This window comes from Homarus americanus, unplaced genomic scaffold, assembly GCF_018991925.1.
Source record: "Homarus americanus isolate GMGI-L3 unplaced genomic scaffold, GMGI_Hamer_2.0 scaffold74, whole genome shotgun sequence".
Taxonomy (NCBI): domain Eukaryota; kingdom Metazoa; phylum Arthropoda; class Malacostraca; order Decapoda; family Nephropidae; genus Homarus; species Homarus americanus.
In genome coordinates, this window is record NW_024716951.1 from 2568277 (window position 1) to 2712455 (window position 144179).

The following is a 144179-nucleotide window of genomic DNA, read 5'->3' on the forward strand; positions in this document are numbered from 1 at the left end:
TCCAGGTTATTTAAGTCCCTCATTTAATTTCCCTCATGAACTGTTTATTTACATCCATTTTCTATGATTCTTCAAAGAAAATGAATTAGCAATTTTGATGGGAGACCTTAATTTTTTATTATGGTTGCACTATAGAGCAATTACTTAACTTTAGTGTACTTTATCATATTTTATACCTCTTCCCCACTGATTGGCCTTTTAACTGTGATCAGCACTGTCACTTATCAGTGTTATCATGAAATTGTTAATCAAAAAATTTATATTACATTTTTCTTCAATGCATTAACATATTTGTTGCTGTCTGTGGCGTCCTTGTAATACACACATTACTTTAATGCGCCAGAGAATGTAGTAAATTATGCACAACCACTTAAATTATATATGGTATTTTAGAATTTTTAATAGAGTGAAAAAAAAATGCGTTTTTCTTTTTAAAATACCCGGTTGAAAATAAGCTACCAACCAATGTCAAGCTCATGGTATCTGACCTCCTTTTAGGCTGTAGAAATTTATTTTGAGTAAGTATTTAAAATAAAAATTATAGGATTAATGTTATTTGGAATAATTAAATTGTTTTCTTTCAAGTATAAAATATTAATCAAGAATATCCGACACCTTAAAAACTGACACTTCAGCTGACTAAAATAACAGTACATATTATACTATAACAAAATGTATAGTTCCTATATTCGTACATTTATAATTTATAGTTTTATTCTAGTGATAATATATAGATAAATAAGAAGTTCCTTGGTCGTCACCTTTAGTCATCCCTACAACACAGAACACTGCCAGTACACACGTAGATAACTCTATAACAATTTCATTAAACATTAAAAAAATCCTATAAGTCATATATAATTAATAATTGTTTATCAAATTAAAATAATAATAATATAAACTGTGGGAATAGATTATTTTATCATCCTTTTGTGACATATAGTATATATACAATAGATGACAATATTTAACCCACTACAATAAACTTACATTCATATATATATATAAACATCGGGTTCTAATAAATATAATACTCTAATATAATTATGTTATCTGGCTTTATAAATCCTCGTAGTATTAAGGTTTAAAGGTTTTGTTGATCATTAATAGGAAGACATCTTAGCGTGAGGGGGAGCGGCTGTGAGGTTGTTGATACACAGACTCAGTAACGTGTGAGGTAAGGGAGATGGTTTAGGTAGAGGTTTTATTCATTTAAATCGTCATAAAAGTTAATAATTATTTGAACATGTATATAGGTCTACCCAGAAGGGCATGTATGGACTGTCGTCTTTGAAGTGTGTATAAGAGCGAGTGTTGGTGAGTTAGGAATTGGTATTATTAATGAATTTATGTTTCACTGGGAGACCTTGAGGAAGAAATAACTTGCTAGACAGAAATAACTCTGGTAGATTTATTAGTTGTATTGACACCTGGTCACTGTGTCAGCCAATGATTTATAAACAATTTATTTAATATTAATGCTCATACTGTATTTTGCACAATTTATTATGGTTTTATTAATCTCAATGATCATCTTTGGACATTTTTATTATCTTGTGTGGATTCATTTACTAATGCAGTTGATAAAAAAATTTGTACCTATAAAACAGAAAGAAATTCACATCTGGCAAAATTCAGTTATATAATTTACTAGAGGTTAGGTTAGGTATGTGTGGTTCATTTTCTGTTTCAAGATATTGTACTGTACGCTTTTCACCTAAAACAAGGTTTCTTTTTCTCATCAAATCTGCATCATACAAGTATTGTACATTGATTCAGTTTGTATATAGACAATGATGATACTGGTATATAGCTTAACATGGGTACAGACAGTGCAAGTATACAGTGTTTACCTTAGGTGTACAAACAATGATAAACAGAAAGTTAGTACAACCAAGGATAACTAAAAAGGCCATCAGATGCTTCTCTCCAGTAAGGTCCTTTGGGCAAGTCTAGAATGGCTTAGTACAGTACTGTGATATGACCCCCCCTCCCCCCAGACTTAGTATAAGCTTCATATCATCCTTGTTCAAAGTTCACTTGTATTACAATAGAGCGACCTCTTGTGACATTTGATTATGTACATTGGATCTCATAAAGATTAGGCACCCTAGCTTATTTCACCTGATGATTAAACACCCTAATGCTGTTACGTTAGGTTAGGTTACATTACATTGCAGTGTTTGATCATCAGGTGAAATAAATGGGATTCTTAGTCTTCACCAGATACTTTTTAATGATGAGATGTAAAAATAACGCCTGATGTATTATACCATAGTATAAAGAAACATTATTATTGCACATTAATGACTGCACATATGTCTTATCCCACAGAATAATAAAGGAGCATAATGGTGCGCAGTAAGCAGCCTCCACAACAGCTAAATGAGATCCAGCAGAGAAGGGCGCAGTGGAACTTGATCGATGGTGCCGGTCCCGCAGACAACCAGCAGGGTAATGGAGGTGCTGAGCCAAGGCAGGAGGGAGCTGCCCCACCGCACGAGAATAATAGAGACGACATTGCTCTCCTGCTGAACGACGATCTTATTGACGATGACGACAACGATATAGACTTCATACCCGGAGCTCTGGGAGATCCGGCCTTACGACCGCGAGAAGTCCACTGGGGTAGGTTTGCTCAAGTCAGGTATGAGGATGGAGATGATGACTTCGTCGACGAAATTGATGACGAAGTTGTTTATCAGCCAAGGAGAGAGAGAGTTGTACGAGAGAAGGTGAACTATGGTGAGTTCAAGAATGTACTCGACAAGTCCCAGTTTTATGCAAAAGTTTCAAAATCTAATGAAAATTGTGTTGTTAGCCCAAGGAAAGAAAGAGATAAGAACAATTTCTGTCATTTTGGAAATATAACTTTCAAACTTAAAGATAAAGTAACAAGTGAAAGCCTTCATCAGATACCTTGTACAGAGTTTTGGGTGTATGTGAGTGTAGAAGCTGATACTAGTGCCCTTTATTTCGAGTGGAATTCTGAGGGGAGGCCAAAAAAATCAAAACAGAGGAAGCTTTCTGCAGTTAATTTTCGCCACTATATGATAGAAGGTGTGTTGGATGTGGAGGTGTGGCAAGGCTTGTCCACCCAGAGATATTTTGACCTTAAGCTAGAGAGTTTCGACGACGCCACCGATGAAATGACGTTGAATGTTTTCCTAAAGAATGGAGGTGTATCTGATTTAAAACATCCCAGTGAAAGAATCCGATGTAATGAGTCCTTGGGAGCCGTTGTGTCTTATTTCTTCGGTGTTCGTACGTTCAATTACACGGGTACCAAGAACCTGAAGCACAACGTGGAAGAGCTGTTCTCTGCCATCAAGAAGTGGCACAGCGATAAAGAATATTGCGCTCTAGATGTACAACACCCGAGCTTGATCCCACAGTTAAGACCATACCAGAAGGCAGCTGTAAAGTGGATGTTACACCAAGAGAAATTTACTCAGACAAAGAAGAAAAGTAGTGATGGTTCGGGTGATCTTCACTGTCTGTTTGTGGAGATAACAAGCAAGGATGGTGTGACTCTCTACTTCAACAGATACGGAGGTTTTCTGGTGAAAGATAAACCTCTGGCCATCTTGCCGACTCCCGGAGGTATTCTAGCGGACGAGATGGGATTGGGAAAGACCGTGGAAGTGCTGTCGTGTATGTTGTGTCACCCGAGACAGAACGTTGAAAAGCCGGCCTATCAAGAACCAGTTAGTATTGAATCACAGAAACCTAATCGTAAAAGGTTAACTGGTAATGATATATTCACCCTAGATGGAGAGCCACAAGACGAGGGTGTCAGAGAGTCAGTCACGGGAGACAGTACGAGTGAAAACATTAGCGTGGACTCTGGCGTAGGTGACACAACAGATCAAGTGAAAAATTGTAAGGCCCAAAGGAACAGAACTCGGGGAAAAGCCGGCAGAAGGAAAGTAAAGTCAGACCCTGTGGTGCCCCAAAGTTGCATCAAAGTACACATACCAAAGAGACAGACAGAACAAGACAAAGGTAAAGTGAACAAGAGTGGTAGACCAAAGAGAGAAGCAACAAAATTCGTCTGTGGTTACGCTTCCTTCGGTGATGATGATGATGATGAAGTGGACAATTACAAGCCGCCCACAAAGAAACGTTCAGTTAAAAAGACACTTCCCAAAAAATCTACTTACAGTGTTGAGCAAGAGATCTCCGAGAGCTCGTACTGGTCTTCTATTGAGTCTGCTATTATTAAAGAATGCTGGGATGGTAATGCCAAAGAGTACAAGAAGGAAGGATCTTGCAAAGAATTTCGCAAGTTTCTTAGGATGAGGAAGAAGGATCCTTGCTACTTGATGTCCATGAAAGAGAGACTTCAGATTGTGTACACCAACAGCATGGCTGAATACAGTGCCAAAGAGTTTGTGAACCGAGTGACAATTCAATGTTTTTTTGACACAAAAGTAGCTCAGAAGAGTTTCTTTGAGTGTGTCTGTGGGTCTGCGGAAATTGAGAGCCGCGACGAAAAATTCAGAGTACAGTGTTCGTTGTGTAGTTTGTGGCAGCATGCGAACTGTGTGCAGTACAACATGATGGACCCTTATAGAGGACTGTACATCTGCCCTCACTGTTGGACGCAGGAACCGCCTGTGGTGTCGGGAGCTACTCTCATTGTCACGCCTTCTGCCATTGTCTATCAGGTCAGCCATACACGCTTATTAATGTTGTTGGATATACAGAGGATAAGAGGGAAGTATTGGGACTGATCAGTGTATTATTGTGGCTTAAGGTTAAAAACTCTTTTGTGTAAAGTTTTAATGTATGTTAATGTTTTGTGTAGTCACTTCTCCAGGGATCTTTTCCTACTATTATTGAAATATTGTTGAGCTTAAACACCTGCCAGACATCTATTGTTCATGTGTTAAGGGAGGCAGGTGTTACTAGAAGAACCATTGTTTACCTCACCTGTACCCACCACAGACTGTCTTCATTATTTAATTGTTGATCCTTCATTTTGTCCCAGTCCCCCAGGAGCGGCCATCTCAAGACTTACATTCTATACTCCTTAAATTATGTCTGTTAATATTAGGATCAAAATGAGCACAGGTGTATTGTGTATAAGTTTCTTAATTGTATTTCAGTTTCTGTTTGATTTTAGAAAGTAACATAAGTTATATTTCTCACTGTATTTGTATATACTGTATACATTTTCAAAAGACTTCTCTCAAAATTACAAAATGCTTAAATTGTCAGAATTTTCACTTGTGACTAAAAATTAATATTTTCACAGGAATTCATTCTCTGATTTTATGTTTGCAGTGGGTGAATGAGATTATAAAGCACCTGAAACACAAAGCTATTAGGATGTTGGTGTATAAAGGTGTGGCAACTCAGGGCTACATGCAGCCTCACTGCCTAGCCAACTTTGATATTGTCATTACCACCTACGAGACCCTCAGCCGAGAGCTGAACTACGTCGACTTACCTCACAGCAACAGCCAGATGGGACGAAGGTGTGTTATATATCGGACCCGTCAGTTGTACCAGCCGAGCTTCTCATTGTCAGAACATTGTTTTCAGAGTAGGAAATGTAGATCACAAGTGTGTTACATCCAGCCATGATTATACTGAACAACCCGCTATAGTCGCCAATATCATGTAATTCACTAGCCAATGGCACACAGTCATCTCCCCAGAAGAAAGTATTTGGTGTACCAAATGCCATTGAACTTTGTAGTCTACAGACAACTCATTATCATCCTTGATTTAACATAAACTAAAGTAGAATAATCCTAGTAACAAATATTGTCTACAGAATTTAGATAGCATTCTCAGTCTGCACACCAATCAACTCTGTACAGGTTTTATAAGCATAAATAAGCTACAGACACCTCAATGTAAATCTAAAAAGAATAAATTATGGTCAGTTATCTATTCATTGCGTCAGGTTCCGACATCCCAAGAGGTTTATGGCAACACCGTCCCCTCTGCCGTGTGTCGAATGGTGGCGGGTGTGTCTGGACGAGGCTCAGATGGTCGAATGTACCACCAACAAGACTGCCGAGATGGCCCTCAGACTCGCTGCAATTAATAGGTGGTGCGTCACTGGCACCCCTGTACAGAAGACAGTGAATGAGCTACAGGTTGGTTGATGCTTGTGTTAAATAAATTAGAATTAATGTGATTTATGTTAATAGAATATACATACCTATATTGTAGTTTGAGTTACCATACTGTAAGCAATTCTCTGGTCCAGGTTAATTAATTTAAATCTAGTGCACATATAGTATATGTTAATTCTAGAATGCAGCACTAATTCCTATTATTCAAGTTCTCACCAGACATTCTTGAGGAATGATGGTGATGAGTTGTGGGAGAGACTGTTTCTTGTTGTTTGTATGATTGTACCTGAAGCTATCACAGTTTTTCATGCACAGTATTTTTGTTTTGCATCATTAACACTGTTACAATTAAGTAATGTTTCTTATACTGTACTGTACTTAACCAGGGTCTGCTGTTGTTCCTGGGAGTAGATCCTTACTGGGTGGCTCAGTGGTGGTACAGATGCCTATACTTGCCATACTGTCACGGCATTAAAGAACCTCTCCATGATCTTGTAGCTCAGTACATGTGGAGGAACTCTAAGAAAGATGTCATCCACCAGATCGACATCCCACAACAAATTGAGGAGGTGAGGCTAATACCCACGTCTGGAGGTTTGTTATCTCACTAGATTTCACTTCTTATGTCCTGGTATTCTTAATACTGTACCAGTAGTTCTCTGTAACAGACTCCACCATATTATGAACTTATTACTCAATCTGTCATCACTACTTTTAAGTAAGTGTCACCTGTGTGCCTTTCAGAAAACTTTGACTTCCCAGTGTGTCTGTGTTCAATGATTCTCACTCAGTTATTCTCCAGAGACTGTATTTAAGATTTTTCAAGTTCTGTTGGATGTCAGATATTGGTATAAAGAGTTCAGGGAGGAGGGTGACGGGAAGACCAAGTTGGAGTTAGAAAGTTTTGAGAAGGACTCACTAGATGTTAGGAGATTGGACATCTAGGAAGCTGTGTCATGTTTTCTAAATGAAAGTATCATAATGTAAAAGAATAGGGTGTGAGTAGGTATCCCTTTTACTTTTTTTACTTTTTTAACATTGGTTTGCTGTTCATAGGTCCACTGGCTGTCCTTCACACGTGTTGAGGAGCACTTCTACCAGCGCCTGCATACAGAGTGTTCTTATGAGGCCCAAAACAGACTGAAGAAGTTCCCTGACACAAATATCAAACTTAGCTCTCTGGACAGACTTACCTTCAATTCTCTCATACAGCCACTTCTTAAATTACGTCAAGCGTGTAACCATCCACAGGTAAGCATGAAGGCCGTAGGATATTTAAGGCTTTGCTGATCAGTGGTGTACCTGGGCTTTTAAGACATTGTACAGTGCAGTATAGCTGATATTGAAACTGCTGGTGATGCATGTAAAAATTTTTATTTTAGTAACTGAATTCGTGAACCTGTTTTGTAAGTGTGGCTTGTATTTTCCAGGTTGTGAAGGGGCAGTTCTTGTCAATGAACCGCAAGACCATGACGATGGAGATGCTTCTAGAAAACCTCATCAAGAAGACTAAATTTGAGACTGAAGAGGCTCATCGTTTGTTGATCGCTTCCATGAATGGTCTTGCCGGTATAGCTATCATTCAGAAACAATGGCCACAAGCTGTTGACATGTACCGAAATGTGCTGAGGTCCATAGAAGAGCACACAAACATCAAGACTGACTGTCTGCAGCGTCTTCACACCATTCACAACCTGGCTGAGATCCTGGAGGCTGGTCATCAAGGCATACAACCCACACTGAGGGACGACTCGCTCAGGGAGGAAGCGGAGACCATCCGTAAACGCTACCTGCAGCATTACCCACAGCAGGTCACTGCGGCTGACTTAGAGTGTACCCAGAACTCTAAAGCTGTGGAGACTTTAGAAAATAATTATAATTTAGGTACAAGTTGGTGGCTGGCGGCCTTGCAATCTTTTGACAATGACTTTGTGCTGGAGATACGAGATGAGATTTTGTCTTCGTATTCTAGGTTTGAGGAGCACAAATGCCTTCTCTACCCTGTTAAAACTCGGGCACACTTACAACTGGTATTGAATGCTGAGATGAAAAAACTGAAGGATCAGAGGCTTGATATGATTAGTGGAGTGAGACATTTACAAACTCTAGATTCGGCTTCCTTGCTAGATGAAGCCATCGATTGTCATCTGCGTCCGATGGAGTCGGAGCCACCCCAGTGCTTAACCTGTGCCACACATGAATTCTTTGAAGACTATGAAGAAACCCTCTTTTCAATGAGAGAGTTAAAACACAGCAGAACAACTGGGGTATCCAAAGAAACAAAGAATGTTAAAGACAAGGTCCAGGTGATGCAGGCCACTCGCCGTGGAGACTGGGGTCAAGGTGAGACTGAACGAGTCTTGAAATATTTACAGACAAAATCCTTAGAAAGGGTTGAGAAAGAGATATATGAGGACTCACAGACACACTTTAAGGTTTGGGAGGCCACTAAAAAAGAATTCAAAAATTACCGCATACTGTGGCGAGCTGTGTTTGACACTGTGTCCGCCATGGATGAAGTGAACATGGCCACGATCCGTCTCCGTCTACGTTATCCAGACGAAGAAGTTCCCAAGCAAAAAAAGAAGAAAGATGGTGGTGACTTGGAAAAGAAAATAGAGGCCCTTAGATATGTGATAAAGCCAGCTGAACTATCTCTTCAAGAGTTAAAGTTAAAATCGGACAAGATCATCGCCACGAACGACTTGAAAATAAAGTTAGGCCAACTTCTATATTTACAGAATCTTTCAAAGACAGATTTTGGAAAAGATGGCGGTAAAAATCTTGAACCTTGTCCAATCTGCCAAGCTGAACTTGGGGAGAAGTGGGCAGTTCTCCTGTGTTGTCACTGCTACTGTTTGGAGTGCATGAGGACTCTATGTAATAGAGGGTTTTATGAGATGGACAGGTGTACAGGTTCCGTGAAGTGTCCCATGTGCCGCCAGCCAACTAGAATTCGCGAGATTTCTTATGTTGACAGCAAAGCAAAGGAAGAGATGGAGGTCAAGGTGAATAATGTTGTCAATAAGTGAAATATTCAGTTATTATATAATGTACGGCCAAAGAGATTTATCCAAAATTAAATTTCGGTAAAAGGGGAGGGGGTCACCTGAACATTCTCCACCCTAGCTTAATTCACCTAAACACTAATGCTAACCTAACCACATCTTCCCAAATAGTTCTAGGGTGGATAATCTTTGTGACATGAACTGGGGTGGAGATTATTAAGGTGGCCCCAAAAATATTTTATGGTTACTTACAATTATTATTTGTGAAATTTAATAAACTATTGAAGCTTTATACCGTGTTGCCTTTGACAGGTACAAGGGAGTTTATCTACCAAAATGGAGGGAGTAGTTCGTCTCATGTTGAAGATCAAACTCGCTGATCCTGGTGCCAAAGTCCTAGTGTTTTCGTCTTGGGTGGACGTTCTCAATGTCATAGCCGATGCCTTTGCCCAGAACGGTATAACATATAGAGCTCTTCACCAGCACTCAAAGTTTCAGGTTGGTGGTGGTGTTGTATTATCTATCGCTCGTTATTTATCTCATTCCTACATTTTTATTCGTCAGTGACATCCGACAGTTTTCTTTGTCATACATTAGTCATACTTTGTGATGACGGTATTTTCTTTGTTTATTTTTTCCTGACACTGGACTCATAAACTTGAGTGAACTAAAGAGTTTTGTGTGAACTGTATGATGAACTATCTTTAAATGCTTGCAGTATCATTCACTTCTCACTTATTTCATATGAGTTGGAGGGATAATGATTTTGTCCTTATCTAATCTGTCTCTGGTCCACAGAGACATCTTGCATCTTTCAAGGCCAATAGCCAGATCACAGCTCTCCTGCTTCCTATATCATCTGGTGCAAACGGACTCAACCTTATCGAGGCTCGCCATGTCATCTTGGTCGAGCCTATTCTCAATCCTGCTGCCGAGCTTCAGGCCATTGGAAGAGTTCACCGCATTGGCCAGACCAAGGAGACTATTGTCCATCGTTTTTTGGTGAGAGGAACGATCGAAGAAAGAATGTATCACATCTTACGTCACCACTACGATGCACGCCACACCGATGAGAACACAGTAACTATTGAGGACTTGAAAAGGCTATTCCTCCACTCAAAAGAACCCGAGGTACAAAGGGAACTGGCTGGGAATCAGAACCAAAGTAATAACGAAGACAGAGTTAGTGATGACCAGGATAATGAAAGTTCAAGCAATGTGGAGGAGGAGGAACAAGACTGTAAGAATGTTGAACTGATCCATAACAAAGGTGAACAGCCATCATCATCACCAAGAAACCAGACTCAAATAAGTGAATATCAGAGAGAGGAATCATCAACAAGTAATGCTTCTCAGTCATCAACCAGTAATTTCTCACAACCATCAACCAGTACTTTGTCACAATCATTAAGTAATATTACATGTCATCCCTCAACCAGTAATCTCTCCCAATCATCAACTAGCAATTTATCTCAGCCATCAGTCAGTAATAACTCTCAACAGTCATCCAACAGTGATTCACGACTATCACCAGTCAGTGTGTCACAGCAGTTTGGTGATCAAGAGCCTCATTCACATATCATCACTTCACATCACCCATTACAGCAATCAAATATTTCTCACCCATCAACAAGTAATGTGTGTGAAATGTATGCTAATAGTGTATCTCATCCTACGATAAACAGTGTGTCTCAACAGTCGGTCAGAAATGTTTGTCAGCCGTCTTCCGACACTGTGCCTCAACCTTCATCTGTCAATTTATCTGAACCATGAATTCATAAAATGTGTTTGTCATTGTTCTTAGATCATCTGCAAGTGACTATTTGTGTATAATTCATCTCCAAGTGACTGTTTCTAATTCATCAGGTAGTGACTGTATCATGACTGAATGCACAGTTATCAGGACAGTCAAGGAATCTTACTGTTCTTCATGCTACCTTCATCCATCGGCCAGGGATAATGGTAGAACAGCTGTTTTGCATCATAATAAGTACAACCTGAACATCCACTGGATGTGTTGTGTTGCTTCATCATAAAATAACATTATCATTCACCCAGTACCAATAATACATCTGTTGTCTGTGGTTAGTAATACAATATAATACTATTTGGGCAATTACTGTATTAACAAACATCACTTAACAGATATTACATGGTATATTTTCTCTGTAAATTCTACCTAAAGAAGAATCGTATTGTTTCTTGACAAAAATGTTTTGAATGTAAAAAAAAAAACATGCATGTATGAAAAGTTTTATCTTACTGTAGTTGTGTATGTTGTGTAGGGCACACCAGTATCAGGAAGGCCTCCATCTTGGTGAATAATGGCTGTTTCCTGCTGGGTATAAAGACATGTCAGGGATTACACTGCCACACAGGGGGAAGCAAACTCAATGTTAATAAGATCACTGAGGTGACAGTACAGTACTTAGTTAGGATATATTACTGAATACAATGTTATGTATTTTGTATGAGGCACTATTGCATGCAGTACAAGCAATTTTTTTTTCCGTTAATCACTGTGTTCTACACACATTGTAAGATAACATTTGGAGCATGCAAGAAGAAGTGCACAAATTGCAGGGAATACTGTATAGACATCCTCGCAAGCTGTCAGCATGACTGAGTCCGTGGACACAGACATCTTCGCGAGTTGTCAGCACGACCGAGTCTGTGGAATCTAGAATTAGTGGTCCAATAGTAGAATTAGACTCATGGTTGTGGTTGCTTCACTGTGGTACCCCTCGGGTAGATACTTTTTTACATAACTGTACATTACATTTATATATTGTAGTTAAAAGAATAAATTAGTTTACAACACCACACTTCAGCACGTCAATGACGGATGATTGCCGTATATAATATTCAGTGACCTCCAATAACTGACAATTATGATTTTTGTGATGGAATAGAAAGCTCAGAGAAAATTTGTGTGTGCACAAGATTACTTAAAATTGTTTTAGATGTCGGTGTATACCATAAATGTGGTAAATAAAACATTTGTACCTAATTTTTTAAAGGTGTGTTGTATGTTGAAGCTTGTTAGCTCCTCCAGTTACAGTATACTTTGTAGCCATAATTTCTGAAATGACTTTTAATGCTGGATGGTTTACTGTGATCACATTTTACAGTATACACTTTCTTGACACACATTGAAAATTAAATTAACACACAGTGAGTGTTGACTTGGCCTCTAATTTATGTTGCGTATTATTATCAGTTTTATTTATTTTACTCTTAGTTTTATTTTATACTGCAGGCTTTTTCTTGTTCAGTTTATTTTAACTACTGTATTAACTGTACTCTTTTGACACCTGATGTGCAGGAATAGATGTGGGATTGTTAGTGCTCATTGTCATCTTGTACAAGATCGTTTTACCCAGAGCAGTGAGATCACAGAATTTTTCAAGGTCCTGTAGGAACAAAATAGTTTCTACTAATTCTGTACAGGATTTGTGTATTTCTTAATGCCTGTTTTATACTTTTCTTAACAAATCTGTTCCTAAGTACAGTTGCAATATGGTGATAGGTAGTAATGTGATGAATGTATAACAGAAAAGGGGATGAATGTTTATGCATGATTGTTTTGGTTAGTTACACAATGATGATGTGTGTTCAGCATGGGTATCTTCTGAAACACAGACTATTGGTCCAGTAATACAGTACAGTACACTACTCCCTACATTGAACTACTACAGTGTACAGGTAATGGCACCCCTTATAGAATAATTTTTTAATAATTGGTTTACAGGAGTAGACGTCAAAAGAGATACGTTGGTACTTCACGACAATCAATTTATAAGTATTTTTTCACCTTCGTATGCCTACACTGTGCAGTACTATGTATAATTGAATGGAGTTTATACATTTGTCAAGAAGAATTTTATCTTCAAAGAGTAAAAGTGACAATACATGTATTGTTAAGGCTTTTAAGTCTGTGTTAACTTTAAGGTTTCATTTTGAACCTAACTGGTAGAGGAAATTGATTATTTGTATTTTATTTTTGCTACAGTACAGTATATGAATATTTCATGTTTATTTCCCTTATACATTACAAGATCTGTAAATACATTTATGGGATTGTAAATAAAATAAGATTAGAAAAAGATTATTCAGCATGTTTGGGATAATGAAACTGTCCAAGTCTGTGTGAAATGCTTAGTTATATATTATAAATCTTTTAAGTTTTATTTCTGGATGATTGACTTGGGTTGCATTTGATTTCCTGTAGATAATATTTTTTTTTTAAATTTCTCTTATTTGATCGATTTTCATCAGAATAGTTTTATTACTATTCTTTATATACACTACTACCTCGAGTTATTTTTCCTGTGTGTATATTTTTCATTCTCTCCCTCGTATCTGCGGGCATTTATTGATCTCTCTCTTATAGTTCATTTTACTAACTGGTCCATAACATATACATATATTCTAAACTCTACTCTACAAGTTCATAAAAGAATGTCCAGATTTTATTATATGTACAGGTACAGTATAAGCATTTAAAATTTAGGCATTCTTTTATTTTTACTTTTTTGATGACTGTGTTTGTGGCAGCTAAAGTTTCTCCAACACTTACATTATTATCAGGTTCTTGTTTACCTAGTCGTTTTTAGCAAAGTGGTTCTTATGGTTTAGTCATTTTTAGCAAAGTGGTTCTTATGGTTTAGTCATTTTTAGCAAAGTGGTTCTTATTATTAAGTTAAATGTTTATCAGGATTCTTGTTTTAGTTTTTGTACAGGTTCAGTATTTCATAGCTTTGTTTGCTCTTCAGTAAGTTAACGGAGAGGGAGCCAGTTGCCCCACAAATCAGGGTGGTGGTTGAGGTAGATTATCTGAATGGTAATTCCTCTGGTTGATAATGTCTTTTCCTTTAGGTCACCTAAAGATTAGCCCCCCAGCTGATTACTTGGTTCTGCTTCTGCATGTGAGTTGTATCTGAAGGAAACAGGAATAGTGTATCGTCATAAGGAGGAGGAAGCAGTAATGGCCGAGTGGTGTGGGGAAAATAAATTTGTTAAAAAATTTGCAGAAACTGGAGAAGTGTGGGGTACTGTATTCATTTTTACATGATTTTATTCAACTTTATTTCAATTTAACATTCTCTCTTCATTTGTTACTACAGTACATGTAGTCTTTCAGGCATTTTGTAGTGAAGCATATTAGCATGATTCTTTTCTTCCTGCTACTCACTGTGATATTATTGATGATTTTATCATTGTTTCAGCATAACACTTATCATGCCAGGTAATAACACTTGTAGTCTGTATTCACTCTTGTGCATTTTTGTGATTTTAGAATTTTTTAATATGGTCGTTTGTGTCATTCGATATCATACATAGATTTTTGTACTGTAAAATGGTAATTGTTATCACTACCTTGTGATGCTCCAAGGATCTCTGAGTTGCGCTTGTGGTAATAGTTGTCCTTATTTTTGTATACAGTACCTTCTACAATAGTGTTCCCAGGAGCTGCTTCAGTCTTTACCAGAGGAATGACTTAACAACCATCAGATACCAGAGACGTTTAAGAATCTCTCACCACCAGTTTTTTAACCAGTTGTATATGTTTGTTTATAACTTAACTGTTTTTGGTCCTTGGGCAAGAAGTGTAGCTACCCTGTTCAGTGATAGCACAGTGCAGTAAAAACATCCCCCTGTCCATTGGCAGAAAATAGCTAACATTCAGTCTGAAAATAATGACCAGAGCATATGGACTATTGTTTGTTTCTTATTGATACAGTGCTGAATTATTTATTTTTCACCCAAGTTGGGCAAGATTGTAGATATACAGTAATGTATTGTATTTGGAGTTGGTGGATAGATCATGTCTACTGTATGCATTATCCTTGGAAATTCAGTCCTCTTATTCTGCCCGATCATGTTATTTGTCCTGCCCACAGCAGTGTGAATAACAAAAAAGTGGAAATTTATATATACCTTTTTTTATGCATGGCTTTAACAATATTATAGTTTTAGGAGGAATCGTCCAGAATTATTAATGTTTTCTTTTTATAGTTAGATGCATATCTAAATCACTGAGAAACTAAACCAAGTACTACTGCCAGTAAGGTACAATTTTTGTAATGACACAAATTTTATTGAGTAAAGCACGAATTGTTATGTTTTACAGTGAAGCCTTGATTTAACTGACTACATGGAGAGGAAAGTCCATTATCTCAAGGTTCCATTAGAGTGTGAAATTCCCATCTCACAGATTATATAGAGAAGCCCATTATATGGAGGTTTCTCTATGTGTCACGTTATTTAGGATGAACACTTTGATGAGGCATAACATGGACTGTACTCTTCTTCACTGTGGAGTTTCACTTAAGCAATACACATCTGGATGACGTTCATTCCATTTGAATAAATTTATGTGTATGTATTGAAATTAATTGTGTGATAGAATGTTTATATTGATACAGTATTAAACTTCCATATATAAAAGATTTGTTTTAAAACCATCGAGACATATTTATTCATACAATTGTTATATGTACAAGTTTACAATTTGTTCATTATAAAGTTATATATATATATATATATATATATATATATATATATATATATATATATATATATATATATATATATATATATATATATATATATATATATATATATACTGTATATATATATTATATCATATCATTACTGTAAAAAGCTTCAGATCAGTAATCCCTCAAAATGTTGTACAGTAATTCATAATTATATAAACCAACTCATAGAGATGACTCTGTACACGCCTCTAGCCAAACCAACTGTGAATGGGTACTTGACATTGTTTAGAGAAGGGAAGGTGGGTGCTGTGACGTGTGCCGGGAGCTGTTACTTTATGTACAGTACTGTGACTACGCCTGGTCTTGACTGCCCTTGGTACTTATGGCGTCAGGTACAAAAGTTGGTGATGAAGTTGACGTTGTAACTTTAATTTAGTAGTACTTGATATTATACCCTGCTCGCTCTTTCTCTCATCATCATCATGCACTATTGTGTTATTGTCAGGAATGTGGGCAGTAGCGCGTATGTTACTGCTAATTAAGAGATCTGACTGATCCTTCACCAGACGAAGCAGCCACAGTGCAAACCTACCACACTGTACACGCCAGATAGATAGATATTCAGTAAAGCTTCCATACGAGTTTATAATTGGTTCAATGTTTATTTTTCGGACATTACAAAGGAAGATTGAAGTGAGATATATATTCTGGGATTGATTGATGGTATTGAAAATGCCCTCCGTCGATATTTCTTAAAAAAAAAGCAACTGACTTGTGTCCAGAGCCAAGATATAATATCCTGCCAACTTTAAACCTTGGAGACAATAGGCATAACGCTAATTCTGGGGCTTAGAGACACACCCAGACTCCCAAAATGGTATTGTGCCCCGAGTGGACCCCAGAACTGGCCCCAACATTCGAGTGGTGGTGGTGGGCAACAGGGCGGAGGTTATTACCGAGACGAATATTTGGGTGATCCTAAATAGTCTCCGTTTTCTCGTCTGGGTAACTATGCTATTTTTCCTCCAGATTCTCAAGAGATTTGTACGTTAACGTTTTCTCCCCACATGAAGATAAAAGACACGGTTACGATACATTTACGTTAGCATTAGGGTGTTCAATTATCAGATGAAATAAATTGGGGTTCTTAATCTGTACAAGATCCAATTCCTTGTATAATCTTGACATCATTTTGGTCACAGTCGTTGTGTTGCAGCTGACGTGAGACAACTGCATAATATTCTCACGTCTTCAGTTTGAAGGAAAACTTTGTACACGTACGACCTGAGTATCTAATTTTCCTTATTGTATATATATATATTCATATTTTCTTGCCTCCAGTCTGTTCTGAAGCAAAAGTATCACATAGAGATCGTGGCCAAATCTTGTCAAAATTGTATCTAGCTATTATGTTCTCATCCAGTTATTAGATAAAAAAAATAACTTACGAATCCTTGAGAGTCGTAACCCAAGGCTCACACGAAAACAAAGGAATATCAGCAGCTACAAAGGGTTAAAGTTAGGCAATATTTAAGATGGTGTAAAGTTAAGTGTTCGACCAAGAGCGTGGTGGCGGTTGCTCCTCCGGATATCAATTCAACCATCAACAACATACCAGGATTCTGTCAGGAATTTAAAATCAATGGAACCTGGCTGTGTTCCCCCTGTCTATAGTGGGCAGGTGACCTCGTTAACTAACATGTGGCATCATCCTCAGATAAGCTTGCACTTTTTTGAGGCGCTAAAACGATGGAGTCGGCACCTGGTGAGAGATGAAAGGAGCCTTACCGCCAGTAACACCGCGGGAGCTGACTGAGGCGGACACGTCACTAGGTTCCCCTCCTAGGCTGCTCCTCCCTCACCACATGTCCACAACCACACAGAAAAACAGAGACCGAGGCAGAAAAATAAATCATATTTGCATTGACATAGACAGTGGAGTTATACAATGTACATGGGCAGTTCAGGTATAATACACACACACATACACAGCTTTTTAATGAACAAACCACACACACACACACACATGAACAACAAACCTGACTGACATATTCGTATCAGATGAAGTTTCTGAAAGTTAATGTCTGGTGTTGAAGTAAGATGACTGTGGGTTGATTTAGCTTAGGGTAGGTTAATTTAGGTGGGTTAGATCAGGTTAAGTCATATTGGTTCAATTAGGTTAAATTAGATCAGGTTAGATGAGTTAAGTTAGGCGAGGTTGTCAGGTTAGATTAGGTTAGGTTAAATGGATTGTTAGTTTAGTCTGAGCTTTATTTAACACAAGTCAGGTTAAAATGGTAAGAGTAGTCGCTTGTGTGAGCCAGTACGATAAGCCTTCATAATCCCCCGCCATCCTGAGTGAGTGTTTCTGTGATAGTGTTCCCTCCCGATGCTGTAATTGACGCAGCAGAGGCCACGTACCCCCGTCCCCTCCCAGCCTCGAAGCTTATTTCACCTCACGATTAATTAAACTTTGTAACTTAAGCTAACCTAACTTAACCTAACCTAACCTTACTTAACTAAACCTAGCCTAATCTAACTTTACCTAACCTAAATTAACTTAACCTAACCTAATCTCCCAGGTATCATTAGGGTGTTTAATTATCAGACTGAAGCTAATTCATCCTAACCATCAAATCATTATTATTATTATTATTATTATTATTATTATTATTATTATTATTATTATTATTATTATTGTTGTTGTTGTTGTTGTTGTTGTTGTTGTTGTTGTTGTTGTTGTTGTTGTTGTTGTTGTTATTGTTGTTGTTGTTGTTATTGTTATTGTTAGTAGTAGTAGTAGTAGTAGTAGTAGTAGTAGTAGTAGTAGTAGTAGTAGAGTTGGAGCTGTGGCATCATAATTTTGTCGCTAAATGATATTTGTAATTATTGTGTGTGTGTGTGTGTGTGTGTGTGTGTGTGTGTGTGTGTGTGTGTTGAGATGCATGCTAATATATCAGAGTATGTAGGAAGGTATTTATGTGTTTGTAAGTGTGTATGTCTGGGTATGCGTACACAGGTGAGGGTGTGTGTGTTGATTGAATGGAACTGCCTTTGAGAGTAATATTTTGACCTTGGTTAAGTGTACGGTATTCGCGTATACATAAAAATACAATATGTAGATGTGTTAAAACAAAGACATTTACGTGGTTTATGCCACACAGCTTGTTCTTCCAAGTGAATTAATTCAAATAATTTACATTAACTGGTGATAGTTATTGGTGATGCAGTACAGCCAATATTGTACGTCGAGGTATTCAGGACCTCCTCGCTTTAATAAAAACCTTGGCAGGCAATTATAGAGCCACTTCACATCCATACAGGTGCATAAGTTCTACCTGTATATGAACTGTGAAGTGGAAAGTTAAGTTGGTGTTTTTGGGGGGCCATTTAAATGAGGCTCTGGTCTGTTTACACTATATATTTCAGCGAAAATATATGGGAATTGAAAGCACTTGTTTTACGTAAATTCCATGTATATCATATCAGTTTTATAGATAAAATTATATCTAGAATAAATATTATAATAATAATGTTTATTTCAGTTATCTCAACGAGAAAAGGTAACTAATGCAATAAAATAAGGAGGACTACTTTGGTCGGCGGAGGGAACGAGTGGTGGCGAGGCTCATGGCTCCAGCATGTCGAGTGTAGACCGTCAGTGGAGGGAACGCTCTCGTGGAGTATAGACGTTCTGTGGCCGTTCGGGTGTAGGCGTGGTTTTTCTCACTTTCTACGGGAAATGTCAGTGCACTCGGTACTGCTGACAGTAATTGGTGAGTACTGCACACCCATTACATAAATTTACAATCGTCATAACACTAGAACGAACACATAACCCGTATTGGTTTCTCCTAGGGGGAAGGACATGCGATTTCTGGGTAGCCTGGCTGGTAGGATTTGAGAAACATGAAATTATATTTTAAACACACAGTTTAATCGTGTTTTGGGTGTTACCTCCGTGGCACTGGTCACAGTGAGTGCCTCGTGAAGAAAATGTACAACATGTTGTGAGTTCAGTGGCAGCGAGTGTGTGTAGACTGCAGGGAGATATTTAAACGCTAAAATTAAATGCCATCAACGGCGGGGCACACGAGCATATGAGAACGCGCAGAGCCACATAGTTGGTCGACTTCCACCACACCGCCCACTCCCTCCCTCCCTCTCTCCCTCCCTCCCTCCTGCCCCCTCTCTCCCTCCCTCCCTGCCCTCTCTCCCTCCCCTCCCTCCTGCCCTCTCTCCCTCCCCCCCCCTGCACCCAAACCTGCCTTAACCTGCCTTACCCTGCTCAACCTGCCCCAATCCTTCTCATCAACCAACCTCTTAAGAGTTTGTCCCAGTACTGTGGCCCCACAGGGCCACACTTGCCCCACGCTACTGTGCCACACGCTAATTTGCTCAGCAATGCCACACACTAAGATGCCCCGAAATGCCACACTGCCATACCCCAGTGCCACACACTGCCATGACTCAGTGCCGCCACACTGCCATAGCCCACAGGTGCCACACACACTAACACAGTGCCACACTGCCATACCCCAGTGCCGCCACACTGCCATGACTCAGTGCCGCCACACTGCCATAGCCCACAGTGCCACACACCACCATGCCCCACAGTGCCACACACTACCATGCCCCACAGTGTCACACACTACCATGCCACTACCATGGTCACACACCACCCCCACAGTGCCACACACTACCATGCCCCACAGTGCCACACACTACCATGCCCCACAGTGCCACACACCACCATGCCCCACAGTGCCACACACTGCCATAGCCCACAGTGCCACCACACACTACCATGCCCCACAGTGCCACACTGCCATAGCCCACAGTGCCACACTACCATGCCCACAGTGCCACACACTACCATGCCCCACAGTGCCACACACTGCCATAGCCCACAGTGCCACACACACCATGCCCCACAGTGCCACACACTACCATGCCCCACAGTGTCACACACTACCATGGCCCACAGTGCCACACTACCATGCCCCACAGTGCCACACACACCATGCCCCACAGTGCCACACACTACCATGCCCCACAGTGCACACACTCACCATGGCCCACAGTGCCACACACTACCATGGCCCACAGTGCCACACACTACCATGGGTGCCCACACACCATGCCCCACAGTGCCACACATACCATGGCCCTCATAGTGCCACACACTACCCATGTCCCCAGTCAGTGCCGCCATACTACCATGGCCCACAGTGCCACACACTACCATGGCCCACAGTGCCACACACTACCATGGTCCACAGTGCCACACACTACCATGTCCCTCAGTGCCGCCATACTACCATATCCCACAGTATCACACATCACCACAAATGTCCCACAGTACTTCACCCAGTCAACCAATGCCAGGTACCGCCAAATCGCTGTCACCTCACTCTGGTAGTCAATACTTTAGTGCAGATTAACTATATGCAAACTAGCTTGTATATGGATAGAATACTGATGTATTTACTTACTCCAAACTAAACAAATAAGTTGTTTCAAGTAATTATTATCATATATCTTTATTCAATCATTATTTACTTTATAGATAAACAAGTAAGTAAAGAAACTGATCTTGAAATGTCTTGTTTATTTCCAATCGTAACCAATAATCGCCGTTGTTGAGATCCATATCTGACACCGGTTTGTCGCTAGCAGGTGGGATTAATTCTTAAGTGTTATTATTTTGTAAGCGTGGCCCTGAAGTGTCAGAGTTGCGATGGTTTAACACACTGGTTAATCGCGGTGTTTAGTATGGGCGGTCATGACAGTGAGTTAGGATGCGTTTGTGGAGATTTAATGAGACCGGAAGACCTAGTTAGTGAACTCTTGTCGGATCAGCTGTGTTTAAACCTTCACTTCCTCCCTCCCTCTTTTTTATTTCTTCCCACATCACACTCTTCACTTCCTCCTCACTTTAGCCATGTCTTCCCCATTCACTACTCCCTTCATTGGTTATGTATTAATGTTTAAATATTCTGATGTCTGGTAATTTGATATCGTTAAAGTTAAGAAGTTGATTTTAAGCAAGTGTTCATTAGCGTGGTTCGAACCCTTTAATAATAATAATAAAACCATATACAAAAATCAGATAAAATGAGTTAGGACAAATAAAATAATTACACAGATAAGCCTTGGCAACACACAGACACTTTTTACCCGCGTCTGAACTTGGTGGGTTAAGCAGAGGTCAGTACCAGTGTTCACACGAGGCCCCAGGACCCCCATATTAGTGCTGGGTTGGACTGACTCACTCACCCACCACTGGCGGAAATGTCCCCCTCTGACCACTCAAGTGTGTGTGTGTGTGTGTGTGTGTAATAATAATTAACGGTTTATTGAAAGAGCTTGGCAGCCAGAAGGCTGAAAATATACAGTTGTGTGTGTGTGTGTGTTTTCAGCTAATTGTTAATTTGTTTTCTTTTGATAGTTGTATTACTTTAGTTGTATATCGTCTAGTGTTTATAATGAGGCTGTATGATTTATTATACACCATCAAAGTGTGTGTGTGTGTGTATAATTAATTAGTTGCAAAAGAAGGAAAATAATATGCATCATATTACCTGGATGAGCACAAGTTGATCAATGATTCCCAACATGGCTTCACAAGCGGGTCTTCATGTCTAAAAAATCTATTAACATTCTTTTCAGCTGTTTTCGAATCAGTGGACGAGAGGCACGACTCTGTCGAAGGCTTTGCTAAAGTCAAGATATACCACATCAGAGTCCCACACGAAAGACTAAAAAGAAAAGTGTAGACTCGTGGCATTGGAGGAGATATTCTAAAATGCATTAGTGCGTGGTTACAGGATAGGAAACCGAGTGAGCATTAACGGCACTAAATCAGATTGGAGTAACTTCACTAGTGGAGTACCCCAAGGATCAGTGCTTAGACTATTATTATTTATTATATTCATAAACGACATAGATATCGGTGTAGACAGCAACATAAGTAAATTTGCCGATGACACTAAAATAGGGCGTGTAATTAAATCTGACGAGGACTCTGCAAAACTACGGGAAGATCTAAACAAATTTTTCGAATGGTCTGAAAAATGGCAGATGAAATTCAGTGTGGACAAATGTAAAGTACTTAGTCTAGGAGATGTAAACAGAGAAACCAAATGTCAGATGAACAACATTATCATAGAGAAATCCGAATGTGAGAAAGATTTAGGAGTAATGATAGTGGGAATCTTAAGCCATGTAAACAATGTGTATTTGCTCGAAACAAGGCTAATAAAGTACTTGGGTTTATACAAAGGAGACTAGAGAGGTCATCCTAAAACTATATCTTGCGCTTGTGAGACCTCACTTGGATTACGCAGTTCAGTTCCGGTCACCGTATTACAGAATGGATATCGAATCCACAGAAAGAATTCAGAGGAGAATGACTAATCCCGGGCATTAGGAACCTTGAGTACTTAGATTGGTTAAAGCATCTTAATTTGCACTCCCTCGAGAGATGTAGAGTGAGGGGCGATTTGATAGAGGTGTATAAATGGAAGTCAGGGCTAAGCAAAGGGGACATTACAAAGGTACTCAAACTATCCAACCAGAGCGAACTCGTAACAATGGTTTTAAATTAGACAAATTTAGATTTTGGCGCGAAATATGTAAACATTGGTTTGGAAATAGAATAGAGGATGAATTGAACAAGTTAACAAACATCATCATTAACTCGAATACGCTGGATAGCTTGGAAAGTAGGTTGGATGGATATATGAGCGATAGGGGTTGGGTGTAGCTGGGACTGCCCAGTATGGGCCAATAGGCCCGCTGCAGTTTCCTCCATTCTTATGTTCTTATAATGCTGAAATAGCTTCGTTTATTTTTGGGCTGTGACGTACTCGCCTTTGATTGGCTGACAAGTTTATAAATGCTTTTAACCTATTTAGGGTAAAAGTGGCTGCAATCTTGTAAACGCGACCTCCCACTGCAGTTTGTATCGGGGATTTTTACGAGTTTTGGCACAGGACACAACCCTTATTTAGCGCACTGTACATATTGATAAGTTGAATTTATTTATTTATTTTTCATGTTGTGAGTTCCCGTTGTTAAATATTGTGTGTTTTAGTGATAGTATTTTTACCGTGTTACTAGGCTCCATGTTTACACTATAGTTAGGCTTTATTTACACTTTACTTGCACTATTTTTACAGCCTATGTTCTGTATGATTTTTGTTATGTTCTATATATAAATTTGCCCTATTATAAATCATGTTGTTAATGACGAAATATATTACATTATTACGACTATATTTCATGACTTTGGACGAATCTATTTTTAGCCCCAGCATATGATACATTGCTTTATTTTTAGCCGCCTGTCATTAATTTTATCTACTGTATTTAGACCCTACATTGAATTAATTAAGGTGGGATTTCTCTCCTGTTGTGATCGTCAGTAACACCTACCGTAACTCTCCTGTCGTGTACAGTACAGTGCCAAGTTGTGGTTTATAGCTGGTCACAAAACTCCCCTCATATAGTTAAGGATCTCTGGTCAAAAGGTTAAAATTCTAATTATTAAGTGACCTCGTATGAATTAGTATAATTAATTATCAAAATGTCAACCTCCCGACCACCATCCCGTCCCGACCACACAAGGGCACGCTGGTGTGGTGCGGTGCGGTGCAGGCGGGGATGATAACTGTACCGTTCTGACATACAGTATATCTATTTATTTACACTCCTGCGCTCGTGTGTGTGTGGGGAGAGGGTTATTGCATATGATTTTAGCATGATTGTTTTGGTTTGAACATGTGGTGTGGTAATGGTGGTAGTGGTGTGGTTGTGTGATGTTGTCGTGGTATCGTGTTGTTGTTGTGTTAGTGGTGTTGTGGTGGGTGGAGTGGTTTAGTAGACGACGTATTCAGTTTGGTTGAGTGTGGTGGTAGGGGTGACACACAACTGCAACCTACCAAAATCCTGTACCATTAAAGCATCACCAGCACGAGCAATGAACAGATCCAGGCATTTCCACACCCCCACCCACCCACCTCTTCCTCAATGACAGGCTTATGGTGGGCTGAGTGTGACGTTGGTTCGACAGTGTTTGGCCTCCAGTGGGCGCTGCACTTTTATGGGGGTCAGCCAGCACTAGCAGTCAACAATACCCTGGCATTCCTCTTCATCCAACAATGACACACTTTCACGCTTAGGGAATTAACGTCAGATGTATGTACGTTCGATTGTTTTTAGCCAGTAGGTAGTCACTCAAAAAACTAACTGTACTGGGGGGGGGGTGGATGAGTTCAGAACACTGCGACTCATGTTGTCTCGGTAAGGTTGTCAAAATCCTTCGTCCACTGTCATATTTTCTCAACACAATTTTGTATAGGTAATGTGTCTTAGTGACTGTACATAAAGTGCTATCAGTTGGTACACATACATAACGTTGGTTCAGTGTGTTTCGTCTGCTCCTAACTGTGTTTTCTCCTCACCCGGATACTCCAAGGCTCTCTCGTTAATATATCTCTTTAACAGGCTCGCTTATCTCCACACAAAGATAGATTCTCAAAGGTTCGCACGCTTGCTATTTTTTTTCGTTCTTTGCAACAGGAGAAGCCAAGACCTTATTGACTTGCTGAAGCTCTGCGACACAGTGATGGATTCTGTTTTAAGATTTTGTTCATGTCCTGGTTAGTTTTCTGCCAACTGGAGGTGTTAAGAGCTCCCATCTACCTGACTCTTGTTCACACACACACACACACACACACACACACACACACACACACACACAAAAACTGGTGTGATTTTAAGACTCAATGTTCATTTATTATTAAGAAGCTAGCATAAAAGGACACATTGAGCCGAGATGGTTATCAAAGGACTAGCTGTACCCTGAGAGGTGACCTTGTGGCCTTTGGTCATGAGACAGACAGATGGACCAGCTGTGTGTGGGTATAGGCTGGGGTCAGTGTTCATTGTGGTGTGGGGTGTGACCTACTGTATGGTGTCATCTACTGAGGGGGGTGAGGTGTGACCTACTTTATATAGTGCTACCGTCTAAGGGGGATAGTGATGACCTACTGTATGGTGCCACCTTACACGAAAGAAAGTGATGACTGACGAATTGGGCTCTACTGACCCCACCTGACACCAGAACCTGTAACGCGCTGACAAAACCCATGACCCTTCAGGCTTTTACGCCCTTAATGCATGAGTCATAAAGGCAGCCATGAACTCTGCATGCTTCCCAGATGGGCGCTGTAAACTCTTCTGCACTTCACCTTGCACAGGATGTAAGGGGGTGCTCAATAAACTAGCCTCCTCGAGGGCAATCTAAAATCTAACCTGTATACTCATTGGCGAATTGTTCCACCTCTTAGATTAACCCCCCCCCATCCTCAACCCCTAAACCTCCATCCTTATCCCCTCTACCCTAACCTCCATCCTGCTAACCCCTAATCCTCCTTCTCACCTCCCCCCTCTGTAGCCGGAGTGAAGTGGAATTTAAGTTTGGCAATTAGTTAAGGAGTTGGTAAGTTGTTAGGGAGGACGGGGCTGGCCATTGCTAAGGCAGTTTACAGTCTCGTTAGTGTCGCTGCTGCAGGAAAGATGGCTCAAGCTTGTGGACGAGTCTTTGGTGGGGTGGTGGTGAGGGGGGGGTGTAGGGATGGTGAGGGTGTAGGGGTGGTGATGGTGGGGTGTTGTAGGGCGGTGGTGGTGTGGTGATAGTGTAGTGACAATGTTGTAGGGTGGTGCTGTGATGATGTAGCAATATTATAGTGCAACGCTAGTCTGGTGAACTCGCACATGTGGCACTATTTAAGGATTACGAACACAACACCATATCATAAAATACTCTTACATTAATTACCCTTTCGTATCCCAATGAAAAAATAAAAGAATGGAAAAAGTTATTACAGAAAACATTATTATTTTTCAAAGTGGTGTACCAGTAAGTCTCTTGACCCACACGAACGAAGAAAGTTGGTACGGCTTATTGATATTATTTTGGCTGGGTAGGAGGGATAGGACGGAGGGAGGGAGGGAGAAGGGTAGGTGAGGAGAGGAGGGGTAGGTAGGAGGAGAGGGAGGGGGGGTAGGTGAGGAGAGGAGGGGTAGGTAGGAGGAGAGGGAGGGGGGTTACAGCTGTGTTGATGTTCTTACGCCTCGCCAAAGGACATCTGGTGTGAGGGCGTCTCAAGTGTGACCTTTCTCTAATGTTATTTAGGAACTTTTAACTTTCCTGTCATCTTTGTGTGTTGTTTGGTGGTGTGTGATGGTGATTTATTTTATTATTATTGATTATTACTGATATTATTATTATGAGTATTACTGTCATAATTATTAGTAGTAGTATTGTTCTTGTTATCGTGGCGTGGTTGCTTGGAATTGGTAGGCGTATGGGCGTGGTGTGCATGTGATTGGGCGTGGCGTGGACGTGGGTGGGATTTGTAGGCATGTCATGTTATGGGTAGGCGTGGCAAGGTAGTGTGGGCATACTGGTGTGTGGTGGGCGTGGTGTTGTGGTGTGGGCGTGGGTGGGCGTGGTGGTGTCCTCCGCTAGTATTGATTCATGAAGGGAGGGGGGAGGCTGGGCCGCTCTGGAACACTTAGTAAAACACCCTTCCTCCTCCTCTCCCTTCCTTCTCTTCCTCTCCCTAACTTCTTTTCGTCTCCCTTTTTCCTCTCCCTTCCTCTCCCTTCCTCCCCCTCCATGCTCCTCTCCACCTTTTCCTCTCCTATTTCTTCGTGTTCTTCTTTCCCCTTTCGACTCGTCTTCACTTTTTTTCCATCTCTTTCTTCCTCCTCCTCTTTCTTTCATCATCTATTTATTATTCTTTCTCTCTCGTTCCCTCACCCAACCCTTCCTCCCTCTGTTTGGCCACGTGTGTAGTTCCCATCGCCACCACCACTCCTCTTCCCTCAGTACATTACAAAAAGCCCCATGAGTACTGTACACTTACACTATGGGAGGTACATCGCCCCCCTCAGCCACGTGTTCACTTCACACACCCACACACTCTTTCTCACCTCACCCCACTCTCTCTCCACACCCTCTCTCTCCCCACTCTCTCTACCCCTCCCCCCCACCTCCTCTCTCACCCCTCACCCCCACACACTCTCTCTCTCCACCCCTCCCCCACACTCTCTCTCCCCCCTCCCCCACACTCCTCTCCTCACCTCACCCCACACACTCTTTCTCCCCCTCACTCCCCACCTCTCTCACCCTCCCCCCTCTCTCCCCCACTCACCCCCCTCTCTCCCACCCCTCCCCCCACACTCTCACACCCCTCCCCCCCCCACACACTCTCTCTCTCACCTCCCTTGAGTGTTGTATATACTCTTACTGAAGGGATAATCCAAGGGTAGAAATTAATAGTTAGATTACGTTAGGTTAAATAAGGTTAGATTAGGTTAGGTTGAAGTTAATAGTGAGGATATAATGCCCTGATGTTTAACCCTCCGCCCAGTAGTGACAGGCGTATGGAAGCTAACGCCAGACGTACGTTCGCTCGCCTCCTATCGCCCGACAACATTATTACACGCTTACCTTTCAAGAGTGTGAGAAATTGGTTTGAGATTTGTGACTGTGGCGGAGTTAATGTGGCACCGGTGACCAAGCTGGCTGTGTGAGTCTGTGGTGGTGGTGGTTGGTTGATGGTGGTGTGGTAGGGAGGTGTTAGTGGTGGTAGGAGGGGTTAGTGGTGGTAGGAGGGATGGTGGTGGAAGGAGGGGTTGGTGGTGGTAGAGGGAGGAAATGAAGAAGGGTGGGTCTTCCTCACAACAACAACAACAACAGGTTATGTATATGTCCGTCGCCCCCATGACTCACCCCAGGTAATTAAATGTCCCTATACGGTGAGACCTGACCACCCTACTCTTCCCTACCCCTTCCTACCACCTCCCTCCTTCTCTACCCCACTCCTTCCTCCATCACTCCTACCACCAACCACCTCCCTCCTTCTCTACCCCACCCCACTCCTTCCTCCATCACTCCTACCCCTTCCTACCACCAACCACCTCCCTCCTTCTCTACCCTACCCCACTCTTTCCTCCATCGCTCCTACCCCTTATCCCCTCTTACCCCCCTCTCTCTCCAGCTGAGAAAAGTAGCCCTATTTGGTTGAATCTTGGTGAGGTGGAGGCCGCTACCACGTCTCCACAGTCTTAAACCTCAGTAGTCTCGTCATTGCCTCTAACCTAACCTAACCTAACCTAACCTAACCTATGCGTTGTCTTGTCTTGGTGTGCATTTTTTTAGAATCTTGGCTGCAGATTTTCAAAAAAGATTCTCTCCCTTGATTATCCCTCTTAAGAACGTGTTTGTTTTTTAAGAATGTTTGTCCGTAACAATGTGAAATAAACCAAAAACGAAGCAAAAATAAACTATCTTGCCCTGCTTCTTGAACCTAAATATAACGTTCACTTAACACCAGCGAGGAGACGGAATTAATGGCTTGAATTTTAATTATTATTTTTTGTTTATTTTTAATTTATGATTCTTTACATTAATTTTGTCTGGTGTTTTATTGAATGTTTCTAGTTAATATGTTAAAGTCTTCCTAATGTACAGTATGGAATAATTTTTGTTATTTTTAGATTTTCTGTTTTTTTTCTGTTTGGGTCAAGTCATAAGAACATGAGAAAATAAGGAGTCTGCAATAGGCCGGTTGGCCTGTGCATGGCAGCTCCTGTCGAGAGTTACTACCACTCTCTATCATCCATGAATCTATCTAGCCTCCTTTTAAAACTTTCCAGTGTCCCAGCACTTACTACAAAGTTGCTAAGCTTGTTCCACTCGTCCACCACCCTATTTGTGAACCAGTTTCCAACTATCTCCCTCCTAAACCTAAACTTATCCAACTTAAATCCGTTGCTCCGAGTCCTATCCTGCTCGGATATTATGAGAACTTCATCTATATCTCCTTTATTGATTCCTTTCACCCAATTTGATACTTCTATCATATCTCCTCGCATTCTTCGTCTTTCTAGGGAATGCAAGTTAAGTTTCTTTAATCTATCTTGATATGGAAGGTTTCTAAGTCCCGGAATCATTTTCGTCATTCTTCGCTGCACCGACTCCAGTGAATTTATATCCATTCCATAATAAAGGCACCAGAACTGAACAGCACAATCGAGGTGCGGCGTGACTAGCGCAAGATATAATTGCAATATGACCTCTGCACTCTTATTACTTACACTTCTAGATATAAAACCCAATACTCTGTTTGCCTTATTTCGAACATTAACGCACTGTTTTCTAGGCCGTAGGTCCGGGCTTACAAGTACCCCTAAGTCTCTTTCACAAGTCGACTTCTCGAGGTTGATGTTGTTAAGGCTGTATACATAGACAGTATTTGTTCTTCCAATATTAAGTACGCTGCACTTGCTGGTGTTGAATTCCATTTGCCATTTTCCTGACCACTTCTGCAGTTTATTTAAATCCTCCTTTAGTGTCTTTGCATTCTGCCCTGAATTAATCTGCCGCCCCATTTTGGTGTCATCCGCAAACTTGTTTGTCACTGCTGATCTTAGTATCTAGATCGTTTATGTAGTTTATGAACAGGAGTGGGCCCAGTACTGACCCCTGGGAAACCCCACTAGTTACACAGCCGCACTCCGATATAACACCATCTACGCTAACCCTCTGTTCTATCGGTAAGCCATGATTTTATCCAATTTAAAACTTTCCCCTCGATACCATGAGCCTTAACTTTTCTCAGAAGCCTCTGATGCGTTACTTTGTCAAATACATTGCTAAAGTCTAAGTAAATAACATGGTAATTTCGTCAATATCTACTACCTCATAGACTCTCCTAAAAAACGTCAACCAGTTAAATGTATTCTCTTGCATCTTTATGGGGAAAATTAATCGAGTGAACTTTTGAGATATTGGAGCTTGGCCCAGTGGTAGTGGTGAGTGATAATGGTGGTTATAGGTGGTCTGGGAGGAGGGATAATGGTGGTGATGGTGGGAGGAGGGATAGTGGTGGTGATGGTGGGAGGAGGGATAGTGGTGGTGATGGGAGGGGGGGTAGTGGTGGTCTGGGAGGAGGGATAGTGGTGGTGATGGGAGGATACTGGTGATGGTGGGAGGGATAGTGGAGGTGATGGGGGTGGTGGTGATGGTGGGAGGGATACTGGTGGTGAAGGGAGGGGTTAGTGGTGGTCTGGGAGGAGGATAGTAGTGTGGTGATGGGAGGGATACTGGTGGTGATGGTGGGAGGGATATGGAGGTGATGGGAGGATAGTGGTGGTCTGGGAGGGTAGTGGGTGGTAGTAGTTATGGTTGGGGTCAGGTCTACAGCGGGGTCGAGGTGGTCCCCGTCGGGTTAAGCTGCGACACACACACACACACACACACACACACACACACACACACACACTATAACTCAGATGTCGGCAATAAAAGTCCGTATTTGTTACACGTGATGGTAAGATGCAGTCATTTACCCCCCTATCTCCCTCCTGCTCCCCCTTCCCCAACCCCTACCTCTCCACCCCCTCCCTCGGTCGGTCTCTATCGCGTCTACCCTCTCGGTACTGCCTCACTGCCTGGGTATATCGTAAACACTGAACCGCCCCAACATGGTTCTGTACTTAGTATATGGAATGAAAGTTAATGTGTTGTGGGGCTGGTGGGTGTAGTGGTGTGGGGCGGGTGGGTGTAGTGGTGTGGGGCCGGTGGGTGTAGTGGTGTGGGGCGGGTGGGTGTAGTGGTGTGGGGCGGGTGGGTGTAGTGGTGTGGGGCCGGTGGGTGTAGTGGTGTGGGGCGGGTGGGTGTAGTGGTGTGGGGCCGGTGGGTGTAGTGGTGTGGGGCCGTGGGTGTGGTGGTGTGGGTGTGGTGGAAGTCTTTGCACGGTCTCCCCAGTGTTGAGATATACGGACATGGTACAGTGACATTGCTACGGATCGCTGTTACGTATGTGCCGATAGTGACCGTTAATTTCCTGGTGATGGTAATGGTGTTGGCAGTGTTGGTAATGGTTGATAATATTGGCAGTGGTGGTAGTGATGCTGATGTGAATCCTTGTTGTTGTAATAGACGAGAGGCATATGCAGTAAGTTGAGAACCCAACCTAACCTAAAGCCTAGTATGTAACGTCCTTGAATACAGTGGTCGGGTGAGAGCGTCTTGGCTGAAGCCATCATGTTTAAGCACGTGTGTTGCTCTGGTCTCCCTCCCAGCCGGTGTTTTGCTGTGTCTGTGTTTTCCTTTACCTAACACGACCACTAACCTAACACTAACCTAGTCACGCCTAGTTTAACCTAACACTAACCTAGTCACGCCTAGTTTAACCTAACACTAACATAGTCAAGCCTATTTTAACCTAACCTAGTCTAATTTAACCTAATTTAGCATAATTTAACACTAACCTTACCTAATTTAACTCATCTTAACACTGACCTAACCAAACCTAGCCCCCAGGTAACGTTAGGGCGTCTAATAACCACAAGGTGAAATAAACTGAGGAGACAACATCTTTTTCTTCAGGTAATCCAGCCCCTCAGACTTGGATTTGTCCCCCCACGTAGCATTTAATTCATGTCACATTCAGATAACACTTCCCAGATTTGCCCCGCTCTTAATACTGCTGACACGGATGGGGTCAAATAGTTGGGGTCACTTGGTCACTTTGGACAGGAGCTGCCATGCACAGGCCAACCAGCCTATTGCTGACTCCTTATTTTCTTATGTTTCTTGGATTGGGTCGAGGGAGGTTACTTGGGGTGGGGTGGGGGAGGTTGGTGGGGTGGGGGGTATCGGGTAGCCCTTCATAATGCCCCCCTCTCCCCCAAGAGCTGTTGTATTTTTCGGTGGGCGGGGATGGTGGTTGGGGAGGGGGAGGTCAAAGGTCAAGTGGCAGTTTTGACGGAGGCGCCACCCGGTGTGTGTTGGCACCTTGATCTCATGTTGGGGGGGTCGAGATGCTCTGTTCTCTCTCTCTCTCTCTCTCTCCTCCTCGTGTTCTTCTTCGTCTCCAAACAAGACACATCAACTCTCCTCCTGACAACAGTATTAGAGTGGTGTCAAGTAGCTCACTGGGCGGATAAAATATTGCCCCTGACACCAGCTTTAGAATATAGACGTTGGTTATTGAGGGTTGGTGGCAACACACACACTAACAATCATCAACTCCTTCAATTGTTTTGATTGTGCATGTAGTGTGAGGTGTTGCCATGTTGTGAAGACAGTGTTGCCATGTTGTGAAGACAGTGTTGCCATGTTGTGATATATTGTGAAGACAGTGTTGCCATGTTGTGAAGACAGTGTTGCCATGTTGTGATATATTGTGAAGACAGTGTTGCCATGTTGTGAAGACAGTGTTGCCATGTGATATATTGTGGTTATATGGGTATTGTGTTTCAAATAGATGTCAATAAATTGTGATTTTTTATTTATTATAAGAGGGGTAATGGACCCTGTTGGTTATTACACACACACGGCCGCAGCGTGATCAATACCCGTACTGAATAATACACAACGGAGCCCCGAGGGAAACTCACCCACCAACTCAACACTAATGGAAAAAGAATTCATGATCAGCTGGGCTACAACTCTCCAAAGACGGTCACCTGAACATTAGCCACCCTAACGCTGACCTAACCTAACGCCAACCTTACCCAACACCAAATGTGACCTAACTTCATCTCACCCACTCAAACCCTACCTACTTAACCCAGTTTAAACGTAATTTAAATCCCCCGGGTAGCGTTGGGGTGTTTGATCATCAGGTGAAATAGGTTGTGGGGGAGGTCTTAATGGCCAGGTCATGAGATAGGACGTTTAAGTCTCCCATCTAACTGGTTACGTCGAGAGAAAACGGAGAGATTGACCCCCCCAAAAAAACAAGTTGGTCATGTTTATGTTTTCCAGGTTCCCGGAGAGGAGAGGAGAGGAGAGGAGAGAGGCCTGGCATCAGTACTGTACTGTAGTGTGAGAGCAGTGGGTTATGGTGCCTCGCCCTGTGGTGGGGGGGTCATAGCTGGCACGATACTGTCCTTGGTGCCTGTGTGTGGGGACAGGGGTAGTAGAGTGTGGGGGTGTAGTAAGTGTATTTGCTCTGGGTTTTATATGTAGCATGGGAGAGAGAGTGAGTGTTTGCGTGTGTGTGTGGGGGGGTAGTTGAGGGTCTCAACTGAGGGCTTCCTGCCCCTCACCTCATTCCCTCTCTTCCTCTCTCCCTCACCACTCCACCCTACCTTACCCATCCCTCACTCACGCCACTACCTTGTGAGTCATACCACTCACCTCTGATTCACCTGTGACCCACCTCCCTCACCCCCTCCCTCACTCATGTCACTGCCCTGTGAGTCATACCATTCCTCCTTACTCATTCTTTAACAACCAACACCTCATCCAAACCCTTCGCTTCCCTACACCTCCTTCCCTCCCTCCCTGACTCTCCCTCCTTCCGTCTCTCCAACCCTGACTCTCCCTCCTTCCTTCTCTCCCTCCCTGACTCCCTCCTTCCTTCCCTCCAACCCTGACTCTCCCTCCTTCCTTCTCTCCTCCCCTGACTCTCCCTCCTTCCTTCCTCCAACCTGACTCTCCCTCCTTCCTTCCCCTTCATCCCTGACTCTCCCTCCTTCCTTCTCTCCCTCCCTGACTCTCCTCCTTCCTTCTCTCCCTCCCTGACTCACCTCTACGGAGTGAGTCAGTGCAGTCCTCCTCTCCTTCCTGTTTCCTCCCGACCAAAGGGTGATCCGTTGGGTTGCCTCTTCCCTTAGAAGGGGATGCACTTCTCACCTCTCCCCATCCCTCCCCCGTTCCCTTGCTGAATTTAATCATATCGCTGCTCTTCCCCTACCTACCCTTCCTTCCCTTCCCCTCCTTCCCTTCCCCTCCTTCCCTTCCCCCTCCTTCCCTTCCCACCTTCCCCTCCCACCACACTCTTCCCTTCACTCAATTTTCCGTGTGATCAATGAAACACACTTGGTGACTTAACATATACAAGAAATAACAAAATAAATAAAAAACTCAGGTGGTTGGCAATACTCAGTGAGGTTAGGTTAGGTTAGGTTAGGTTAGGTTAGGTTAGGTTAGGTAAACGTGGTGGGGAAGCGGCTCAGTTCACACCCATAAGGACTTATGGTCGATTACTGCCGAGTGTTTTCATTATTTGTCCTCCCTCCCCACCAATTTTCTCCCTCCCCACCAATTTTCTCCCTCCCCACCAATTTTTCTCCCTCCCCACCAATTTTCTTCCCTCCCCCTTCCTCCCCACCAATTTCTTCCCTCCCCACCAATTTCTTCCCTCCCCACCCACTTTTCTTCCCTCCCCACCAATTTTCTTCCCCCCCCACCAATTGTCCTCCCTCCCCCACCAATTTTCCTCCCTCCCCCACCAATTTCCACCTAACCGTATATTAATTTTTCACTTCCCTTCCTCTCCATAATGTAAAAAAAAACTGTATTTGTATTATTACGTGTGACGTGTACGAGATGAATATATTTATAACATTGGTAAGGAAGGTGATCAGTGTTGCTCTACTGGATTTGTTTATTTGATCAGGAAAGTAAAATAAAAAATAAAGAGAAAAGTTACAACAATATTGGCGTGGGTGAGCCAGGTGAGAGAGGATAGGGGGCGGACAGGTGAGAGAGAGCGGACAGGTGCAGTATATCTACCTGTTGGTGTGGGAGGGGGGGGGCTTGATAGAATTTAGAGAGCTGCTGTATTTTAATTATTTAATTATTATTATTTTTTTTGGGGGGGGTCAGAGGTCAAGGTCACAGCGCTGAAAGAACCTCCTGTGACCTGACGTGAAGGACAGTTAACACACATACAGTACACCTTCGAAGATATTTTTATCAAATATCAAATCATTCAGACCTTGTCAACCTCCGTCAACTTTCACATTCCACACGCCCCAGGTGTTGGCGGAGAGGACAGGGATCATATCTCTCTCTCTCTCTCTCTCTCTCTCTCTCTCTCTCTCTCTCTCTGTAACATAACATTGCCACAACAACTATAGCAAAAACAAAACAAAAATAAATTAAGGCCATTTATCAACAAAAACAATATATATGATAAAACACACACACACACACACCCACACACACACACACACACTCACACTCACACACTCACACTCACACACACACACACGCACACACACTCACACACACACACACACACACACACACACACACACACGCTAACCTAACTTACTCTTGACTTGTCCTGCTCTAACGTTAACCTAACCTTATCAAACCTGACCCCCTCCTCCCCCCACAGGTATCGACCTTTGAGTGGTTAATCATCAGGTGAAACATACTGACGGGGCTAATCTTCAGGTGTAATAAACTAGGGACTAATCTTCAGGTGTAATAAACTAGGGACTAATCTTCAGGGGTGATAAACTAGGGGACTAATCTTCAGGTGTAATAAACTAGGGGGCTAATCTTCAGGTGTGATAAACTAGGGACTAATCTTCAGGTGTAATAAACTAGGGACTAATCTTCAGGGGTGATAAACTAGGGGACTAATCTTCAGGTGTAATAAACTAGGGGACTAATCTTCAGGGGTGATAAACTAGGGGACTAATCTTCAGGTGTAATAAACTAGGGACTAATCTTCAGGGGTGATAAACTAGGGCTAATCTTCAGGTGTAATAAACTAGGGGCTAATCTTCAGGGGTAATAAACTAGGGGCTAATCTTCAGGGGTAATAAACTAGGGGACTAATCTTCAGGGTGATAAACTAGGGACTAATCTTCAGGTGTAATAAACTAGGGGACTAATCTTCAGGTGAATAAACTAGGGGCTAATCTTCAGGTGATAAACTAGGGGACTAATCTTCAGGGTACTAGTAATCTTCAGGGGTGATAAACTAGGGGCTAATCTTCAGGTGTAATAAACTAGGGACTAATCTTCAGGGGTGATAAACTAGGGGACTAATCTTCAGGTGTAATAAACTAGGGGGCTAATCTTCAGGGGTGATAAACTAGGGGGCTAATCTTCAGGGGTGATAAACTAGGGGGCTAATCTTCAGGTGTAATAAACTAGGGGGCTAATCTTCAGGGGTAATAAACTAGGGGGGCTAATCTTCAGGTGTAATAAACTAGGGGGCTAATCTTCAGGTGATCCGCCAGAACGTTGGTAATATGAACAATTGATATAAAAGGCAAACCATAGCAGCAGTTAAGTTAAGTGATTAATGCAGTGAATGACATAATATCATCGACTGCCGCGGGAATGGTATCTGATAAGGCATTTACTCTTCATTAAATGCCCAGGAAACTCTCTCTCTCTCTCTCTTGGGGTAACTGAAGGTAACTGATCTATAGTGAAGAGGAAATTTGATCTCAAAGTGGTAGAGAGAGACAAAGTGATAGCAGTACTGTAGTGGGAGTCATAAAGTGTAGTGAAGATGTACAGTTAGTATTATAATGTGTCGGGTGGTGGTGGTGAAGCAGGAGGGTTGATTGAGCAATTTGGGATGATATAGTGTTGGCATTTGTGTGAGTCGAGAACCTTGGTGGTGGTGGTGGTGGTGGTGTTGGTGGTGTTGGTGGTGGTGTTGGTGGTGGTGTTGGTCGACTCATAACAGTACTGTAGTCATGTCATGGTGGCGGTGGGTACAGTGTTGCATGGCCTTCAGAGTATAAGCTTGAAGGACCTTGGTAGGTGTGAGAGTCGGGGCCCTGGGCTGTGTAGAGTGTTGGTACGCGCTGCCCACTAACACTCACCCCACCACTCCCACCCTAACCCCAGTGGCAGGTAAACACGAGGTACAAGGACTCCTTAGTTAGAACATAGATCCTGCAGGAAGTCAGTGAGAAAAGGTGAGGATGAGTCATGCTTGTTGGTTCGTGTGTTTGTTTTTTTTTGTTTGTTTGCATTTCATCACTCAAGAGTTGTTGGTGTGTTTTTTTCTGTTTGTTCTATCACACACACACACACACACACACACACACACACACACTGACGCTACATAATTAATGCTCATTAATGTTGTTCTTTCTTGAAGTGATGGATAGGGGGTGGCGAAGAGGGGTGGCAAGAGAGTGGGTGGTCAGTAGGTACGTGGGTGGGTTGGTGGGCGGCCGGAAGTTTGGTGGGTGGGTGGGTGGTATAAGAGGCTGAAGGTGATAAGTGGAGGTGAATCGACTTTGTGTATAAGAGATGAAGCGGTGACTCATGTTGTTGCTTCATGGTGGCCTAAAGTGCTTCTTGGTGCACCTGTGACTTCCCTCCCTCTCTCCACCTGTTGCGTCATGGTATAGTGTTACTTGACGCATCTCTCTCTCTCTCTCTCTCTCTCTCTCTCTCTCTCTCTCTCTCTCTCTCTCTCCATGTTTGTCTACCCAAGCTGCCTCTATCTCTCCCCCATCTCTAAACCTCTTCTGCCTCTCTCCATTCCTTCTATGTCTTCCTGATGTGAGGAGGTGAGAGGGGAAGGGGGGGGGGAGTAGGGTGAAGGGGGGGGTGATGGTGACGTATTTTCCCAACAGCTCATTAACACCACTGGGGGTCCCGACTTACCTGTACTCTGCCCTCCTCTAATCTACACACACTCTCTCTCTCTCTCTCTCTCTCTCTCTCTCTCTCTACATGTGCTGGCTAACGCATCTCAAAAAGACCCGATTTGCTTTATATAATTTACATATTGATGGCTGTGTGTGTGTGTGTGTGTGTGTGTGTGTGTTGTGTGTGTGTGTGTGTGTGTGTGTGTGTGTGTTCGTTCTAACAAAGAATTTTCCTAGACTCCTGAAGACTGATGTCAAACTTTGTACCGAGAAATAACAAGACCGCCACCAGACTTGTCACTACACGTCTTGGCCCAGCTGTGAACCTATAACGTCGGTATAAACATATTGCCTCACAACAATAGTAAACTCAAGACTTTACTTCCAGGAAAATATTGTCCGTCATGTAGTTCAGTTACGGATCACTTGAACGTTTGCTATCTTCCTCCTAAAACTCCTCCTCTAACTCCTCCTCCCCCTCTTCCTCTAACTCCTCCTCCCCCTCTTCCTCTAACTCCTCCTCCCCCTCTTCCTCTAACTCCTCCTCCTCCTCTTCCTCTTCCTTTAACTCCTCCTCTACAAAATCGTTTTCATGATTTTTGACGGATTTTATTTTATTTTGTTTTCTTCTGTTTCTGAGAGTTTTAGTTCGCGTTATTACGTGTTTGTAGGAGTAAACAATATGACACTGGGGGGAGGGGGGGGTAATAGAATGCGTTTACTGTCAGAGTGAAGGTGTGGGGGGGGGGTATAGTGGGTGTATCTGGGAGGGGTGTGGTGCTCGCTACGTTGTAACTGTGAGTGGATCATATTGACAGTGGCTGTGATGCCCTTGTGGTCGTGTAGTGGCCAGTAGTAAAGTATAAGTGGTGGGCATCACGTGATCTGTGGGTGGGTGACAGTGCAGTAGTGTTTGTCTCTGTATGTTAAGGTATTTTTATTGTTTTAATGGTTTTTGTTATCATGTTTTGTATGATGCTGACTGCCTCATCAGGTATAAGTGTTGTAATGTGTTTCTGGTTTTCTCGTTGCAGATGACTCAAAAGATACCTAGATAAGAGGTGCCTCCTCCTGCTCCCTCCTGTGAGAGTTGCCCCGCCAAGTGGACGCCTGCTGGCCCCCCAAGTGAGGGTGTCGTCCTCCTGGTGCACACGAAGAACGGTGTGGGGTGGGTGGGGGCCAAGTTGTCCTCCACACAGCGAGGGGCCACACGAGGTCGCAGCTGGCGGTGTAGTGTAGTGGTGGAGTCCGTCCCTCTGGGCCAGGTGTGTATGTGAGTGTGTGCGTGCGAGTGTGTGTGCACATGTGTGAGTGAGTGTGTGTGTGTGTGTCTGTGTGTGTGTGCTAAAGGGAGGTGGGTGTCCATCCCTCGCCGCCACTTACCACCCTCACCACCAGTTACACTCCTCCCTCTCTCGCGCCCTCACCACGCCGCTCCACCTTCAGGATACACACACCGCCAGGGCCCTGCACAACACGTCCCTCCTCTCGCCGAGCTTCCCTCCTACTCTTCCCTCTTCCCCGTGAAGAATAATTAAACACCAAAGAAAAACTGTGAGCGGGAGTCTGGTAGTGGCAACCAGAGCGTTGAGTTGAGGTCATTGTATTTAGTGAAGTGGAGGAGCGAGAGATAGTGAGGCAGTGGACACGTCAAGCTCATAGGAGGCACCACCAGCAGGCAGTGAGTGACAGACATAACCTTCAGGATCTACAGTTTTAAAAGTGTTCAAAAAACCTCTTGTGTTCCCCTCCACAACAACAACAATTACACTCTGCGCCAAAGTGTTCAATTAAAACCAAGTGTATCTGGAGTCATTATAAAGTCTTTCAGTGTGAGTCCATTCCAAGTTTGTAGTTTAGAGGTGCGGCCAGCTAGAAAATGGTACAATTACAGAGAACTATTTAGAGCTGAGAGAGGAAGAGAGAGAGAGAGAGAGAGGACCTTCACTAGTGTATTACGTGTTGTGTCTCGTCCATGACTGTTAACGTGTAGGACTCGTCAGTAGAGTAGCTGTTACTTAAGACCACTCGAGGAGGTTCTTAAGTTTGGATAATAATTACAAACACGTCCATTAGATCTGTGAAAAATAAATATTAAAAAGTGCAAACAAGTTGGAATTTTGTTGTGCATAAACCAAGACAAATAACATTAAGCCGTCCAGGAAGTGCACAATTGTGAGACCTTGACCAGACTTTATCCAGCCATAACCCAGTCATTTACCCCCACTACTGTCACCTAACTACAACACCCCCCCCCTTCCCCATTAACCACACATAGACACATTCACTCAACCAAACTGTCATTCCACCAAGTCTTACCAACAACCAGAAGAGACTTAATCCTTCTCGTAAAATAATAAGAACAAAATCAACCCAAATCAAGTGTATCTGTCCGACTTCACCAATAACACAGTAGTACTAACCAGCAACAACCATCACCAGGCCACGTCAACCACAACCACCCACCGAAAAATCAACCTTTTTAATCAGGAACCCACCACGATGACGTCACTCAACTCCCTGTTCTCCTTTACCTCCCCGGCTGTGAAGAAACTGCTAGGGTGGAAACAGGGTGACGAGGAGGAGAAGTGGGCGGAGAAGGCTGTAGACTCCCTGGTGAAGAAGCTGAAGAAGAAGAAAGGAGCCATCGAGGAGCTGGAGCGAGCACTGTCTTGCCCCGGCCAGCAGTCCAAGTGTGTCACCATCCCCAGGAGTCTGGACGGACGCCTTCAGGTAATGTGAAGGAACTTGTTGTCTTGGAGTGTTGTTATTGTTATTATTATTATTATTATTATTATTTTATATATTTTATTGAATTTAACCTTTTTTTAAGGCCTGGATGCATTTTTACTTACTACTGAAGGTTTAAAACTCTACTTTGGTTTATCTCTGGAGGTTTAAAACACCCACAGTTTACTTCTGAAGGTTTAAAACATCCACAGTTTACTTCTGAAGGTTTAAAACACCCACAGTTTACTTCTGAAGGTTTAAAACATCCACAGTTTACTTCTGAAGGTTTAAGCACATACGGTATTCACACAGTTTACTCCTGAAGGGTTTACAGATTTATACTTGATTCTGCCACAGTTGAATCTGTCTAAAATGGGTTTAATAATTCCTGTCAGTACGTTCAACACCTGTCTTATTTGTTCTGTCAGCTGACCCCAGATGTATTACCACACTCCCTCCCCTTCCTCAGTGTGTGTGTGTGTGTGTGTGTGTGTGTGTGTGGGCGGAGGAGATAGATGAGTGAGTCACCCCAGATAACCAGCTGTGTGATTAAGTGTGGTGAGCCAGCCACCTGCTGCGGCCAGGTGTTTCTCCCGCCTTAATTATCGCTGCCCACACCTGCGACGCCCACGGCCATGTGAAGAAATGAGAGAGGGGGGAGGGGGGGGATTGAACAGGTGGAGGAAAATTAGAACAAGGAAATGCAGAGAAACAAGTATTGTGAGGACGAACGAAGGGAGGGAGGGGGAAGAGAGGGGGTGGAGGGAGGGGAAGAGGCTGATGGATGGATAGATGGCGTGTCCCCTGAAAAAAATGTTGGGTGGGGAAGTCGAGGCACCTGTCTCACTACCTCACCTGTTTCACCACCTCACACCTGTCTCACTACCTCACCTGTCTCACCACCTCACACCTGTCTCACCACCACACCTGTCTCATCACCTCACACCTGTCTCACACTCACACCTGTCTCACTACCTCACACCTGTCTCACCACCTCACACCTGTCTCATCACCTCACACCTGTCTCACTCTCCACCTCACCTCACACCTGTCTCACCACCTCACACCTGTCTCACCACCTCACACCTGTCTCACCACCTCACACCTGTCTCATCACCTCACACCTGTCTCATCACCTCACACCTGTCTCACCACCCACACCTGTCTCACCACCTCACACCTGTCTCACACCTGTCTCACCACCTCACACCTGTCTCACCACCTCACACCTGTCTCACCACCTCACACCTGTCTCACCACCACACCTGTCTCTCACCTCACACCTGTCTCACCTCACCACACCTGTCTCACCACCTCACACCTGTCTCACCACACACCTGTCTCACCACCTCACACCTGTCTCACCACCTCACACCTGTCTCACCACCTCACACCTGTCTCACCACCTCACCTGTCTCACCACCTCACACCTGTCTCACCACCTCACACCTGTCTCACCACCTCACACCTGTCACCACCTCACACCTGTCTCACCACCTCACACCTGTTTCACCACCTCACACCTATATCACCACCTCACACCTGTCTCATCACCTCACACCTGTCTCACCACCTCACACCACCACCTCACACCTGTCTCATCACCTCACACCTGTCTCACCACCTCACACCTGTCTCACCCACCTCACACCTGTCCACCCCACACCTGTCTCATCACCTCACACCTGTCTCACCACCTCACACCTGTCTCACCACCTCACACCTGTCTCACCACCTCACACCTGTCTCACCACCTCACACCTGTCTCACCACCTCACACCTGTCTCACCACCTCACACCTGTCTCACCACCTCACACCTGTATGGCTGGCTATTATTCCTATTATAAGTCATTGTTGTAATAGTGTTAAGGTCACGTTTTATTCACGTTATAAGTAGTTAATAATTTAGTAGTTTGTTTATCTCGGTGTTGTTAAGGGTAATGGTTACCTGAAGAGGGAGGGAGTGAGGGCAGGTAACACGCATCGCGGCGCTTGAGGCTACTGCACCTGCATCTAGTCCGGCACCTGATAAATCTCCAGCCGGCAGCCAAGGTGTTATTTTGCCTTGTGGTGGGTGTGACAGCAGGCTCCGGTCGTTTACCCCCCACCCACACCACCCATATCCCCCACTTCCACCCCCACACTTCCCCACATCCCCCACTCCCACCACCCACATACCACTCACATTCCCCCACATACCACTCACATCCCCCCACACACTACCCACATCCCCCACACCACCCACATCCCCCACACACCACCCACATCCCCCACACCACCCACATCCCCCCACACACCACCCACATCCCCCCACACACCACCCACATCCCCCACACACCACCCACATCCCCATCCACCCCCCCCACACACCACCCACATCCCCACACACCACCCACATCCCCCCACACCACCATCCCCCCCACACACCACATCTCCCCACACACCACCCACATCCCCCCACACCACCCACATCCCCGCACACACCACCCACATCCCCCACACCACTCCACATCCCCCACACACCACCCACATCCCCCCCACACACCACCCACACACCCCCACATGGCAACGGAGTATGGCAACAGGTGATGTAGGGCCATAATTAATGTCATATTAACCGAGTGATGCGTCAGCCTTGCAACACACACACACTTTAACTGACTCCTACGCTGGCTGGGTCACTGGCTGGGTGTTGGTCATCAGAGGTCAACACTGGGGGGTAATTGATAATGGAGGCGAGGACCAATCACAACCCAGAACTGGATGTTGTGTCACGTGAAGTTTGGGTACCTTAGTTTGGTGGTTGTGGAGGAGGAGTGTTGGATCCTTGCTTTAATTAAGGAGGTTTGATTCTGTTTTAGGGCATTGGATACCTTTTAAGAGTATTGAATCCTTTTTCATGGGGGTTGGGTCCTTTTTAAGAGGGTTGGATCCTGTTTAAAGGGTTTGAATCCATTTTAAGATGTTTGGATCCTGTTTAAAGAGGTTGTGGAGGAGGAGTGGTTGTGTGGGATCCTGTTTAAGGGGGTCCCAGGTGGCCGGCGGGATGCACCTGTTCCCTGAACCTGGGTACCCGGGATCCCTTATATGTCCAGGTGTGACGTCACATCTCCTAAAGGGGCCGGGGGAGGGGGAACTACAATTATGTTCTATTATTTTCCCTCTTGGCCATGTTGCTGGCCAGTGTGTGGACGGCTGCACCCATGGGAGGGGCTGAGGACAGTGTGGTGCAGGGAACGACACCAACAAGTCTCAGTGTTGATTCAAATATATTTTTAGCCTTTGATATGATGTTTTATTATTATTATTATTATTATTATTGTTGTTGTTGTTCTTGTTGTTGTTGTTATTTTACATTACCAGGGCAGAGGTGTGCGTTTCTCTCTTATAGGTCACAGGTCAGGGCCTCAGGTAGCGTTTACCAAACAAAAACAGCTGCACAAAAGCTCTTGTGAACACGTGCATATTAGGTCAGGGTTTGAGGCTTGGCTCATTTCCGGTTGAGCGAACATCTCGTAAATCCGGTTAAACGAAAATTCACTGAGTGCTGTTGAACAAAAATATCGTAAATGCTGTTAAACGAAACCTTCACAAAGGAGATTAAACGAAAATGCAGCAAATTCGGTGAAATGTGGACGCGACAGATCCGGTTAATGGGACAGATAGGCACGTGCCTGTTCTAATTGGCCCAGACCTAATTATGTCTTAACTGTTAGGAAGAGGTCACAACCCTCGTGATTATAGGGCCTGTTAGGACTGTGGCCTGTTGATACTGGAGCCAGTTAGGATTGGGGCTTGTTGGGACAGGGGCCTGCTAGGACTGGGGTCCAGTTGAGTCGTGGGCGTTGCAGTGGGGGCGGCGAGTGCGTCACTAAGGACAGGATATTGTCTGATGTATGTAATTGTGTCCACTTGGAGGAGGGGAGGGGAGGAAGGAAGGGGGGAAGAGGAAGGGGGAGTTTAAATGTCGTTGCCAGGGAGGGTAGGGAGGGAGGGAGGGAAGGAGGGACGGACGTACCCACCCACTGCTACGCGTGCACGCTCGCATAACGCGTTACTGCTCAGATACGCACGCAAGCTAGAATTAACAATGACGGGCACTCACTCACACGCGAACCAGCTTATGCACGCACTGATGCACGAACGAGTGAATACGTGCGCGCGCAGGTGAATGAATACGAGACCCCACTAATTGAACGTCTTACCTACTTATGCTACCAATGAACACACCCGTCACACACCCACCCTAACACACACACCTACCTCAACCCCCCCCCCCATACACACACATTTCTAATTCATCAACACATGTTTGGTTCACAGTGAGTGGCACATCCCAATGGAGAGAAGTGAGTCACCTCTACCCCGATATAGAACTAGGGGGGGTGGGGGTGGGGGTGGCAGATGTATATAATTTGTGGATTGATTCTTTTCCTGCACGCCATATTTAATCCTTCGTTCCTTCCTAAGACCTCGCAGTTATAAAGGTCTCGCTGTGTGTGCGCGCGCATGTGTTTTGGATTACCTTTATGTTATTGTATTTCTTATGTTCTTATGTATTGTATTCGTGTTTGGTTAGGTTAGGTTAGCATAGCACTAAGATAAGCCAGATTAGATTAGATTAAATGAGGTTAGCTCAAGGATGGTTAATCTGATGAAGAGATTACCTGGTGAAGTAAAGTTACAGGTGATCCCTAAATTGTATCCCTAAATAATGTGTGACAGGGGAAGCATTACCCCACACTTGGTAGCTCTTATCTGTGGTGTACCGGGGGAAAAAGATCTCAATAAGAGTGCACAGAAAAAGCGGAAGGAATTAAGATACTGATATGGAGATTAGTGTGGGGGAGGTAGGGGTGGGAAGGGGGTGTGTAGGGTTGGGGTGGAAGGGGTGTGTGGGGGAGGTAGGGGTGAAGGGAGGTGGGGGAGGTAGGGGTGGGGCAGGGGTGTGGGGAGGTAGGGGGGGTGGAAGGGGTAGGTGGGGAGGTAGGGTGGGAAGGGGTAGGTGTGGGGAGGTAGGGGTGGGGAGGGGAGGGAAGGGTAGGTGTGGGGAGGGGTGGAGGTTGGGTGAAGGGGTAGTGTGTGGGGAGGTGGGTGGAAGGGGGTGTGTGGGGAGAGGGTGAAGGGAGGTGTGTGGGGTGGAGAGGTGTGGGGGGGTGAAGGGTGGTGTGGGGTGGGGTGGAGGGGTGTGGGGGAGGGGGTGAAGGGGTGGGGTGGGAGGGGGGTGGAAGGGGTGGGTGTGTGGGGAGGTGGGGGGGGTGGAAGGGGAGGTGTGGGGGGTGGTGGGGAGGGTTGGGGTGGAAGGGGTAGGTGTGTGGGGGGAGGTGTGGAAGGGGTGTGTGGGGGAGGGTAGGGTGGAAGGGGGTGGGTGTGTGGGGGGAGGTGTGTGGGGTGGGGGTGGAGGGGGTGGGTGTGTGGGGGGTGGGGGTGGAAGGGAGTGGGTGTGGGGGAGGTGGGGGTGGAAGGGGTGGGTGTGTGGGGGAGGTGGGGGTTGGGAGGATGAGGTTGTGTGTGTGGGGAGGGAGGTAGAAGTGTGTGTGTGTCGGAAGCGGGAAGGCACTGATCGTACATGTCATGGTACATTACATTGCAGGTGATACAACACACACACACACACACTCTAAGGTTCGAGAAACAATTAACCTGGGAACCTTTAAGAAGGACAACGTAGTTTAATTGAGACAGTCAGCTTGCGTTCAGTCATCTCGTGTTAAAAGTTGGGTTATTGTTGGTTAGGTTAGGTTAAGTTTTTTAGCGTAGGTTAAGTTAGAGCAGGTCAGGTTTGATTAGTGTAGGAGTCAATGAGAGAATCTTGGCCCAGATGGGGTGGGTGGGTGGGTGGGGATGGACGGACGTGAGTGAGGTGGTCGATGCGTTACCTACCTGACGGAGTGACGCCCCAGTGCCAGGCAGGGTCAGTGATACACTAATCGCCATCCAGTGCCAAGATTGTCATCACCTAGCAACGTGGCACTCACGTGTCACCTGGGGATTTACTCTCTGCCTGAGATAAAGAGAGAGTGTGTGTGTGTGTGTGTGTGTGTGTGTGTGTGTGTTGGGCTCTTTAATTACACTTTCCATTCTGTAGACGTAGGAATCTGTTGAGGATGTCAACCGTAAAGGATATGGTCAGATATATGTCAAATCCTACCACACTAGTTAATAGGAGGAGGAAATGATAGACACGATTATAATAACTAACGATGGGATGGTGGGGGTGGGTAAGAGGAGGGAAGGGGTGGGGTGAGGCAGGGAAGGGGTAAAGACTGGAGGGCATGATCGTGGTGTCATCAGAGTGGGATTATTAACGGGTGTAAAATGTCAGTGAATCATAACTGTAGACCAGACGTTACCTGCTGCCGGCATCTCTACCAACACTCCAGCAGTAACTACCGTAGGAGTATGAACGTTGTAGCTACCGTAGGAGTATGAACGTTGTAGCTACCGTAGGAGTATGAACGTTGTAGCTACCGTAGGAGTATGAACGTTGTAGCTACCGTAGGAGTATGAACGTTGTAGCTACCGTAGAAGTATGAACGTTGTAGCTACCGTAGGTGTATTAAAGTGATGTACTGTGGTTTTACGTTATGGGCTCTGAGGTGCTCTGTTCATTAACACAGACACTAGTAAGGGCTCTCAAGTATCTTGTTATGGTTGACAAATGTGTGTATACTGTACATAAAAGGTATAATAGGGTTTGTTGATGTTAAGAGATGTGTGTAGATATGGGATGGTGCAGGTTACAATTTATGATGTGAACTTGGAGGAAAAGGTAGTAGGTTAGGTTAGGTTAGGGTAGAGGTATCGAGGCTAAACAGACGCCCCAAGGCTGTGGTAGTGGGTGGCAGTAGAGTGGTAGGGTAGATATTGCCCGGCCCCGTACAGTCTGTCAATCAGTAAAATTGTGAGTTTGTTAGCGGTGAGGTTCCCCAGGGAGTCTCGCTGACGCCAACGCTGTTTGGCCGCAGTGTCTGTCTGACCTGGATAGATATTTAAACCAGTTTGGTGTCGTCGTTTGTCATAAAAACCGGTTTCGTTTCGTCATCTGTCGATTTTGGAAAGTAATGTGAGGCGTTGAAGGTCTGGCGCGGTGTTTATCATTGAGACTGCGGTGAAGACAGGAAATGTTTCTAGTACTCTGCGTCACCACACACACACACACACACACTCTCACTCACACTCATACACACTCACTCACACTCATACACACTCACTCACACTCACTCACTCACACTCACTCACTCTCACACTCACTCACTCTTACACACACACACACACACACACTCACTCGCTCACTCGCATATAAATTTTTACTTATTGTATTGGGTCAGGTGTGCGTGTGACCTTTTAGCTACGTGTGTACTCGTATGTGTCATCAGGTGTCCGTCCCGTTAGTGGCAAAACACAGAGAACACAGTGAGAGGAAGTGGTGTAACTTGTCTTACTGACTGACAGAGAGAGAGAGTCGTTGTAATAACCAGTGTGTTCTCTGAATTGGCTTTATTTCAAGGGAACTTTTAATTATTATCATTTATTATTTTTATTTTTATTATGATTATTATTAATTATTTTTATTCATTATTATATGTTATTGTTAATTGTATTCATTATTATTATTATTATTATTATTATTATTATTATTATTATTATTATTATTATTATTATTATTATTATTATTATAATTTTACTATCATCAGTAACAAGACAAGAATTATAACAAACCACAACTTGACATAAACAATACCCCAGAGGCAGTTGTGATCGTGGCGGCCATAACATGTGGGGGGGGCCTCTCTCCACATCTCACCTGTGCTGCCTGCAAGGTGTTGGCGTCGTCTTAATTCCCGTGTGTTTGTTTTGAGTTGAAGGATAAACTATCTCTAGTCTTTTGTGTTGTTCGTGAGATGTGTTGTATTTATTATTATTATTATTTATTGGTGGGGGTCGTAGTCGGTAATAACAATAGTATTTTGGGGGGAATTATTTATAATAATAATAATAATAATAATAAACCTCCATATCCCAAAAATTGTCCTCACAAATACCATCACGAAGCTTGTACACACACACACACACACACACACACACACACACACACACACACACAGTAGACGTCACCAACGGAGCGAAACTAGAACGGCTTCTACTGATATGAAAGAAGGCGAGATAAAGACACCGTCGCCTGAGTGTGTGCCCTCAGGGTATACTGGACACAGGGTTCTGACACACACACACACACACACACACACACACACACACACACACTGGGACTGATGGCGGAGTCAGCTAAGATAGGGAGACCTTACGATACTTGTAGAGGTTTGTGTTCTGGTTCTGCATGGCGTCTGAGAGGGAGTTGAGTGATGAGATGATGATGGAGATGATGATGGATGATGAGGAGGAGGAGGAGGAGGATGATGATGAGGAGGAGGAGGATGAGGAGGGAGGAGGAGAGGAGGAGGAGGAGGAGGAGGAGGGAGGAGGAGGATGTTGCGGTGGTCACTGCCTTGGGGAAAGAGTGGGAGTGGTAAGGTAGGGCGAATGGAGTGGGGAGGAAGGAAGGACATGGGGGAGGAAGAAGGATGGAGTGGGGGAGGGAAGGAAGGAAAAAGGTGGAGGGGGGGTAGGATAAGCCTGTTCGTTAACTGTTGGCGACTTTATCCCCTTGAGTACGAATGACTTGAGTACCACAAGTTAACACCCCTTGAGTACCACGACTTAACTGCCTGAGTACTGTGACATCTTACTCCAGGGAACAGGTCATCTTATTCAAAGGGTAATGCCATCGTACTCAAGGGGTTAAGTCATCGTATACAAGGTGCTAAGGCATCGTACTCAAGGGGTTAAGTCCTCGTATACATTGGTTAAGTCGTTGTACTCAAAAGGTTTAATCGTCGTACTCTGGGGGTGTAAAAGACATCGTAAGGGGTTAAAAATGATGGTACTCAAGCTGTTATACTAAACATTTAAGACAGTGTAAATAAACAAATAAATACGTATCCATTTATAGCCGAGATGTGTGGTACCCTGAAACCTTTTAACCCCAAGTATCAGGAGAGAGACTTTTAGGTTGCTTTTAATAAGTTCCAGGTTGGTATTGACGCCAGGAAGGGGGGGGGGAGAAGAAAGAGGTTATTAGGGAGGGATAGAGGAGGATGAAGAGGGTAGTGAGAGGTGAAGGATGGAGAAGGATTTTTTTTAGTTTAACAAATTTATCGACAAAGCTTGCAGTACAGTTTGCCTATTGTGAGTAATTCAGTCAGGTCTTGACACTGAGGGTGGTATCACTTCCCACTGCCACGCAGGACAGAGGTTCATATACATTGGACGTCATATTCTCATTAAGGACCAATCAGTGTGGGCCAGCAGCAGATATTGGGTAAACAGCAAGAATGTCCTCAAGCGCCCCCGATTCAATGTAATAATTACAAAATTCATGATACAATAAGCCAGGTGAGAAGAGGGGTGAAGGAGATAGGGAGGGAAGGAAGGAATAGGAAGAAAGTGGTAATGAGGGAGAGGGTTGGTAGAGAAGGAGGAGGGTCAAGGTGAAGGTTATGAGGGGGGTGGGGGGTACAGTGCTGGGGCCATATTTGGAGTGTTTCCTGCTCTCGACGTCACACATTCCTGCGAGTGAGAGGCGAGGTGTCTGGTTGCTGGGTCCTTCTCCTCCTCCATCCTTTCCTCCTTCTCCCCCTTCCCCCCCTTCCCCTTCTCCCTCTTCCCCTTCTCCTCCTTCCCCTTCTCAGCCTCAAAGAGTTATAATTTAAGTCATTGCCCTCACCCAAGCCACCCCTCCCCCACCCCTCCTCTGGCCTCCCACCTCACTACCACACACCCCCTCCCTCTGCCCCCCACCTCACTACCACCCTCCTCTGCCCCCTGCCTCACTCACTACACCCCTCCCTTCTGCTCCCCCACCTCACTACCACACCCCCTAATCTGCCCCCACCCACATCCCTTTTTTATTTACATTTATATTTTTTGTCAGTTATCCTGTGATCAGTTTTGGCCAGAAGGTGTGTGTGTGTGTGTGTGTGTGTGTGTGTGTGTGTGTGTGTGTGTGTGTGTGTGTGTGTGTGTGTGTGTGTGTCAATCATAGCTGGCCTGGGGAGAGACTGGTGGTGGTGGCTGAATTATCAGGCATTTCTGATCCTCCCTCCTCCTCCTCTCCTCTCCCTCCTCCGACTCTCCTCCTCCGACTCTCCTCCTCCTCCGACTCTCCTCCTCCTCCGACTCTCCTCCTCCTCCTCTCCTCCTCCTCCTCCTTCTCTCCTCCTCCTCCTATCCTCCTCCGACTCTCCTCCTCCTTTTCTCTTCTACTCATTAAACCGCGACCCTTGTCTGGCTATTTTAGAAATATATATAAACATCTTCTGGTTTTTAAACATCTGTTATAGGTAAACAACTCCTATAGGTAAACATTTCTTATAGGTATCTGTCTCTGTCTGTCTCTCTGTCTCTCTGTCTCTGTCTCTCTGTCTGTCTGTCTCTCTGTCTGTCTGTCTCTCTGTCTGTCTCTCTCTCTGTCTGTCTGTCTCTCTCTGTCTGTCTGTCTGTCTCTCTGTCTCTCTCTGTCCTGTCTCTCTCTCTCTGTCTGTCTGTCTCTGTCTGTCTCTCTGTCTCTCTCTCTCTCTCTGTCTGTCTGTCTCTCTCTCTCTCTCTCTCTGTCTGTCTGTCTCTCTGTCTGTCTGTCTGTATACATCCTCACTTCGAACCCCTGTACAGATTCTCCCCTAAAAACAAACAAACAAACATTAATTCTATTTATATTGTATCAAGTGTTATAAAAGGCGTACGGCCGCGACAGGTCATAATAGAGGTCAGATCTATGAGTGGTGAACGAGAGATGTTATATCCTCGTGACTGTCTTGGTGACCTAAGTGACTCTGGTGGGGGGAGGTTTCTGGGCTGGAGTTCGGGTTCGTTTTGCTGTAATTTCCTTTTAATCTTCTGAACAATAGATCAAACAGAACAAACAATAGAAGCCAAAAAATAATCACAAAGACAATAACAGATTCAAATATATAATAAAACACCAAATTACAAAAAAAACACTAATTGGCATCGTCTCCCCCCTTCGAAATATGGGTATAAAAAGCAGGAAAATCTTTACTTTGTTTACCTAATATTTACCTGTAGATGTTGAGGGGGAGGGTGCTGGCCTTCCCACACCTCACCTGTAAGACCACCGCTCTCTACAACTCACTCCAGGTAAAGGGATTGTTTGTTTACCTTCTACACCGTCAACAAGGTGAATCATATACGTCTATTATGACACACAGTTCTCCACTGACTCGCTCACCTCACTGGGTTAAGTACTTGTGTTACCAGGAGGCCACACGATGAGACGCACCACCACTTGGGGTCGGCAGAAAACGGCGAGGCAGCAGCGAAAGTTTGTTAGTCTGGCGAAACATTCCTAATAAGACGTGTCCATATCAGCATGTCCGTCACAGTGTAGGTTGGGAAAATACCAAAGAGGCGTTGTTGTGACATGTGACCGTGAGCAGCCAGTAGGGTGAGTCACTCGTGTCATTGAGTAAGATGTTTATGGTGTTGGAGGGCACTGGTCCCATAACTCATAAAGACCACCTCTTTCCACTCTGCCCTTTTCTCCCACCCCTTTCCACTGCCCCTTTTCTCCCCCCTTTCCTGCCCCTTTTCTCCCACCCCTCTTTCCTTAGCTTATTTCAACTGATGATTTAACACCCCTCCTTAACGCTAAAATGGGGGTGGAGAGGTTAGATTGGATTAGCATTAGGTTAGGTTCGTTCGTGACTGTACTATGTTAACAACCCTTAGCTTGGGATAGGTTAAGTTAGCTTAGCATAGGTTGGGTTAGGTTAGGTTGGGATGGTGTTTTCCCGTCTCTTAGTTTATCAGTGCTGGATATATGGTTATTCTATTTATATCAGATCAGTCACATAGATTACGACTGCACTTGTTGGAGTTGACGAAGAGAGAGCCGGAGTGACGTATCCCAGCTGTGTGGTCGATAGTAGGTGGGGAAATTGGCCTATGTCCAGGTCCTTCAGATGTAAGATTATTGATAAACACAAACACATTGCCATAGTAGTAGAGGAATGTTAGTAGTAGTAGTAGTAGTAGAGGAATGTTAGTAGTAGTAATAATAGTAGTAGAGGAATGTTAGTAGTAGTAGAGGAATGTTAGTAGTAGTAGAGGAATGTTAGTAGTAGTAGTAATAGTAGTAGAGGAATGTTAGTAGAGGAATGTTAGTAGTAGTAGTAATAGTAGTAGAGGAATGTTAGTAGTAGTAGTAATAGTAGTAGAGGAATGTTAGTAGAGGAATGTTAGTAGTAGTAGAGGAATGTTAGTAGTAGTAGGTGAAGGTGTGGCTATTGGGGGAGGCTGGAGGCCACTATTTTAATAAAAAAAAAGTAGTAATAGTAGTAGAGGAATGTTAGTAGTAGTAGTGTGGCTATTGGGGGAGGCTGGAGGTCACGTTTGTTTTGTAGTAGTAGAGGAATGTTAGTCGTAGTGGTGGTGGTGGTGGTAATAGTGGTGGTAATAGTAGTGGTTGTGGTTGTGGTAGTAGTAGTAGTTGTTCATATACATTGTTCCTGGTGTTCAGGTCCTCAACACGTGTCTTATTCTTACCCCTTGTGTATCACTTATTTTGTGAACAAGAGGTTAAGAGAGGAGGGGGTCACCAGGTCCTAGGTGGCAGTTCTCTGAAGGCCAGCATCATCTCCGTTGTTTCTACATGTGACGTTGGTGATTCTTCTGCTCTTCTTCGCCTTTGTACCAGATGTAAAGGGGAACTCAATAAACTAGCCCTCTGTGCATACGTGTGGTGGGGGGGATGTGAAGGAAATAAATTACACAGCATAGGTCTCTCTCTCTCTCTCTCTCTCTCTCTCTCTCTCTCTCTCTCTCTCTCTCTCTCTCTCTCTCTCAGTATATTGTGTGTTGAGGGTTGTGTCTTCCTCAGTGTATTGTGTTGAGTGTGGTGTCTGCTTATTATATACTGGGTGTTGCATGATAAAGTGTCGCTACGTGTTATGACTGTGTGTGTGTGTGTGTGTGTGTGTGTGTGTGTGTGTGTGTGTGTGTGTGTGTGTGTGTGTTGGGTGAGTGCCAGTGCCAACTCACCAGCTGACGCCTCAGCCTCCACCCGCACCTGGCCTCCACCTGTTCCTCCCCTGATGCCACATTGTTTAGTCGTCCCGGTGTCTCGTTAGCCAGCACCCCTCTCCCTCCTGGCACCCCCCCGCCTCTCCTCCTGCCTGGCACTCCCCCTCGCCCCTCTAGCGCTATTCACCCACAGTCTGTGGGGTGTGTGTGGGGGGATATGCAAGTGTGAGGCACTCATATTTCAGATTTGTCACCGGGCACTAACCCCCACCAATATGGCACCCTCCCAGCACCCCCACCAATATGGCACCCTCCCCACCAATATGGCACCCTCCCACCAATATGCACCCCGCACCCTCCCCACCAATATGGCACCTCCCACCAATATGGCACCCTCCCACCAATTGGCACCTCCCCACCAATATGGCACCCTCCTATGGCACCCTCCCCACCAATATGGCACCCTCCCCACCAATATGGCACCCTCCCCACCAATATGGCACCCTCCCCACCAATATGGCACCCCCCCCACCAATATGGCATCCTTCCACCAATGGCACCCTCCCCACCAATATGGCACCCTCCCCACCAATATGGCACCCTCCCCACCAATATGGCACCCTCCCCACCAATGGCACCCTCCCCACCAATATGGCACCCTCCCACCAATATGGCACCCTCCCCACCAATATGGCACCCTCCCCACCATGGCACCTCCCCACCAATATGGCACCTCCCCACCAGGCACCTCCCACCAATGGCCCCTCCCACCAATATGGCCCCTCCCCTGCCATGCGTTAGAAATCCCCTGTGAATGCGGCACTTAAAAAATTCCAAGTTTAGTAAATATAGTATAGGTTTAATTCTCTCTGCCACTTGTGGTGTTGTAGACAATGGGTGGTGTTCCCTACCACCTTGTACTGTAGATGGTGTTCCCTGTTGGCTTGTACTGTAGATGGTGCTCCCTGTTGCACCTTGTACTGTAGATGGTGTTCCCTGTTGCCTTATTTACTGTAGATGGTGCTCCTGTTACCTTGTACTGTAGATGGTGCTCCCTGTTACCTTGTACTGTAGATGGTGTTCCCTGTTACCTTGTACTGTAGATGGTGCTCCCTGTTAGCTTGTACTGTAGATGGTGTTCCCTGTTACCTTATACTGTAGATGGTGTTCCCTGTTACCTTGTACTGAGATGGTGTTCCCTGTTGCCTTGGCCCACTTGTAGATGAGTGTTCCCTGTTTACCTTGTACTGTAGATGGTGCTCCCTATTTTTGTACTGTAGATGGTGTTCCCTGTTACCTTGTACTGTAGATGGTGTTCCCTGATACCTTGGCCACTGTAGATGGTGTGCTCCCTGTTGAGCATGCTGTAGATGGTGCTCCCTGTTACCTGCCCATGCTAGATGGTGTTCCCTGTTACCTTGTGCTGTAGATGGTGCTCCCTGTTACCTTGTACTGTAGATGGTGCTCCCTGTTACCTTGTACTGTAGATGAATTGCTCCCTGTTACTGCTGTACTGTAGATGGTGTTCCCTGTTACCTTGTACTGTAGATGGTGTTCCCTGTTACCTTGTACTGTAGATGGTGTTCCCTGTTACCTTGTACTGTAGATGGGTGCTCCCTGTTAGCTGTACTGTAGATGGTGCTCCCTGTTGCAACTTGTACTGTAGATGGTGTTCCCCTGTTACCTTAGCCACTGTAGATGGTGCTCCCTGTTGGCTTGTGCTGTAGATGGTGCTCCCTGTTACTGCTTAATACTGTAGATGGTGTTCCCTGTTACATGGCCACTGTAGATGGTGTTCCCTGTTACCTTGTACTGTAGATGGTGCTCCTGTTAGCTTGTACTGTAGATGGTGCTCCCTGTTGCTTAGCCACTGTAGATGGTGTTCCCTGTTACCTTGTGCTGTAGATGGTGCTCCCTGTTACCTTGTACTGTAGATGGTGCTCCTGTTACCTTGTACTGGAGTGGTGTTCCCTGTTACCTTGTACTGAAGTAGTGTTCCTATTTTATGTACTGTAGATATGTGTTCCCTGTTACCTTGTACTGTAGATAGTGCTCCCTATTTACCTTGTACTGTAGATGGTGCTCCCTGTTAGCTTATGCTGTAGATGGTGTTCCCTGTTACCTTGTACTGTAGATGGTGCTCCCTGTTACCTTGTACTGTAGATGGTGTTCCTGTTACCTTGTAGATGAGTGTTCCCTGTTACCTTGTACTGTAGATGGTGTTCCTGTTACCTTCCTTTGTAGATGGTGCTCCCTATTTACCTTGTACTTTCATGGATGGTGTCCCTGTTACCTTGTACTGAGAATGGGGTGTTCCCTGTTGCTTGTACTGCAGATGGTGCTCCCTGTTACCTTGTACTGTAGATGGTGTTTCCCTGTTGGCTTGTACAGATGGTGTTCCTGTTAGCTTGTACTGTAGATAATTCCCTGTTACCTTGTACTGTAGATGGTGCTCCTGTGCTTAGCCACTACCGTGGTGCTCCCTGTTACCTTGTACTGTAGATGGTGCTCCCCACCTTGTACTGTAGATGGTGCTCTGTTAGCTTGTACTGTAGATGGTGCTCCCTGTTGCTGTACTGTAGATATGGTGCTCCTGTTACCTTGTACTGTAGATGGTGCTCCCTGTTGCTTGTACTGTAGATGGTGCTCCCTGTTACCTTGTACTGTAGATGGTGCTCCCTGTTACCTTGTACTGTAGATGGTGCTCCCTGTTACCTTGTACTGTAGATGGTGTTTCCCTGTTACCAGCAGCCCACTGTAGATGGTGTTCCCTGTTAGCTTGGCCACTGTAGATGGTGTTCCCTGTTACCTTGCACTGTAGATGGATGCTCCCTGTTAGCTTACTAGATGGAGCTCCCTGTTATGTACTGTAGATGGTGCTCCCTATTTACCATGTACTGTAGATGAATTTCCCTATTTACCTTGTACTGTAGGTAGGTGTTTCCCTATTCAGCTTGTACTGTAGATGGTGTTCCCTGTTACCTTGTGCTGTAGATGGTGCTCTATTGCTTGTACTGTAGATGGTGCTCCCTGTTACCTTGTACTGTAGATGGTGCTCCCTGTTACCTTTAGCCACTGTAGATGGTGCTCCCTGTTAGCTTGTACTGTGAATGGTGCTCCCTGTTGCCTTGTACTGTAGATGGTGCTCCCTGTTACCTTGTACTGTAGATGGTGCTCCCTGTTAGCTTGTACTGTAGATGGTGCTCCCTGTTAGCAGCTTGTACTGTAGATGGTGCTCCCTGTTACCTTGTACTGCATAGATGGTGCTCCCTGATAGCTTGTACTGTAGATGGTGCTCCCTGTTACCTTGTACTGTAGATGGGGTGTTCCCTGTTACCTTGTACTGTAGATGTAGGTGCTCCCTGTTACCTTTGTACTGTAGATGGTGCTCCCTGTTACCTTGTACTGTAGATGGTGTTCCCTGTTACCTTGTACTGTAGATGGTGCTCCTGTTAACTTGTACTGTAGATGGTGCTCCCTGTTGCCTTGTACTGTAGATGGTGCTCCCTGTTACTGTATGCTGTAGATGGTGCTCCCTGTTACCTTGGCCTTGCTGTAGTGGTGCTCCTGTTACCTTGTACTGTAGATGGTGCTCCCTATTTACCTTGTACTGTAGATGGTGTTCCCTGTTACCTTGTACTGTAGATGGTGCTCCTGTTACCTTGTACTGTAGATGGTGCTCCTATTTTGTGTACTGTAGATGGTGTTCCCTGTTACCTTGTACTGTAGATGGTGCTCCCTATTTTGCTGTACTGTAGATGGTACTCCCCTATTACCTGTACTATGGATGGTGCTCCCCTGTTAGCTTGTACTGTGGGTAGTGCTCCCTGTTACCTTGTACTGTAGATGGTGTTCCCTGTTACCTTGTACTGTAGATGGTGCTCCCTGTTGCAGCAGCCACTGTGAGTAAGGTGTTCCTGTTACCTTGTACTGTAGATGGTGCTCCCTGTGCTTGTACTGTAGATGGTGCTCCCTGTTGCCTTGTGCTGTAGATGGTGCTCCCTGTTAGCTTGTACTGTAGATGGTGCTCCTGTTACCTTGTACTGTAAGATGGTGCTCCCTGTTACCTTGTACTGTAGATGGTGCTCCCTGTTACCTTGTACTGTAGATGGTGCTCCCTGTTACCTTGTACTGTAGATGGTGCTCCCTGTTGCCTTGTACTGTAGATGGTGCTCCCTGTTACCTTGTGTACTGTAGATGGTGCTCCCTGTTGCACCTTGTGCCTGTAGATGGGTGCTCCCTGTGCTTGTACTGTAGATGGTGCTCCTGTTACCTTGTACTGTAGATGGTGCTCCCTGTTACCTTATTACTGTAGATGGTTGCTCCCTGTTACCTTTGTGCTGTAGATGTGGGTGCTCCCCTGTTACCTTGGCCCACTGTAGATGGTGCTCCCTGTTACCTTGTACTGTAGATGGTGCTCCCTGTTGCAACTTGTACTGTAGATGGTGCTCCTGTTTACCTTGTGCTGTAGATGGTGCTCCCTCTGTTACCTTGTGTAGATGGTGCTCCTGTTACCTTGTACTGTAGATGGTGCTCCCTATTACCTTGTACTGTAGATGGTGCTCCCTGTTACCTTGTACTGTAGATGGTGTTTCCCTGTTACCTAGCAAGCCACTGTAGTGGGTACTCCCTGTTACCTTGTACTGTAGATGGTGCTCCTATTACCTTGTACTGTAGATAAAGGTGTTCCACTATTTACCTTAGCTGTAGATATGGTGCTCCCTGTTACTGCTGTACTGTAGATGGTGCTCCCTGTTGCCTTGTACTGTAAGGTAGTTGCTCCCTGTTACCTTGTACTGTAGATGGTGCTCCCTGTTGCCTTGTACTGTAGATGGTGCCCTGTACCTTGTACTGTAGATGGTGCTCCCTGTTACCTTTGTACTGTAGATGGTGCTCCCTGTTACCTTGTACTGTAGATGGTGCTCCTGACCCCACCTTGTACTGTAGATGGTGCTCCCTGTTACCTTGTGCTGTAGATGGTGCTCCCTGTTACCTTGTACTGTAGATGGTGCCCTGTTTACCTTGTACTGTAGATAGTGCTCCCTGTTAAGCTTGTACTGTGATGTAGTGCTCCCTGTGCTTGTACTGTAGATATGGTGTTCCCTGTTACCTTGTACTATGGAGTAAAGGTGCTCCCTGTTGCTTACTGTAGATGGTGCTCCCTGTTAACCTTCACTGTAGATGGTGCTCCTGTTGCTTGTACTGTAGATGGTGTTCCCTGTTACCTTGTGCATGAATGGTGCTCCCCTGTTACCTTGTACTGTAGATGGTGCTCCCTGTTACCTTGTACTGTAGATGGTGCTCCCCTGTTACCTTGTACTGTAGATGGTGTGCTCCCTGTTGGCTTGTACACTGTAGATGGTGCTCCCTGTTACCTTGTACTGTAGATGGTGTTCCCTGTTACTGTACTGTAGATGGTGCTCCCTGTTACCTTGTACTGTAGATGGTATTCCCTGTTAGCTTATACTGTAGATAAAATTGTTTCCCTGTTACCTTGTACTGTAGATGGTGCTCCCTGTTACCTTGTACTGTAGGTGTGCCTCCCTGTTAACATACTGTAGATGGTGCTCCCTGTTACACACCTTTTGTAGATGGTGTTCCCTGTTGCACCTTGCTTGCATGGTGCTCCCTGTTACACCTTGTACTGTAAGATGCGTTGCTCCCTGTTAGCTTATTACTGTAGATGGTGCTCCCTGTTACCTGTATACTGTAGATGGTGTTCCCTGTTACCTTGTACCTTTGTATTAAGTGCTCCCTGTTAGCTTATCACTGTAGATGGTGCTCCCTGTTACCTTGTACTGTGAATGGTGCTCCCTGTTGCCACTGTGTACTGTAGATGGTGCTCCCTGTTACTGTGTACTGGGTGATTGCTCCTGTTACCTTACTGTAGATGGTGCTCCCTGTTACCTTATACTATAGTAAGTGCTCCCTGTTACCTTGTACTGTAGATGGTGCCTCCTGTTACCTTGTACTGTAGATGGTGCTCCCTGTTACCTTGTACTGTAGATGGTGCTCCCTGCTAGTAGTGGTTGTAATAGCTGTACTAACATACGTTGACTGCCAGCGTATACACAGTCTATTATCTGGTCTCTTAATTGAATTAGTGACATTCTCTCTCCTTGAATGTCATGTATAGAGCTGCTGGCACTGTTGAACGCATGTGTGTGTGTGTGTGTGTGTGTGTGTGTGTGTGTGTGTGTGTGTGTGTGACATGCACTGGTATACTAGCTAAGGCAGCAACGTGGAGTAGGAGAGGAGGAAGGAGAGGGAAGATGGAACTTCTAGCTGTGTAGCTACATGTAGACACCTATTGAGCTAGTTGGCCTAGTTCACCCCCCCCCACACACACAAACTACAACCATCACTACCACAACCATCACTACCACCACCACAACCATCACTACCACACCACAACCATCACTACCACCACCACAACCATCACTACCACCACCACAACCATCACTACCACCACCACAACCATCACTACCACCATCACTACCACCACAACCATCACTACCACCATCACTACCACCACTACCACCACCACAACCATCACTACCACCACCACCACAACCACCACAACCACCACTACCATCACTACCACCACCACAACCATCACTACCACAACCATCACTACCACCACCACCATCACTACCACCACCACAACCATCACTACCACCACCACAACCATCACTACCACCACCACAACCATCACTACCACCACCACAACCATCACTACCACCATCACTACCACCACAACCATCACTACCACCATCACTACCACCACTACCACCACCAACCACCACTCACCACCACCACCACAACCACCACAACCACCATCACTACCATCACTACCACCACCACAACCATCACTACCACCACCACAACCATCACTACCACCACCACAACCATCACTACCACCACCACAACCATCACTACCACCATCACTACCACCATCACTACCATCACTACCACCACCACAAACCATCACTACCACCACTACCACCACCACAACCATCACTACCACCACCACAACCATCACTACCACCACCACAACCACCACTACCACCACCACAACCATCACTACCACCATCACTACCACCACAACCATCACTACCACCATCACTACCACCACTACCACCACCACAACCATCACTACCACCACCACCACAACCACCACAACCACCATCACTACCATCACTACCACCACCACAACCATCACTACCACCACCACAACCATCACTACCACCACCACAACCATCACTACACCACCACAACCATCACTACCACCACCACAACCATCACTACCACCATCACTACCACCATCACTACCACCACTACAACCACCACTACCATCACTACCACCACCACAACCATCACTACCACCACTACAACTACCATCACTACACCACCACAACCATCACTACCACCACACTACAACCACCACTACCACTACCACCACCACAACCATCACTACCATCACTACCACCAATTAGCAACAGGAGTGTGGGTATGGGAGTGGCAGTGAGGAAAGTAGATGTGAAAACAGCTTATGAGGAACACTTAATCCCTCCTCAGGTGTGGCAGTAGTCAGGGAGACAAGGTGAACGGGATTCGACCTGTACCTCACAATTAGTTATCGACCAACCTAACCTAACACCCCGCGCTGTGTCCTTAGCTCACATCACCGCTACTCTGCTGTGTTCTGAGCTCACCACCACAGCACTGCCTTCATCCTCCCTATCCTTCTCTTCCTCCTCCACCTCCTCTTCCTCGTCCACCTCTTCTTCCTCCTTCCCCTCTTCCTCCTCCACCTCCTCTTCCTCCTCCCCTCTTCTTTCCTCCTCTCCGTGCCGCCGCTGCCAACGCCAACACAGACGCCAGGGTCCACCTGTGAGACGACTACTCCTCGGGAACACCTATGACTCATTCCTACCACTGCACGCTCTTCTCCTCCCACCTCTCACTCCCTCCCTCACCCTCTTCACCTCCACCTCACCCCTTCACACCCCTTCAACATTACTACCACCTCTACTTAACCTTCCTTACACTCCCCCTTCCCCTTTCCCCCCTTTTCATACCCCCCTCTGCGTCTCTCCCCTTTATCCCTCTCCTCCTCCCCAGGGATGACTCACAGCACCACCACCATATTTGTTTACTATATGCCCGGTCTGTAGTACCCCCTCCCTTCCACCTGCTTGTATGGGGAGGTGTACGTTACACTGTCTCTCTCCCAGCCCCTCCCCCGTGTTTATATGGAGGTGTTGCCTCCCTCCCTCCCCATCAAGTTGATCGAGTTAGAAGAGTGAGGGAGGTTTGTCATGCCTTAACTCCACCCCCTCCCTCCCTGTCAGGTAATACACCTCTCTCTCTCAGACGTGTGTTCAGAGCTCCATAATGTTTAGTTACCCCTCAGGACGTCGCCGGGGGGAGTGGTAAGTGGTTGTTGCATTATGTAAAGCGATGACGGAGGCCAGACAATGTATCCTGACTCGGAAATTGACAGTGTCACCTTAAAGGGGGAGGGGAGGGAGGTAAGGAAGGTAGGAGGGAGGGTGACGATGGAAGGAGGAGGGTGAGGGAAGGAAGGAGGGTGGAGAAGTAGGTATTTTTGCCATGCTCCGTTGATCGGCCAGTTGACAAACATCTCAACCTAACCTAGCCTGGTCAGGATTCGTAAAGATTTCTACGTGAAACAATTTTGCCCCCCCCTCACCCTCTCCTACCCCTCACCCTCTCCTACCCTCACCCTCTCCTCTTCCCTCACCCTCAACCTCTCTCCCACCCCCACCCTCTCCTACCCTCTTCCTCTCTCCATTTCACCCTGGTAGTGGTGTGTAGAGCCGAAGGAAGCGGTTTCATTCATAAAAGAATATATATTCATGTCCCCGTTGAGGGGGGTCAAGATACTACCACCTGCTGTTTGTTTACACCCACACCCACACACACACACCCACACACACACACACCCACACACACACACACACACACACACACACACACACCCACCCACACACACACACACACCCACACACACACACCCACCCACACACACACCCACCCACACACACACCCACCCACCCACACACACACACACCCACACACACACACACACCCACACACACACACACACACACACACACACACACACACACACACTGGTGGTCTAAGTGAGGCTGTTTGACGTGACCCTGTTACCTCCTCTTTCCCCTCTTTCCCTCCATTCTTTCTCTTCTTCTTCCATTCCTTTCATATATTTATCACTATCTCTTTAATCACAGCCAATTATAGTGCAGCCAAACATAGTGTAGCCACATAGTGTAGCCAAACATAGTGTAGCCAAACATAGTGTAGCCAAACATAGTGTAGCCAAACATAGTGTGTAGCCAAACATAGTGTAGCCAAACATAGTGTAGCCAAACATAGTGCAGCCAAACATAGTGTAGCCAAACATAGTGTAGCCAAACATAGTGTAGCCAAACATAGTGCAGCCAAACATAGTGTAGCCAAACATAGTGTAGCCAAACATAGTGTAGCCAAACATAGTGTAGCCAAACATAGTGTAGCCAAACATAGTAGCCAAACATAGTGTAGCCAAACATAGTGTAGCCAAACATAGTGTAGCTAAACATAGTGTAGCCAAACATAGTGTAGCAAACATATAGTAGCCAAACATAGTGTGACAAGCAGCCAAACATAGTGTACCAAACATAGTAGCCAAACATAGTGTAGCCAAACATAGTGCAGCCAAACATAGTGTAGCCAAACATAGTGTAGCCAAAACATAGTGTAGCCAAACATAGTGCGTAGCCAAACATAGTGTAGCCAAACATAGTAGCCAAACATAGTGCAGCCAAACATAGTGTAGCCAAACATAGTGTAGCCAAACATAGTGTGCCAAACATATAGCCAAACATAGTAGCCAAACATAGTGTAGCCAAACATAGTGTAGCCAAACATAGTGTAGCCAAACATAGTGTAGCCAAACATAGCCAAACATAGTGTAGCCAAACATAGTGTAGCCAAACATAGTGTAGCCAAACATAGTGTAGCCAAACATAGTAGCCAAACATAGTGTAGCCAAACATAGTGTAGCCAAACATAGTGTAGCCAAACATAGTGTAGCCAAACATAGTGCAGCCAAACATAGTGTAGCCAACATAGTGTAGCCAAACATAGTGTAGCAAACATAGTGTAGCCAAACATAGTGTAGCCAAACATAGTGTAGCCAAACATATAGCCAAACATAGTGCAGCCAAACATAGTGTACAAACATAGTGTAGCCAAACATAGTGTAGCCAAACATAGTGTAGCCAAACATAGTGTAGCCAAACATAGTGTAGCCAAACATAGTGTAGCCAAACATAGTAGCCAAACATAGTGTAGCCAAACATAGTGTAGCCAACATAGTAGCCAAACATAGTGTAGCCAAACATAGCGAGCAAACATAGTGTAGCCAAACATAGTGTAGCCAAACATAGTGTAGCCAAACATAGTGAGCAAACATAGTAGCAAACATAGTGTAGCCAAACATATAGTGTAGCCAAACATATGTAGCCAAACATAGTGTAGCCAAACATAGTAGCCAAACATAGTGTAGCCAAACATAGTGCAGCCAAACATAGTAGCCAAACATAGTGTAGCCAAACATAGTGTAGCCAAACATAGTGTAGCCAAACATAGTGTAGCCAAACATAGTGCAGCCAAACATAGTGTAGCCAAACATAGAGCAAACATAGAGAAACATAGACAAACATATGTAGCCAAACATAGTGAAAACAGTAGCCAAACATAGTAGCCAAACATAGTGCAGCCAAACATAGGTAGAAACATATGTAGCCAAACATAGTGTAGCCAAACATAGTGTAGCCAAACATAGTGTAGCAAACATAGTGCAGCCAAACATAGTGTAGCCAAACATAGTGTAGCCAAACATAGTGCAGCCAAACATAGTAGCCAAACATAGTAGCCAAACATGTGTAGCCAAACATAGTGTAGCCAAACATAGTGTAGCCAAACATAGTTTAGCCAAACATAGTGTAGCCAAACATAGTGTAGCCAAACATAGTGTAGCCAAACATAGTGTAGCCAAACATAGCAGCCAAACATAGTGTAGCCAAACATAGTGTAGCCAAACATAGTGTAGCCAAACATAGTGTAGCCAAACATAGTGTAGCCAAACATAGTGTAGCCAAACATAGCATCTTGGTAACATCTGCCAATATACTCAACTGTCTTAAACAAATACCAGCTGTTTAAGCAATGCAGCCTAACCACCTCAGCTCTCCCCCCTCCCTCCTACTCCCCATGGTATCATTTCCCCAGACAAAACAACCAACTTGTTTAATGGGGGAGGAGGGAAAGGGGTAGGAAGGAAGGAGGGGAAGGAGGGGTAGTCTTTAAGAGCTCGGGTTTGTTCAGTAAATTTCCAGTCGCGTCAACTATGTGGTGAGATACGCTGTGTGCTTGATAAGATAAGAATCAGAGAGAGAGAGTGACACACACACACACACACACACACACACACACACACCTCACAATCTGTCTGTCTGTCGGTTGAATGACTTGGAGGCTGTGAACCGTTCTATAATTAACGTCTTAATGCCCTGGGATATTTTTTTATTACGTCGAATCAGTCGTTTAAAATAATAAAATAAAATAATTATTTTGTATTTAATTTTCGCTTCTCGGTGTTTGTTGTGGACTTTTATCTTTCAGTTTAATTACCTGCTAGATGGATGGTGGTTTTATAAGGTTAGGTTACGTCAGGTATAGATTAGGTTAAATTATTAATCGCCTTGTGTGTGGGAGGAGGGGGGAGGATAAAGTCGTCTTTAGTATGATAAAAGCTCTCAAGTGGTAAACATGACAGTCTTTGTGTGTTTACCAACCCCTCCGACCCCCCAATCAGCTACCCCCACCACCCCCACCACCAACCCCCACCACCAACCAACGACCACCAGCCCCCCACCACACCAGCCCCCACCACCAGCCCCCCCACCACCAGCCCCCCACCACCGACCACCACCACCCCGTTCCCCCACCACTCCCGTCCCCACCACTCCCGTCCCCACCAGCCCCATCAGCGACCTCCCTCACCCACCAACGACCCCAACCAGCCTCCCACAAGCCCCCCACACCACCTCCCACCAGCCCCCACCCAGCCCCCACACCAGCCCCCCACACAGCCCCCACCAGCCCCCAGTATCAGTAGATAAGTGTTGGTCGAGGCGTTATCACAGTCGCTCTTGGATTGTAAAGTTACACACACACACACACACACACACACACACACACACACACACACGTGACAAACATTTTCTTCCTGGGAGTTAGCTACTACACCCCTCAGTAGTCCTATATATTTATAACGTTTTCTCCCAGCTTAGGCCTACATCTGTAACGTTTTCTCCCAGCTTAGGCCTACACCTGTAACGTTTTCTATCAGCTTAGGCCTACACCTGTAACGTTTTCTCCCAGCTTAGGCCTACACCTGTAACGTTTTCTACCAGCTTAGGCCTACACCTGTAACGTTTTCTCCCAGCTTATAACACCTTAACATTAGACCCTGCTAACTCATATCATTAATAACCATTTGTGCAATTAGACAAGTTAAGTTAATTACTATGTGGATAATTAGACGGCGCCGAGGGGATAGGAAAGAAGGAATTAAAACATTGACCATAATATATACCACTGGATTGGTTGAGAGAGGTCCTTGCTATAACAGCCTGGGAGAAGAGAGGAGGAGGAAGGAGAGGAAAGAATGAAGAGGAGAGGAAAAGAGAAGGATGAAGAAAGAGGGAAAGATGAGAGCAAGGAGGGAGAAGGAAGAGAGAGAGAGATGCCAGCGTCTACAAGTAATTAGATTATAAAGCCTGGGCCAGATACACTGACGATGGTCACCAGGGGGATAAACTTGTCTCGACCAGTCTACTGATGTCTCCTCCTCATGGGGAAGACTCAGGCCACCCCCTGCTCAACCCTCACCATTACAGGACAATCAGGGGGGTTAGGGACTGCCCCTTTTCCTTCACCCTAATACCCTCACTCTCCTCTTTTCCCTTCCCCCCCCTCCTCCTTTTCCTCTCTCCCTCTCCTCCTACCCCCCTCTCCTACCCCCCTCCTCTACCCCCTCTCCTCCCTACCCCCCTCTCCTCCTACCCCTCTCCTCCTACCCCCCTCTCCTCCTTCCCCCTCTCCTCCTTCCCCCCTCTCCTCCTTCCCCCCCCTCTCCCTCCTTCCCCCCTCTCCCTCCTACCCCCTCTCTTCCCCTCTCCCTCCTTCCCCCCTCTCCTCTTCCCCTCCTCCTACCCCCTCTCCTGCCCCCTCTCCTCCTACCCCCCTCTCTTCCCCCCTCTCCTACCCCGTATACGAGATGTTGTGGGCAGAAGGACCCGCTACAATGGGTGTCTTTACTGTTATTGCTGGTAGTTAAGCCGTCATAGTGGAGAGGGGGGTGGTTTGGTAATTAGAAGGTTGATCGTTAACATTGTCTCGACTAGTCATTAAGAGAGCGGGGGGGAGGGGGGGTGTGTTGTACCCTCCCCAAAACCAACCCAACACCCCCCTGTCCCCCCACCCAAAAACCCCTGCTTAAATGTATGTCTTAATTATGGGGGGATGAGGTTAGTATAGGAATTAAGGTTAGGTTAGGGCGGAGATATACTCTTATTATGACACCTGTACCATCCGCCTTCAGCAAGACACCTGCCACCTGTACTACCAAACTAACCGCTGATAACACGTCTCCACCCATCCGTCCTTTATCTCACCACAAGCTACTTTAAAGGGCTTCAGGGTTTTTAAATCACGGTCATTATTCCTATAACAACAACAATAATAATAATAATAATAATAATAATAATAATAATGTGATCGCAGAGTGAGGATTGTATTGCTAGAGAGAGAGATTTACGGAGTCAATAAACCTTCCTCCACTCCCTCGACTCCTTCCTTCACTCCCTCACACTCCTGCCCCCTTGACTCCTTCCTTCACTCCCTCACACTCCTGCCCCCTTGACTCCTTCCTTCACTCCCTCACACTCCTGCCCCCTTAGCTCCTTCCTTCCTCCCTCCACTCCTGCCCCTCGACTCCCTTCCTTCACTCCCTCACCTCCTGCCCCTCGACTCCTTCCTTCTCCTCACCTCCTCTGGCTATGGGTAGATAGATAGATACTTAGTCGGTGGGTTTACGTAAAATTAATAGAAGCTTTTCCTCTGCTGCCTGTGGCCCATTTTCCAGGAAGTCGTAATTGTTTTGTTTTTGTCTTGGTCTCTTGGTAATGGTGAATGGTGAGGTGGAGATGTACGGGTCAGGTGAAGACACTGGGTGAGGCGGCCGGTGGTGAACTGGTCCTGAAGGAGTGAACGTTTTATGGTCGGCATCCGGTGGTGAGTTTGCGACACCGACGGACACGAATTAACGTCATCATACAAATTGACGTCAAGTCTTTGTGTGCCTGTGCCTGTGTGTGTGTGTGTGTGTGTGTGTGTGCTTGCGTTTATGTGCGTGTGTGCGTGTGCGTGTGCTTGCGTTCATGTATGTGTGTGCTTGCGTGTTTGTGTGTGCGTGTGCTTGCGTTCATGTATGTGTGTGTGTGTGTGTTGTTGTCTCACACTTAGCTCCCAACCCGGTGTAATCAGAGACAGTCAGTGACGTCACGGGTTTATTTTTAGCTCATCTTGGTAACTCGTCTTAGACCCATTTCTCTCCCGACACGTGTTGGCTGCCCGGCCCGGGGATTACCTGAAGAATAGTCACCCCAGCTAAGTTCACCAGATGATTAAACCCCTAAATTTAACCCACCCCACTAACCTAACCCAACCCACCCCACCAACCTAACCCAACCCACCCCACCAACCTAACCCAACCCACCCCACCAACCTAACCCACAGTAAGGCTCTGCAATATTGATCTTAATTGGACAGTGTCAAACAGAACTGAATTAGGAACTTGATCAGGAACTTTGGTCTATGGTGAATTTACGCACACACACACACACGCACGCACACACACACACACACACACACACACACACACACAGTCTCTCTCTCTCTCAAACACAATGATTTTAATCCTCAAAAGAAAGCCATTTGAAAATTTATATGAATGTCTTGTTAGAAAGCCATTGAAGTTGAGTAGGAAATAATAATAGAAAGCTAATGAAGTTTAGTAAATAAAAAGTGATGATTGATGGAGTCTATTAGAAAGTTAATGATGCTATTTAGAAAGTTGATGAAAGTGTTTAGAGAGTTTGTAATAGAACCACAGGATATAGAAAGTTGATAATTGAAAGATATGAAGAAAATTGATGATGGAATTACAAAGGAAAGTTGATGATTTAAATAAAGTTTAATATTGTGTGAAATATACAGTAATGCAGTAGAAAGTTCAGAGAGAAAGCCTCATGAGGAGAGGGAAGTTCGTTATATATAGAGGGAAGTCAGTCCGTTATATGAGTTTGCTGAGTTGAAGGGATGGTGTGGGTGTCAGATTGTGGGGGGTCACTAGAGGATTTTAAATGAGAGTGCAATGCGACCCCTCCTTCCCTTCCTCCTCCCTCCCCCCTCCCCCCTTCCCTTCCTCCTTCCTCCTTCCTTCTCCCCCTTCCTTCCTCCCCTCTCCTTCCTCCCCTCTCCTTCCCTCCCCTCTCCTTCCCTCCTCTCCTTCCCCTCCCCCTCTCCTTCCCTCCCTCTCCTTCCCTCCCCTCTCCTCCCCTCTCCTTCCCTCCCCCTCTCTTCCTCCCCTCTCCTTCCTCCTTCCTTCCTCTCTCCTTCCCCCTCTTCTTGTACCCTTCTTCCCTCATTCATCACCAATGCCTGCAGATGGATCTTACTGCTGCAAATACTTTCATCCCTGTGTGTGTGTGTGTGTGTGTGTGTGTGTGTGTGTGTGTGTGTGTGTGTGCCGATAAGTTAAGCCGGTAGAGAAGGAGGAAGTCAAATGTGAGGACCCTGATATAAGTTGTTTACCTGATACTAAGCTCATACCCAGTTCCCCCCTTCTTCCTTCTTCTTTTCTTCCTTTTCCTTCGTTTTGTCATCACCCTCATTCTCTGCCTCTTTCCTTTCACCTTTCTTCTTTCTCCCTATCTCCCTCCCTCTCCCCACCTCCTTTATCCCTCCCCACCTCCCTTTCCCCCTCCCCCACCTCCCTTTCTCCCCTCCCCCTCCCCCACCGCCCTTTCTCCCCCTCCCCACCTCCTCCTCCCCTTTTCCCCTCCCCCACCTCTCTCCCCCCTCCCCACCTCCCTTTCTCCTCTCCCCACCTCCTTTCTCCCCCTCCCCACCTCCCTTTCTCCCTCCCCACCTCCTTTCTCCCCCCTCCTCCCTTTCTCCCCTCCCCCACCGCCCTTTCTCCCCCCCACCGCCCTTTCTCCCCCTCCCCGCCTTTCTCCCCCCTCCACCCCTCCCCACCGCCCTTTCTCCCCTCCCCCACCTTTCCTCCCACCTCCTCCCACCTCCCCACCTCCCTCCCCTCCCACCTCCCTTTCCCCCTCCCACCTTTTCTCCCCCCTCCCCACCTCCCTTTCTCCCCCTCCCCACCTCCCTTTCTCCCCTCCCTTTCTCTACATTCAGATATATGGGCGTGACTGTGAGTGTGGGCGTGGAGTCTGAGGAAGGGTATGGGCAGACATGTCTGACCTGACCTGGGTATAAAGTGTGGGTACGGCAGGCACCTGTTGTTTACTCTCTCTCTCTCTCCTTTCACATTTGACAGAGCAGAGCATGTGTGTGTAAGAGAGAGAGAGAGTCCCACGGTGTGCCTCTCACTGTGTTGTAGTGATCATGGGTCGTGTTACACAGCTTCTCTCCCTTCCTCTCACTGGGAGGCTGAGGAAGGGAGAGAGCAGGTGGGGTTGAGCAAGAACTATCAGAACACAGCTGTGGGGAGGAGAAGACACCTGTTATCAAGGACCCGCTGAGGGTGAGGCTCTGGTCCTGCCCACCCCTCACACACCCACCCTCACACACCACCCCTCACACACCCACCCCACACACACACCCACCCCCTCACACACCCACCCCCTCACACACCCACCCCCACACCCACCCCCCCCACACACCCACCCCCCACACCCACCCCCCACACCCACCCCCTCACACACCCACCCCCACACACCCACCCCCACACCCACCTCACACACCCACCCCCCACACACCCCACCCCCACACACCCACCCCTCACACACCCACCCTCACACACCCACCCCTCACACACCCCACCCCTCACACACCCACCCCCTCACACACCCAGCCCCTCACACACCCAGCCTCACCACCTCACACCTCACACACCTCTCACACACCCAGTCTCACACCAGTCTCACACTCACCCATCACCCACCCCCTCACATGCTAACAGCAACAATTAGACCGTGCAAGCTGACAGTCTCGAGATTTTAGCTGGTTTGTTCTTCATGGATCTTTGTTGTTGAGGGTGATGGGGTGTGTGTGTGTGTGTGTGTGTGTGTGTGTGTGTGTGTGTGTGTGTGTGTGCTACCCAACCTGTCTGTCAGTGGCCCTGCTGATTTAAGATGGCCCTTCGTTGGCAATTGGTAGTTGTCTTGCTGCTAAGGTAAAGGTTTTGTTTGGCTAAGATGTCATCTGATTTAGTTAGGTTAGGTTAGTATACTATGTGGTGTTGGGTAGACTGTGTGTAGTGTTGTAGTGGTGTGGATATTGTACAGGGTGTCTCATAAGACTCACTCCATATGGGTTTTTTTATCAGGAATTATAGCAAATTACTGTACCTGTAGATGAGAGAATTGTAAAATCTCTGTGTTTTTGTTGACCTGAAAAAGAATAAAAGAAATTGGGGTGAAAGAACATTAGCATCACTGTGGTTTTTGCGACCTATACAAGTTTATTGTGGGTTATATGTATTCAACACTGAGTTAATGTATACTCTTGGCAAGTATTCCGTGCAGTACTATGTATTATCTAGTGACGGTGAAGATCTTGCATGTACTGTATACGTATAGACACTTAATGTATATTATATGTACTGTACAGTACTGTAAATATAACATTGAGTATTTATGAACAAGTACTTCCAGAATAACACAAAAACACCAAAATCGCACCTCAGAACTTATAGTTGGCGAGTAATTAGCATTGAAAAATGTCTTTATAATATTCCAAGCATTATTACAATCACTAATTTCCCTGCAATTGAATCTTGAACCATAGATTTGGAATCGGCATGTGCAGGAGTGCCTATACAGTACTGAGATTTTCAACAAAGCCTAAATTTGGGACCAAATTATCAAAAATGTATGCCTTAAAGCCTTATACCATAGTAATTTTTTGACCAAAATAAAGTTTTCTCTCAGAATTGGAAGTTAAGGGGTTTATCTAATGGAGATCTATATCATTATGTAAGAGGCTAGGGTATGTGTACAGTACTGAGGAGAGACAACATGCATGGGGTAATGAAGAGTTACATCCATTTGTCTTTTTCTTTTATTCCCGTCTGTTATTATAATGCTTGACTGTATTGTACTGCTCGAGTCTTTTTCCCTTTATATCACACAAGTGAACAAATGTTGCATTTTTTTGTTTCTCACTGTAAGTTATTCTGAATGCTGTTGTGTATTTTACATTAGTTTAGGGATGATTGTAATAGATCATCACTCACCGTCAGTACTATTAAGATGACGAGTCAATGGACCACATGAAGGTACAGCCTCTTCCTCCCCCAACATATTTCACCTGATGATTTAAACCCTCTATTGTTAACTTTGGGGGGGGGGGTGAGGGGCAATTAGGTGAGGTTAGGTTTGGTTAAGGTAGGTTAGAATAAGGATGTTTTAATCATCTTTTTACCAGGTTAGGAAGACTTTGTACAGTACAGTACAGTATTATAATACAGCATAGTAAAAATACCATCATCTTTAATGTGTTAGTAGGGTTGATGTAGTGTGATAATGATGAGGTGGTGGTGGTGGTAATACAGGTACCTATCCCTTCATACTCCTGCTTCACCTTATGGCCACTTAATTATCTCTTTTATCACTGTGATGATGTGTGATAATCTCTGCCAATGAAGGGAAATACTTGCTTCATACCGTAAACAATTGAAAAGTAAAGTGGCTTGATAATTTTTGCATTGTGTCAGTGTGGAGTCCAATGTAATGTCTTGCATACTCTTCCTTGCAGGTTTCTCACCGTAAGGGCCTACCGCACGTTATATACTGCCGAGTGTGGCGGTGGCCCGACCTACAGAGCCACCACGAACTGAAACCCCTCGAGCACTGTCAGTATCCTTTCTCAGCCAAGCAGAAGGAGGTGTGCATCAACCCCTATCACTACAAGAGAGTGGAAAGTCCTGGTGAGTGCTCATTTGCTGTTCCTTGAGTGAGTGTGTGTGTGTGTCTGTCTATCTATCTATATAGTACGTATCCTGTTATCTCTTCCGCAGCATTGTGAAGATTTGTATGTGTAAGTGTGGGCTTCCACCTCAAGGTGACTATCATAAGAAGAGAAAAGGCTCATCGCTGTCACAAAGTTTATATAGTATAGTATATATATATTTTTAAGAAATTTAGGATGTTAGAAATCAAGAGATAACTAGAAAAGTAAACTGCATTGATGGAAGTGTTACTAAATTTATAATTTTTTTATTTTAATTGTCAATTTATAAGAAGATTATGGTACAATAAGTCCTCGCTTAACGTTGGCCTAGACAAAGTTGTTTCGTTATAACGTTCCTACTCTTTAGATACCCATGATTCCGACAACGTTGTTTAACAACCCGACCGATTTGTTATAACGTTGTGACTCAACATGGACTACTTTGTATGGCGCGCCACCCTCTCTCATCTTGGCGTGCTACGCTCTCTCATGGATCGTCCCCAAGCGTTTTCTCCCCAGTCTTTGTTAAGCTTCCGCAGCGTTTCCATGCTTAAGTGTTTTTGCTATAAATACTGTACTGTAAGCATTCGAAATGGCTCCCAAGCGCCCATCAAGTGTTAGTGATGCTAGTTTTGTGAAGAAGCAATGCAAGACCATTAGCCTTGCTACGAAAATGGAGGTTTTAAACCGTTTGAGAAAGGTGAACGTGCTGTGGACATTGGTGTAGCGTTAGGCTTAACCCCCACAACAGTGCGTACTATCAGGACCAGCACAGACAACACTAAGGCTAGTGCTGGAAGTGGTACTTCTATGAGTGCAACAAAGACAAGTCGTGCTCGAAGTTCTGTGGTTTTCTATAAAAATTCCATTGAATTTATGCATATGTAGTGTATTTTATGGGGCAAAGGGAGGCTGGGGAATGTAACTCGCGTATTTTATCTATTTCTTACAGGGAAAATTTATTCCACTAATGTTGTTTCTGTTGACGTTGTGTTTTACAAGAACGTAACCACGACATTAACCTAGGACTTCCTAGTTAATAAGAATATAAATTGGTTGTACAGTCTTGAGGAAGGTATTGAGTTTAAAGCACTGTACTGTACGGTATTGTCATCCTTCAGTATATGTTACTGTAGTACTTTATAACTGTTAGGACCAGTTACATCTCTGTTTATGTATTTTATCTATAGTTTTGTGTTAAAGTGTTTTAAGATACAAATTCCATTTTGGGTGACTACAGTACAGCATAATGTGGCTTAAGCAGATACTCTGCTAGATGTATACATACTCTATGTATAAATCAATAGATTGATCATCATTTTTAGTTCTTATCTATAATTCCATTAATTTTGGTATTTTATTTTCAGTTTTGCCGCCAGTGTTAGTTCCTCGACACTCCGAGTTCGCCCCCGGGCACTCGCTCCTGACGTTCCAACAGCAAATGCCAGAGCCCATGCCCAACAACGTCTCCTTCTCCCAGAATGGCTTTGTCCATTCCTCGATGGGTGGAGTATCACACTCACAGATAGGGGCAGGGAATCTGACCAGTATCAACCAGCCTCCCTCACCAGTGGGCAGTGTTGTCAGCCCCACCAGCCAGAGCCCACACAGTCCATATGGAAGTATTACAAGTAAGTGAACTGTGGTTGGGAGAGCTGAAACACATCATATGCCATGTGAACCTTTAATTACTGATCATGGAAAAGTCCTCTAACACACACACACATATAAGGGATTTTACCCATGACAGCTTCCATCAGCAGACAGCAATGGTAGACTTAAGACTTAGATATAATGCTGGACTACGAGAGAAGATATTACCCCCTCATGGTTCCTTAAGACACAGACATAATGCTGGACTAAGAGAGAAGATCTTACCCCCTCATGGTTCCTTAAGACTCAGACATAATGCTGGATTAAGAGAGAAGATCTTACCCCCTCATGGTTCCTTCTTAACAAACAACATTAGTGTAGCTAGGCCTGTCCACTAATGGGAGTAATGCACTAAATAGATGTTCCAGTAATGGCAGGTTTTACAGCACAGGGTCCCCGGGTTATGAACGAGTTCCGTTCCTGAGGACATTCTCAAGTTGAAAATGAATGCAAGTTGGGACACATGCTATGGACATACAGTACTTACATAACAATGCTTAAAATCCCTTTATATCATAGCTTAAGTCCTTATATACATCTAAAATCACTTAATATAAGAAAAAAGAAGAAATAGAATGACGAACTACAGTAAATGAAAGTAAAAAATAAGTCATTAGAAAAATAAAATACCTGTACTGTAATTTTAAAGTTTAACGTCGTTCATACCGGCGGGAGTTAATGAGTCATGGTCTCCCTGTATAGAAGATAAGCTGTCAAATTCAATCAATTTCTTTCTCTCTCTAGGTGGTGGGAGTTTAAGTGGCCTGAACCAACCTCCATCTCCAGTTGTCAGTCCTGCCAGCCAGAGCCCCCACAGTCCTTATGGCAGTATCCCGGGTCAGTACACAATACTTAAGCTTCTTTTTGAAGAATATTCCATTGTGTGACATTTAAATATTACTGTAATGACCTTGGGATTACTTGAAAATTAGCCCCCCCCCACCCCCCCCCAGATTAAGTTTATTTCACCTTCAGATTAACCACCTTAATGCTAACCCAACCTAAGCCTACCAGTAACCTTCACCCCCCTCCTCCCATAGGTAGAGTTGGGGTGTTTAATCATCAGGTGAAATAAGCTGGGGCAGCTAATCTTCAAGTAATTTAAGTACAGTATTATACTCATATAAATTGTTTTTCTAATAGTAATTTATTTTGTAAGATATCGTGTTTTCAAGAATGGATGTTGTTTGTGCATTAACTATGAGTTTTTCCCCCTCAAAGCAGATACTCCGCCACCAGCATATAGCCCGAGTGAAGACATAAAACAGAACCAGACGGCAGATACTCCCATGGACACTGTTCCTGTTGGTACCATTATAAATCCAAACGTTACACCTGTCACCTACCAAGTAATTATTGTAACATTTTAATATGTGTGTGTGTGTGTGTGTTGTCCTTAATATTTGATAATATAGGTACGTATATATTTTTAAGTAAAATATTATGGTTGAAATATGATTCATAATGATTAATTAACAGAATTATATGTACTAATAATGTGTGTCCTTTCAGGAACCCACCTTTTGGTCCAGTATAGCGTACTATGAGCTGAACAACAGAGTAGGCGAAGTGTTTCATGCCCAGACACATTCAGTCATTGTTGATGGCTTCACAGATCCCAGTAACAATTCAGAGAGATTTTGCTTAGGCTTACTCTCCAATGTTAACCGCAATTCTACTATTGAAAACACAAGAAGACACATTGGTAAAGGTAGGTTATTTACCTTTAATGTGTTTATATTTTACTGTACCACACGAAATACTGTAGGAGAATTAGTGTTTCCTCTTTTTTCCCCTTTTCAGGTGAGGGAATCACAACAAACTTACGAAGATGACAGAGGTATTAACACTGGAGGAAAGTCTGTGTTTATAATTCATATAAGGATAGCCAGCTGCTACATTCTGGTCAAAATAATTTAATTGGCATCACCCAGGCATGTGGGCATTGTCGATTAAATTGTCTTGTCACTGATCGGTGTGTGGCCTTTGGCTCTCCTTACATGATTATTAAACTGAATTTTTCCTCACATGATAAAGAAACAAAAAAGAGATTATTAACTTTTTCATGGTGTGTGAGCTGTAAGATCTGTACATAGTTTGACAATTAAGTTCTTGAACACTAGCTACAGGCGCCAGTACATACAGTACTTTACTGAGGATCGGCACTGTGGTTCCCTTCAAAGTCTTCCCCTTACGTTGCTATACACAAACGTTTCTTCCACCCCTGGAAACTCTTCTGGAATTCACTTTCTGAATGGCTTTTTATAGCTGCTGTCGTGCTACTCTGAATGTCATCCACATCTTGAAAATGCCTCCCCTTGATGTGTATCTTCAGAGAAGGAAATAGAAAAAAGTCACATGGAGCCAGGAAGGAGGGTGTTCCAGTAAGATAATTTGTTTCTCGGCCAAAATCTGCCGCTCAACCAATGCCGTGTGTGCTGGAGCATTGTCATGATGGATGATCCACTTGTTTCCAGCAAAAAGTTCTGGGCGTTGTCTAACTTTTTCTGCGAATCTTTTAAGCATGTTGAGATAGTAAAACTGGTTCACACTCTGCCCTGGGGGAACAAATTTTTTCGCTGTTTTCCTTAGTCCTGCTCGTTGTTGGTCGTCCTTCTCTGTCATAGTCTGTCACGTGTTCTCTTCCCTCAGAAAATCTCTTAATGCACTTGTAAACTGATGTTTTCTTTAGTGCATTATCCCCATAAACTTGGGTTAACATTTTCCAAATTTCAGGCCCAGTTTTCCCCAGTTTCATGAGAAACTTGATATTCATTCTTTGTTCTAAAATAATATCTGCCATTATCGTGACAAAACACTCTTAATACAATAACTGCCACTGCACATGTCCGACTTGCTCGAGATCGGCAACACAACTAGGGGAAGTAAGAGAAGGGATCAAGGTCATGTGCATGCCACTCACACTCGATACAGTGCTGTCGCCTGTTGAGCCACGCGGCGAGTTCTCAAACTTACTGTGAGTGTCGGATCTCGTATATTAGGGGTTTATGTTAATTAATCTCTTAATACAACTTCAGACTGTGAGATAAAGTAATTAGATGATGATTGTCTGCTTGTGCACCACCAACTGGACAGGCAAGTGACTTATTAAGAATGTTGTAAATTAATTAACTTGGCCCTTGCAGGAGTCCACCTCTACTACGTAGGCGGGGAAGTGTATGCAGAATGTTTGTCCGACTCTGCTATCTTCGTCCAGTCTCGAAACTGTAATCACCATCATGGCTTCCACCCATCTACTGTATGCAAAATTCCTCCTGGATGTTCACTCAAGATCTTCAATAACCAAGAGTTTGCCCAGCTTCTCTCTCAGAGTGTCAACCATGGCTATGAAGCAGTGTTTGACCTCACTAAAATGTGTACAATCAGGTAGAAAACTTTATAAGTAACAAGTAAAATTTGAACTTTATTATGCGACTTTACATAATGACTGAGCAAACTGTTACATTTATAAAGTAAAGTTGTTGATGTATAATTCAGCTTACAAAATCTGCCACACGTATACAGTATTGACCATAATATTTGTTTGCAAGTATTGTTATTGAGAATAGTTAAGTGAAATGATGTTTTTAATGCTCTTTTTTTTTTTTTTATTCTTTTTCCAGGATGTCATTTGTAAAAGGTTGGGGAGCAGAATATCACCGACAGGATGTCACCAGCACACCATGCTGGATTGAGATCCACCTTCATGGACCTTTGCAGTGGCTGGACAAGGTGCTGACACAGATGGGTGCACCCAACGACCGCATCTCTTCAGTTTCCTGAGTCCAGCTGGTGTTTACTACATGTATCCCATCACAGCAGCATAACTCATGTGTCTCTTGCTCCAACTACACACTTGCCCCTCACATTCTAATTGTCAAGTTATCTCATAACCTAACCTAACCTAACAGCATTTGTACTCTTGTGTCCCATTTTGTTACGTTAAAGTATGCCATTGCTATTTAGTTTCTTGTGCAGTGACCTCTGTATTTCCTGCATCACACAATGTGATAACAGCCTTATAAATTGGGGGCTTTCAAACTCAAGTCTGTTTCAGATTCTTATGTCATTTACATGAGATATTTTAAGCCATATTCCAAATTGTTCACTTCAGCTGTGAGTTCTAGTCATCACAGTACAGTATGATGGAGCACCTTTGTATGCACCTCAAGTTTTGTTTTGTCCATGTACAGTACTTTGGTTGGATACAATAATGAATACTTCATCTCAAATAATTGTTCAAGATAATTTGCACAAATTTATGGACAGAGGCTGTTCTACAACATTGGAAAATTACAAGTGGTAGTACAGTATTGTACAACTTAATGCTGGTTAGGATCAGATTGCATGTATAAATCTCTTTGTGTGTGGGTCACTCACTTACTATGTTTTAAGGTATTAGGAAAAAGAAATTAGACAATTTTATTGATTGCTCTTGAGTCTTATTTGGGGTGATGTCATTCATGGCATTAGTTAAGAGAGAGGGATCAGTGAAAAAACAAATCAGTGTGGACTCGTATATGCCCCTCCCCTTTTCATAACTTCACCTGTGTCCTGTCACATAATAAAAAAATGTTATTGCAGTAAATACAGAAATAGCGAATGGCTATGTACAGGTGATGGGATCCAAGTATGCTGTACTGTAATAGCCATTCTTGTATGTTGTTGTGGATCAGAGAGTAAAGTAGGTGTTCATACCTAGAAAGATGCCTTTGGATAATAATACATATATAGTATGAGTGCACTGATCACTCATACTTTCATTAGGTTTGCCTATAACTGTACTGCAAAGACAGGATTTTATAATTATGGCTTATGGTTAGAAATTACTCATAATACATTAGGTTACCAAATGTGTTGTGCGTAATGTCCTTTACCAGTCACACTGTTGGTCTGGAGATTAAGTGACTGGGCCACCCTGTATCATACTGGCAATAAGCTTATAGAGGAGAATAAATTAAACTCAACAATTTATGAAGAGTTAATTTCTTAACTTGCATCAAATGTTGGTCAAAAGTTAAACACCAAGTGAGTGACAGCTGTTGTGCTCAAATATTCAGCAGGACTGTAGTATTTATTTTGTTTTTGTGAGACCATCAGTTTGGTACAGTAGCCATGCTTGTGTCCACACACAGGTTGAGGATGAACTGGGTGGAGAAAATATGCTGGTTTCACTTGTGAGTTTCAGTCCATAATACTGTACCAATAAGTGTCCAGTTACGGCATCCTTAAGTGACATTGAGGCATGAAAATAACAACATGTTTTAGGTGTGAGTATGATCACTTTTGTTCTATATGGTTACAGTATACAGTACAAATGTTTAGGCAATTAAATCATCTTGCTCTCACCATCATTGTCTTAAGCAGCAATCTGTTCTATAAATTTTAGTAAAATTTAGTTAACCTCCTTGTTTGCTGTAACTTCTATGCTACAAATGTGCTTCAATTATTAATCAGCACTGAAGTCAAGTTATAAGATGTTAAAACTAATCAAAATTGATATAGCTCAATAATCATATTTACAGTACAGTATATAGACTGTTGAAGAAGTTTGTAAAATTTATCAGGGCTATAGTTAGCTCAGTAGGAGTATGTAGTGAGGTAGCAGGGATATTCGTCAATTTGCTTTGGCTATTTATTGATGCAAAAGTTTGTGTATGTATGTTAAATACAGGTTGCACTCGTCACAAGGTTAACGCTAATATCACACAAATTAGTCTGTGCCTGTTATGGTTTTTTGAATACCGTCCAAAGTTGAAAGGTAAAATTTTTATGAGAATGTGGCATTATAAGATGAAAGTAGGAAAACTAGTAGGATGTATTAGTCCCTCTGTTGTTACCGGTGAGATAACTAAATACTCAAAGGACTTTCAGTGTAAGATGTATGAAAATATTGTGTCTAGGCAATGTTAACTTTTCATACCTGAAGGAAATATTGGTTATTTCCCCCATGAAACAATTTTTCATTGTATTACAAGAAGGGATCTCATATTTTTCTTCCATGACTTTTCATAAAACACATCATTCAGGAACATCAAATTTGGATTTAATGATTTTCATTTCAACATAGAGATAAGTGTCTTGTTATGTCCATCCAGCAACAATATGAAATACAGGTAGACTGGAAAGGGTCCTTCACACTGCAGGTTTGGTGTCTGAGCCAACTACGTTATGACAAAACTCACATTGATAATAGAATGTTTGCCTGTTTATCCAGTACAGTAATTGTTTTAAGATTCATGTTACTGCTGTAGAACATAAACTGAAAAGTATAAATACAGTTGCTCAATAAAAATATGTAATGGAATTGATTACAAAAGCTATGAGTAGTGCTCTTAAGCAGCAGAATTCTTTGACTGAAGCAAGTTGCTCCCCGAAGTAAATTGTTAATTTCCAATCTTAAAAAAAGAATTAACTTTACAGTGCAGTACAGTGTATCTTATGTAAAGCAGGGTGTTATAGGGTGCCCTTATAAAGTTATTCAGCATTTCCTCAATTTAACTTTAAGTAATTACACAGTAATGTTGCTACAAGTCTTAAATGACAGTTTTATCAATCATCAAAGATTGTTTTGTTAAATTTTGCTACTGTACCGTTTATCTTGCATCTCACTAGAGCACTTTATTGACTACACCTCAAGTGTCTGTTGGCCATAAAAATCATCTGAACTTTTGTGAAATTGAGAAACAGCTTTCAAAGACATTATTGATTAGGAATCATTTAGTGGGCTGGATATTTACCCCTGATCCCCAAATTAGTAATACTGTACAGGTAATTATTAAACCTTCATTATTAGATTTGTACAATCTCAAGGAATTGCCTCGATCCAATACTTCACCAAGAATGGGATTGTAAATTCAGGTGTAGAGCCATGATGTTGGGAACATATCTCAATGAAGTTCATGAAAATGACAAGGTTAGGTACAGTGGTCATGTTAACAATTTTGGTAAATACTAACCTCGACCCATGACTCAAAGGTCCTAGTGGTACCTACCGGTACTTCATGTTGAACAAAATGTGCCACACACCTTGCTAGATGTTTTCCCAAATCAGATTTCTTAATTTTTGCACAATTTTTTTTTCTAAAAAGAACACCTGAAAAAAAACCCAGCAATTTGTTATGATATTACTCAGTTGATATTGATGTAAGAGTTTTTCATGCAGTTTAGATACAGGCTGGCACTTTCATCAGGTACTTGCATACTACTGGGATATTTTATTAAAACTGTGCCAATCAAAAGAGGTATTGTAAGCAGTAAGGCAAAAGGAGATTCAGTTGCCATGAAAATGCTCATAATTTTCTGTATGATTTCATGCTATAATACTGCAGAATGAACCCATTTCAGCGGAGTTGTCAAAAGGTACATTATAGTACAATAGTTGTAATGTATCGGTTACGATTATATTATCCTGAGTGTGTACATGTTTGAACTAGGATCAGTGTAGGCATTATGTTGCCAAGGAGTGAAAAATGTACAGTTACTCATTGTGAGTCAGCACAGGTGGTTGTTGTGCCTGTTTCCTGTCAAATTCAACAGGATTTTCATGATAAGGTTATGAGTTGGTGGATATTGTAAATAACTAGATCTCTGGTCTGTTCCAAAGCTTTGTGACCTCATGCGAAGGTTACATTTGGGATAGTATTGGGGAGAAGTTGGTAGTATTTATTATATTATAAATTAAATGATTTTGTATTACATTTTTATTATTGTTATTATTAATGGTATTTTAGTTATTGTGCAAACTTTCAAGTAAAATAGTTATCACCCACAAGAAAATATGTCTAGGATTACATTTTTTTTACAAGGAATACAGTGCGTTTAGTTTATTTTTGTGCTATACCAAGGTTGCCTGAAAACACCATTTTTTTGTACTTTTTGTTGTTGTTAATGTGAAGTTATACAGTATGAACCATTTATACAAATGTAAAGACCAACACACAGTTTAACACTACCAAGAGAGTAAACAATAGTGAACAGATGGATTCATTACCAGTGAATGAGATGACTGTATATTGTGTTGACAGCCGCACACCACATTGATTTATACTCTATACTTATACTCAGATAGTTTATATAAATTCAGTCCAGATTCCTGGTCGGTTGATAATACTGTATAGTGATAATTGTAAAGCACTGGGCAAGACTCCTTACTGTACAGCATAGTATTGGTGTTAGTATCTGATTTTTATCAACTTTAAACGGTAAATTTATTTTTGATCAAATTATATCCCGAGTTACTATTATTGTTTCCTAAAATTGTGCAAATTACTGTAAGAAATAGATGCAATTCACAATTATTTTTTAATTATTTATAAGAGTATTTCGTTTCTCATAGTGAACAAAAAAAATTCTATCTTTGATGTTCCTTAAATGTGGAATTGTTTGTAAAAATCTGGACCATTATGCTTGTATGTGATATATTACTTCTTCATTTTTCATGGTTTTACTTAATCGTGACATGTAGAGCCAAGCTACCTAGTTGTGCAATAAGTGTTGCCATAATTTTGAATACTGCTGTAACAGACCAATGAATGGTAAAATATTTTAATTTCATGCAGTTGTCATTGTGTGATGTAATTGTAAGGAAATAAAATCATGTTTCTACATCTATTGTATGTTATTTTTTTAATGTCATTGAATAGGAAATAACAAATGCTATGATATAAATGTAATGAAAGTAAAAAAAAATTGTATACAGAAATTCCATAAAACATCCAATATGAACACAAAACAAATAGTTAAGTTTGTGGATAGTTAAATAGTAAATTGTTAGGAAATACTTTTTTGGAGTGAGAGTTGTGAAATATTGCATCAATTTGCTGGAGAGCGTTGTGACGGCACAGAGTGTGAGCTCATTCAAGACCAGACTTGACCAACACTGGCCCAGGTACAGATACATCCCAGAGTCAGTACTTGCCAACAGTGTTTAACAGAGAGGCAGTAGATGCCCATTACTTGCCAACAGTGTGTAACAAAGAGGCAGTACATGCCCAATACTTGCCAGCAGTGTGTAGCAGAGAGGTAGTACATGCCCAATACTTGCCAGCAGTGTGTAGCAGAGAGGTAGTACATGCCCAATACTTGCCAGCAGTGTGTAGCAGAGAGGTAGTACATGCCCAATACTTGCCAGCAGTGTGTAGCAGAGAGGTAGTACATGCCCAATACTTGCCAGCAGTGTGTAGCAGAGAGGTAGTACATGCCCAATACTTGCCAGCAGTGTGCAGCAGAGAGGCAGTACATGCCCAATACCTGCCAGCAGTGTGTAGCAGAGAGGTAGTACATACCCAATACTTGCCAGCAGTGTGCAGCAGAGAGGCAGTACATACCCAATACTTGCCAACAGTGTGTAACAAAGAGGTAGTACATGCCCAATACTTGCCAACAGTGTATAACAAAGAGGCAGTACATACCCAATACTTGCCAACAGTGTGTAACAAAGAGGCAGTACATGCCCAATACTTGCCAGCAGTGTGTAACAAAGAGGTAGTACATGCCCAATACTTGCCAACAGTGTGTAACAAAGAGGCAGTACATGCCCAATACTTGCCAGCAGAGACATGACTGACTGCCCAAAAGGCTAACAGACCAATCAGTGGCAAATAGGATAAGTACCGGTAAATTATAATCAAAATATATTTTTTACTTAATACACATCTGGCCATTAGGAGCATCAGTGACCCTAGAGGCCAACCCAGGGTCATCGGCAATCCCAGGGACCAACCCAGGGGCATCGGCAATCCCAGGGACCAACCCAGGGGCATCGGCAATCCCAGGGACCAACCCAGGGGCATCGGCAACCCCAGGGGCCCTTCCAGGGTGGTCGGTGACCCCAGGGGCCAACTTGGGTGGCAGCGACCTGTGGGGTCCTTCAAAGGACCCTCCCAGGATAGGCGGTAGTGACTCCAGGAGCGGCAGCGAACCCAGGGGCCTACCGGGGCCCTACAAAGAGTGGCAGCGACCCCAGAGGTCCTGCCAGGGGCCCTCTCAGGGGTGGCGAAACTCCCAGGGGCCCTCCCAAGGGAAGCGGCGACCCCAGGGTTCTTCTCGGGGGCGTTGATGCCCCAAGGGGCCCTCCCAGGGTTCCTCACAGAGGTGGTGGTGACCCTAGGGGCCGTACCAGGTATGGCGGCGACTCTAGGGGCCCTCCCTGGGCCGGTGGCGACCCCTGGGGCCCTTATAGGGGCGGTAGAGACCCCAGGGGCTCTTTCAAGGGTGGCGGCGACCCCAGGGGTGACGAAACTCCCAGGGGCCTTCCCAATGGAGGCGGCGCCCCCAGGGGTCTTCTCGGGGACGTTGATGCCCCTAGGAGCCCCCAGGGTTCCTCACAAGGGTGATGGCGACCCTAGGGGCCCTACCAGGTACGGCGGCGATCCCAGGGGTCCTCCCTGGGGCAGCGGCGACCCCTGGGGTTCTCCCAGGGAGTTCGGCGTCCCCAAGGACCCTCCCAGTGGCGGTGGTGACTACAGGAATCCTCCCAGGGGCCCTCCCAGATGTGGTAGCGCATTTAGGGGCTGCAGCGATCCCAGGGGGCCTCCATTGGGCGACAGAGACCCCGTGGGCCCTCCCAGTGGCGACGGTTACCACAGAGGGTCTCTCAAGGGCGGCGGCGCCCTCAGGGGCCCTCTCTCATGCTGCAGCGACCCCAGAGGCCCTCGTAGTGGCGGCGTTTACTACAGGTGACCTCCCAGGGGCGGCGGCACCCCCAGGGGCCCAGCCAGGGTCGGTGGCGGCCCAGGGGCCTTTAGAGGGGCAGCAGTGCCCCCAGGGGCCAACTGGTGGGCCCTCCCAGGGGCGTTAGCAACGCCTGGGGCCCAACCAGGGCCGTCGGCTTGGTGGTGGTGTCGCACATATTGCATACATCCAGCAAAACCTTACTTATCTATGATATGTGGACTCAAATGTAAATTCACCAAATTACAGCCAATAGGAGAACAAAGCGGTTAGTCAGTACAACACCCCAACTTATGTTTTCCGTTTGGTTATTTATTCTCCTTGACATTGTTCATCATGATACTGGAAATGCGATGGGCGGTGTATTTATTTAACATCATATCTCCCATTGCTCTGAATAGGGCAAAAACAACTGCTCCCAGGGTACCCTAAAAGGGCAGTGCTCCAATGGTCGCCGCCGCTTCTGAGAGAGCCCATGGGGTCGCCGACGCCTCTGAGAGGGCCCCGGGGGTCGCCGCCGTCCCTGGGAGGGTCTGTGGGGCTGATACAGCTCCTGGGAGGGTCCCTGGGGCGCCGCCGTCTTTGAGAGGGTCCATGGGGGCGCTGCCTCCCCTGGGAGGGTCCATAGGGGTGCCACCACCCCTGGAAGGGTTCCTGGGGGCGTCGCCGCCCTTAGGAGGATCTCTGGGGGCGCCGCCGTCCCTAAGGGGGTCCCTGGGGGCACCTCTGACCCTGGGAGGGTTGGTGAGTGCGATACTGCTCCTGGGAGGGTCGCTGGGGGCCCTGCTGCCCTTAAGAGGGTCCCTGGGGGCGCAGTCGCTCCTGAGAAAGTTCCTGAGTGCGCCGCTGCCTCTTGGAGGGTCCCTTGTGGCGCAGCCACTCCTGAAAAGGTCCGTGGGGGCGCCACCGCCTCTGGGAGGCCTCCTAGGGGCACCACCGACCCTGGCCGGGCCTTTGGGGTAGCAGCCGCCCCTAAAGAGGACCCCCTGCAGGCACCGCTACCCTTAAAGAAAGCCTCTGTGGGTGCAGTCGCCCCTAGGCCCTAAAAAATGAAAATTTAATCATGTTTACCATAGAAAATATTGACCATTTTCTTTATACGAACAGAAAACAAGCATTTTTAATGGTAAACTATTATCAATTTTTAATAAAAATAAATATACACAAAATAATGTTAATTACTCAATAGATTTATCAATTATGTTTATGTTTCAATTAATCATAAATTGTAAATAAAATTAAATTAATTAACAAATGTCAGTAAATTTACAATCTCTTTGCAAGTAAGAAAAGTAGCATAAAAAACTACAGGTTATATATATTAGTGAAAAGTTTTATGTATATTTAAGACAGGTTTAAGTGTTTGTATTGTTATTTTTCAACTCGTAAAATTTCTTTAAATGCTATTTAATAGCATTAAAACATTAACATATGTGACAGAACTGTATCAGAGTACTGTACTGGTATTTGCTGGTCGGTGACCACAGTTCTCCACTCTAAACGTACTCGGGATGTTTTTACCTATCTCCAAGATTTTTATTTTTTGTCTCTGGTGACTCGGTCTCTGCCTTTTTCCAGCTCTCCTCCCATCAACTTTACGCATTAATATTTGTTATTCCCTTATCCCTAATTATATGGCTAAAGTATCTCATTTTTCCTTTTCTATACAACTTCTAGGGGAACTTGATGAAATTTTCACTCTTCAGAAGACACTAACATAAATTTCACGCACTCTTTTTTGTCCGCAAACACTACCTTAAATATTGTAATTTTTTATTACGTTATATCGTAACATTATACTTTGTGGCCAGATGTGTGTTAAGTAAAACATATATTTTGATAATAATTCACTTTATCCTCTTTGTAACTAATCGGTCCGTTAGCCTTTTGGTCGGTCGGTCATGTCTGTTATGCATTGTACGCGTGAACTGCCTCTCTGTTACATACTGTTGGCAAGTACTGGACATGTACTGGCTGTTTATTATGTACTATTGGCAAATACTGGACATATACTGGTTCCACAATGTGTCTGTACCTGCACCAGTATCACATTTAAATGACCCGGCTAAGAACCATCTACAGTAATGCTAGGTGAACCTTGCACCACTCAGAATCCCTTACCTTGGGAGACTAGGATCTCTGGGACACCATATGACTTTTGTGACCCCTAGGGCCCCTGGAGACACCAAGGACCCCTAGGGCCCCTGGAGACACCAAGGATCCCTAGGGCCCCTGGAGACACCAAGGATATATACAGGACCATCCTGTAGGTAACCCAAAAGGTTATACAATATACAGGATGGTGACATCTTGATGTCTCAATTTTCTGCATAGTTTATAATGCTGACCAAAACTTGATTTATTCTACCATAATGTTTAATTTACTGAACAATTGTGTTTGTATACCTGTTGTGTTTGTATACCTGTTGTGTTTGTATACCTGTTGTGTTTGTATACCTGTTGTGTTTGTATACCTGTTGTGTTTGTATACCTGTTGTGTTTGTATACCTGTTGTGTTTGTATACCTGTTGTGTTTGTATACCTGTTGTGTTTGTATACCTGTTGTGTTTGTATATGTTGTGTTTGTATACCTGTTGTATTCTACGATCTGCTGACAACAATGAACCAGAGTAGCCAGCCTGTAGTCGGGCTGAGTTATATATCACAACATTGTTGAGAACTTTGCTTGTAATAATTAATATTTCGGCTTTATTAAGAGTTCAATACTAAAAATATAATATGATACAATTACTATATTAGTAACTATTTAATTAATTTATAATATAATTGGTTTAGACTAAACAACGATATATCGCTATTACATGACCCGAAGTGGTAAACATGAAGAGTGAGAGACATTTAATACTCTTCTAAGGAACGGCCCGGGAAGTTGACTACAACCTCTAAGAATATACATACATTAACAAGTTGTTACGTTAAGGACGTCAACCTCTAAGAATATACATACATTAACAAGTTGTTACGTTAAGGACGTCTTAATAATGGCCAAAATATTCACCGTACCCAAGTTGCTGTCGTCAGTTTAAAGGGAATAATGGAAGATCTTCAACGCTCCTGAAAACAGTGGTAATGTGAGACTTATAAGGATTTTTTAGAATCATTTAAAATATATTTGTTGATGATGGGCCAACACTGGAACGATGCAGCCAAGAAAATATGAAGTTGTGTTTACGTCAATGTGATGGAGGATGGCAGACGACATTACCTGGGACACTTGAACCAACAGGTGAGTGAAAGTTTACTTAGTTTATGGTAAGGTGTTGTGATAGACAACTGTGTGGTTGATGACGACCACATTCCTGTACTCTTTAATGACCACACACACACTTTATTTCAAAATTAGTTGAGTCAGTATACGTATATACAGAAGATTCCTAACTTCAACTTGAATTCTGACAACTACGATTTAGACCCCTTATTAATGACATTCTGGTTAAAACTTTAACATAAGACCATTAGAATGGAGGAAGATGCAGGGCCCATTGGCCCATGGCCCATACAGGGCAGACCCATTTACACCAACCCCTATTGCTCATATAATAATAATAATAATAATAATAATAATAAGGTTTATTAGAGCTGCAGCCGTTGGCTGAAAATATACAGACTTACATTAGATTTAGACATAATGATATAATATGCAGTGAATACATTTACAGGGCTGTACAGTACATAAATCAGGAGTTGTTTATTATTTTAACAATAGATGGGATGGTGCTGTTCTTATTTCTATCGGCGTGGGCCTCTATGGGCTGTATTTTTGTAGTGGCGGACTGCCGGTGGGTGGGGGGCTGCAGGTGGCAGGAGGTGGCGATGGCGAGGGTGGTGCAGTAGTCCACGGCCAAACCTTTCCAGTGCTTGGTGGTGGAGGTCAACGAGGATGGCATTTGAGGTGGAGAGAGAGCGTTAGGTAGCCGGATATTCTCGCCGAGCATGACTTCGCGCCGAGCATGATTCTGCAGGCCCTTTTCTGTACCTTCTCTAGCTGACGTTGTTTGAAGCCTCCAGCTTTGTGTTTCTTTAAGATCATTTAAATTTTCATTATGTGTTTCTGTTGTCATTTCCTTTATTTAGTAACCGTAATTTAAATATCCTGAGGTGGCATATTTGGAACATTTTTACATTTAAACCTGATTATATATTATAGTATACTATTTTATTTAACTGATGAGGACTGCAGTTGTCAGTAGAAATGATTTAATTTTTATTGCAAATTTTAGTTTTATGATTCACCTGTACTTCATCAAAGCATAGCAGTGGCGAGGTGTTGGACAACTCGTACTCAACAGAACATGTCAAGTTGTAAACAATTATAAGAGAACCGTACCAGCTGTGACACATTTTGATTTATACACTTCTAAACTGTTTTCCCAATCTATGGGATGATTATTGTTCTTATATGAACGAAAATGGCACTCTTTCAGATGCTGTGTATGGGAAACAGCAGATGCAGGTATGTGCTTATTTTGATTCTAGTAACTAACTTTCTAAAGTTAATAAAGCAGCAAAGGCAAATATACGGCTAGTGACCGTCAGTGGTTAAGTAATTATGAGTTTTTTTTAAAAGAGTTTTGGTTAACTGCACTTTTGGACAATACCCTAGTAGTTGAGCAATGTGTTTTTCTGATTGTTTAGACAATTTTAAGACACTTTTCTTCGATGATGATTCCGTACATTTAAGTAATTTTAGAGGGACATGATAAAAGAAGTGTCTTAAAATTATCTAAACAATCGGAAAAACACATTGGTCAACTCGAGATCCATATTGTCCGAAACTGCGGTTATACCACAGTTTTGTTCACTGATTATGCTTTTCATTCTATTAATTTTCTTGTGCAAATGCTTAGTATTCTAGATATAGGCGAGTTAAGATATAGGTTAGGTTAGGTCAGGTTAGGTTAGGTCAGGTCAGGTTAGGTCAGGTCAGGTCAGGTCAGGTTATATTAGGTTTGGTTAGGTTAATCATTTTAATCTTTTCCCCCAACATAATACAGTATTCCCTAATGTAATCAGTGAAAATTGGGGTGAAATTTCAGTCGTGCACCGGTCTTTCTCTCGCTGTTATTAATGTGTTTTTCGTGATGTTTAGACAATTCTAAGACCTTTTTTCCTATGACATTTCGCCGAAATTAACGATAACCGAGATATAATTTTTCAATATTATTAGATTTGGTCAGTTAAAAAAGTCATGTAGAGCCTGTGTTAGGAGTTTATGAAGATGAAAATAATGGGGTCATTTCTGAGAACAGCAACTACCACCAGAAGGAGTTATTCTGATTTGATGAATTTTCCACAGATGTTATAGTGTATAGTAAATATGTTTTTAAAAGCAGAGGCTGCATTTACAAGATTTAAGCTGAGACCTGACCTAGCCAGCAAAAGAAACCTACAAAACCTTTTCTTCTGGCTGGGGAAGCTCTGTTTCCCCAGACACACTCATATTAAGCAGAAATTTCTTGCTTTGATATCTGGTACCAATAAAAGCAACTTTCTTAATGTCATATTATGTGACTTCTAATTTAATCAGTCAGTTGAAGCATAGCCACACACATTTATGAGACTTTGGAATTTACAATGGTTACAGGACTGTCCTCGAGTGCCAACACGAAGACAAATACCTTTTGCCCCTGCATTTTTCCTTCCACCAATAATTGATATGCATTAGCGAACGAATTACTTTGTGTTTTGTAATGCATTTCAACTGCAGTTGTGACAAATTTAAAGATCAATTATACAATTACTCTCACCTCATATCTGTGGGTTGTGGGCTACAGCCAAGAACCTTCAAGTGGAGACTCCTCCACTCTAAAAGGTTCTTGGGCTGTTTTACCAATCCTCTGAGTTATATGTGTATCTCTCTAGGAACTGATTAGAAATTTATTTCATCTCCAGTCTCTCTGCCTTTTCCTTGGCCCTCTATATCAACTTTTGCCCATTAATATTTGTCATTGTTCCTTACATCCCTAATTATATGACCAAGTATCTCATTTTCTTTTTCTCTATACATTTCAAGTATTTCTCTTGAGTTCTTAATTTCATTTTTCTCCTCAGTGTGGCCTTTTCTAAGCGTTCTCCTGTACCACTATTAAAGGCCTTACCTTCTGTGTAGCATCTGTGAAATGTCCACAAGTTAGGATGTTAGATTAGGCTGAGTCAGGTTCAAATGGTTCTGTACTAATCTTTACTTCCATTTTCGTTTTCAGTCATCCTTCAAATAATATCTCAGGAATTTTGGTTTTCAGATCCATAGAATTACTTCGGTGGTAGCTGTCTCCTCACCTTTATCAATAATGTTTGAAAGTGTTTCATCTGGGAATTTAGTTTATAAATACTCGTACAGTATTACCTTTTCTTAACAAAAAATTGCCATCCCAAAGGGTGATACATGAATCTGTGATAGTCGTCTCAAAGTTTTATATTTGGTACCTTTTCACTTCATTATCAAGCACAGCGGGTAGCAGGTGGTGATGAATCATGTTAAATCATTCTACTTTTATTTTAAGTAGTAAATTTAAAATTTGATATGGGACTGCAATACCCTAAAACTTATACCCCAAATTTACTGGACCCTTAACTGCACATTTACAGATATAACATTTCTTTTGTACTCAAAATATTTTGGTCTTTAAATTTTAAACTTACCTTATAAAACTTTTAGCGTGTATACAAATTAAAGGAAAACACAGTATAAGCCTGAAGGTCTCCACCCCCCACATAGGTTTACTGCCTTGTAATGGTGGGGATCACCTGATGAATCACCCTAGTTTAACTTTCACCTTAAGATTGACCCACTGTACTAACCTAACTAACCTCATCCCTACAAATAGCATTCAGGTGGTTAATCTTGCAAATGTAATAAATTCAGGTAGAGATCCTTCATAGAGATAACAAACAGAAGCCAATACCAAAGCCTGTACTGCACAGTGCTTCCCAGTAACTAATGAAGATTTTCCTCTGTATATGAAATATTCCATATTTTTGGATTTCCTTCAATGTGAATTTCATTACTCAAGCTTCTGTACTTTGAGGATGCCTGTACAATGTTCTTCAACTCACTTTTGTGCTGACAGATGAAAGTGAGGTCAGAAGTAGACTGGTTGGAACCGACCAACAAGATAAATTAGAAACTGTCAAAAGTTCACTTGCTTCCTTCACTCATCACTGCAGTGGCTTGGAATGGCTCATCTCTTTATTAAGGTAAAACATATACCGCTACCGTCAGTATGTTCACTTGTATTGTTATTACATGTTTTCCAGAGGGTTGGTTAGATACGGTACATCTTCTTTGCTTATATTTTATTTAGACATCTCTACATTCTCTCATGTTTACACCTATCTTACACACCTCATCATACTATTGTATTTCAAAAACTTGTCTTCATTTGATATTGCCATTTAAAAGCCTCATGTGAACACTCTGGACCCTTCTTTCCTATATGATTTGCTAGAACTTTTGGTGGGTGGAGAGGCACTGCACTTTGGCTCTCGGCATTCTTAACATTAAAGAGTAGAAATGCATGTGGGTATAACAACACACTAAACCAAATTTATTTTTACTGTACCTGTTCTTTGTAGTGTACTGTGCTATACTGTGATGTACTATACTGTACTGTACTATATATACTATATAACTATATAATCACTACAATCAGTACAAGACGAAGGCTGTGTGTTAAGACATGCTGAAGCCCTAAACTGTCAAGATTTAGAGGCTCCATATTACAAAAAAAAGTATACAGTACTTCTTGTGGTGCTGTATACAGTACTGTACCGTACCTGGTGTTTGCAGTCAAGCAAAAACACTTTCTTTACAGCTACCAAACTACAGTACATCAAAACCAGTAATAGTGTAAAACAATTCATATCTAAACGTCAAAATACATAACAGATGAAGCTGTTTCTGTATTAACCCCAATATATTATATTGTTAAATTGATCTGCCAACCTCGGTTAGTCCAAGTGCAATGTATTGCTTGTTAAATTTATCAGAAAACTTTCACTATTTCTCCTGTAGAAATACTATTACTGATTAGAGACCTACTTAAGCCAAAAGTACCCTACTATAAATAAGTATCTGATGGCTTGCCAATTAGTAAGTCTGTGAATCTATCTATTTATCATTAAATCTACATAACTATTTAAATCATCTAACCTTACAGAAGTGAAGAACAAGGGACAGACTGATGACAGAGGCTACATCACCACCACCAGATGACTGAGGCTACATCACCACCACCAGATGACAGAGGCTACATCACCACCAGCACCAGATGAGAGGCTACATCACCACCACCACCAGATGACTGAGGCTACATCACCACCACCAGATGACAGAGGCTACATCACCACCAGCACCAGATGACAGAGGCTACATCACCACCACCACCAGATGACTGAGGCTACATCACCACCACCAGATGACAGAGGCTACATCACCACCACCAGATGACAGAGGCTACATCACCACCACCACCAGATGACTGAGGCTACATCACCACCACCAGATGACAGAGGCTACATCACCACCACACCAGATGACAGAGGCTACCACCACCACCACCAGATGACTGAGGCTACATCACCACCACCAGATGGAGGCACCACCACCACCAGATGATGACACCACCACCACCAGATGACTGAGGCCATCACCACCAACCAGATGACTGAGGCTACATCACCATGGAGCTACACCACACACAGAGAGAGCTACACCACAGATGATGAGGCTACATCACCACCACCAGATGACAGAGGCTACATCACCACCACCAAGATGACTGAGGCTACATCACCACCACCAGATGAAGAGGCTACATCACCACCAGCACCAGATGACAGAGGCTACATCACCACCACCACCAGATGACTGAGGCTACATCACCACCACCAGATGACAGAGGCTACTCACCACTAGCAGATGACAGAGGCTACATCACTACTAACACAGAGAGCTGGAGCAGAGTACGTGGACAGAGCTGGAGCTACTGTCATGGGTCACAGAGCTGGAGCTACTTAGTATGCAGTCCACAGAGCTGGAGCTACTGTAGAGCAAATTAAGGAGCTGGAGCTACTATAGAGCAATGAGCTGGAGCTACTGTAGAGAGCTGGAGTTTAGTAGTATGTAAGCCTGAGCTGGGAAGTTCAGCTGGAGGCTGTAGTATGTGGGTCTCATAGAGCTGAGCCACTAGAGTGAGCTACAGAGCTGGAGTTCAGTATGTCTGGAGTTGAGCTGAGTGCTGGAGCCAGGTTCATCGACATAGACTAAAGCATCCATTAACATAACACACTCTAGGCTAGGTTAGGTTCATGGATGCTAAGTGGTAAATATCCTGAAGACACAACCTGGCTCTGTAGACCACATACTATAGTAGCTCCAGCCTGTAGACCACATACTACAGTAGCTCCAGCCTGTAGATCACATACTATAGTAGCTCCAGCTCTGCGAGACCACATACTATAGTAGCTCCAGCTCTGTAGACTGCATACTATACCATAGTAGCTCCAGCTCTGTAGACCACATACTATAGTAGCTCCAGCTCTGTAGACCACATACACTATAGTAGCTCCAGCTCTTAGACTGCATACTATATAGTAGCTCCAGCTCAGACCATACTATAGTAGCTCCAGCTCTGCAGACCACATACTATAGTAGCTCCAGCTCTGTAGAGACTGCATACTATACCATAGTAGCTCCAGCTCTGTAACCAACCACAGTGCTCCAGCCTCTGTAGACCACATACTACAGTAGCTCCAGCCTGTAGACCCATACTACAGTAGCTCCAGCTCCTGAGACCACATACTTACAGTAGCCCAGCTCTGAGACCACATACTACAGTAGCTCCAGCTCTGTAGACCACATTACAGTAGCTCCAGCTCTGTAGACTGCATACTATACATAGTAGCTCCAGCCTGTAGACCACATACTACAGTAGCTCCAGCTCTGTAGACTGCATACTATACCATAGTAGCTCCAGCTCTGTAGACCACATACCACAGTAGCTCCAGCCTGTAGACTGCATACTATACTATAGCTCCAGCTCTGTGACCACATACCAGTAGCTCCAGCTCTGTAGACTGCATACTATACTATAGTAGCTCCAGCTCTGTAGACCACATACTACAGGCCCAGCCTGTAGACTGCATACTATACCATAGTAGCTCCAGCCTGTAGAACATATCACAGTAGCTCCAGCTCTGTAGACTGCATACTATACTATAGTAGCTCCAGCTCTGTGACCACATACTATAGTAGCTCCAGCCTGTAGACTGCATACTATACTATAGTAGCTCCAGCTCAGACCACATACTACAGTAGCTCCAGCTCTGTAGACTGCATACTATACTATAGCTCCAGCTCTGAGACCACATACCAAGTAGCTCCAGCTCTGTAGACTGCATACTATACTATAGTAGCTCCAGCTCTGTAGACCACACATCTCACAGTAGCTCCAGCTCTGGACTGCATATCACCATAGCAGTAGCTCCAGCTCAGACTGCCACTATACTATAGTAGCTCCAGCTCTGTAGACCACATACTACAGTACTCCAGCCTGTAGACTGCATCACTATTGTAGCTCCAGCTCAGACCACATCTACAGTAGCTCCAGCTCTGTAGACTGCATACTAAACTATAGTAGCTCCAGCTCTTGCATCAACTATACTCATAGGCTCCAGCTCTGCACACCAGAACAACAGTAGCTCCAGCTCTGTAGACCTCATGCTACAGTAGCACCAGCTCTGTAGACCACATGCTACAGTAGCACCTGCTCTGTAGACCACATACTATAGTAGCTCCAGCTCTGTAGACCACATGCTACAGTAGCACCAGCTCTGTAAATCATACTACAGTAGCTCCAGCTCTGTAGACCACATAGTACAGTAGCTCCAGCTCTGTAGACCACATACTACAGTAGCTCCAGCTCTGTAGACCACATGCTACAGCAGCACCAGCTCTGTAAATCATACTACAGTAGCTCCAGCTCTGTAAACCACATAGTACAGTAGCTCCAGCTCTGTAGATCACATACTACAGTAGCTCCAGCTCTGTAGACCACATGCTACAGCAGCACCAGCTCTGTAAATCATACTACAGTAGCTCCAGCTCTGTAAACCACATAGTACAGTAGCTCCAGTTCTGTAGATCACATACTACAGTAGCTCCAGCTTTGTAGACCACATGCTACAGTAGCACCAGCTCTGTAAATCATACTACAGTAGCTCCAGCTCTGTAGACCACATACTACAGTAGCTCCAGCTCTGTAGACCACATAGTACAGTAGCTCCAGCTCTGTAGACCACATACTACAGTAGCTCTGTTCTTTTTTTAAAAAATTAGTTTTTCTACATATTAAAATTTCAGTGAATAAACTTTTAGATTAATCACCCTAATACAACCTGACCCCACACGTCTTCAAGCTTCTTGTGTTACCCTCTTAGTTCTATTATATTATGTACTATATAATAATCTTGTATCTGTAGTTCATACCCTAATGTGTACTTTATTATATTATGGTATTGTATTACAAATATTGTTTCTCTTGTTTTCTGATGTAATGTATTAATACAGCCTCCAAGTGGTCAACTCTTGTAAACCTTATTGACACGTCGTATGTAAATTAATGGAATGACAGCATAAAATAATGTCATTGTTAATAATAATAAAAATACGATCGTTTTCAATATTTTAATACTCCTAAAATGTGTTAATAAATAAAGCACATTATGTACACAATAAAACTCTTGTTAAGATTCAAGACAACTGCCCGAGCAGCTAGTAAGCTGATAAGGGCTAGAAATATACATATAACAAAAAATAAATACAAATAGGAGTAAAGGACCACCATGAAGAGTAAGCAGGACTCAACCACTGAGCCATGACAAACTTAGTTATTTCACCTTAAAGTTCAAGAAACTGGATGAAAATAGTTATTGGGAAAGTAGATTATCTACTTTTAGGGGAAATATTACCTAATTTTCTGAAGTAGATTATCATAGAAAACGGGAAATTTGTATCATAGAAAATGGGAAATATCTACTTTCCGGGAAAGTTGGTTATCTACTTTCCCGAAAAGTAGATTATTTATCTACTTTTCGGGAAAGTAGATTATTGACTTTTTGGTGAAGTAGATTATCGACTTTTTGGGAAATATTACCTAATTTTCCGAAGTAGATTATCATAGAAAACGGGAAATTTGTATCATAGAAATGGGAAATATCTACTTTCCGAAAGTTGGTTATCTACTTCCGAAAAGTAGATTATTTATCTACTTTTCGGGAAAGTAGATTATTGACTTTGGGGAAGTAGATTATCACCTTTTGGGAAATATTACCTAATTTTCCGAAGTAGATTATCATAGAAAGGAAATTTGTATCATAGAAAATGGGAAATATCTACTTTCCGAAAGTTGGTTATCTACTTTCCCAAAGTAGATTATTTATCTACTTTTCGGAAAGTAGATTATTGACTTTTTGGGGAAGTAGATTATCGACTTTTTAAATAATACCAATTTTCCAAGTAGATTATCATAGAAAACGGGAAATTTGTATCATAGAAAATGGGAAATATCTACTTCCGAAAGAGTTATCTACTTTCCCGAAAAGTAGATTATTTATCTACTGAAAGTAGATTATTGACTTTGGGGAAGTAGATTATCGACTTTTAAAATATTACCTAATTTTCCGAAGTGGAGATTTCATAGAAAACGGGAAATTTGTATCATAGAAAATGGGAAATATCTACTTTCCGAAAGTTGGTTATTCATTTCCGAAAAAGTAGATTATTTATCTACTTTTCGGAAAGTAGATTATTAATTTTTGGGAAGTAGATTATCGACTTTGGGAAATATTACCTAATTTTCCGAAGTAGATTATCATAGAAAACGGGAATGTATCATAGAAAATGGGAAATATCTACTTTCCGAAAGTTGATATCTACTTTCCCGAAAAGTAGATTATTTATCTACTTTTCGGGAAAGTAGATTATTGACTTTTTGGGAAGTAGATTATCGACTTTTGGGGAAATATTACCAATTTTCGAAGTAGATTATCATAGAAAACGGGAAATTTGAATCATAGAAAATGGGAAATATCTACTTTCCGAAAGTTGGTTATCTACTTTCCCGAAAAGGATTATATCTACTTTTTCGGAAAGTAGATTATTGACTTTTGGGGAAGTAGATTATCGACTTTGGGAAATATTACCTAATTTTCCGAAGTAGATTATCATAGAAAACGATGGTAAATCATAGGAAAATGGGAAATATCTACTTTCCGAGTTGGTTATCTACTTTCCCGAAAGTAGATTATTTATCTACTTTTCGGTGAGATTAATTTTTGGGAAGTAGATTATCGAATTTTTGGGAAAATATTACCTAATTTTCCGAAGTAGATTATCATAGAAAACGGGAAATTTGTATCATAGAAAATGGGAAATATCTACTTTCCGGAAAGTTGGTCTTACTTTCCCGAAAGTAGATTATTTATATTTTTCAAAGTAGATTATTGACTTTTTGACTTTGGTATTAGTTTACTGAAAAATTACAGAAAATGGGAAATATCTACTTCCTGGAAAGTTGTCATCTACTCCGGAAAAGAGATTATTTATCTATTTCGAAAGATTATTGATTTCCGAAAAAGTATCTATTTTGGAAAGTAGATTATTCATTTTAAATTTCTTTTTCAGAAAAAATCTGAATACAGAAAATGGGAATATCTTTCCGAAAGTTGATTATCTACTTCTCCCAAAATTGAATAATATTCCTGAAACTAGATCTAGAAAGTAATTAAAGTAGATTATCGACCTTTAAAATATTTAATTCTTTCTCGAAGTAGAAAACGAAATTTGAAAATAAATACTACTTTCCGGAAGTTAGTATTCACTTCCCGAAAAATTATGATTTATTCAGAAATATTAATATAAAAATGGATAATCTACTTTCCGAAAGAGTTATCTACTTATCTACTTTCCCGAAAAGTAGATAAATAATCTACTTTTCGAAAGAGAACCAACTTTCCCGGAAAGTAGATATTTCCCATTTTCTATGATAAATTTCCTGTTTTCTATGATAATCTACTTCGAAAATTAGGTAATATTTCCCAAAAGTCGATAATTCACTTCCAAAGTCAATAATCTACTTTCCCGAAAATATGATAATCTACTTCGAAAATTAGGTAATATTTCCCAAAAAGCTTCATAATTCATTTCCCAAAAAGTCAATAATCTACTTTCCCGAAAAGTAGATAAATAATCTACTTTCGGGAAAGTAGATAAATTGAATTTAAAAGTAGATATTTCTAGTTTCTATGATACAAAATTTCCCGTTTTCATGATAATCTACTTCGGTGCAATTAGGTAATATTTCCCAAAAATCTTTACAATCTACTTCCCCCAAAAAGTCAATAATCTACTTTCCCGAAAGTAGATAACACTCCATTTTTCAAAAGTAGATAACCAACTTTCCCGGAAAGCAGATATTTCCCATTTTCTATGATACAAATTTCCCGTTTCTATGATAATCTACTTCGGAAAAATTAGGCAATATTTCCTCAAAAATTCGATAATCTACTTCCTCAAAAGTCAATAATCTACTTTCCCGAAAAGTAGATAACACCTGATGAAAGTAGATAACCAACTTTCCCGTGAGAAAGTAGATATTTCTATTGCGATACAAATTTCCTGTTTTCTATGATAACTACTTCGGAAAATTAAGCAATATTTCCCAAAAAGTCGATAATCTACTTCCCCCAAAAAGTCAATAATTCACTTTTCCTGAAAAGCAGATAAATAATCTACTTTTCGGGAAAGTAGATAACCAACTTTCCCGAAAGCAGATATTTCCATTTTCTATGATACAAATTTCCCGTTTCTATGATAATCTACTTGAAAAAATTAGTAATATTTCCCAAAAGTCGATAATCTACTTCAAAAAAGTCAATAATCTACTTTCCAAAAAGTAGATAAATAATTTACTTTTCGGGAAAGTAGATAACCAAACCTTCCCGAAAGTAGATATTTCCATTTTCTATGATACAAATTTCGTTTCTATGATAATCTACTTCGGAAAATTATTAGGCAATATTTCCCAAAAAGTCGATAATCTACTTCCCCAAAAAGTCAATAATCTACTTTCACGAAAAGTAGATAATCTACTTTTCGGGAAAGTAGATAACCAACTTTCCCGGAAAGTAGATATTTCCCATTTTCTATGATACAAATTTCCCGTTTTCTATGATAATCTACTTCGGAAAATTAGGTAATATTTCCCAAAAAGTCGATAATCTACTTCCCCTAAAAATCAGTAATCTACTTTCCCGGAAAGTAGATAATCTACTTTTCGGGAAAGTAGATAACCAACTTTCCCGGAAAGTAGATATTTCCCATTTTCTATGATACAAATTTCCCGTTTTCTATGATAATCTACTTCGGAAAATTAGGTAATATTTCCCAAAAAGTCGATAACACTGGTCAACATAAAAAAAAATTCTCATGGTTCTGGATCAAAACAGTCTGAGTCTAATAAATAATAATAATAATAATTAACGGTTTATTGAAAGAGCTTGGCAGCCAGAAGGCTGAAAATATACAGTTACATATTTGAGGAATGGGTTACGAATTACAAATAATATACAAGTAACATAAGTGACACAAATAAGACATATAATAACTAGATGGGGAAAAGCTCAAACTACAGTTCATTTCAACATAGTGACAGGGTAAGGAGCAGTGTTTACTGGGAGTGAATACACTGATTTATTACAAGTTATTGATAATTTTTACAATGGTTGGGACTGGGCTGTTCTTATAGCGATCAGTTTGTGCACGTATGGGCTGGATGCGGTTGTGGTGTCGAACAGCAATTCTCGGACAAGGGATCTCAGGTGGTAGTAGGAGCCGTCGATGGTGTAGAAGCTTACCAAATTTGCAGATGAGGTCGTGGTGATGGTCAGTGAGACGAAAGGGTCATGTGTTGAGCGCTTCTTTGATATGTGGAGTAGGAAGGAGAATAATCTTGGCATGCCCTCTTTGCACTTTTTCAGGTGTTTACGCCAGGTGGCATTTAGGAGGAAGACCAGGTGGGGAGGCATAGGTGAGCTTGGGAAGTATGAATGTTGTGTAAACACTGAGGAGCTCGTGTGCAGGAACTCCGAGGGACTTGAGTCGGCGGAGGAGGAGGAGACGGAAACTGGAGGATTTGATAACTTCACTGACGTGTGGTTTCCAATTTAGTTTGTTGTCTATGGTGACGCCGAGGAGCTTCGTGTAATTGTATGTGCTGAACTCAATTATGACATTCGTATAGCTGTATCAGGCTCAGTTTTCCAGAACCAGCATATCTATATATTTAGTGTACCATGCTATTCATACAGTAATTTATATGCTCATTGCCTCCACTTATGCAATTATTTGGCCTTAAAGGATTTTTGGCCAAAAATACTTTTTCTCTCTGATCTAAAATTTAATGTGCCTAACTATTTAAGTACATCCAGAATAATACACAAGCACCAAGAAATGACCTCGAAAACCAATAAGTGGCGAGTAATTAGCATTGCAAAAGTAATTAAAATATTCTAAAAATCATTTGAACATTTTCTAAAAGCCATTTGAACAAGTTATAATCAAGATATCAAATTTTGGTTAACAGATCCTTAAGCAGCACATTCAGGAGTACCTATACTGAAATTTTGAACAAAATCCATTTTTGGCCGAAATGACGAAAATTGTAAGTCTAAAGCCTTAAAGGATTTTTGGCCAAAAATACTTTTCTCTCTGAACTAAAATTTAATGTGCCTAACTATTTAAGTACATCCAGAATAATACACAAGCACCAAGAAATGACCTCGAAAACCCATAAGTGGCGAGTAATTAGCATTGCAAAAGTAATTAAAATACTGTATTCTAAAAATCATTTGAACATTTTCTAAAAGCCATTTGAACAAGTTATAATCAAGATATCAAATTTTGGTTAACAGATCCTTAAGCAGCACATTCAGGAGTACCTATACTGAAATTTTGAACAAAATCCATTTTTTGGCCGAAAATGACAAAAATTGTAAGTCTTATGCCTTAAAGAATTTTTGGCCAAAAATACTTTTTCTCTCTGAACTAAAATTTAATGTGCCAAACTATTTAATTACATCCAGAATAATACACAAGCACCAAGAAATGACCTCGAAAACCCATAAGTGGCGAGTAATTAGCATTGCAGAAGTAATTAAAATAATCTAAAAATCATTTGAACAAGCAATAATCCATATATCAAATTTTGGTTAACAGATCCTTAATCAGCATGTTCAGTAGTACCTATACTGCGATTTTGATCAAAATCTATTTTCGGCCGAAATGCCAAAAATTGTAAGGCTTACCCCTTACAGGGTTTTTGGCCACAAAATAGATTTTGGTCAAAATCTCAGGAAAGGTACTCCTGAATACACTGTTTAAGGATCTGTTAACCAAAATTTGATATCTGGATTATTACTTGTTCAAATGGCTTTTAGAAAATTGTAATTAATTTTGCAAGTCATTTGAATAAGTAATATTGCAGATATCAAATTTTGGTTAACAGATCCTTAATCAGCATGTTCAGGAGTACCTATACTGCGATGGTGTCATTTAATGTTTTGTAAGGGGGTGTGGGTGGGTGTGGCTTCCTGTGGTATCGTTTAGTGTTTTGTGAGGGGGTGTGGCTTGTTGTAGAGTCATTTAACGTTTTGTGAGAGGGTGTGGGGTGTTATACTGTTGGGGGGGAACTTTGGTGGTGTATGGGACAGGGTTGTGCTACCATGTGAAGGAATTGTACACGAGGTGGGCAGGTGGTTGTGGTGAAGCTGTCTAGGGGGACACTTTAAGGGGGCATGAGGGAGGGAGGGAAGGTCTAGCAAATGAGCTGTAGTAAACCTTGTGTATAGTGCATGAAGCAGTGTGGGGATGTGTAGTACAGTATAGTATAGTGTAGCATTACTATATTGGTGATGGTGAGAAGTGATTTGAGTAAACTAATGTGGAGGTAATGAATTATGTGAACAGTTGGGGACACTCTAAGTACATGTGGTCTAGTGGTAGATGGAAGTTGTAAGTTTAATTTTCATTCTACATATATTACAACTTAAAACATGTTGCAGGTGACACCTGATGTACTTGAAGGCCAATGAAGAAGTGACAAAACCTCGAGCAAGATTTAACAAGCAGCACGTTACTTCAGCCTCATCAGTTAAGGTACTTGTTTATTTTAGCTATTATGGTCATAAAAAAACATCTAACACTGCTCCTTCACTGGGCAGTGGAGGGTGTGTGTGTGTGTGGGGCCTGGCTGACTGTGTGATGGGGGGCTCTGGAGGACTGTGTGTGGACTGACTGCAGAGACTGATCTTGTAGTAAAATTATTAGTTGTAGTGACATTACGTATAAATATACAGGGCTACATGCCTATTGGTTGGAGAAAATTAGTAGTAGTGTAGTTGTAAATGTAACCAGTAAAGCAAGTTGTTGTGGTTGGGTTTCAACTAACTTTACTAACCTAACTTAACCAGCCTAACTTTGATTAAATACAACTAACCTAAACTGAACCAAATCTGTCTTAAGTTATATTTTGTACAGAAAATATATTAAATACAAATTTTATTCAATAACAAATTCAATGTATTTCAAAAGCCACTCCTGTTAACTGATCATGATAACAGAAAATTAATTTTTAAGTTAGATAAAAATGCGACTTGCGTAAATTATTAACAAGTGATAACCTGTGTACAGTTGGACACAGTTTAAGTACATGTGGTAAATGGGTTTTGTATGTTTAACATTCATTCTACATGAATAAAAACTTTAAACATGTTGCAGGTGACAGCTGATGTACTCGAAGGCCAAAGGAGAAGTGATAGAACCTTGAGCAAGATTTAACAAGCAGCACGTTACTTCAGCCTCATCAGTTAAGTTACTTGTATATCTTAGCTATTATGGTCATCCCATAAACCACTCAACACTGTGCTCCTACACTGGGCAATGGAGGGCTGTGTGTGTTGAAGGGGGGGGTGTGTGATGGAGGGCTGTGTGTGTGTGAGAGAGAGAGAGAGAGAGAGAGAGAGAGAGAGAGAGAGAGATATGGAGGGCTCTGGAGGACTGTGTGGACTGACTGTATAGACTGATATTAAGAGTAAATCAATATTAGTTGTAGTGACCGTATAAATATACAGGACTACATGCCTATTAGTTACTAGAGAAAATTAGCAGTAGTAGTATGGTAGTAACTATAGCAAGTAAAGCAAGTTGTTGTGGGTGGGTGTCAACTAACTTCACTAACCTAACCATCCTAACCTAACCATCCTAACTTATTTTAAACATAACTAACCTAGGCTGAACCAAATCAGTATTACGTTATCTATTATAAAAAAAAAACATTTTATCTAATATATTTAAAGAAAATTAATTCAAACTATTTTATGACCCATTTACGTTTACTGATCATGAATACAGTTAATTTTCTAGTTAGATGAAATTGACTTTTCTAAATTAATAAACTTTTAAAACTCGTGCACAGTTCGGGACAACTAAAGTACTGTACATCTGGCCTAATTGTACATGGAAAGTGTATGTTTAATGTCTATTCTACAGTCATTACAATATACATTAATTACTATAAACATGTTGCAGGTGACAGCTGATGTACTCGAAGGCCAATGGAGAAGTGACAGAACCTTGAGCAAGATTTAACAAGCAGCACGTTACTTCAGCCTCATCAGTTAAGTTACTTGTATATCTTAGCTATTATGGTCATCCCATAAACCACTCAACATTGCAGTGCATGGTGAGGCTGAAAGGGAGAGTGTGTGATGGAGGCCTGTGGAAGGCTCTGGAGGATTAGGGACTGTCTGCAAGACTGACAAGGATGTAATTATTAGACAGTACAGTATAAATATACAGGACTACGTGCCTATTAGAGAAAATTAGTAGTAGTATAATAATAAATATAGCAAGTAAAGCAAGTTGTTGTGGGTTTCAACTAACCTAACCATCCTAACTTAGATTAAACATAACTAACCCAGACTGAACCAAATCATTAAGCTATCTATTATCCAAAATATATATTTTATCTAATATATTTAAAGAACATTAATTCAAAGTATTTTATGAGCCACTTACTTTTACTGATCACGAATACAAAAAGTTAATTTTCAAGTTAGGTAAAATTGAGATGTTTGTCAATTATTAATATTTGATAACTTGTGTACAGTTAGGGACAGCTGAAGTACTGTACATGTGGCCTAATTGTACATGGAAATTGTGTTATGTCTATTCTACATTAATTACAATATACATTAATTACAACTTTAAACACATTGCAGGTGACAGCTGATGTACGTGAAGGCCAATGGAGAAGTGACAGAACCTTGAGCAAGATTTAACAAGCAGCACGTTACTTCAGCCTCATCAGTTAAGTTACTTGTTTATCTAAGCTATTATGGTCCTAAAAAAAAAAACCGCTGTGCTCCTACACTGGGCAGTGGAGGGCTGTGTGTGTGGGAGGGCTCTGGAGGACTGTGTGTGTGGGAGGGCTCTGAAGAATTGTGTGAACTGACTGTATAGACTGACAATAGAGTAAAATTAATATTAGTTGTAGTGACAGTATAAATATACAGGACTACATGCCTATTGGTTATTAGAGAAATTAGTAGTAGTATAGTAGTAAATATAGCCAGTAAAGCAAGCAAGTTGTTGTGGGTGGGTGTCAACTAACTTTACTAACCTAACCATCCTAACTTATATTAAATATAACTAACTTAGACAACCAAATCAGTATTAAGCTATCTATTAAACAAACCCCCTTTTATCTAATATATTTAAAGAACATTAATTCAAACTATTTTATGATCCACTTACGTTTACTGATCATGAACACAAAGATGTTTTTAAAGTTTGACAAAATTGAGACTTGTAAATTTTTAATGATAACTTGTGTACAGTTGGAGTCTAAGTACAGGTGGCCTTATAGTAGAAGGATATTGTATGTTTAACCTTCATTCTACATAAATAACTCGAAATATATTGCAGGTGACAGATGATGTACTTGAAGGCCAACATAGAGGAAGTGACAGAACCAACCTTGAGCAAGATGTAACATGTTAATTCAGCCTCCCCAGTTAAGTTACCCATGTCTGCGTATGGCTATCCTAAAAACCACTGAATGTAAGAATGAAAATGAGTGACTTGCTTTGTGAGAAGGGTTGGGAAGAAGGAACGTTGGGCAGTGGAGGGGCGCTCGTACGTTGGGCAGTGGAGGGGCGCTCGTACGTTGGGCAGTGGAGGGGCGCTCGTACGTTGGGCAGTGGAGGGGCGCTCGTACGTTGGGCAGTGGAGGGGCGCTTGTACGTAAGAAATGTCGTCAGAATTGTAGATGAAGCTATGCTAAGTGCATTCACTTTAATGAAACCATTTAAGACCAAATTTATGTACTGTACATAAGCTTTGTGAATGAGGAGACATTGTGGGAAGGAGGCGGATTTAACCGAGAGGTGCCACTGTCCAGCCAGGCTCGGATAACTAACCACATTGCCTGGCCATTCTCCCTCCCTCACCTTTTCCCAAAAGTAATTCTGGAATGAATTTTTGGGCTTACAGTATTGAATACAATACTCTGTATCTATTAATCTTGACAATTTATACCCGTTACCTAGTTCAAATTTTCTCTCATTAACCTCTTTGCTCCTTAGGGGTGATATGACCTAGAAAGCCTATAATAAGTACCATATTTTACCTGTACTCATCTTATATGTATAATTTCTATGCCACATTAACTTGTTATGCTTACTGCTGTACTGTCCATCTTTGAGTCAATATTTATAAGTATAGAACATAGAGTAAAGGAACTAGCTGTAGCTGCTACTCATAGGATCATTAAGAGAGGAGGAGAAAAGTACCCCCTGGGACCCTTAAGACTCTCTATTAGTCCCTGGGATCTCTTAGGAATCACCTGGGACCCCAAAACCTCCCATTGGAACCACAAGGACATCATATCACCCTTTACAACCACTGGGACCTATGTATGTGCACCATCATTCTCCTCACGGTATTGTTTTGTGCTACGACTTGTGACACATTTTCTAAAACATTTGAAGGATTACATGGGTGGGGTGGGGTGGGGTGGGGGGGGGATGAGGCAATTTGGGCACCTGTACAACACAAATTCTAATAGTCTGAATATGAAGAATCCACTTAACAAGGATTGAATTACTATGGGAAAATCAAACACTCTATTTCAACTCCTGTAACATACCAATCTGTTTTTAATATGAGGGCAAGACATATCCTGTTTATCATATTGGGACATGATCACCTTCCGATGGGCTTGTCAATACGGTCGGAATTTTCTTGAAGCCTTCATTAGGGTTATTCTCTTCTTGTCCTCTTCGAACTTCTTACGGAGCTGTGCCAGATCTAGAAAATATGAAGGATTAATATTAGTAAGTGTTATTGTATAGTGGTACAGTATCTTCCATTATTCTACAGCATAAATTAAATTGATTTTGAATGAATACAGTCGTTTGTTTACATCAATAGAATATTGACTGACATGTAAGGATGACTGATGCATTCTAATACTATGAATACAAGTTAATTTTTTTTTAAGATACCGGTACAGAGAAAAATAAAGCAAAATTGCCCATACTGTATTATCATTTCACCATTTATCAACTTACCAGCCATTTAGGTGGTTGGTCTGGTTTTTGTTACTTTGTTATGACCTACAGTATATGGCGACCTGTGGTGTAATGGTCAGAAAATGGCGCCCTGTGGTGTAATGGTCAGCATGCTCGCCTTGCAAGCGAGCAGACCCTGGTTCGATCCCCGGGCAGGGTGAAACTATGGGCAAGTTTCTTTATGCCATTTGCCTCTGTCTTTCCAGCAGTAATTGGGAACCCGGATCTCAATCGATTTGCGGATCGTATTCCGAGGTAATGGTTAGCTAGTGCAGTTGGCGAGTTGTCCGGTCTTCTCGGACTATTCCTTGACACTGGGTCATGCAACTCGTTAACTTAGGGTGTGGTCGTTGTGATGGCGACAGCTTCTACACCTTAAACAAATTCACGCCAAGGTGGCCCTTGGGCCAGCCATCCTTGTTACACGTGGGGCAACACAAACAAGAAAACAACAACTTCTAGATACTCACGGTCCATCTTGGCTTGTCTGTGTTGGAAGGTGTAGAAGTTCACTAATTGATGCTTCTTCTTTTTCTTCTTTTTCTTTTTGAGTTCATCGACCTTCTCCAACTGAGGCTTCTTCTTCTTCCTGAAATTGTCATAAAACAAAAGTGTGAAAGAGAGAGAAAGAGAGATTATCTATGTTTCCTACCCCAAGTGCTGTACTGTATTCCTTTCACATTTAGACTGTTGGGTTCCCTCCCCATAATACTGACTCTGGGAAGCCATGCTTAAAATGGTCATGTTAAAAGCCTGCATCAGTACCTTCAGCATTAGCTACCGTTAGTCACCATTATAAGCTTCTCCCAGTGATATATTTCTGGTTATGTACCATTAAGTGATATTGAGGCCAACAGATGTAATAAGACATGAAGTGAACTAGAGGTCATTAAAGTATAATACGGAATATGAGGTGAACCTCTGCATCAATATAGCCAGAGAAAAAAATAATAAATGAGAGAAGAGAGAATTAGTTTATGGCTCACCAAGAACACTGTACAGTACAAGGGCTACTCAGAGCCAATGAGAGCAGAATTATATTGGTAGCCCAACTAATACTGGTAACTATATTTATAAAACAGTCATGTGTTGTAGCTTCAGACAGAGACCGGAGTGGTAGACCAAATACTCACACTGATGTAACTGTGACCCAGCCCTCGTCATCTGGCTCCTGTTGGGCCGCCGCTCGCTCTTCTGCGCGCTTCTTATCATATTCCTCAATTAGAGCTTTGATTTCTTCACTTAGTTTTGCATTTTTGACAAACTGTTCATTGTACTCTTGATGCCATTCTGGGAAAATTATATATTTTGATTAGAAAAACATATACTGTACTGTACTCTTTAAGCTTTATTTATTTAAAGTTCTATACACTCTGGCAACATTGGCAAAAACCATTGTTAAAATACATTGTATTTTTTATTTAATGCTATTCTGGTGGTTTTAATAAGTTTTAAATATTTGTTACCCATTTTATAACTTTTTAATATGCTATTATTTTATAAACATTATATTCAGGATGATCTAGCAATCATTTATACTCTTTTGTCTTTTCCACCTCAAAAAATTACTGTACAAAGGCCAAATTTGAAAAACACAAGATAAGATCAGTCACCCAAACTCAACCTACATGCTTAAAGACAAAAACTAAGTTTAAGTAAATCTTAATGCATGGAAAAACTATTCTATTTTTACAGTTGAAAGTTTTAAAGAATTAAATTAAATACAGTTGGAGAGAAAGAGAGAGAGAGAGAGATGGACAGTGGCAATTTGGCTTCCCTGGACCCATATAATACATGATCTAAACACATTAGAATCATCAGGAAGGTGTAATTATATTCTACATAGTTAACCTGGAAGGCTGAAACAATTTACCAACAATAAGTGTGTACAGGTATTAGAATTTAAGCTAAAGTTGTCAACACTTTTTTATTCGGTTTACTAAGGGATAAATGTGCTGCTGATGGGTAAGGCTGAGTTGTGCGGGGAAAAAAATTCTAGTCAATGACATGTAAAAATAGTATTACAGTATTAATTAAAACAGTATTATAGATATTTACATTTACTGAAATGAAGGCAATAGATATGTAAAAGTTAAAGAAGCACCTCCCAACAGGTATAAAAGATCATGATGAAGTTATGGGCGACTACAAGAGATAAATGAAGGTACAGTACTTCTCCCTTGTGCCATCCTATTTACAATATGAGAATTACCCCTGAACAGAAAATGATATATACTCCTTACTCTGCACTCCAGTTAAGACAGGATGTTCCTTCGTTGACAACACCAGTACTGTGGAGGGAGGGACAGATAGCGTTTTCTTGATAGCAGAAGGATGTGAAAATACCACATAAGCCACTTTGAAACCCTGAGGAGAATATCACACACTGTAATATACGTATTCACTGAGAGGAAATTGATAACTGAAGCTATACTTGTATTCAACCCCAAACACATAGAGATACTGTGGTTAATCTCTTCTGTACCTCATGAAGACTAGGAACCCCAGCTTATTCACCTGATGATTAAACACCTTAATGCTTGAATGGGTGACTTTGTGAGGTAAAATAAGTAAACATTCATCAAAGGTCTGGATACCATCTAGGTAAAACACTCCACTTCACTATCCTCAACATTACTATAACCAGGCACTGTACTATTAATATAAATACAACCAAATATTTAAATGTTTATTCAGCTAAGAAAGATCTATCAACACTCCACTTTTACACCAGCAAACACTCCAACTTTAAAATCCTACACTGATACAACAGCCACAATCCAGCCAATCCCAGAACTACCATAACCAACAGCACGTACTGACCTGGATGGGCGGTATGAGGGAGAAGTGCGGGTATTTGGCCACCTGGGGAGGTCCTGATGATGGCTTCTTATGGAAAAATACATCCACGACCTTCCCATACACTGAGAACAACCTCTTGAAGGCTTCCTGTAGATAAAGTTCAAAATGACCATAATAATATTAATTTCATATAGATGCTTCCCTGTTTTATGTGGATAATACTTAAATTATATAATAAAGTATAAATATAGCATAAATAATTAGTGAGCAGACATGGGACAACAAGCAGTAACACAATACAAACTATAAACAATAAAGTGTAGCTAACGTGAATTAACGTTAATTAATAAGTGTCCAATTCTAACAAACAGACATAAATGCATATTATTATTATAAACTTTACAAAAAGGACATTTTTAAGCAATTATTACTAGAGGATAATATTTAAGAAGAATATAAAAAACATACATATATTTAATGTCATTCATTTGCAAAAAATTTGTGAAATATACCATCTTATAAAATCAAAAGAAACATTTCATTGAATATGTTTAAATAATGAGCATTTTCTACAATGGAGTACCTACAGCACTGCCTGATGATGACTTCTCAAAGGAGCAAATTCCTGTTTTTTGGAAGCCAAACAGGAAGGCATGGGTTACCTTTAACAACTATCAACAGTGGTTTGTGTCAAGTGTCTGTCCTCTGGTGTAGCAGTATTGTGAGGAAAACACTTCAAGTCCTCAGTACTACTCCTCCCTGACAACGCCCCAAATCACCATGAAAATTTCGACACTCTACTCACTTCAGTGAATTCTTAAACCTAAACTTACCTTCGTGCAGTACGGCGGGACATTCACCACAAAAAGTGTACGTTCAACAGGTTTAGCAGCATTGAACGTGCGTACTGAGTGCTGTTTCCATAACAACTGGTGGATCCCTTTACTCTCCTCCTTGAACTTGAGTCCCACAACTGTAAGACAAGACAATGTGTAATTACCACTTACAGTAAGAGGACGTACCTTACACACCCTGCAGTGCATCAGAGGAAGTAGGGTACCTGGTGAAACACTGTACTGCTCTGTGTCATGGTGGAATGCTCATATATCCCACTGTAGTTGTAATGTACTGTATATATTCACCGATAAGTAAGAAACAAATAACACAAAGAATCTGGGAACACTAAATATATGTGATAATACCTTTAAAGCCCTGCACGCTGCTCACCCCGTCCACCGACATGTTTATTTACATTTGAGAAGATGCGTTCACTATTACACTAAATTTTTACACACTTCGGCTCAATATGAACTAATTTCTTTAATTTAATTCCTAATTTGTTCATAAATTTAAATTTACAATAATAATAATAATAATAATAATTGAATAATACAATTTAAATATTGTATGCTTCTATTATTTGACTTGCCCTCTTCACCACTAATCATCATACTAGTAATGGATATATATATTACTTTCTTCAAGATTTAAGCTTTTTTACCATATTTTATAACAACAAATTTAAACCTAGCAGTTACAGATTTCAACATACACATTCATTACCATTTTCTTTTTGCAAACATGAATTTTAAGAAACTGATCGTATTTATCAACCAAGTTTTATACACCATTTATATAAAAATAAAACTTAATTATGTATATTTATTTAAATTTGGTTACTAATTAATAATATATCAACTATAAAAAAATATATATTTATTTAATCTCGTATCCCATAACAACAAGACAGCCGTAGCCCCCAGTGTTGCGTCAATGTCAACAAACTCTCCGTCATCAACCACTGCAATAACCATGTTGCTCTACTTAATACGGGCAACCGGGGCTATTTTCCCAATTTATGTGGGATATTTAACAAAACTTGGGTCATCCTTGTTTTCTTATCATCCATTCTTCATGACAGTGGCTGTGAGTTTGTCTGTATTGTACACTTATATTTAAAGGTCACTCAAGCCCTTTAAAGTCATGGTGATTAAACTATCTTGCTATTTAGTTTTCTTGTATTTTGATGTCTTGGAGTAGAAGTTGGTGTTCTATTGGTATTTTAGGGTAATTTTAGTGCAGTAAATTGGATATGAATGTTTTAATATTCTTGGTGTATGAATAATCCAAGAGTGATAATTATATACGTGACTGATATTGTAAGTGGTTGGAATACAGTGGGAGTTTAATATACATGTGTGAATTTTTTATAGATCGAATGTATTTACTGTATATGATAAATTAATTCTCAGGATAATACAGGGAAATAATGTATCAAGCTTCTCAATTAGTTTTCTTCACTTTTCTTCCATGATTTATTAACAGGGTACTATCTTATTTATCTGCATAAAAAAATGGCACTGTTCAGTTCACAGGTCTGATGACGGAAGCCGTGTTCATGTTCTCCGAGGCCAGTCTGGCGGCAGGAAGACGTCACAGCACCAAGATAACGGCTCATTGGTTTGTGTTGTTGCTGGTTGCTGTGGCTCACTCCCTCGGTTTTGCATCTATCTACATTAACAAGGAGCTCAATAATAAGCCTCATTTTACATCGTGGCACGGTAGCGTAGGACTCGTCACGTCGGTGTTACTCTGGGCACAGCTGAGTGTTGGAGTATTTGCCAAGTATCCCAGAATACTGAGCCGAGTCATGCAAGCAAGGACGGTAAAGGCCAATCACGGACTGTTTGGCATGGTGGTTTTTTCTGCGGGCATGATAACAATAGCCCTTGGACTGTGGAGCACCTGGTTTCAAAATAATGCTTCACAGGTAGTCATCTATTCTGCCTTAGTTTTACATATTTCTTTGATGTTTATAGTTTGTAAGAAATTTATTAAAAAGTATGCTTGACTGTCTTTAAAACAAGGAACTACAGTGAAGTACATTACTGCCAAAATAACTTTTTAATCAATATGGCCGTAGGTTTTTAATTTTATAATAACCATTTTTTATATAAACATAAATTACTTGTACAGGCATATTAAACACAATGATGAATGGGACCAATGTATCATCTACTGTACAAATATATATTCCGTAATATTTCCTGTAGTTAGAAAATTTATCATGTTGAAATTTGGTTGCAGATGTAGCTACAGTATTATTGATGATGAAATTATATAAAGTAGATATATTTTTATATTGTATAGTTGGAACAATCAGCTGTGCTGTGAACTTTTATAGAGGAACAGAGATAAGATCATAAGATTGGTTCCTCCAGCTTATTTCACCTGATGATTACACACCTTAATGCTACCTTGGGTTGGGGGTTAACTTAGGTCAGCATCAGGGTGGTTAATCTTACGGTGAAATAAGTGAGTACAGTATCAGGTTATTCCACCAAACTCTCTTCATAACCTAGAGATTTCTACTTCAACAATACACTTCTACTGTCAACTGGTATGGGTGTATCTCCTCAGCAGGGTGTTCTCTTTCCTAGTACTGTACACTCGCCTAATGAGAATGTCTGTGAGCACCAAAACTGTATTGTTAAACTGTTTTTTTATTTTTGTGTGTAGGTTGGTGTCACTTGGTGTAATATATTTGCAGTGCTTCTTAACACAGTGGATGACAAAAACTGCTTGTTTTTTCTTATGTCATCACTGATATTCAAACTTTAAATACATTTATTAGATTAAATTCAATTAAATGATTAAATGATGAGTCATGTATTACATACATTTACTGCTAAAACTTTGGACTGTTTGCAGCTAAGCTTAAACATATTCAGATTATTATTGTCAAAAATACTTTGCTGTTACCAGTAGCATATTTTGTTAGTTGTGTGTGATGTTTTGTGAATGCTATATTATGTGGTATTTCCTTTATGCTTTAAGCTACTCTGTGGGATGCAGTTATAGCATTAAGTTGGTGAACTATTTTAAAAGTTCAGAGGTGCTTAACTTGTACAAACTTTAGTCATATACAGTATATATTGTAGTTTAAACTGTGTGTGGTGTACTCTCGTCTTTACTGAACCATGAAAGGTCCTGGTTTCTCCTGTCAAGTGTAATGATGTACACTCATTCCAAAAAGTATCTTTACGATATTGTGTGAGACAATGCGACACAACGGACGAAGGATATTGACAACCCTACCGAGACAACAGGAGCCACAGTGTTCATTTTGAGATTCGTCAGATCCTGGATTCTTCTGTTGGTTAGTTAGACTTTACCAAAATTTGAATACACCTTTCTTACTTAAAAGAATATCCATTTTCTAATACATAGGCATACGTGTTACTTAAAGAATATTCAGATTCTTCTACAATATCATTCATTATAAGCAAGGAGAATTTTGTACAAGTAAATTTATTGTCTTGTGTTTTGTGCCCAAATGTAACAAGTGTCTGCTCTGATTACTGTATTTTTATTATAGACTAAACAATTTGAACTTTTGTGTACAAGGTATTAGGTAACTTGGGGTACTTGTCTATGATGTAGACTATTGAGTTAAACAAGCAAGTGACCTGTGATTATTGTCATTTTAATATGGTAGGGTCACTCATAGTAGACCCACTTAGCATGACGTCAAACAAACTGGTGCAGCAGCTTGTTTAAGAATACAGAGGACAGATTCAGGTCATGTGAGGCCAGTAATATTCAAGTTTTTAGAGGACCATAACTCACTACAGAGACCTGACTGAGATCATCTCTACGTGAGGCCAGTGAAATATATTTGTTTTTATTATGAACAATAATTCATACTGATTTTTAATAAATTTTTATGATTTAGTAAATTATTTTGATAACCCTATAATATTAGCAAAAATTGACTGAACTGACTGTATCCAGTATTATATCCAAGTTCACTAATGTCATATAATCTTAGGAAAAATATCTGGCAAGGTTACCATAAATTATAGTACAGTATGTAAAAGGTCAGATTCATTATAAAACATGGCATCATCTATAATCAAAGTTTAATGAAACCTGAACATCCCAAAATCCTGTAAGGCATGATTGACAATGACCCAAAATGAAGGAATTTATGCAATACAGTACAATTAAAAAAGTTACATGCTATGTAACCACTTTGTTCAATAATGCAGAGGAAGACTATGCAGTACAGTACAGTACAGTATTACAATCAATTAAAATAGTAAAACTGCATAGGAGGTTTCATTATCATGCTTATGTTAATTAAGCAGATTTGACATCAATAAGACATGTGTCTGGTCACATCCAATACAGTACAGGCAGGCCTGTATTTACAATAAGCCTGTGTTCCTGAAAACCTTGTCATGAACTGAATAATTGTAAATCAAGGTGTATTTATGCATTGATTTTCATTATAATTTAGGAGATGCACAAGAAATTAACTCCTTGGGGTGCATGATATGAATTTTTGCCAGGACCCTATTAGTATATGCGGGGAAGCTTTCATAACATGAAAGGGAGATTGTAATTTAGGAAATTTGTATGAACAAATTTTTGGATCTCGAACGTTTATATAGTGAGTGATACCTGTATTAAAATCAAACAGTTGTAAATTGGGGAACTGTATACCTGTACAGTTCACTAAAAAAGCCACCGTATATGTGCAGCCATTATCATCTGTACTGCACTACGAAAGCAAAGACTTGAGACTCATAAAATAACAACCACTGGTCATGTTGATAATAAAGGGAGAAAACTTGCAGTACCAAACATCACTGTAACTGTGGGACTAAACTTACACTGTTATTCAAGAAATCAAACCTAATTACATATACTATTTAAACATTTTTACATACAGTCTAACAGCAACTTAAACATACATTTTTTTCTTCTTGAAGATATCTGAAAGAAAAAAAAATGATATAAAAACTGGGTACTGTGTATCATATCTAACATAATAATAATACAGGGTGTTCCATATAAAGGGATCCGTTAGGTTAGGAAATAAGAACATTTTCAAACGAGTAAATTAATAAATTCTATTATTTCTTATCTGTACTTAACACTAACCCTACCCAGTTTGGTTCCATGCACACAGAACACCCTGTAGAGTACTGAGTATGGATAATGTACATAATACCACTGTGAAACAAAAGGTAAATGCCTAAGTGAATATAGATACAGTACAGTACCACCACTCTAGAATCTTGTAAACTCAAGTCAAGCGATGTTGGGAACCAAACAACAACCTGATGATGTTACTGATCTAACCTAACCAAACCTCATGACAACAGTACTTAATTTTATTTGAAATATGAGCTAATAATGGTCTACAATGGCCCACTGCTTCACTAAGTAAACGGGTGACGATAAGCCACAGAATAATCATTAAACTAAGATACTGTTAATAACATTATACTTACACAGTCAGAGAACATTTTGGACAGAAATTTCCTCCACAGAAATGACAGGATCTCATGCAGGAGTCACACAGCTTACACTCACAGTAAGTACAAGGTGGCCGAGGAACAGACGACACAGCTCCACAGCTGACACATGAACTAGGTGTGTCTGGCTGGGGTGTCACTCTCTGTGTGGGGGTAAAATCATTCTTACAATAAGAAGCTAGCTGGTAATAAACTTTGTTTACAAATTTTAATTGAAGTATACCAGTAAAATTTTCACAAACATAAAAGACACTTACATCTGTATTATGAAAAGATTTACTTCAACCCTCTGAGTCCACTATGCACTGGAATATATCCTACCTTCCCACCCATGGAGATTATTAAGGTAAGTATGATAACATCCCTTACAAGGGGTGATAGTAGTCACCAGAGAAGCTGGCACTACTGTACAGTACTGGGTCACTGTCTTCCTTGTTCCTTCATATTCAAATATTTTGGTCAATCCTGATATTCCAAAGGTACAATACAGCACCATCCATTTCTTTTAATTCAATTTGGTAAGATGGAGTTTGCTGAAGAAGCATAATTGATACTTTCCTTCTGATTTCATTATACAGTCAATAAAGTTAGATATAAGTTAAGGCACATTCAAGCCAAATTTAATCTTATCCTAAAATTTCACCTTATGATTTGTTTATTTCACCAATTTTGTTGCTAAAAAGCCTGGACTGGACTCCTTTAACCCCTTCACTACGGGAACACCACATGCAATATTTTATTTGGCTAAAGCCCGACTATTTTATTCAACTCAGAAGGGAACCCATACAATAGGAGTTAGACCACTTCAAAATAGACAATACAGGGTACAAGAACACATCATTATCACCTAATATTATTCCCTTTAATTTGTCTAGTTACAACATAACAGTATTTAGGTTTTAGGCAAGATGTGTTAAAGTATAAGCCCATGTTGACTGACCTGTGATGTTGGGAGAGACCTGACTAGAGTTCCACTACTGGTGAGGACCATCTGGTGGAGGTTGGGGCAGCTGCTGTTATTCATCTGTTTGGTGGGACTGGTGTCCATCTTCTCCACAGCATTGTTGTTCGTCACATTTTTAGCTCCACAATACAAAAGGTTTAATGTTCGATCTGAAATAAGGAATTCTATAAATAAAGATACAAACGTTTACCTTCAAAGTTTTACCCCTAAAATACCGAAGTCTCAATTATTAACAAACCATGGTAGAGGTGACTTACCAGTACTAACCGTTGGTTGGTTTGGTATTCTTATCGTTTCGGGGATTCTGAGATCTTAAATATATGTATTTTTTTAATTAGTAGTCCAGACAAATCTAAGACACTTTTCTTCTGTAGCATTTTGGCCGCACATAAATACTTTCAGAGAAACTCGCACCACATTTTTGGAAAATAATTTTTTTTTCATTTATGGTTGATGTTAACACCGTCCCGGAGAGTTCTTGTGTGTTCGTGTGTTGGTAATTAGGTTGAATTACGCATTTGCTAGAGTCTGACACATGTGCAGTTGTTCTTTGCAAGAATCTGACACATTCATTGGTGGGTACGATTTTGGATCAACCAATCACAACTTGGTATAGGCCCTCCCGCTGCGACCCCTTGAATTTGAATTTATTTCCAAGATGTCTCCCTTGTGCAATGGCTGTGAAGTAGATTACTTCCAAGCCATCGCAAGATTTTACGTTGAGTTTTACAGTAAGGACTGCGAGACATTGAAATTTCTCCAGGAACATGGTGTGATGCAAATTGAGGTTAAGTGCATGAACTGTAACCAGCCCTGTAGCTATCAAGCTGACAAACACCTTTGGTACTGTGGAAGGAAAATTGCCATCTGGAAGTAAAAAAATGGAAGTGTAATTATAAAGCGTCACACTAAAAAGGAACATTTTTATACGGTGTACATCTGGAGCCATGGAAAAATTATTTCATTTGTTAATCATTGGCTCCAGAAGGTACGGGACCAGTCTTCTGAGTCTAATTAAGGTAGGCACTACTGATTCCAAAACTTAAAATCCAAAAATTGCTGGACAACTGTAATGCTTATTTTACATAGGGGTTAGGTTAGGTTTTGCGAGGCTTGGGGGGGATTAGCAGTAGAAATGAAGGTCAGGTTCGTTCAAAAAACATAAAAAAGTCTCGAAAAAACATTATTTCAACTTCAAAAAACTTTGAAAAACCCAAAAATTTTCGATTTTTTCTCGATTTTCTCTTAAATTAATCATGAGCGTGCAAGATGCCATAGAAGAAAACTGTCTTGAAATCATCTAAACTACTGATTGTATCTGTACATTAAAAACCGCTGGATCCCCAAAACGATAATTTTACCGGTTAGTTTTGCCAGTTTCAAAAGATAGTTTGAACAATTTTCATCCAAAATGACATGTGGTTGGCCAATACAACATATCGGTACACTGGCAGCTTTATACTTTCACTGCTTTACTTTATACAGGGCACGTATTTTATTTCTTTCACATTGCAATCGGGTGAAATAAGCTGTGGGGACTATTCTGCATGTGACCCAAGTTATCCTTATCGTTCACATCAGTCCAGAATGTACAGGTAAAATAATAAGCCAAACCAACTATTATTCAGACAACACAACGTACCATACACTGCCTTCATCTTGTCTCTCCTCATTACCCCGCACTCCACCTCCTTCTCTCCTATGTGGACCTTCATCAGTGGGCTCAATGACTCCTCGAATGGACAAGGTCTTTTGGGCATCTTAGCTTGATTATATTTATAGTTTGGAGAAGGAAAGTCACTCACAGTCCCGCCAATACCCAACAGTCTGTGTTTACAACCTGAAGATGGAGGAGACGGGGCTATGTATATTTTTACGTTATTAATTATGTAACAATTATAACTTATTAAACTGCTATTAAAAATCTCATCATAACAGATTCATTAGTAAAGAAAAACATACAATAAAATAAAGTACACTAAATTATATATAATTTTTATTTTGCACCAATAATACAAAATAGCCAAGCTATCCCCAAAAAGATTCATTTTCTTTTATTTCATAACAGAAAATGGATGTAAACAAACAGTCTCATGAATGGGGGACTTAAATGATCTCCAGAGAGTTTAAATACGGAGATTAAAAGACTTTGAATGAGATTAAATGCAGAAGTTAAATGATTTTGAATGAGATTAAAGATCTTATCGTAGTATTAAAGAGACCAACCGAGTATCACTTTAATTAAATGGCTAACAATAACAATAACAATAACAATAATAATAATAATAATAATAATAATATAGGTCATTTGCGCGGGAAAAGTCAGAGAAGAAAAGTAACTTAGATTTGTTTGAAATGTTGATTGAAAAGAAAAATATTAAGATACGGTTAATTTTAATAATACTAGTAATAATAATAATAATAATAATAATAATAATAATAATAATAATAATAATAATAATAATAATAATAATAATAATAATAATAATAATATGCGTATTAATACCGTAATAATAATAAGAATATACAGTAGGTCGTTTGCGAGTAAAATTCATAGAAGAAAAGTGTCTTAGAATTGTCTGAATTATTGATTGCAAAGAAAAATGATCGAGATTCGAATAAAAATAATAATAATAATAATAATATTATTATTATCATTATTATCATTAACTATGTTTAGAATAATAATCATGTAGTAATTTAAGAGAGTTATATTAAGGAAAATAACCTTAGCTATATAAATTTTAATAAGAAGAAAAGGTCACATGCAATTTTAATAATTTTTTTCAAAAGGAATTTTACGTTACAGATTATTAGCAAAAAATGATAAAAATACATGGATTTCAAGTAAATTGATTAGGTTCGATATGTTAGGTAGGTAAGATTAGGTTAGGTTATGTTTGATTAGAATGGGATAAATTAAAATCTGGTTAGATTGTGTTAGGTTCCACTCTATTTCACAAGTTAGGTGTTTCTATTTCATTACAGTATATCCATTTTATGCAAAGAAAAGCGCTGTTATCACGCACATGTACGTTTTATTAGCTAGACAACATACATAATTTATGTATATACCTTAATTATATTTATAAAATAACAGCTCAGGTTCTCAACTGGCTCAGCCATGTTAATATTGTTATTATTATCCACTCTGTATCTGTGTTTTTTTCGGCTAAATAAACTGTTTCAATTCAATTCAATTCAATTCAATTGGGGGTAGAATGGTATAGCCTATTGGTAATGACTAATTTTACACACATCATAGTTAATACCACTCGAGGAACATTATCATGCCAGGTATTTTGAACAAGGTTTAATATTCATTGTATAATAATATAACTTATCATGATAATATTATTTACTTTAAAATTATACCCAACAAACTAAGGGAGACAGACAGTTGTTCCTTCAACACCTAGCTGGCGAGACAGTCACTCGGAATAACAAACATTAGAAATCCGGACAAAACTCTCAGTAATCCTCGTATAATGGCGGAGATTATCAGCTCCCGGGGATAATTCTGATGCCGGTGATACTTACACGTAAATCCTGAGGTGAGAATCTATGCACGTGACCTGGCGCACCTGTGGCAGGATTCCCAAAACGTTGTATAGTAAACTTTTCCTTTGGTTGACTCAGGTAGCGCTCAGGGTGACTAATCTTCAGGTGATATAGGCTGGAGTGGGAGTGGATCTTCTTGAGGACCAAATAAAGGATTCTTGATGATTTATGGACCAAATTTTGCAGTGAGTATTCGTGTTTAGATGATTTATTTGAGTTACGACGCAGGAATGGCAGCTCAAAGGCTCATGAGACAATTAAAACCCTCTTAATGGACGCGCTCTTTTAAAATGTCCAATTAATATGAACAACGAATTTTTGAGACAGAAAGTAAAATAAAAGACAGGGACAGGAAGAGAGATTAAAGATGATAAATGAGAAAGTGGAAGTGAAAAGGAAGAGGGAGGATGTGGGGGTGGAGTACCCAACAGGTGAGGGAGCACAACACAATCAAGACCAGACACACCTGTAATTAACTTTGCTCCTCTTCCTCCTCCTCTACTGTTTGTTTGCTCTCTTTCTTAAATTATTCTTACATTTCTTTCTCCTTTACTTCTGTTTCTCTATAACTCGTGTCCTTCTGCATTTCCTTTCCTTTCTGCCTGCAGTACATAATAAAACATCGACTCATCTATTTTACATATTACACACGTGATTTATTTTACGGATTACATAAAAATATAATTAAATAGCAGAAAGTCTTTAGTAAATTACAAAAATAAAACCTTTCGTGGCTTTTGTTTTTAAACCAAAGATGTGATTTTGTTAAGGCAAAGAGAAAACTGAACAAATAAACAGAAAAAGTCAAGGTGTTGATAAAGTGTCTCAACAATACACTCAACTGGAGACTCATACACCCAGCCACTCCCTAGAGCACACCTGAGGGAAGCTTCATTACCTGGTGTTTGTAAACAAATGAGGGCTGGTTCACCCCCGGCAGGAGGCGCTGTGTGGTGGGCGGGGATGATAGTGTTGTCGTTATGGCTCTCTAGGGGGGATGTACCTCTCCTGCCGCGCCCCACACACACTAACTCCCTCGACTCCCAGATGTCTTTTGGAATATTAAAAAAGTAAATAACGATATAAACTATGATTAATCAGATGACAAAATAGAGTTTAATAATAATCTGTTTATCGTCTGTGTTGTCTCGACCTAACCGTTCAACAATCTCTACAGTATATCACTTTATCAGCCTATTGTTCCGGCATCATCGTTATTATGTCACAGGACAGTAGAGACCTAACTTAAATCTTACGAACAAATGATGAAGGACAAACTATTATAAAGTTTACTCTAACATCATTAATAACAAAATATTCTCTTGCTAATGGTCCAAAACTATTTTATAAGACAAAATGCTCCTTATTGACACTACGTATTAGAGAACAATAGAAGACAAAGATAAGGAGGTTTAGCATAAGGGAGAAAACAATAAAGAGAAACGGAAGAGGAAGGAAAACTGAGTATAAGAAAATGACATTAATCCATATATTAATTAGTAATGAGACGTGAGAGTGAAAGACTAAGAGGGATAATTGGTGATAAAAGTGAGATACATAGAGAGAACTCGAGACAATGATTCCAACACATAAGAGGAAATTAGGATTACCACCACAGTTTATTCCACCTAAAGATTAACATATTGGAATCAGTAAATAACTAAATATAAGACGTAAAAAAATAATATAGGGAATAAATAAAAAATAAACAAGACAGCAATAAAAAAAAATACTCGTTTCTAAGAGTCTTTCGCCTCTCCGTCGTACCACACACACACACACACACACACACACACACACACACACACACACACACACACACACACACACACACACACACACACACACACACACACACACACACACACACACACACACACACACACACACACACACACACACACACACACACACACACACACACACACACACACACACACACACACACACACACACACACACACACACACACACACACACACACACACACACACACACACACACACACACACACACACACACACACACACACACACACACACACACACACACACACACACACACACACACACACACACACACACACACACACACACACACACACACACACACACACACACACACACACACACACACACACACACACACACACACACACACACACACACACACACACACACACACACACACACACACACACACACACACACACACTCTCACTCCACACACACACACACACACACACACACACACACACACACACACACACACACACACACACACACACACACACACACACACACACACACACACACACACACACACACACACACACACACACACACACACACACACACACACACACACACACACACACACACACACACACACACACACACACACACACACACACACACACACACACACACACACACACACACACACACACACACACACACACACACACACACACACACACACACACACACACACACACACACACACACACACACACACACACACACACACACACACACACACACACACACACACACACACACACACACACACACACACACACACACACACACACACACACACACACACACACACACACACACACACACACACACCTTGGTTGCTTATCCTTCGTGTAATAGGTAGATGGTGAACCCCGCCTCCCGCCATAGGTCACGTCCGAAGCCCTGACCTCGCTTGACCCGTCATTCATTACCATGCCAGGTCAAACTCTAAACCTTTAAGGTCATCAACGGCGTGTATAGGAGCGAGTGTTTTGTTAAAGGTGTTGGGCGGTTTGGGGAACGCCCACTGACACCATTAGATAGATAGATAGATAGATAGATAGATAGATAGATAGATAGATAGATAGATATTTTTCAGGCATACTGTACAATGGTGATCAGTAAGTCGATTCAGCTCAAGAAAGGCATTAAAAGGTTATTTCTATGTATGTTAGTACGTATACATAGATAAATGACACATACTACATACATATACTATATAAACATACTACATAAACATACTATACATAAACATACTATATACATATACTTATACATACACAATTGACCTACGCCCTCGAGAGTATCTATGAGCCTGACTTTCTTTTAGGTCGGACCATCGGTGTAGAGGCGGCACCCAGATTACTTCAGGGGATTACGAGGGTGGGCGTAGGCGGACAGCAGAGGGTAAAGGGGGGTGGAAGAGGGCGGGAGTGGGTGTAGGTGAGTGGGGGAGGGTGGGAGAGTAGAAGTGGGTTTGGGTGGCCAAGGGTTTAACTAAATGTGGGTTCTTAGGGATCAACACCACCTGTTAACGCACCTGCTGACTGACTGACTGAACCTCCCCCCCACACCTGGACACCTGCCCTTGGGTGGCCAGAGTGAATGATCAGGTATTTACACTGGTCAGTTAATAGCGGGCGGTGTCTAGCCCTGTTGGCCATCCTAGTCCTAATGGGCCCCAGTAATACTAGGCCCCTAACTAACTTAACCTAATCTAACCATTTGGATTAGGGCCCAATTTTAATAAGCCTTAACCTACTGGATTCGAATCTTGATGGGTAAGTTAGGTCGAGGTTTATGAGTAATGTTCTAAGTATCTCAGACAAAAATACACAACTGTGATGGTCGGTGACATTGTTGTGAACAGTTTAGCATAGACGCGTGCTGGCGGAGAGCGCCCCCTGGATTACAACAGTGGACAGATCCTCAAGATGGTGAAATTATGAAAGATTAATGCCACTTACTCAGTAACAGTGAGTTCGGGCACTGACACACACACACACAGACTTGTATAAACGTGTGATGTTAGACTTAAACTGAGCACCGCGGAGTATTATAATTAGACTAGGATAGTGTGTTCATGAGATTTGAATGCCCTAATCTGCATATCAACAACAAAAGCTACCTACCAGAGATAAGCTGAGAGAAAAGGTTAAACGAGTTCACAATGTACATGTTGTTGTAGTAGTGGTGACGATACTAACTACATAGATGTTAGTTAAACATTAAGAGTAAAATCTCCCAGATATTGTTTACTACAATACTTGTTGTAAAATATTGTTGTTCACTGCTTTCTCGTGAACATTATCTACCACTCCACCGATTATTGACAAAGGGAAGAGTTATTTAACGCTACGCTGAAGGTTTCTACAAATAACATCATACGCCCGCCAGTACTGAACAGCTACAGGATATGCCAGGAGGGTCACATCTGAGTGGTGCCTGAGCTCTATCCTAAACTGTCGCACGGCATTAAAACCAGGTTGGGATTGGTTATAAGAGGAGGTTACAGTTATGGAAGACTGCAGTACTGTTCTTGTGGGACGAATACAATCACAAATATTTAGAGCAAGTGTCTGTTTACACACTAGTTGTCTTTCTCTGTCTGTCTGTCTGTATCCCTTTTTTCTGTGTCCATCTTTTTCTTTCTTATTGTCTATCTTTTCTCTGCCCGTCTGTCTCTGGGTTCCACTGAAGACTAAGGTTAACCACAGTTGGGTTTAGTTACTACAGTACTTTGAAAGGTCACCGCCTCTCCATAGAAAATTAAGTCGGTCGCAGGGGTAACACGCCAAGACGGATTGATCCCTCCTCCTCCTCACACACTTATATTAGCGGTAGGGTGAGCATAAGAAGAGTGTGGAGGGGGTAGGGGTTGTGGTAAAGGTTGGAGGGATGTCAATAATCCCTGGGGTGGGGCGGGAGGCACGGGCAGGCAGGCGCCACCCCAGGGCCGCCTCTCCCCCTCCTCCAACACCACACTTTCTTCACCCCACCTCCGCCTCCCCCACCTACAAGATCATCAATGTCGACCTCTGCAGCACACACACACATATTTTTTGTACACAATTCCCAATCCTCCTTCTTATTTAATTTTGTTTGTCACATTTCCTTGTTGAAGAGGTTTTTTTATAATAAATACAGAAAGTAAAATTGATAACTCTAGAGGCTAAAGGATGAAAAAGATATTAAACTCTGGGGAACGTTTCGACTCACAAGTAATGACCGGATAACATAGTTTTAGTGTGAGGCTTCGGCTGTAAATATTCAAAGTAGCGTTGGAGCCCTGACGTCACTGCTTCACTCAGGGGATATCTTGTTGCCCCAGGAGCGCCACCCTCCACCCATCACGTGTATAAAGCCAGTTTTATTCTACATAAGAAGAAAATAAGAGTGATTAACATGGAATCGACTCTAAGAAACACGCTCGCTTGATCCCCACGTTATGTCTGGGATCGCGGAAGCTTTGGCGCCAACTTTGAGTGAGTCGCTCTTAAAGACATGTTAGAAATCACACTTCAATGGCCAGCTGCCGACGTCCTGTTAAGATATTCTGCCTACATGCTCCGGCTTACATCTCTCGCGAACACGAACTCACCACGCGGATTATAAGAAAAAAAAAAAGATCCTCAAGTCATATAATGAAGAGTTTTAACCATTTAATGTTCATGTGGTGTTAGTCCTGCTTGCTGCCTGTATTACTGGAACCTGGCAGTCACTCACCTCACACACACAACACCTTCTAAAACCTCCATAAACAGCGATGTAACCCCTCGAGCCTTAACTCCCAGGACGAGACATATCATGTAAATAATCCCACTGACTTGATAATATATTCTTCAGAGGAGCAGCTTTAATGAGTTCTCAATAGGATGATAATCGGGAGGTACTTGTTCATGTCCAGCCTCTCAAAGCTGTACCGTACGTCTGTGTTAAGTTTACCCATGTTTGCTGACGATCCTGGCAATATATAAGTTTCAATTCGTTTAGTATGTACAGTATATAGACGATGCAGATATACCGTTCAGCATGTATAGACAGTGTAGGCAAACAGTTCAGAATGTTTATATATAGTGGAGGTATATAACTCAGCATGTATATAAACAATAACACAGGTATACAGTGTACCTAGAGGATGCTGGTACACACACACACACACACACACACACACACACACACATACACACACACACACACACACACACACACACACACACACACACACACACACACACACACACACACACACACACACACACACACACACACACACACACACACACACACACACACACACACACACACACACACACACACACACACACACACACACACACACACACACATACACACACACACACGAAATATAGATGGTAAAAGAACGAGAGTCAAGATCCTGAGTGCTCTTAAAGTGTTTTCTCGGGTCTTTAATATTGATGACATGATCGAGAAGAGAAAAAAAACCGTGATACCTACAGCCAATTTATCAACGTTTAATAATAATAATAATAAAACCTGTTATAACAAATGTGTTGAGTTTCTCTTGGTGGATGATGATGCTAGGCTGGGAGGTGGGGGAGGTGGGAGGATGTTGGGAGGTGGGGAGGTGGGAGAGGATGGGAGGGTTGGGGAGGTGGGAGAGGATGGGGGGTTGGGAGGTGGGGGGAGGGTGGGAGAGGATGGGGAGGGGTTGGGAGGTGGGGAGGGTGAGGAGGGTGGGAGGTGGGGAGGTGGGAGAGGATGGGGAGGGGTTGGGAGGTGGGGGGGAGGTGGAGGAGGGTGGGAGAAGGGTGGAGGAGGGTGGGAGAGGGTTGAGGAAGGTAAGTTGGATCACCTGAAGATTAATTATCCTATTACTATCCTAACTAAACCTAACCCACTGCTAACCTAACCTAGCCTAGCTGCCTTAGATATCCCTAGGGTGGTTAATCTCCAGGTGATCTCATTGGTTTTACGTGAGAGGTAAATTATACAGAACTAAACCTCGAGTATTGATGGTGAAGCCTGAAACGTGTGTGTGTGTGTGTGTGTGTCATACTAGTGTAGAGAGAGAGAGAGAGAGAGAGAGAGAGAGACAGAGAGAGAGAGAGAGAGAGAGAGAGAGAGAGAGAGAGAGAGGATTGCCACCCACCATCACCAAGGGTTTATCCACACAAGAGAATAATACTGCATTCCCCACGTCTCTTCTTCCTCCTCCTCCTCCTCCTTCTCTTCCTCTTCTTCCCCTTCTTCCTCTTCCTCCTCCTCCTCTCTCTGCTCTTCTTCCTGTTGCTCCTCCTCTTCTGTCTACTCTTCCTCCACTTCTTCCTCCTCCTCTACCTACTCTTTCTCTACTGAGTAACTGAGTGAGTAAGTGAGTCAGTGAGTGAATGTGTGTAATCTATTGAGTAAACTGCTGAGTAATAGTGAGTAGTCTAAAGGGAGGGAGGAGGGGGGGGGCAAGACGCGGGAAGCATCAACATTTGTAAAAAAAAATAAATAAAAATAAAAAATAAAATAAAAAGTTTCCCGATAAAAAACTTAAAAATTACTGAGCGTGTCGTCGAAGGCTTTACTGAAGATAAGCTGAGTCGTTGTAAAGCTTAACCTCGTTTAGATGCAGCTTAAACTAGAGGAGGATTCGAGCTTGTATGGAAACGTCACTGGAAGCTGTATATAGGAGGTCAGATACACAGAATACTGAGGGGTCCTTCCATATATCCTATAGTGAAGGACTCTCTCCCATGAATGGATATCCTAGGAATGGTTGTCAAGAGGAACGTAGGATCGCCTGGAATAATCCTTAACTACAGAATTTAAGGATTCCTGGAAATAAGGTTAACTGAGAAGGAATTTTAAGAGATCTTGGAAAATGTCTCCAATAGCGAGGTCAAGTTCCTCTAGTTTGAATCTACGTAAGGTGAAATATTTTAGACCAATCAGGAGACAGGTTTGTGAGGGTGGAGATAAGGTGAAATATTTTAGACCAATCAGGAGACAGGTTTGTGAAGGTGGAGATAAGGTGAAATATTTTAGACCAATCAGGAGACAGATTTGTGAAGGTGGAGATAAGGTGAAATATTTTAGACCAATCAGGAGACAGAGTTGTGAAGGTGAAGATAAGGTGAAATATTTTAGACCAATCAGGAGACAGAGTTGTGAAGGTGGAGATCCTCACAGGCCGGGGAAGGTGGCGGGAAGTTTGGCTGGAGTGAGGAGGTGAAATATTCTGAAGACGGACATGAATAGAGAGCTTAAAACTCCTTCAGGAACACCGAAGATTGAGGAGGACTTAAGAGTGTACGGTGGCGTGGGTGTAGAGTGGGTGTGGGTGTGAGTGGGTGTAGGTGAGGTTTGTGGGTGTAGAGTGGGTGTAGGTGGGGGAGAGGTGAGGTTTGTGGGTGTAGAGTGGGTGTAGGTGGGGAGGGGTGAGGTTTGTGGGTGTAGAGTGTGGGTGTGTGTGTGGAGGAGAGGCTCTCTACAGTGAGATATGCGAGGTGGTGTTGTTGTGAGGTTATGAGGAGGAGAAGGAGAGCCTCGTCCAGGACTCCGACCCACCCACTGGCTGCTGAGGCCGCTAAGACGACAACATCTAGACGAATGGTCGGCGGCGCCTTAGCCCAGCCAGACCCGTCCACTTACCGGCCACCCGACCACACACGCCGGACACGAACGGGCTCTGGGGAGGTGGTTGGGGAGATTACCAAGGATGGGGAGGTTAGATCCGTCCACCATCCTCCCACTCCCATCACACACAGGGAACCAGATACTTAAAAAAAAATCACGTAAGATATATCAACACTACATAAAAAAAATCATCAGCAACAATATACGATTTCTCTACCCTGAATTACATATCAAGACTTCCTTAACTATTTACGGATTACAAAATGGCTGGAAAAATACACTAGAGAGTTTAATTCACACTTAGGACAGGTAAGATAATTAACACACGAACCCTGAGAGAATATTAACACGTGTGTGGAGAGATAACATGACCAGGACGAATGGCGGCGACGGTACGCTGAGACTGTAGTGAAAGTTGGATCATCAGCAACAATATACGATTTCTCTACCCTGAATTACATATCAAGACTTCCTTAACTATTTACGGATTACAAAATGGCTGGAAAAATACACTAGAGAGTTTAATTCACACTTAGGACAGGTAAGATAATTAACACACGAACCCTGAGAGAATATTAACACGTGTGTGGAGAGATAACATGACCAGGACGAATGGCGGCGACGGTACGCTGAGACTGTAGTGAAAGTTGGATGTTTTCTAGACTCTTCAGAGGTGATGAAAGGTAAATATATATTATTGTACAGAGCCTTCACTACCTACACCGGGTTCCTCCAAGGCTTCAGGAACACCATGTTGGGCTTCACTACCTACACCGGGGTCCTATAAGACTTCAGAACACCATGTTGGGCTTCACTACCTACACCGGGGTCCTATAAGGCTTCAGGAACACCATGTTAGGCTTCACTACCTACACCGGGGTCCTATAAGGCTTCAGAAACACCATGTTAGGCTTCACTACCTACACCGGGGTCCTCCAAGGCTTCAGGAACACCATGTTAGGCTTCACTACCTACACCGGGGTCCTATAAGGCTTCAGAACACCATGTTAGGCTTCACTACCCACACCGGGGTCCTATAAGACTTCAGAACACCATGTTAGGTTTCACTACCTACACCGGGGTCCTATAAGGCTTCAGGAACACCATGTTTGGATTCACTACCTACACCGGGGTCCTATAAGGCTTCAGGAACACCATGTTAGGCTTCACTACCTACACCGGGGTCCTATAAGGCTTCAGGAACACCATGATAGGCTTCACTACCTACACCGGGGTCCTATAAGGCTTCAGAACACCATGTTAGGCTTCACTACCTACACCGGGGTCCTATAAGGCTTCAGGAACACCATGTTAGGCTTCACTACCTACACCGGGGTCCTCCACTAAGCGGAGGTGTTGGCCTGGAGTCACGTAGCGGCCTCTCCTGTTGAACATTCCAGAGCAGTGGCCGCCCTCACCTGCCTACACACCTGTGACACGGCCTCCACCCATACACCTGGAGGCTTCCCACACCCCTGGAGGCTTCCCACACCTTGAGGCTTCTACATAGCTGGAGGCTTCTACACAGCTAGAGGCTAACCTTAATACATAGAAACCTTGGCACCTGGTTTACTCTTAAATAACAAAATTACTGGAAAATTCAGGTAAGTGACTTAACAGCTATCACTTAAAACACTTAAGAGAACAGGCAAGTATTATTCCAGGTAAATCACTTAAAACGCTCAAGGTACAATTAAGTGACTAGTTTACTTACAAATATAGATGTGGTTTGGCTACACTTAACACCCCTCCACTGTTAAGTAGTACTGTTACTTAAGGCCAGAGTCCTTACTTATAGACGTGCCCAGAGTGAGGTGGTACAGCCCTTCACCTTACGACGGTGACCACTCTACTTAAACCGATGTCTGGCCTCCGGAGCACGTCCTGTAGTGGAGGGGGGCGGGGTGATGGTTGGGAAGGAGGAAGGAGGGAGGAAAAGAAGGAGGAGGACCTGTCACTCTTCACTCTTCCTTCTTCTCTTCCATGAAACCTCCCCTCACCCTTTCCCCTCTTCACCTCTCTTACTTTTCTACTTCCCATCACCTCCCTCTTCCCTCCCCACTTACTCTTCCCCCCTTCTCCCCTTTCTTCCTACCCTCTCCTCTCCTCTCCACCACTCTCCTTTCCCTCTCACCCTTCCTTCGTCTCCCCTTCAACCCTCCAAACTATTTTTTTAAACTCCCAGGACAATGGACCGTCAACCTAGTCCATCCTGTCTCGGAAAAAAAGAGGAAATTTATGATAATTGTAAAACTCAAAGCGGGGAGGAGGAAGAGGGAAGGAGGGAGGGAAGGAAGGAGGTACGGGGGAAGGAGGGAGGAGGAAAGAAGGGAGAAGAGGAAAAGGAGGATGAGAATTTTTTGAGGTCTCCACCCTCCATAAGAGAGAGAGAGAGAGAGAGAGAGAGAGAGAGAGAGAGAGAGAGAGAATGAATTATGACGTTTGATATTGAGTCAAACTTCCGACGTGAAATTGGATTGAGATGAAGAGAGGGAGGGAGGGAGGGAGGGAGAGAGGGAGAGAGAGAGAGAGGGAGGAAAGGAGGGAGGTAGTTAAGGTATCTATAGTTAATATTACTAAGTTATCTATCTTACAGTTTGGTGTTATAGTTGTTGTTTAAGTTATAGATATTTAATTAACAGGAATTTTTAACATATTAACCCATGAGAATAAACACAAGTTAATTACCATAACCTGTAGTTAACACCTAAGTTCACCTGTAATAACGGAGGAAATTTATCCCCAAAATAATAATATTACTTCTCACAAATCAGCAGAAATAAACGAATACGTGTACAGCAGGTTAGGACTACGACAGTGAGGGAGGCTATAACTAAACACACACACACACACACACATCACACACACACACACACACACACACACACACACACACACACACACACACACACACACACACACATCACACAGGGAAAAATAAGCCATTGGTATTCTTCTATTTACTGGTGTGTGTAACCTAACGCCTGTACATATTATTACAGCGTGAGGTATATATATATATATATATATTTACTAGTTGTCTTGTTCCTTGTGTCTTGTTCCGTGTTCCGTGTTCCTTGTCCACAACACGCGGGGAGCCACTCTATGATGGCATACTGTCACTTGAACACCGACCAGCTGAGGAATATAAACAATGGTTTCCCCCCCACCAACCCACCACCCCCCCACCACCCCCCTCCCCCATGACACCCTCTTCCTATACTTGGGTACTCCGGTGTTTGAGAGAGAGAGAGAGAGAGAGAGAGAGAGAGAGAGAGGGGGGGATATACTGGACATGGATACCGGATATGGACGCCATCTATTCACTACCGGACACCGAGCATCATATAAACGGACACTTGGCAAATCTGTACCGATAATATCATGAGGGCGCGGTGGGGGCGGGTAGAGGGTGAGGGGCGTGTGGAGGGGTGAGGCGTGGGGTGGAGGTGAGGGGCGTGGGTGGAGGGGAGGGGGCGTGGGTGGGGGTGAGGGAGTGGGTGGGGTGAGGGGGCGTGGGTGGGGCTGAGGAGGGGTGGAGGGTGAGGGGCGTGGGTGGCGTGTGTGGGGGTGAGGGGGCGTGGGTGGTGTCTGTGGGGAAGAGTGAGGAAAAATAGGGAGGTGAGGGGAAGTGAGAGGAGATGGGGAGGAGAGAGGTAGAAACAGTACCTATTTATACTACCAATTTGACTATTTTTGGTCCGCCTAACAACATTACTTATTTTCCTACTCTGGGTTCCCATAACTACAGCCTATTCCACTATTTCTGGTTCTTATTTATAATACCTATTTTACAACACTTTTCCCCCTATTTTAAACCCTATTTAATTATTCCTTAAGTTCATATCATTAAACCCAATCGTACATTCTTTAATTCCACTATTTTGGTATCCATTTCAACTCCCTGTTTCAGCTTCCTGGACCACCTCTGAGCCGGAAATAGGGACATTAAGCACTATTTTCGATACTATACAATACCCTACCCACCTCCCCATAGTATAATAGGGAAAGGGTATCACAGATAATCCTATTTTGAAAACATTATTGACGGATGCACACAAACACTGCGGAAGTCTCAAGTCTCCCCTGCGAATCAAAGAAAATGGGCCATAATAATTGGTTTTATTTGTATATTATTTTTGTTGTATTTCAAACTTATATTCTGCCATTTTATTAATATTATTTATGTAAGTATTAATTGGCTGTTGTTTGTATACCTGTACTATCTATGTATGCTGTTTGTATATACCAGTCTATGTATAACCGATGATTCACTCTATCTTCATACACACACACACACACACACACACTCACACACACACACACACACATACATACACACGCCTCATTACCCACACTAATAAAATGAACCATATATGGCAACATTTTCTCCCACCTTAGTGACACCAGTTAGTCAATTTGTTGCTCCTCATATACGCACGTGCTGTATAAGAGGGGGTGTGGCTGGTCCTTATACTGAGTGGTTCCTTATACTGAGTGGCTCGAGAAGAGGATGGATGGATAGAGAGATGGATGAGTGTAAGCAATGGTACATAAGGATAGTAATTGTAGGAATAATAATAATAATAATAATAATAATAATAATGAGCGCTTCTTTCCTAAGGGTCGCTGGTTCTCGCCCGGGGCCCCCCAACAGTGACTGGTGGTGCCTGACTTAACAGTTGAGGAAGTTTAGGTGGTCGAGTATATACTGAACATTAAGCTATACCGTGAGGAGAGAGAGAGAGAGAGAGAGAGAGAGAGAGAGAGAGAGAGAGAGAGAGAGAGAGAGAGAGAGAGAGAGAGGGGGGCATTACAAGGTCCTCCATGTTGTCACAGTAAGAGGTGATGGTACGTTATAGCTGGTGTCCGCTATATAGCTGTCAGTAAGGCTCTCAGTAGCTGGTGTCCGCTACACAGCCGTCCACTGTAGCGTTAAGAGGGCGCATTTCGCGGCCGATCATCGCGGCTTCCCGCAGTCAGTCAAGTGTCAGCGTCGAGCGGATGTGGGTCGGGGAGGACACGTGCCGCCTGACAGACTGACACCGTTCAGACTGACTCCCTGGGATTGACACTCCCTGGCTTTTATACTCCCTCTGGACGGCGCCACGCAGGGCCTAGGACGGACGGATGAAGTCAGTGGCGCCAGGCTAAGACGGAGGGGAAGGGAGAGAGAGGGCGGCGCCGTGCTCAACCCCAAGACGAGGAGGATGGGTGAACCAAGACGCGGAGGAACACCAGACGAGGTGCAGGCTCACGGAGGGCCTCCTGGCGCCTCCTTAAGACGGGGAACAAGGAGGAGAGACAGTACACACCCGGGGGAGGAGAGACAGTACACACCCGGGGGAGGAGAGACAGTACACACCCGGGGGAGGAGAGACAATACAGGACAGTACATACCTGGGGGAGGAGTTTGGAGGGCGTCTCCTTATTGTCTTGCGGTTAAGATGACTGACTGTCTTGTCCCGTTCAGCCCCGCCACGCTCCGCCATGACTAAAGATCAACTTGGCGTCTTGGCATCTTTTTTATAGCCGGACTCGATGTCCTGGCGCCATTAATTCTCCAGAGTTGATGGTTTGAGTGGCGGGTTTTTACATACGAAGAGGCTACAGAGGAATTACCTCATAGTTCACTTGCGAGTTGAATCCTTCTACTATGAGCTTATCAGGCGAACAGAAGACTGACTTGATCGGTTGTGTATCTAGAAGTAAGGCGGCTTGGGGTAGGGGGCGGGAGGTGGGCGGGGTGGGCGGGGGTTAGGGTGGGGGGAGTATAAGCACATAGCTTTGTATTTGTTTCAAGATTCTATCCAAAATGTTCGTTTTTATGCCTCTAGATAAACAAATATTTCTTACTGATAACAAAAAAGCATAGAAGCAAAATTCAAGAGAACCAGATGCCAGAATTTCACCAGTACCGGATGCCGGGTATAAAGATACGTACACAAACACACACAAACACACACACACAAATTCCTCAGAAGAGACGTACACCAACCTAGCGCATCATCTGGTATCAAGAAATAGATCGATTTAGTTCACAACTGTATTTCTTTTTTACCTTTAAAGTGAAAAGGAAAATATATAGTTTTCGTATATTATAACTATATTTTTCAAGTCTATTTTATCGGGTAATAAGCATAGTGGTCATCAAGGAGCGTGATGTAGGGATGCGATGGGGAGGTGTGGCTGAGTTTAGTGTAGTCTACCATGAATCTTGATTATAGAAAACATTAAACATGTGAGTACAGTACAGCAGTGTGTTTATAACTTGTCTGCCGCGGGTGAGAGAGTCTTGTCTGCCTATCTGCCTGTCTGTTGGTGGGGGGGACTTGTCTGCTGGGGGTGAGGGAGGTGACAGGAGGTATTGTGGAGGCCGGAGGTCCGGAAAATCACTTAGTGGAGCTACAATGGCGGTATGAGCACGTCCTGCCACTGAAGGAGGGGGGTAGGGGGAAGGAGGGAAGGAGGATAGGGAGGAGAGGGTGAAGTGGAGGGAAGGGAGGGAGAGAGGGAGGGGATGAAGTGAATGGAAGGAAGGAGAGTGGAGGGGTAAGAGGGAGATGAAAAGAAGGTAAGGAAGGGAGAGAGGAAGTTAAAAAGAACAAGAGGGAGTTGGAAGGGAGACTGGAATAGGGAAGGAATGAATAATAATAATAATAATAATAATAATAATAATAATGATAATAATAATAATAATAATAATAATAATAAACTGTGGACGTTGAAGCACTTATAAACTAAGACTTAACTGGATCTTGACAGCTCAGTATACAGTATGTTGCCTAAACTTGCTCTTCATAAGTCAGTATTTCCTAAGAACTTGTCACTTTTGGCGTTAGGTGTCTTAACCCAGATGATGAGTCGCCCTGTAAAAAACAAAAACAAAAAAAACATTAACAATAGTTTAGGAAAAAATCCAAAATAGGTGTAAAAAAAAAACTTTGTAAATTGGTCATGTAAATACACCTTGGTCGTATGCAAAAGAAAAAAAAATAGACAACGTTAAAAAGAAAAACATTAACGATTTCTACAATACATTTATACGAACAGATATACAAGACACTGTAAACAAACTCCCAACTAGAGCGGAGACGGCTCCCTCTTCCACAGAAATTCAACAGACATATCTATATTATTTTATCCTCGTTCACAGACATACACAGACGTTAAAAAACCTGGTGTAATATTGACCAGAAGGGAAGGTGTGCTGCCAGGAGTGTTTATATTGCAATTAAAGCGACGTCCTAGTGTTGGGTGGTGTTGGCCTGAACGTGTGAATGTATATAGGGCGATATGACGCGGCAAGAGACTTCACTACCCCTCCCCCAGTCGTCCCCCCGTCCTCCTCCTCCACCTCTCCATGTTGACTCTGGGGTTCTCTGGGGGGAGGTGGTTGGAGGGGGGTGGGGGTTATGGGTGTGGGGGTTTAGACTAGTCACTAACCAGAATAGTTTTTGATCTTAACTAAACGTAAATTGAACCGTTTCTCTCTTAAACTTGTATACCAACCGAACCCTATGTATACAACCTAACCTAACCTATGTGAACGGATTACTGTGATCAACAACGTCCTTATCACACTTAAGTCTGATCTAGTTCACACTGGAGGGAGGGGGGGGGAGGGGAGGAGAGAGGGAGGTACACAGGACAGGTAAAGAAATAGGTTGGGTAGCAGAGAGAAGGTTCCTAAGAGCGTCCGTCCACCTTCCGTCTTTCCGTTCGTCCGCCTCCCGGTTTATTTACTTTGGTACCCCCCAGTGGACCGAGGGAGTAGGGGGGAGTAGGAGGGAAGGAAGGAGGGGTGGGGGGAGAGGTGGGGGGAAGGACGTACAGTGAGATCGGAGGCGGGTCATTGTTCCTGTCGGTGATCTGGTGTTGAGCATCACACCTACAGCACCACAAAGCAGCTGTCGGGGCCACTGACCATGAATGACACGGGCTATTAGTAGTGGTCCTCTCTACCCCCTCCCCCCCTCTCTCTCTCCCTCTCCCACCTCTCCCTCCCCGCACCTAAAGGCCCCTCCGAGTCTCCAACCATCTCCAGCTCTTGTGTTGGGTGTGGCGGGAGGGTCCCAGTCAGCCTCGCTCGTCTTTGTGTGTTTTGTGTTGAGGCGAACTGCACAGGTCATCATGTTGGAGGTCCGCCACCCACGACACACTCCTCCTCCGAGTTCTTCCTCCTTCTCCTTCTTCCTTATTCTTCTCCATTTTCCTCCTTATCATTCTCTTTCTTCTTCCTCCTTCTTATCTCATTCTCCTCATTCTTCCTTCCTCCTCCTCCTTCTTCCTCTATACCTTAACCTAACCTAACCTAAAAAAAACAGATAGCGTTGGGGAAGGTTAATAATCAGATGAAATAAGCTGAGGTGAGGGGAGGTGAGGGGAGGGAGGGAGGGAGGGGAGGGGGGAGGGAGGGAGGGGAGGGAGGGAAGGGAGGGAAGGGAGGAAGGAGGGAAGGGGAGGGGAGGGGAGGGAGGGGAGGGGAGGGGAGGTGGAGGGAGGGAAGGGAGGGGAAGGGAGGGAAGGGAGGGGGAGGGAAGGGAGGTGAGGGGAGGTGAGGTGGGGAGGGGAGGGGAGGGAGGTGGGGAGGGGAGGGGAGGGGAGGTCTGGGGGAGGGGAGGGAGGTGGGGAGGGGAGGGGAGGGGAAGGAGGGGGAAGGGAGGAGGGAAGGAGGGGAGGGAGGGGAGGGGGGGAGGGGAGGGAGGGAGGGGAAGGGAGGGGGGGAAGGGAAGGGAGGGGAAGGGAGGGGAGGGGAAGGGAGGTGAGGGAGGGAGGTGAGGGGAGGGGAGGGGAGGTGGGGAGGGAGGTCTGGGGAGGGGGGGAGGGAGGGGAGGGGAGGGGAGGTGAGGGAGGGAGGGGAGGAGGGAGGTGGGAGGGGAGGGACGTGAGGGAGGGAGGGAAGGGAGGTGAGGGGAGGGTGATCGAATCTTCAAAACACGTAAAAAAAATCGTCAACAAAATATCGCCACAACAACTGCCAGATTTAGTTGTTTACTTTTTGTTTCATCTCCCTATAAATAGCCGCATCTCAGGTACACTATAGAGGGTTGGAGTTATCCCACGGGAGTCATAAATCCAGGTCAGGTAGTCAGCACCCACACCTCCACCTTCCGGGGTACGCCCACACAACACCCCAGGCCGCCCACACAATACCCCAGGCCGCCCACATGCACAACACCCCAGGCCGCCCAAACAACACCCCGGGCCGCCCACGTAACACCCCAGGCCGCCCAAACAACACCTCGGGACGCCCACACAACACCCCGGGCCACCCACACAGCACCTCGGGCCGCCCACACAGGCCATTTTTGCCACCTTGATCATCACTACAGCCCTCTACAGTAGACGGTCTTCACACACCCGGTAATAATCAGTCTTAGGGCTATTTAATATTTCACTGTAATTCCTTCGCCAGTAGTGTCCGATGTACGCCAGGCTACCGTTTACGTCAGGGTGGGATTATGTCGGTGCCTTGGGGGGGGGGAGTGTAGAGTATGTCAGCTTAAGTAACTGTCAGTATTTGATGACGTCACTGATACTTGAAGTTGTGTGGTAATTATGAGTCTGCGGGTGATGCTGACAGTGAGGCTGACAGTGGACGAAGCACACACACACACACACACACACACACACACACACACACTTTCAGTACAGGTAAGGAACGGAACTAATTAGGTTCCGCCCCAGGTGAGTTGTTTACCTCCCTCCCTCCCTACCCTCACCAGGACGCCACACTGACCCAATAAGGTGTGAAATTCCGTCAATTATGGTGCTTGGTGACCTGGTAACCGTGGTGGTCCTGGTGTATTGGCTTGGTGAGGTGTTAGCGTCAGGGGGCCGCGGCTGGTGACAAGAGAGGTGCTTGAAGTGAAGATGTTTCTTACCAGCCGTGAAATTGATGGTAATAAATGGAGATTGGTGATTGGTGATTAGTGATTGGTGATTGGGGATTGGTGGTTGGTGATTAGTGATTGGTGATTAGTGATTGAACTCTCCCTGGTGATTCAAGTTGATATATTGTACACACGCATTTACTGTATATATATGCATACGTACATACGCTGTAACGCACGTACACAGACACACACACACACCTGACTGCAAATGTTTACATAAAGCTGACAATTGTTGATTTAATTAATTACTCTCCTCACTACCTGTCAGCTTATTATCCAGTCAGTCTGTTCTTTAATACAGGACAGGTACAGAGTTTTGTAATGGGTTAGTAGAAAGATAATAATAATAATAATAATAATAATAATAATAATAATAATAATAATAATAATAATAATAATAATAATAATAATAATGATAATATAATAAAAATATATAAATAAACTAAACACTAAAGGCCCCGAAACATCCCCCTGAACAACGCCGACTTGAAGTAATCCATGGACGATTTAACTAAACTCTAGTAATCTCTTCCTTCACATTTAATCCTTCTTTCTAATATTAATCCCCTTTTCCTTTCTATATTAATCCTCTTTCTCACATTAATCCACCGTTTACAAATTAATCTAACTCTACGACCAAAAGGAATAACTCTGGATATTACTATATAATTATTATAGAAGGACAGTTAAATATGGGTGTAGGGAGGAAGATAAAGAGGAGGAGGGGTAGTAGAAGAAGGAGGAGGAGAAGGAAAACGGCGGAAAAGGATGACAGAGGACGGAGGAAGTAGGACGGAGGAGGAAGGAGAGGAGGAGGAGGAGGCGGACTAAGTGTGAGGTGGTATACATAAATCTTCTTATGACTAATTGGCGGCCGCGGGAACAGTAGCGCGAGCTTTTGTTGGCGCGTCAGTTTAAGCCGCCACTGCTGCCAGCCACCGCCACTCCCGCCAGCTATACCCAGCCAGCCAGTCAGTCCAGCCAGCCAAAAGTGGGGTCTTCAAGTTATACAAAGACAGCCATTTGCCGACGCACTTTGTTGATGCTTCGGAATTTTGTTTACATGGACTAAATCTAGCTGGAAGCGCTTAAGACTTTCCGATAATTGACGTAATATTTCCAGTTAGTTAACCAGTCAGTTTGTTAGCCAGTTAGCCAGTCAGTTGTTGGGCCAGTTAGCCAATTGGTTGGTCAGCCAGTTTGTTAGCCAGTCAGCCAGCGACCGAAAAAAAGCCCGCCGGTATCCACAAAGACATCGCTGCGACGTTGGTCAGTTTACTTTGCTACATTTAGCGAGAAATCCCGCTCTATATACTTTTAAAATCGGCGACGAAACACCAAGACAGGGTTGAGTTTGTGGTCTCGGGAGAAGGAAGGGGGGAGGAGTTCTCTTTTACCTCACTGTACGTTCTTTTTTTTTTACGTTTTACCTCCAAATGATTTTACGAAACGTTTAAATCGAGGAAGAAAATACGAAAATCAAGTGAATTTAACTCTTGATACAGACGCCATTTCGTGGTATACATATTTACTTCTTGTCGCGTCTCCTGTATAGTGAGATGTGTGGTGTGTTTACAGAGTCCCTTGATGTTTGTGTTTACAGAGTCCCTTGATGTTTGTGTTTACAGAGTCCCTTGATGTTTGTGTTTACAGAGTCCCTTGATGTTTGTGTTTACAGAGTCCCTTGATGTTTGTGTTTACAGAGTCCCTTGATGTTTGTGTTTACCCTTGATGTTTGTGTTTACAGAGTCCCTTGATGTTTGTGTGTTTAGTCCCTTGATGTTTGTGTTTACAGAGTCCCTTGATGTTTGTGTTTACAGAGTCCCTTGATGTTTGTGTTTACAGAGTCCCTTGATGTTTGTGTTTACAGAGTCCCTTGATGTTTGTGTTTAGTCCCTTGATGTTTTGTGTTTACAGAGTCCCTTGATGTTTGTGTTTACAGAGTCCCTTGATGTTTGTGTTTACAGAGTCCCTTGATGTTTGTGTTTACAGATGATGTTGTGTTTACAGAGTCCCTTGATGTTTGTATTTACAGAGTTGATGTTTGTGTTTACAGAGTCCCTTGATGTTTGTGTTTACAGAGTCCCCTGATGTTTGTGTTTACAGAGTCCCTTGATGTTTGTGTTTACAGAGTCCCCTGATGTTTGTGTTTACAGAGTCCCCTGATGTTTGTGTTTACAGAGTCCCCTGATGTTTGTGTTTACAGAGTCCCCTGATGTTTGTGTTTACAGAGTCCCCTGATGTTTGTGTTTACAGAGTCCCCTGATGTTTGTGTTTACAGAGTCCCCTGATGTTTGTGTTTACAGAGTCCCTGATGTTTGTGTTTACAGAGTCCCTTGATGTTTGTGTTTACAGAGTCCCCTGATGTTTGTGTTTACAGAGTCCCCTGATGTTTGTGTTTACAGAGTCCCCTGATGTTTGTGTTTACAGAGTCCCCTGATGTTTGTGTTTACAGAGTCCCTTGATGTTTGTGTTTACAGAGTCCCCTGATGTTTGTGTTTACAGAGTCCCCTGATGTTTGTGTTTACAGAGACAATACAAAAGGTACAAAGCCCAGCCCGCCCCCAAAAATGTCACATTCCCCCAAAGGATCCTCAGACCATTGCATCTACCCGTATAGTGTCTGGCGCTCCACCTGTACCCACGGCGCCAAACATCTCGAGAACGAGCGTAATAGGGCCAGAGGTGCACATAGGGGGCCAGAGGTGCACGTAGGGGGCAAAGGCACACGTAGGGGTCAGAGGTGCACGTAGGGGCCAGAGGTGCACGTAGGGGGCCAGAGGTGCACGTAAAAAAGAAGAGACACACTCGCACTCTACCAGAAGCTGTCCTGCCCAGTGTGTGGGTCAGGGATTAGGTTAGGTTAGATTACCGTGGATATGGCGAAGATTACTATTACGTGTTAAAAATGGTGGAGTATATACCAAGGTTTTCGATGTATAACCTAACGTGACCTGACCAAACCTAACTTAGTCTAACCTAACATAAACTACGATCCTTTGGTTGTTTATCTGGTTAGGTTAGGGTAGGTCAGGTTAGGTTAGGTTAGGTCAAGTAAGGTCAGGTCAGGTCAGGTCAGGTCAGGTCAGGGTGATACAAGAAACACAAGGCCTGGGACTCTTCCTGACAGTGCTCGAAGACTTTTAAAACAAATCGATCCACCGCAGAGACAGAGCACAGTGTGTGGGTTGTCCGCTGGTAAATATTTAAGCTTCGATGTCAGGGACCCAGAAGCGATCTTATTCTTAAAACCACCGTAAGTGAATTATGTCTCGTAACTATAGCTACGAGAACGTGTCTTACCTCTCATGGGTCTCGAATTCTCAAAAGATCGTAAGTGAGTATTTTTCCCGAGCTGATGATATGAGAAAAGTATTTAATGACCCTTACAGCTCTAATTCTCAAAGTTTTTAAATAATTGTAAGTGATTTCTTTTCCTCGTAATCGTGTGATAACTCATTTAACATAACCTGGATATCGTATTTCTCAATTAAAAGTTCACACGTTAATTTTTTGCCTTAATATTACTTATTTGTTTTATTTCTAAGGCGTTTTGGTGAGAAGAAGAGGAGGAGGAGAGGGAAGGAAGAGAAGAAGGAAGTAGAAAGAGGGTGAGGAAAGGAGGAGGAGGAGAAGGAAGGAGGAAGGAAGAGGAGAGGGACTAAGACAGCTAGAAAGATGATAGTGCGCAAGTAGTAGTGGTGGTTGTGGTGGTGGTGAGAGGTAGTGATGGTGTTGGCATGTAGTGTTGTGAGCAGATAGTGGTAGTGGTGGTCAGTGGTGGTAGTGGTGTGAGCAGCGCATCTTTATTGTACAAAGTTGCAGTCGGTCAAAATCAATAACTTCAGGGACCGCGACCCTACCACCACCACCTGCCACCACTACCACCACCTGCCACCACTACCACCACCTGCCACCATACTACTCACCACTACC

The 144179-nt window shown here is 42.7% G+C and overlaps 7 protein-coding genes and 1 non-coding gene across 9 annotated transcripts; 6 read left to right on the forward strand and 2 right to left on the reverse strand.

Annotated features, from left to right (window-relative positions):
- Positions 1-1119: 1119 nt before the first annotated feature.
- On the forward strand, positions 1120-15550 carry LOC121858617 (E3 ubiquitin-protein ligase SHPRH-like). The gene is made up of 9 exons (XM_042355134.1): positions 1120-1177; positions 2335-4670; positions 5290-5483; positions 5918-6113; positions 6479-6661; positions 7149-7343; positions 7523-9100; positions 9413-9598; positions 9899-15550. The coding sequence occupies exons 2-9, from the start codon at positions 2352-2354 to the stop codon at positions 10871-10873; spliced, it is 5826 nt and encodes a 1941-aa protein (XP_042211068.1). The 5' UTR covers positions 1120-1177; positions 2335-2351; the 3' UTR covers positions 10874-15550.
- Positions 15551-19269: 3719 nt separating this feature from the next.
- On the forward strand, positions 19270-83509 carry LOC121858618 (protein mothers against dpp-like). Of its 2 annotated transcripts, none has more exons than XM_042355135.1 (9): positions 19270-19379; positions 39090-40788; positions 73049-73220; positions 74611-74874; positions 75641-75733; positions 76118-76245; positions 76409-76607; positions 78043-78283; positions 78520-83509. In XM_042355135.1, exons 2-9 carry the CDS (start codon positions 40558-40560, stop codon positions 78677-78679), a joined length of 1488 nt encoding a protein of 495 aa, XP_042211069.1. In that variant the 5' UTR covers positions 19270-19379; positions 39090-40557; the 3' UTR covers positions 78680-83509. The 2 variants fall into 2 exon arrangements, with proteins under 2 accessions (XP_042211069.1, XP_042211070.1); XM_042355136.1 differs by having other exon boundaries at positions 76121-76245.
- A 1446-nt stretch (positions 83510-84955) lies between these two features.
- LOC121858555 (basic salivary proline-rich protein 1-like) lies at positions 84956-85579 on the forward strand. Its single transcript, XM_042355045.1, has one exon. The coding sequence runs from the start codon at positions 84956-84958 to the stop codon at positions 85577-85579; it is 624 nt and encodes a 207-aa protein (XP_042210979.1).
- Positions 85580-86017: 438 nt separating this feature from the next.
- Positions 86018-86533, forward strand: LOC121858556 (dirigent protein 10-like). Its single transcript, XM_042355046.1, has one exon. The coding sequence runs from the start codon at positions 86018-86020 to the stop codon at positions 86531-86533; it is 516 nt and encodes a 171-aa protein (XP_042210980.1).
- A 21303-nt stretch (positions 86534-107836) lies between these two features.
- On the reverse strand, positions 107837-112341 carry LOC121858619 (ribosomal RNA-processing protein 7 homolog A-like). The gene is made up of 7 exons (XM_042355137.1): positions 112285-112341; positions 111916-112055; positions 111104-111229; positions 110524-110647; positions 109414-109570; positions 108751-108869; positions 107837-108017 (listed from the first exon to the last, which is right to left on the reverse strand). Exons 1-7 carry the CDS (start codon positions 112322-112324, stop codon positions 107932-107934), a joined length of 792 nt encoding a protein of 263 aa, XP_042211071.1. The 5' UTR covers positions 112325-112341; the 3' UTR covers positions 107837-107931.
- Positions 108368-108441, forward strand: Trnaa-ugc. The gene has a single exon. It is a non-coding gene; the product is annotated as a tRNA-Ala (tRNA).
- A 497-nt stretch (positions 112342-112838) lies between the features above and the next one.
- Positions 112839-115816, forward strand: LOC121858620 (transmembrane reductase CYB561D2-like). The gene is made up of 2 exons (XM_042355138.1): positions 112839-113008; positions 113451-115816. Exons 1-2 carry the CDS (start codon positions 112856-112858, stop codon positions 113931-113933), a joined length of 636 nt encoding a protein of 211 aa, XP_042211072.1. The 5' UTR covers positions 112839-112855; the 3' UTR covers positions 113934-115816.
- A 171-nt stretch (positions 115817-115987) lies between these two features.
- Positions 115988-120216, reverse strand: LOC121858621 (apoptosis regulatory protein Siva-like). Its single transcript, XM_042355139.1, has 4 exons — positions 120015-120216; positions 118349-118521; positions 117385-117551; positions 115988-116863 (listed from the first exon to the last, which is right to left on the reverse strand). Exons 1-4 carry the CDS (start codon positions 120130-120132, stop codon positions 116821-116823), a joined length of 501 nt encoding a protein of 166 aa, XP_042211073.1. The 5' UTR covers positions 120133-120216; the 3' UTR covers positions 115988-116820.
- Between the last annotated feature and the right edge of the window lie 23963 nt (positions 120217-144179).

Excerpts from the sequence above, each read along its gene's own strand:
- LOC121858617 (XM_042355134.1), top strand. The coding sequence starts at position 2,352 with ATGGTGCGCAGTAAGCAGCCTCCACAACAGCTAAATGAGATCCAGCAG. Across the intron at positions 4,671-5,289 it reads CTTCTGCCATTGTCTATCAG|TGGGTGAATGAGATTATAAA; the intron begins GTCAGCCATACA and ends TTATGTTTGCAG. Across the intron at positions 6,114-6,478 it reads AGACAGTGAATGAGCTACAG|GGTCTGCTGTTGTTCCTGGG; the intron begins GTTGGTTGATGC and ends GTACTTAACCAG.
- LOC121858618 (XM_042355135.1), top strand. The coding sequence starts at position 40,558 with ATGACGTCACTCAACTCCCTGTTCTCCTTTACCTCCCCGGCTGTGAAG. Across the intron at positions 73,221-74,610 it reads CAAGAGAGTGGAAAGTCCTG|TTTTGCCGCCAGTGTTAGTT; the intron begins GTGAGTGCTCAT and ends TTTTATTTTCAG. Across the intron at positions 75,734-76,117 it reads TCCTTATGGCAGTATCCCGG|CAGATACTCCGCCACCAGCA; the intron begins GTCAGTACACAA and ends TCCCCCTCAAAG.
- LOC121858555 (XM_042355045.1), top strand. The coding sequence starts at position 84,956 with ATGCCCCAAGGGGCCCTCCCAGGGTTCCTCACAGAGGTGGTGGTGACC.
- LOC121858556 (XM_042355046.1), top strand. The coding sequence starts at position 86,018 with ATGGTCGCCGCCGCTTCTGAGAGAGCCCATGGGGTCGCCGACGCCTCT.
- LOC121858619 (XM_042355137.1), bottom strand. The coding sequence starts at position 112,324 with ATGTCGGTGGACGGGGTGAGCAGCGTGCAGGGCTTTAAAG. Across the intron at positions 112,056-112,284 it reads CAGCGTGCAGGGCTTTAAAG|TTGTGGGACTCAAGTTCAAG; the intron begins GTATTATCACAT and ends CTTGTCTTACAG. Across the intron at positions 108,018-108,750 it reads CAGACAAGCCAAGATGGACC|ATCTGGCACAGCTCCGTAAG; the intron begins GTGAGTATCTAG and ends CATATTTTCTAG.
- LOC121858620 (XM_042355138.1), top strand. The coding sequence starts at position 112,856 with ATGTCAACAAACTCTCCGTCATCAACCACTGCAATAACCATGTTGCTC. Across the intron at positions 113,009-113,450 it reads CATTCTTCATGACAGTGGCT|TTCACAGGTCTGATGACGGA; the intron begins GTGAGTTTGTCT and ends GGCACTGTTCAG.
- LOC121858621 (XM_042355139.1), bottom strand. The coding sequence starts at position 120,132 with ATGCCCAAAAGACCTTGTCCATTCGAGGAGTCATTGAGCCCACTGATG. Across the intron at positions 118,522-120,014 it reads CAAGATGAAGGCAGTGTATG|ATCGAACATTAAACCTTTTG; the intron begins GTACGTTGTGTT and ends TCCTTATTTCAG. Across the intron at positions 116,864-117,384 it reads CCAAAATGTTCTCTGACTGT|ATATCTTCAAGAAGAAAAAA; the intron begins GTAAGTATAATG and ends TTTTTCTTTCAG.